Source organism: Amia ocellicauda, chromosome 1 (assembly GCF_036373705.1).
Source record: "Amia ocellicauda isolate fAmiCal2 chromosome 1, fAmiCal2.hap1, whole genome shotgun sequence".
NCBI lineage: Eukaryota > Metazoa > Chordata > Actinopteri > Amiiformes > Amiidae > Amia > Amia ocellicauda.
The window spans coordinates 61,219,262-61,331,424 of NC_089850.1; the positions used below are offsets into that span (position 1 = coordinate 61,219,262).

The 112,163-nt window shown below is 46.8% G+C and overlaps 17 protein-coding genes across 17 annotated transcripts; 11 read left to right on the top strand and 6 right to left on the bottom strand.

The window, feature by feature from the left end:
• The first annotated feature begins 29,898 nt into the window (after positions 1–29,898).
• On the top strand, positions 29,899–30,600 carry LOC136756236 (histone H1-like). Its single transcript, XM_066712308.1, has one exon. It carries the CDS (start codon positions 29,928–29,930, stop codon positions 30,570–30,572), a length of 645 nt encoding a protein of 214 aa, XP_066568405.1. The 5' UTR covers positions 29,899–29,927; the 3' UTR covers positions 30,573–30,600.
• A 1,186-nt stretch (positions 30,601–31,786) lies between these two features.
• LOC136756600 (histone H2A-like) lies at positions 31,787–32,256 on the top strand. The gene has a single exon (XM_066712333.1). It carries the CDS (start codon positions 31,827–31,829, stop codon positions 32,208–32,210), a length of 384 nt encoding a protein of 127 aa, XP_066568430.1. The 5' UTR covers positions 31,787–31,826; the 3' UTR covers positions 32,211–32,256.
• An 885-nt stretch (positions 32,257–33,141) lies between these two features.
• LOC136756439 (histone H3) lies at positions 33,142–33,645 on the top strand. The gene has a single exon (XM_066712322.1). The coding sequence runs from the start codon at positions 33,175–33,177 to the stop codon at positions 33,583–33,585; it is 411 nt and encodes a 136-aa protein (XP_066568419.1). The 5' UTR covers positions 33,142–33,174; the 3' UTR covers positions 33,586–33,645.
• Positions 33,646–34,364: 719 nt separating this feature from the next.
• On the bottom strand, positions 34,365–34,807 carry LOC136756666 (histone H2B). The gene has a single exon (XM_066712337.1). The coding sequence runs from the start codon at positions 34,790–34,792 to the stop codon at positions 34,418–34,420; it is 375 nt and encodes a 124-aa protein (XP_066568434.1). The 5' UTR covers positions 34,793–34,807; the 3' UTR covers positions 34,365–34,417.
• A 941-nt stretch (positions 34,808–35,748) lies between these two features.
• On the bottom strand, positions 35,749–36,145 carry LOC136756730 (histone H4). Its single transcript, XM_066712342.1, has one exon. The coding sequence runs from the start codon at positions 36,109–36,111 to the stop codon at positions 35,800–35,802; it is 312 nt and encodes a 103-aa protein (XP_066568439.1). The 5' UTR covers positions 36,112–36,145; the 3' UTR covers positions 35,749–35,799.
• A 9,556-nt stretch (positions 36,146–45,701) lies between these two features.
• Positions 45,702–46,395, top strand: LOC136756252 (histone H1-like). The gene has a single exon (XM_066712309.1). It carries the CDS (start codon positions 45,723–45,725, stop codon positions 46,365–46,367), a length of 645 nt encoding a protein of 214 aa, XP_066568406.1. The 5' UTR covers positions 45,702–45,722; the 3' UTR covers positions 46,368–46,395.
• Positions 46,396–47,422: 1,027 nt separating this feature from the next.
• LOC136756552 (histone H2A-like) lies at positions 47,423–47,896 on the top strand. Its single transcript, XM_066712330.1, has one exon. It carries the CDS (start codon positions 47,466–47,468, stop codon positions 47,847–47,849), a length of 384 nt encoding a protein of 127 aa, XP_066568427.1. The 5' UTR covers positions 47,423–47,465; the 3' UTR covers positions 47,850–47,896.
• Positions 47,897–72,114: 24,218 nt separating this feature from the next.
• Positions 72,115–72,837, top strand: LOC136756268 (histone H1-like). The gene has a single exon (XM_066712310.1). The coding sequence runs from the start codon at positions 72,138–72,140 to the stop codon at positions 72,780–72,782; it is 645 nt and encodes a 214-aa protein (XP_066568407.1). The 5' UTR covers positions 72,115–72,137; the 3' UTR covers positions 72,783–72,837.
• Positions 72,838–73,837: 1,000 nt separating this feature from the next.
• Positions 73,838–74,310, top strand: LOC136756536 (histone H2A-like). Its single transcript, XM_066712329.1, has one exon. The coding sequence runs from the start codon at positions 73,881–73,883 to the stop codon at positions 74,262–74,264; it is 384 nt and encodes a 127-aa protein (XP_066568426.1). The 5' UTR covers positions 73,838–73,880; the 3' UTR covers positions 74,265–74,310.
• An 864-nt stretch (positions 74,311–75,174) lies between these two features.
• LOC136756375 (histone H3) lies at positions 75,175–75,702 on the top strand. The gene has a single exon (XM_066712318.1). The coding sequence runs from the start codon at positions 75,232–75,234 to the stop codon at positions 75,640–75,642; it is 411 nt and encodes a 136-aa protein (XP_066568415.1). The 5' UTR covers positions 75,175–75,231; the 3' UTR covers positions 75,643–75,702.
• Positions 75,703–76,421: 719 nt separating this feature from the next.
• Positions 76,422–76,858, bottom strand: LOC136756778 (histone H2B). The gene has a single exon (XM_066712345.1). It carries the CDS (start codon positions 76,847–76,849, stop codon positions 76,475–76,477), a length of 375 nt encoding a protein of 124 aa, XP_066568442.1. The 5' UTR covers positions 76,850–76,858; the 3' UTR covers positions 76,422–76,474.
• Positions 76,859–77,805: 947 nt separating this feature from the next.
• LOC136756682 (histone H4) lies at positions 77,806–78,220 on the bottom strand. The gene has a single exon (XM_066712338.1). It carries the CDS (start codon positions 78,166–78,168, stop codon positions 77,857–77,859), a length of 312 nt encoding a protein of 103 aa, XP_066568435.1. The 5' UTR covers positions 78,169–78,220; the 3' UTR covers positions 77,806–77,856.
• Positions 78,221–96,731: 18,511 nt separating this feature from the next.
• On the top strand, positions 96,732–97,410 carry LOC136756284 (histone H1-like). Its single transcript, XM_066712311.1, has one exon. The coding sequence runs from the start codon at positions 96,753–96,755 to the stop codon at positions 97,380–97,382; it is 630 nt and encodes a 209-aa protein (XP_066568408.1). The 5' UTR covers positions 96,732–96,752; the 3' UTR covers positions 97,383–97,410.
• Positions 97,411–98,598: 1,188 nt separating this feature from the next.
• Positions 98,599–99,068, top strand: LOC136756568 (histone H2A-like). The gene has a single exon (XM_066712331.1). It carries the CDS (start codon positions 98,639–98,641, stop codon positions 99,020–99,022), a length of 384 nt encoding a protein of 127 aa, XP_066568428.1. The 5' UTR covers positions 98,599–98,638; the 3' UTR covers positions 99,023–99,068.
• Positions 99,069–99,968: 900 nt separating this feature from the next.
• Positions 99,969–100,460, top strand: LOC136756423 (histone H3). Its single transcript, XM_066712321.1, has one exon. It carries the CDS (start codon positions 99,990–99,992, stop codon positions 100,398–100,400), a length of 411 nt encoding a protein of 136 aa, XP_066568418.1. The 5' UTR covers positions 99,969–99,989; the 3' UTR covers positions 100,401–100,460.
• Positions 100,461–101,179: 719 nt separating this feature from the next.
• LOC136756650 (histone H2B) lies at positions 101,180–101,616 on the bottom strand. The gene has a single exon (XM_066712336.1). It carries the CDS (start codon positions 101,605–101,607, stop codon positions 101,233–101,235), a length of 375 nt encoding a protein of 124 aa, XP_066568433.1. The 5' UTR covers positions 101,608–101,616; the 3' UTR covers positions 101,180–101,232.
• Positions 101,617–102,553: 937 nt separating this feature from the next.
• On the bottom strand, positions 102,554–102,950 carry LOC136756714 (histone H4). Its single transcript, XM_066712341.1, has one exon. It carries the CDS (start codon positions 102,914–102,916, stop codon positions 102,605–102,607), a length of 312 nt encoding a protein of 103 aa, XP_066568438.1. The 5' UTR covers positions 102,917–102,950; the 3' UTR covers positions 102,554–102,604.
• Positions 102,951–112,163: the final 9,213 nt, after the last annotated feature.

Sequence of the window (112,163 nt, forward strand, 5' to 3'; positions counted from 1 at the left end):
ACTAACATTACAATGTTCCATCCATACACAAAATCGTGCATAACATTACAGTACAGTGAACCAACAAGATGTATAGTTTATGCACATGAAGGAAGATGGCATCACTGACTCGAGGGAGAAGGCAGGCCTGGGATGAATATATTTTAAAATATGTTTTTTGAAAAGTAAGTATTATTTGAAAAATAATGACATACATATACCAGAAAGTAACCATCAAGAATACAATTTTCACCACTCAATTGTCTTTTGAAAACTGCTCTATTTCCATTAGATTTCTTCTGTTCAATGAATTGCAGTAGGTTCATATTTGAAAACTATTTTCAAAAGGTAGTGTTAAAACTCACTGTTTAGCTCTGTTCACTGGTTTAATTACCTGTGTTGAATTGTTGAATTGAATTGTAAAACAACTTTTATGTCCATCTGAGGGTAAGTATTTGTTACATAATAATATTTGTGTTACTCAAATATTAATGACTGAAGGTAGTAGTTTCTAATACTATAATAATATCACAATACAAACTACTGTGAGTGGTTGGTAATCAAACTGGTAGCAATGCCATTAAAGTATAAAGTGAGATCTATTGTAATTCTAGAAAATATACTCAAATGCCACCCGCAATGGACACAGAAGTATATGTTCTAAAATCAGTTTCCATTATTTATTGTTAGAGTACAAAAAATGTCAATGTTTTACTATTTTAGGAACAGAAATATTTACCAACATTTTATTTGGGGATTTTAACAATAAAATATATGAGGGTAAGTCCTACATGTATTTGACAAATTTTTATATGTAAGGTCATATTTATTCCCCTTTCTTGTTTTGAATTGAAAAACTTTATTCTGTTCTGTTATATTGTAAAGAACGACTGGACACCAACTGTATAGGTTGAACTGTATAGGAAGTTTTATTTGTCCCTGTTATCATTGCCAGAACATGGCGTCTCTTTTCCATTGCATGTGTACACACACACGCCCCCAGCATCGTATCCTAGCAACCCAAGCACGACACTCATTCACACAGGAAGACTGAGAACAGAACACGGAACACTTAATAATAATATGCTTAACTGAACATAACATTTTCACCCCCCTTTCTCCCCTGCCAGAGTTCAGGTAAGGTAGGAGGCAACAAAGTCCTGCAAGTGGCTGGGAAGCTGTCGCACACGTTGAGGCCGGGCCACAGGCTCAGCTGGTGCGGGGCCCCTGCCGTCTGCCACGGTACCTGAGGGGAATGGCCAAAACACAGTTCCCTGGTGGCCAAACGGTGGTGGTTGGGAGTCGGGAGGCAACACTTTGCGTAGCCGGCTAGCATGCCACCGAGACCCATCCTAGAGCTGAAAAGTAGCCGGTCCCAGTTGGTGACTGACCTGACACGGAGAGGACCAGAAAGATTGTAGCTTGTCGCCGCGGTGAGGCTGCTTAGCTCTGACCCAATCTGAGACCTGTATGGAAGTCTCACTCTACGGGCCTTGTCAAACCTCTGCTTCATGTTGTGTTGATGCTGGTGGACTAAGGTGTGGGCAGCAGGCGGTGCAGGTTGAACTGTTTGTGGACGCAACCTGTCCATTGGCAGTAGTAGCTCTCGTCCCATCATTAACAAAGCTGGGGAAACCCCTATGGTGGTGTGTCGTGTTGCCCTGTAGTGCAATAGAGTTTGTAGCAAAGCCGTTTGAAATGCACAACTTTGCGCGAGGTGTGCTCTAATGCCATTTTTGAGGGTCTGATTTAATCTCTTGACCCCCCCATTGGCCTGAGGGTGGTAGACGGCTGTTCAAATATGTTTGATCCCCCTGTCACGGAGGAAAGTGGAGAATTCCGCAGAAATAAACTGTGGGCCATTATCTCTGGTAATTATCTGAGGCAGTCCCCAGCGAGAGATGAGTGTGTCCAGGATGTGCATTATAGCCTGGGAGGTAACTGAGCCCACAGGAAATACTTCAGGCCATTCGGAGTGAAGATCATAGATAACTACAAGGAAGCACTGGTGATGGGGAACGTCATGGATTTCCCCACAGATATCAAGCTGCAGGTGCTCCCATGGTTTAGATGGCCAGATGAGTGGCTGCAGTGGTGGTGGAGCAGGCTGGCCAGTTTTCCCACTGACCAGGCAGGCCGTGCAGTCCTTGACCAGTGCCTCAATATCATGATCAATACCAGGACACCATACAAGGTCCCTACACCTCTGCTTCAGCCTGACGATGCTCAGGTGTCCCTCGTGTGCCATAGCCAGCACTTGTGCATGTAGAGTGCTTGGAACCACCGTGCAATGACCCCGGTCCACACAGGTGTCGTTCCAGCAGCACAACTCCTCCTTGATTCTGGCAAATGGTACCAGGTCGTCGGGCACCCAGTGTGGCAAGCCATCTGTGATGTAGCAGTGCAGAGCGCAGAGAAGGGGGTCCGCTGCTGATGCCTGCTGGAGCTCAAGAAGGGAGACTGCATCCTGGAGAGGAGCATGTAACAACTGGATCAGGTCATGTTCCATTTCCACAGGTTGGCCAGCAGGGTCAGGAACAGTGACTGATCTGGACAGCAGGTCCGCCACCACGTTGTCCCGGCCTGGAGTGAACTGCAGGTGAAAGTTATATTGTTGCAGGCGGTCCGTCCACCTGTATAGCCGGAGTGGTTTATGTCCCGTGCCTGAGGTGGACATCAAGGCGGTGAGAGCCTGGTGATTGGTGCGGAGCGTGAACATCCGGCCGTAGAGAAACATGTGCCTGCGTTCACATGCCCAGACACATACTAATGCCTCACACTCTCCCACTGGGTATTTCTGTTCAGTAGGGTTCAATGTCCGAGATGGGCAATGGGCTTCTCCACACCGTCCTGAGTTTGGGAGAGGACGGCCCCCAAAGCCATGGCAGAGGCGTCACAAGTGACCAAGGTGGGGCTGGCAAGGTTGAAGTGTGCCAGGATGGTTGCAGTTCTGAGCTGTTGTTTTAAGAGCCTGACGGCCTCCCGGCAGGCCGAAGTCCACTCCCAGGGGGCCTCCTTCTTAAGCAGCTGGCCCAGTGGTAAGGTTGTAGCTGAATATTGTGGCAAGAAACGAAGGTAGTACGCTGTCATGCCCAGAAAGGAGGTGAGCTGTGCTACGGATGAGGACTCTGAAATGTGGTGAATCGCATCCACATTGGATTGCAATGGTGAGATGCCATGGGCTGACAGGCGGAACCCCACAAACTCAATTTCTGGCACTGAAAATACAAATTTCTCCTCGTTGAGCGTGAGGTTGTGCTGGGCAAGTGTGCGGAACACCTGATGAAGGCGTTCATCATGAACTGCGGTGTTGGGACCATGCACCACAATGTCATCAAGATAAAGGGACACCCCTGGGACACCTGCAAAGACAGAGGACATAATTTTCTGGAAACAGCTACGTGCAGAGCTGAGACCAAAAGGCATGCGAGTGTAGCGAAAAAACCCAGCATGTGTAACAAAAGCAATAAGGTCCCTGCTGCTGGGATGAAGTGGCACTTGGAGGTAGCCTTGGCGTAAGTCCAGTTTGCTAAAGACCATACAAGTGGGTGGTAAGCTCTTCTGTAGTTGGAAGTGGGTACTTGTCAGGGATGATAGCGGTGTTCAGAGCACGGAGATCGACGCAAACACGGAGTCCCCCAGACTTTTTCTTAGCTATGACCAGATTGGATATCCAGGGTGAAGCATTGATGGGTTCGATGATGCCAGAATCCAGCAGGAGTTTCAGCTCAGCCGACACCTGATCCCACAGGGCGAGGGGAATGCGGTGCAGTGGTTGGATAACTGGCTGTACTGAGGGGTCAACCTTGGGCTGGTGGACGAAGGCAGAGAGGCAGCCCAGACCATCAAATACTGCAGGCCATATGCTTAATTACTGAATATAACATGTTCCTTTTTGAAGTTGTCCTCGACTTTAGAAGCCTAAATTAAGTTAAACAATGGGGTATAGATATGACTAATTAGCGTGTAGTAATTTGGGGTAATATGTAGGGCAACAATCATTTACACGGTTTGTTGATTTAGAGGAGATCGAGGGAAATGTGTACAGTGTTTACAAACAGAATGCTAGGGTATATTGTCAAAAGTGTAGAATTGAGAACAAGGGCAGTAATGTTCAGACTGTACAATGCACTAGTTAGAGCTCATCTGGATACTGTGTACAGTTCTGGGCTCCACACTTCAAGAAAGATATCGCTGCTCTAGAGGCAGTTCAGAGGAGAGCAACCAGACTTATTCCAGGTCTGAAGGGAATGTCCTACTGAGAGACTGAGGAACTGAACCTTTTCACCCTGGAACAGAGGAGACTACGTGGGGACTTGATCCAAGTCTTCAAAATCATGAAGGGCATCGACCACATCAAACCAGAGGAGCTTTTTCAGATCAGCAGGGACACACGCACCCGGGGACACAAATGGAAATTGGGCTTCAAGGCATTCAAGACTGATAACAGGAGACACTTCTTCACACAGAGAGGCGTCACAATCTGAACAAACTCCCCAGCGATGTGGCTGAAGCTGAAAGTTTGGGAACATTTCAAAACAGACTGGATAGGATCCTTGGATCACTTAGTTATTAATGGACACCAAACGAGCACGATGGGTCGAATGGCCTCCTCTCGATTGTAAACTTTCTTATGTTCTTATGTCAGAGGTTCCCAAACTGTGGGGCGCGCAAGACCCTTTATGTGGGGGCGTAGGGAAAGAGCTGAATGTGTAAAAAGTCAAGGCGAGACAAGAAATCCTCGAGAGCATCTGACAACTGTTGATTGCCGCCCCGCTGAAATCGCATTGGATAAACTGGTATCTTTTGCATCGACCTCTCTCTTTGAAATGACTTTTTCTACACTTACACATATTAAAACAAACTGTACTGTCGCGACTCACACGAGTGGAAACTGGGTCTCGGTTATTTGATTCTTCCATCTCCAGTCCTGGCCAATCAGAATAAAGGATTGTCAGGCAGCAGCGTCTGTGAAGCCGCTGATTGGTAGTTTCAGATCAAAATACACAGCAGTTTATATGAGGTGATAATTACGGTAAAATAAATACATAAGAATAACTTGCCCTCCAAAATGTCATTGAATGGGAAACGAACTCGCCAGGACTCTCTGCTGCAATATTTTGGAAACGCATTAAAAAAATACATTAAATGCGAAATAATGCAATGTGACAATTTTTGCAATAGCAAGAAGTTCTGAACTTTATTTTAAAATACTCATCTAACACAACAACTTTATTAAATACATTCGGAAACTTACCTGTGTGTTCAAGTTCCAGTGAAAACAAAATATGTAGCAATAGCTGGCTGTGTGTGTTGTAATAATATTTGTTTGTTTGTTGCTCCTCTTTCATTTTCTGTCATTGCTAGTTTCGCAGAAGAATGTTTGGCTTTTAGGTGGGTTAACATACCAGCTGTAGATGTGTGGTATATTAATTACACTGCACATATTATACAATTAACAGTGTTTTAATTTACTTTGTCAAAGTACTTCCACTCAGAAATTCTCTGAGAAGAAGCCATTGGTCGCGTTCTTGTAGCGCCGCAGATTTCCGTAGATCTGCAGAATTCCACCGATCCCATTGGCAGAGTCGCGCAGATCTGTCACTGTCAGCCAATCACAGACAAGAAATAACAAGTCCCACCCTCCCGTCAATCTTCATTACAGCTACACAGAGAGCCAATCAACCGTACAGGGTTTAAAATAAAATCAATATTATTATTTTAGCTATCGAATGTTCACTTGTTGATAGTGGCCATCTTTAACGAATAGTTGAATTTTATACTATTTAGTCTCATCCTTTATATTGTTACGGACTGGCCAAAGAGACCGTGCAACTCGAACTGGAGGCTCACAGAGACTGTACTTGTGTTGTGTTTGCTCCCCTTCCTGTTTGAGTGTTCCCTTCCGTGTCAGTGACCCATGTTTGTTACATTGTTGGGTCGTGTTTAAAAAGCCCAGGCAGCAGGCAGCGCGCTCTCTCTGTTCCCTCAGAGGTGAGCCGGGCTTTCATTACGCTGCTCCTGTTATTGTTCTTCGCTGCTGCAGATTGGAGTTATTGCAATAAAAACCTCCATAACTCTACCCTCGCCTGGTCATTTCTAAAGAGTGTTACACCGGTGTTCACAACTGGGACGCGATGGATACACGCACAATCCTGACTCCTTACTGGGGCGAGGGGTCTGCAGCTGAACCTACGGAGAAAATGTCGTGAAACGGGGGAGGGACCGCAGTTCTACCCTGCCTCACCATGGGAGAGTCCGGAGACAGGAGCGCACCATTGGGAGGACAGGGCATGGAGCCTTCATTCGCATCCGTGTGAAAATCGAGGGGGTCCCCTGCCGTGCATTAGTCGACACAGGATCCAGCATTACCATCATCAGGCCTGGCGTACTACACAGAGCTGAGCGGGGCCGCGTCGTTTAGCCCTGGCGAGACAGGGAATCGCAGAGATGCAAGCAGCCAGGTTCATAGAGCCGTCTGCAAGTTACTCGGCTGCCTGCGTTGTGTTAGTGTCCAAGAAAAGCTGGGGCTGGGGCTTTTGTGTGGACTACCGGCGTCTGAACGCGGTGACGCGCAAAGACTCCTACCTGCTCCTGCACATTGACGAGTCCCTTGATCTGATCGCCGGCTCCTCCTGGTTCAGCTCCTTGGATCTGCGAAGTGGTTACTGGCAGGTGGAACTGGCTCCAGAGGCGTGTCCAGAAACAGCATTTTCCATGGGTAAGGGCTTCTGGCCGTTTAAAGTAATGCCTTTCGGATTATGTAATGCGCCTGCCACGTTCGAAAGGCTGATGGAGAGGGTTCTTTGCGGAGTGCCCCCTGCAGATTGTTTAGTGTATTTAGATGACTTACTCGTGCATGCCCCTTCTTTTGATAAAGCACTTGAAAACTTGCGCCGGGTCTTTCAGATATTAAAAGAAGCAGGACTCAAATTACATCCAGACAAGTGCTACTTAATGCGTAGGGAGGTAGCATTCCTAGGCCACCGTGTGGGGAAAGATGGAATTACAACTGACCCAGAGAAAATCAATGCTGCAAAAGACTGGCCTGTTTCTGCGAATGTAGACAGCTAAAGAGTTTTCTGGGACTGGCTTCCTATTACAGGCGCTTTGTGTTGCAATTTGCCACTATTGCTGCCCCACTTCATGAGTTGCTGATGAAGGGTGTGCTTTTTGAATGGGGACAGTCATGCCAAAATGCATTTGACAAGCTGCGGGGATTGCTTATCAGGGCCCCTGTCTTAACTGCTCCGGACCTTCAGCTGCCCTTCATCGTGGACAACGACGTGAGTGACCATGGGATGGGGGCGGTACTGTTACAGCAGGGTCCCAAAGGTGAGCAGGTCATAGCGTACTACAGCCGGTCTTTCAGTAAAGCTGAGCGCCGCTATTGTGTGACCAGACGGGAATTGCTAGCTGTGGTGGCCGCCACCTGTCACTTCCACCCTTACATCAGCGGCCTCCACTTTACCCTCCGCACCGATCATGCTTCTCTCCGCTGGCTGATGAACTTTAAGGAGCCCGAGGGACAGTTAGCCCGCTGGCTGTAGCAGCTTCAATCTTTCGACTGTCCTCCAGAAACGGTAGTATTAATAAATACACAACACAAACTGAATAAAATAAATATTTAAAAGACGGATGTGCACATTACATTGCAAATGGTTTAATTGTTATGAAGTTTCCAACTTAAAATCCCGACTTTAAAAGCAGCATTTGAAATAGACTTTTTTATATTCAAATACATATTTTAAAGAACTATATATAAATTAATCATTCATTTTTGTTATTGTTGTTTTGAAGTTTTACACACTTGTGATTTCAGTGATGTTGTGTGTGGAGGTTCTGTGCCACAAATACCTAATGATCAATGATCGGAGCTGCAATGAATGCAAAAAACAATTCTTAAATGGAGCATAAGGTATCCCATCAATTTTCCACGCACAATTCATCACAAGATTTTTTTATCACAAACAATAAGGTCACTGACAAAAGATTGTCATCAAGTTATCTTTTGGAAATCACTACTTAAGCTGTGCTAAAAACAAAGAGCATTACAATAAATAATACATAACAGATAGAGATCGAATTCAGTTCAGTAGCTACATAAATAAAACCTGATCACTTACTGTCTCGTTTGATTTAGATCGAATAATTCTTAATATCCTACACGCTTCCAAAACAGCCATTAATTAAATCATAGTTAGCCACGGCAGCTGTAGTCTTTTCAACTCTTTAATCTCAACCCTTTTTATCGATAAGTCCGGCTACATAGTTGTAACTGCAGGCTTCCTATAGAAACTATAGAACTACCAGCATCACTCTGTCGGCTTGTTGAGATGAGGTGAGTTCACGTTGCGTAGACTTTTGTCATTCTGCAGAAATCTGACCATTGAGTCAATGAATGCTCAGACATCTGATTCGTGTGACTTCAGAGCTATGAATACAAACACACTTCTTAGCATAACAATTTTAAATACTGAATCAAAAATAGCCCACAATGTTAAAAAAATTAAGGGAAAAATGCGCAAATATATTTTCTGGTATAATAGGGCTATGATGATTGTAACTTAAAATGAAACTCACAAACTGCTCATTGAACGGCCACAGTGAGATTCCAACCCGGGTTTCCTGTGCCACACTGCAGAGGCCTTACAGCTGCACCACACAGACAGGCTTCAGAATCGCTACATTAAAAATAAATGGCGGTATTAACAATACATTATTTTTTCATCTGAGAAAGTAATTAATTTGTTGCAAGTTGCAATTCAGTTTGTAAATACTGTTTTATTGGATTTAGTATTTTACATTACAAAATAATAAAAACATTCAAAATTTTAATACTTATGATTAAAAATAAATAAATCAATTCCTAAAATCACTTAAAAAATTAAAATCTTAAGGTGATTAACTTAAACAAAATACATAAACTCAAATAAACGTGCTTAAATCAGTAAAACAATAAACTTGTGATACAAGGCAAACTGCCAAACCAACGAAAAAGTCAAATACATTGAAAGTAACTGAAAATTCATCAGATAAATCAAAAAATAAATAAAACAATAAAATAAAAAATAAAAACAAAACAATCTGATGCATTTAAAATTAAATACCAAATGGCCAATGTATCTGACAAAATAAGAAAACAAAACAACCAAAAAAAAAACACCAAACAAAACAAGTGCATTTAAAATCAACTAATTCTTTAAAAACAATTAAAATTCATTTTTCAAATCATTTTTAAAAACAATCTTTTCATTAAAAGTAGTTAAAAGATCTTGAACTCGGGCTCCAGCAGGGGGAGATGGCCGTCCCCGGAGGTGGGTCCCATCATGGGATCCTGAGCTCCCCCAGATCTTGTATCTGCCAGTTCTTGAAGGCTTCCTCCTTGCCCCTCTGATGGACCTCCAGATTGACGTAGTCCCTGACTAGGACCATGCCCCTCCGCGCGATGACGACTGGGTCCAGCTCCTGCTTGTTGAATAAACATGTTCCGTCCCTCCCACAGGAGTTTGTACTGTAACACTGCTACTAGGCATCAGGGGGCCCCCTAGCCTAGGTTTGCGTGTTGGGAAGCCACGCTACTGAACTGGGAGGCGGCTTCTCAGGAGCAAGTCTTTATCACTGAGGTGGGGGCACGCCTACGTGACTTGACATTTATGTATTCTGTTTAGCGGAGGCGCGCTCACCTCTTACATAGGGGGAACAATGTAAGTTAATTAAAGACTAAAGTTAATCTGCCGGGTTCATGGGGTCTGGGTATTTTAAGGTATTTATGTACAGTGAATGTTTTAATGTGATTAATATTGTATTTATTATCGGACTTGTAAACTATGTGTATTTAAACACAGCAAAATCTGTAGTGTTGAATCCCAGTGTTAATAATATCAGTGTTGTTTCAACACTAAAAAGATTCAGTTGACACTTTGAGAGTTAAACCATCTTGATAGTCAGTGTTAATACTGGATGTCAAATTAAAGAGTTTTGATTTTACACTGTACTGGTGTAAAACCAAAGAATTTACCATACCCACAATGCATTGTGATAGTTTCCTGAATAATTGTTGTTTTATGGTTTTAATTTTTTCTTAATAATTGTATAAATGTTAATTATTGTACATTAATTATTGTTTGAGGGTAAAATGTATCTTTACCCACCAATGTATTTATAGTTATGTTGTCAGATTTTTCTACCCTAACTCATGTCTTGGAGTCAACCCCAAACCTGAATGCTTGGCTGTTTATTGGTTTGTGGTGGTGCTTGTAAGCATTACCTGTATATGTTTGACCTGTTTGTGTGTTTGATTGGGTCTGGGTATTTATTTACTGAAAAGTAAATTGTAAACCAATATATATATATTATGTCTCTAACAAAGGACTGCTAGATTTTAATCCACAGTATCAATTATATACATGCACACATTTCTGATCATCCAGAGTGTATAGAAGCAAATCTGGTGGTAATGTTAGTTATAGTTTGATTGATAAAAGCAGAGTAAACAGGGGTTTCACAATTTAATGGAGTAACAGAGTCAACACTGGTGAGAGTAGTGCAGTGTTAAATAAAATAAAATAAACACTTAAAAGAGTTGCTTATTTAACTCCCTGAGAGCAGAACTTTTAACTCTGAGGCAGTGTAAAAATGCCATCTCTGTTGAAAGTGTTAATTTTACTCTGGTTAGTGTGGATGATATAAACATTTTAATTTAAGTTAATTTTTACATTGTTGGAGTTAATTCAACACTGGTTTAGCCAGGAGGAGGTTCTGTTGAGGCTAGTCTATATAGAGCCCTATGATTTCCATTATGTGGGAAACGCGGACGGAATCGCGGAATTTGGTAATAAACATGAAATCAACTGTAAAACGTGGAATATTGCAGAATGTTCCATAATTTGGCTGAAATTGATGGAACAAAATAATAATCTAATAAATCCCCTCCGAGGACGATTTAGGCAGATCCGCCCAAAATTGGGGCATCAATTACAAAGTATTAATTATCTGATAAACGATTTGAGATAAAGACATGCAGTGTTTTTAGCTGCGGAGCTGAGATTCTGCTGAAAAGAGCCACGTGAGGTTTGTTTACATTGCGCACTTCCTGGTTTTAGAAATTCAATGCACAAAGCAGCACATGGGGCTGGAATTGACCAATGGAGAGGATGTTGCTGTGTGTGTCAAGTGCCATGGAGATCTGCTTTTTTAAACTAGCCAATCAAAAAAAACCTGTCTCAGGCAGTGGAATAGATCAGCTGATCAGTGTCGGCTTACAGACCGAGCAGCACCAGAGAAGGGGGGAGAGAGAGAGGGGCTTATACAATTCAGCTCATACCCCTGCTATTATAGATGCTGCTGCTATATATGTGGTATCTATGGATTCAGAACAGCTTCAGCTATGCATGTATTATGTACTTATAATACAGCATATATTATATATTATAAGTGGAAAATGTGCAATAAAAAAAAATACTGTTTTATTTGGTATAGTATTTTACATTTTCATTAAAAATACAATTCAATTTTTTAATACTTATGATTAAAATCTTTAAAAATCAATTCTTAAAATCACTTAAAATTTTTAAAATCTTTGTGATTTTAACAAAAAACAAAACAATTAACTTCAAAATAAACGTGCCCAAAACAACAAAACAAATGTGATTAAAGCAAAAACTGCTCACCAACATAAAAGTCAAATACATTGAAAATAACTGAAAATGCATTGGACAAAATAAAGAAACAATTAAAAAGGTAAAAATAAAAAACAAACAAAAAAGGTCTAATGCATTTAAAATTAAATCCAAAACGGTCAATGTATTTGACAAAAGAATATAACAAAACTAAACCAAAAAAAACCCTAAACAATTAGTGGTTTAAAAACAACTAAATCTTTAAAAACAATTAAGATTCATTTTTAAAATCTTTTAAAAACAATCATCCATAAAATATTTAAAAGATCTTGGACTCGGGCTCCAGCAGGGGGAACTGACCGTCCCCGGAGGTGGGTCCCATCATGGGATCCTGAGCTCCCCCAGATCTTGTATGTGCCAGTTCTTATAGGCTTCCTCCTTGCCCCTCTGATGGACCTCCAGATTGACGTAGTCCCTTACGAACACCATGCCCCTCCGCGCGATGACAATCGGGTCCAGCTCCTGCTTGTTGAATAGACAGATGTTCCGTCCCTCCCACAGTGCCTGCTTCACTGCGCAGACGACACGCCACCAGCACCTCAGGGTGGATGATGATAATCCCCTGGCCGGACCGTACAGGATCTGCTGGGCGGTCGCCCGCGCAGGAACGGCAAACCTGTGGAGGAACGGAGAAAACAGGAGCCAGACCCTGTGGGCGGAGGGGCACTCACTAAAGATGTGAGCCTCCGTCTCCTTCCCCAGGCAACCCTTATAGGGGCAGGTGTCATAAGGAGCTATGCCCCTTCTGTGCATGAACACTCGGGTGGGGAGACACCGACTCACAGCCATCCAGGAGACATCTTTCTGCGTATTCGTGAGGCAAACGTGCATAGCATTAGCCCAGATAAACCGGCAGGTTTCGGGAGGGAAATCTTCTATCCGGCTGGTCTCCTGGGTAGATCTCATCTGGCTACAGATGGTCTTATAATCCCAGGAGGCCAGCATGACTTTATGGAGGCCTACTTCTAGCGCAAAGGCTCGGAGCGCCCTGTAGAACGGCGGGGGATCCCACGAGTGCGGCCTGGTGTTATCCATGGCGCAGAGGCCGAATGGTCTCAGGCTGCTGGCAAAATAGAAGCGGTTCATGAAACTCACTTTCTTGCCAGCAGCCTGGATGTTCTTGACCACATAGGCCAGCCCCTGCGCCTTTATCAGCCGCACAACGTCCGGGACCCCCCTGCCTCCATCCAGGGTACCCTTCACCATCTGCACTCTTTTCAGCCTCTCCATTTTGCTCCCCCAGACAAACCGAAATATAATTCGGGTCACTAATTTTGCGATGACCTTGTCTGGGGGGAAGATCATTCCTACGTAGAGGAGTATCGGGAAGAGGATGGCCTTTACGACCAGCACCTTACCAGCCATCGTCAAGGTCCTTGTGCTCCAGCCGTGGATCTTCCTTTGGACCTTCGCTATGGCCTCCTCCCAGCTCCGGGTGCCCGTGTTGGTCCCGTCGATCGTGATCCCCAGAACCTTGATAGACGGCTTCACAGGGAACACGGTCGGCGGGCCCCGGCCGACAGGCCATGCCCTGGAGAGGTAGACCTCGCTCTTGGCCTTGTTGACAGCGGCCCCCGTCGCCCTGCAGAAGCCGTCCAGCAGTTCCTCGACCCTGGCCACGGACGGAGCGTCCGTGCAAACCACTGCCACGTCGTCCATATAGGCCAGGGCCTTCAGTTGCTCTCCGCCGGAACCCGGGAGATGGAAACCTGTCACCCGGACGTCCCGGCGGATCGCCTGCATGAACGGCTCCAAGTAGAGGACGTACAGCAGGGCCGACAGGGGACAACCCTGCCGGACCCCCGACCTGACCGGAAATGGTTCGGTCAGGTGGCGGTTCACAAGGACCCTGCTGCTTAGACCGCTGTAAATGATCTTAACCCACTTCCTCATGCCAAGAGCGAGACCCATCCTCTCCATGACGAGCTGCAGGTATTCGTGGCCCACTCTGTCGAAGGCTTTCTCCTGGTCCAAGCTGATTAGGACCAGGGGAAGCCCTCTCTCGTTCGAGTAGGCCACGACATCCCTGAGCAGCATGGCGTTGTCGGCCGCCGATCTCCCCCGGGCACCACAGACCTGGTCGGGACCCACGACTTGAGGGAGTGGCCGCTGCAGCCGGAGCGTCAGTGCTTTGGCCAGTATCTTGTAGTCGGTGCACAGGAGGCTGACTGGCCGCCAGTTCCTCAGATCTTTTTGGTCTCCCTTCTTGTGAAGAAGGGAGAGGATACTCTTCTTCATAGAAGGGGCCAATCTGCCCTCTCTGTACATCGACCCCAAGACCTGGGCCAGATCTTCTTTAAGCACCTCCCAAAAGATCTTATAGAACTCAGCAGGGATCCCGTCGGGACCCGGTGTCCTTCCAGAGTTAAGACTCTTTATCACCTGGGAGAGTTCAGTGGTGGTGATCTCTGGATCCTCCTCCTCCTCCTCGTCCCCCTCATTGCGGGACTCCAACAGGGACAGAAAGTGATGGATCAGATTTTGATCCACCACCTTCTGATCATACAACTCCCTGTAGAAATCCCGCACCACTGTCTTGACAGCCTCTCTGCCCTCCACCTCTTGCCCCGAGGAGTCGATCATGGAGGACATTGCAGGCCGCCTCTCCTTCGTTTTCTTGAAGAAGAAGCGGCTGCATTTCTCATCGTCCTCCATGATGCGGACCCTGGAAAGGACCTTGATCTTCTCTTGCTCCTCCCGATAGAGGGCGGAGAGACTCAGTTTGACCCGGGCCACCTCCTCAGCTAGGTCGAAGCCTCTGAGCTGTAAAGACTCAGGCGCTGGAGGCGGGCGTTTAGATGGGAATATCTTGCCCGCCTCTCACGAGCTTTCCGTTTCCCCAGCTGAATGAAGTAGCCCTTGGTTCTTTTCTTCACCATCTCCCACCACTCTATGGGAGAATCAAAAAGGTCCTTCAGGGTCCTCCACTCCTCGAGGCATCTGCTAAAGGTCTTAATAACACGAGGGTCATCGAGCAGGGAGGTGTTGAGCTTCCAGACCCCAGGCCCCGACTCCCGTGTGCTCGGGATGAGCACCTCTGTCGTCAGGAGCCTGTGGTCTGAAAAGAAGACCGCCTCCGAAGACATGGCGGTCCTCTCCAGTGGCTTACTGAGGAGGACGAGATCTATCCTGGAGAAGGAGGAGCCAGAAGAACTCACCCAGGTGAACAAGGGGACCAGGTCCCGACCTGCGTCGCAGAGTTCAAAGTCCTCCACGAACGCAGCGAGGTCCCTGCTGGATCTATCATTGCGGGGCTTACTCCGGTCTACATCCCTCAGAGCACAGTTGAAATCACCTGAAATGATAACTGGCAAGGTGCCGATCAGGAGCGGGCGTAGCTGAGGGAGAAAGAGGACTCTCTCTCTCTGGCTGGTGGGGGCATAGACATTGACCAGCCTCAATACAGCCCCCTTGTATTTAAAATCGAGGCTGGCCAGTCTGCCCGCCTCTATAACCCTAAATGTTTTTACGACTATGAAGGGGTTTTTCAGGAGTACGGCAATCCCGTCCGCTCGGGACACATTGGACCCCGACCAGAAGGATTCTCCTAGGGTCCAAGTGTCCCGGAGATCTTTATATTCTTTTTGGAACGGGATGCCGCACTCCTGCAAACAAATAATGTCCGCCTTCATTCCAGCCAGAGAGTTTAAAACATCGGTCCTCTTTTTCACCTCAGCAATGCTCCTCACATTTATTGATATAATAATTAATGCCATGATGGCTGTGAGGGCAATTACCCGCTCCGTAACAATCATGTAAAGAAACCTTTCTCTTCCCCACTCCTCTCTTCTCCCTCACCTAGCTTAGCGCTAGCACCCATCATTTCAATCATTTGTCTCACCGCTTGATCCTCTAGGAAGACTATGGGGGGGGCTCGGCTCCCGCCACCCGGTAAGGCTGGCGAAACTCCACTGGGCTCAGGGCCCGTGGTGCTGGAGGTTCTCCCTGGTTCCTTTGTGGCCGAGGCCCGACGAGCAGATGGCAGGGCAGAGGCTTTATGTACAACTGGGGAGAAAACTGTGTAGACCCCGCTAGTTGTTCTTTTGACTAATGGTGGGGGAGGGGGTGGTCTTTCCCTTCCCGGCTGTCTGCCGCCGCAGGCCTCCTCCCCCAGCGCCAGTGACCTTGCTGATGTCTTTATGGGAAAGGACACTGGCGCTGACTCTCGTCTCTTGAGGACCTGCGGCTCTCCCACTACTGCCGGGAGGGCATACCTGACCCCTCCCCTGGGAGAGTCTCAGTTGTGGGGCAGGAGGAATGTTATTTCTAGGGGGCCTCTCATCCACCAGGCTGCCCACTCGGGGCAGTGGAGAAGGCCGATTTTTTTCTAGCAATGGAAAACAGAAGCTGATCCAGTTTGGGCATCCACTCTGCCCAGATTTACCGCTGCCAGCCCCCCTGGGGTGCAACTGGACAAAACAGAGACTCACAGTGCACTGGATCACAGGCAGAACAATCATACACCTTTGCCAATTGCCCTTCTACACAGCAAACCCTCAATATAGCCCTGCTGCTTTGAGCAGGAACTGTGAGCACTGTAACGTCAGCAGAATATATAACAAGAGCCCTTGGCATGCCAGGTGCCCCTCTGCCACTTCATAGAGAGGCCCAGCTTTGCTCAGTGGCATGTCTGAGGGACCTGAATAACTCACAAAGAGGCTGACAATCATGTACTTCAATTGAGAGGTCTGTGATACAATGGACAGACATAGGAGCTTATGAGGTAGTTCCATAGGTTTTGCCTATTGCTGCATTATTGCCTAGATTATTGCTTGGATCTTTTTTTGTTTTAATTTATAATGAAACACATGAATGCAACATTGTTTTTTTTTATATAAGTATAACTCTAGGTTTTGCCTATTGCTTGCTGCATTGTTGACTAGATTATTGCATTACTTTTGTAGCATAAGGTACACTTATAAATTTCAGTTAAAGATGTGAATTTAAGTATCACCTTATCAAGAATCCTAAAATCTTGTAGAACTCAATTTCTGCAATAATTGGACACAGACACCAATTCCAAAGATATACATTCTCAAATTTATTAAAAACAAAGATAAAATGTAGCACTACACTAGTTATACAAAAAGGGAGAAACTAATTAAAATTCACTCAAGATCAACAAATCAAAGACAAATCACTTCCGTGACCAAATCAAAGACCATGGAATCGCATATGATGACACACAAAATGTTACACAAAATTACAAACACATTGAATACAATACCAGTTAGTAAGACAAAGGTGAGTCTCTCATTAGTATTGTTAGTCGGACATTAAATAACTAATACAGATTAGTATTTAAGTCAAATAACTTCTCGTTATATATATCAATCTCATTTACGTTTGGGTGCCGAGAAAGATCCTATCATTTCTTGTTACCACAATTCTCCCTAATTGATTACTGTTCAATGATTAAGGATAGGCAGGGCCACCTATAATCTAGTGTCTATTTACATGTGTCAATTTCAGACTAAAGAGTTAAACAGGAATTAAGATATTTCTCGGCCTTGACAGATATTAATTCTAAAATTGTCAAACAAAACAGTTTAATGCAGCACTCATTTATATTTAAGAAAATACTAAATGATATTACATATTCCAAAGTTTATGACTCACAGAATAACATTTCTAATTGATTTCTCAAATGTCATGAATAATAAACTCCAAACTGTTAACTTATCTGAACTTCGTCGCAGAGAGGCCTCTATGTCTTCGGGCTCAAATAAAAACACACGGCACGAGGTCTGTGTGTTTTGGAACAAAGGCAGTCCGGTTCGGCTTTGTCCAATAACTTCCACTTCAGTCGATGCTCCTGGAAGTTGGGGTTTCGCGAAAGTAGAGTCTTTTCCAAACAGATTTTCCACTGGTTTGAAGGCTCCAAGGGTGTGCACAGGATGTCTTCTTTGTAAGCAGGGTTTTCCACCATAGTTACTTGAAGACAAAGTCATTGAGGAAAGCAGGGCCCTGTTCGTTTTCCAAGGGTCAAGTTTCTTAAGACTCAATAGCTATTTAAATGACTGAACACTTTTGTATTGCAGTCGACTTAGTCAATTGTCCAGCTGTAGTAACTCCACTGATCAGATGGGTACAGGCGGGCATGCACAGTTTCTAAAGTTCTTTAATTAATAAAGTTCTTTAGAATAATTCTTCGTACGGCTCAATCTCCTTCTCCCAGTTCAACTCTTCTGTTGCCGGCAAAGACTTAGTTGGTTTCTGGTTCCGGTTCTGGCAACAGGTTGAGCTGTGAGAGCGAGTTATTGGTTCAGGTGAGAGAGAGGCAAAGAGATGCCATGCGCTAGCTTTTATGTCCGTTAGATCAATAGACTATTGGTTCTTGAGTTTGTGAGATTGGATTTTGGTTTCAGCCCCCAGTGTCTTATTGGAGGAGGCTCGATTTATGACTGATGTCAATCCATGCCATCTTTTGGAAATGCCGGTTGGCCTGGGTTCTTAGCTCTGTGTCGGGATTTCAGTTCTCGTCCACTTCAAAGAGTTTTAATACCTCCAGGCCCTATTCCCCAGACATTTCACAGCAGGGATTCCAAGCCATTTGGCCCATTCTCGGTGCCATCCTCCCAAGACTGCCACTTTGATATAGAACAGTTCACGTGCTGATGAGCTCAGGAAATCTGATAACTTTGGGGGAGAGGTCTTCTTTAGATCAGAACTTCAGATAAGGCTCTGAATGCTCTTATCAAAATACACCCCCACTTAACGCTACACTTTTTTTCATTTATAATGAAAACCTTAGTAGAACTCTGTATTTAAGCACTTGATAAAAAATAGTGCAATGTTGTGTTGCATCATTACAAATTTACTGTTATATCTTATTAAATTGTTGATGTTTTATGCATTCACATTATTAGACATTCTTTCTGATGATAAAATTTGCATAAATCGTAAAACACCGAATTCAGAAAAATTAAAATGGAAAAATGGAATTTGCGAAACAATTTAGCGGAATTTGGGAAAAAATAAAGCGGAATTCATAGGGCCCTAGCTTTATAAGACCCCAGTAGGAGACCTCTGGGTCTATAATAGCAGAGGTATGAGCTGAATTGTATAAGCCCCTCTCTCTCTCCCCCCTCCTCTGGTGCTGCTCGGTCTGTAAGCCGACACTGATCAGCTGATCTATTCCACTGCCTGAGACAGGTTTTTTTTGATTGGCTAGTTTAAAAAAGCAGATCTCCATGGCACTTGACACACACAGCAACATCCTCTCCATTGGTCAATTCCAGCCCCATGTGCTGCTTTGCGCATTGAATTTCTAAAACCAGGAAGTGCGCGATGTAAACAAACCTCACGTGGCTCTTTTCAGCAGAATCTCAGCTCCGCAGCTAAAAACACTGCATGTCTTTATCTCAAATCGTTTATCAGATAATTAATACTTTGTAATTGATGCCCCAATTTTGGGTGGATCTGCCTAAATCGTCCTCGGAGGGGATTTATTAGATTATTATTTTGTTCCATCAATTTCAGCCAAATTATATAACATTCTGCAATATTCCACGTTTTACAGTTGATTCCATGTTTATTACCAAATTCCGCGATTCCGTCCGCGTTTTCAACATCGCGGAAATCATAGGCCTCTAGGTTTCTGCACACATCGTAGGAACCCGATTGAAAACGTCACTCTATCAAAGCTGCCATTGGCCCCTGCACACGTCACTCAGAACAGGTCCCTTCCCACTTCCTGTTCTCACCTGCATTACTTGTAAAATGTTGGAAAAAATTATTAGACAGAACGTAGAGGAGCATCTTAATGAAAACCATATTCTTAGAGATCGTCAACATGGGTTTAGATGAAGCAGATCATGTCTTACAAATCTATTGGAGTTTTTTGAACATGCACCTGCAGCTGTGGATCAAGTGAATACGATATGATATACTTAGATTTTCAAAAAGCTTTTGATAAGGTTCCACACCAAAGACTGATCCTCAAATTGGAAGCTGTAAGCATTCAGGGTAATGTAAGTAGATGGATTATGAACTTGTTGATGTATAGGAAACAGAGGGTGTCGATTAGAGGAGTCGCTTCTAACTGGAGTGAGGTTGTTAATGGAGTTCCACAGTGATCAGTACTAGGGCCTTTGCTTTTTCTAAGCTATATTAATGATCTGGACTCTGGGATAGTTAGCAAACTTGTCAAATTTGCAGATGATACTAAAATAGGTGGCTCAGCAGAAACAATCTCAGCAGCACAGCACAGTTGTGGGCTGACACCTGGCAGGTTTGCTTTCAAAGTTACATATGCCCACAACTATGAAAAAATATATCTAATGTTAACAGTGCATATGCAAAATGAATAGTTTAGCAGTGCTCACAATTGTGTGGAAAAACTGTGACATGCCGGTGAGTTTGACAAGTTATGGGACAAACAGAAGGACACGGACACCCGCTCCAGCACACGCACAGAGGTCAGAGGTGCAGTGGACCGATAAGTCGTGGTAGTGCAGTGACCAGTATTGTTTGCTTTCTGCGATTGGAAATGCATTGTATTGGCATGGGGAAGTGTTATTTTGGTAATTAGCAGATGTTTTGTGTTGCATTAGATTGATGGGTATGTGCATGTAGCTGTGTGGCGTTGTCATAACGTGTTTTTTCGAGCTGGTTGTGGATTGTCCCCTGTTGTAAAGCGGTGCAGTAACCTGTATTCTTGTGGCAGGTATAGCTCTCAAGTCTCACGCATTGCCCCTAAAATCTTAAGCATTTGCCCCAAACAGTTGTGTGCTCACCCCTCTCTGGCTCCTGCTTCTGCTGGTGGCAACAGTATCTATCAACACATTTTTTTTTTTATGTGACAAATCTCATGCATTATCGTTTTGAAAACTTCTACAAGTTCTGGAATCTACTGGAGGGATAGAACACCATTCTTTCAAAAGATATTCCCTCATTTGGGGTTTTGATGATGGTGCTGGAGAGCGCTGTCTAACACGTCGGTCCAAAATCTCCCATAGGTGTTCAATTGGGTTGAGATCTGGTGACTGCGAAGACCATAGCATACAGTACATTAACATGGCAAACCATGCCAGGAAAATGCCCCCCACAGCATAACAGAGCCTTCGGACCCCCTCACTGTAGGGGTCAAGCAGTTGGGCCTGTACCATTCTCTTGGTGTCGCCACACATGCACTTGCACATATCACTTTCTCTGTAGACCAGTTGAGCAGTCTTTGTAACTGTAGCTCCTACCATTCGTGCCCCAATAATGACCCCTCTTTCAAAGTCACTTAGATCCTTTCCTCTTGCCGTCTTGATCCATAATCGAAGTCAGCTGGGCCTGCTGAGCAATTATAAACATGCCACAGAGCATGATGGGATGTTAATTGCTTAATTGTATCATGCAGTACACTTGTTTGGAGGCATCTGCATTCGTTATGTTCCTCTATTTATTTATTCAGATGTTTCCTTTAATTTGTTACCCATCTGTATATATATACACAGCACTGTGCAAAAGTTTTAGGCAGGTGTGAAAAAATGCTGTAAAGTAAGAATGCTTTCAAAAATAGACATGTTCTTAGATTATATTTATCAATTAACACAATGCAAAGTGAGTGAACAGAAGAAAAATCTACATCAAATCCATATTTGGTGTGACCACCTTTTGCCTTCAAAACGGCATCAATTCTTCTTGGTACACTTGCACAAAGTCAGGGATTTTGTAGGCATATCGTCAGGTGTATGATTAAACAATTATACCAAACAGGTGCTAATGATCATCAATTCAATATGTAGGTTGAAACACAATCATTAACTGAAACAGAAACAGCTGTGTAGGAGGAATAAAACTGGGTGAGGAACAGCCAAACTCAGCTAACAAGGTGAGGTTGCTGAAGACAGTTTACTGTCAAATGTCATACACCATGGCAAGACTAAGCACAGCAACAAGACACAAGGTAGTTCATCAGCAAGGTCTCTCCCAGGCAGAAATTTCAAGGCAGACAGGGGTTTCCAGATGTACTGTCCAAGCTCTTCTGAAGAAGCACAAAGAAACGGGCAACGTTGAGTACCGTAGACGCAGTGATCGGCCAAGGAAACTCACTGCAGCAGATGAAAGACACATCATGCTTACTTCCCTTCACAATCGGAAGATGTCCAGCAGTGCCATGAGCTCAGAATTGGCAGAAAACGATGGGACCCTGGTACACCCATCTACTGTCCGGAGAAGTCTGGTCAGAAGTGGCCTTCAGGGAAGACTTGCAGCCAAAAAGACATTCCTCTGAACGCAACAAGGCCAAGCGCCTGGACTATGCACGAAAACACCGGAACTGGGGTGCAGAAAAATTGCAGCAGGTGCTCTGGACTGATGAGTCAAAATTTGAAATATTTGTCTGTAGCAGAAGGCAATTTGTTCGCTGAAGGGCTGGAGAGCGGTACACAAATGAGTGTCTGCAGCCAACAGTGAAGCATGGTGGAGGTTCCTTGCTAGTTTGGGGATGTATTTCTACAAATGGAGTTTGGTAGGGATTTGGTCAGAATTAATGGTCTCCTCAATGCTGAGAAGTTCAGGCAGATACTTATCCATCATGCAATACCATCAGGGAGGCATCTGATTGGCCCCAAATATATTCTGCAGCATGACAACGACCCCAAACATACAGCGACAGTCATTAAGAACTATCTTTAGCGTAAAGAAGAACAAGGAGTCCTGGAAGTGATGGTATGGCCACCACAGAGCCCTGAACTCAACATCATCAAGTCTGTCTGGGATTATATGGAGAGAGAGGCAACTGAGGCTGCCTAAATCCACAGAAGAACTGTGGTTAGTTCTCCAAGATGTTTGGGCCAACCTACCTGCCAAGTTCCTTCAAAAACTGTGTGCAAGTGTACCTAGAAGAATTGATGCTGTTTTGAAGGCAAAGGGTGGTTAATATAATCCATTAACATGTACATTTTTGAAAGCATTATTAAAACAGCATTTTTCACATCTGCCTAAAACTTTTGCACAGTACTATATATATAATTGAATCTAAAAAACAAATAACTGCTTTAGATTATTATATATATTTAAATACTTCAGCTATTTGGAAGAGTTGGTATGAAATATCACAAATAAAAAAACTAATTGGCCCAGGTCTGGGAGAAGGACAGGGGGTGAAGCTGGCATTTTGAAAACGTATGTGTGAGGAATGACATGCAGGCACAGTAAGCAGGTCACATAAAATACAGGGTGCAGTATTGGTCAATATCTGTTAGTTTTTACTAGTGGTGTGCTGGGTGTTTTTGTTTAAAGAACGTATAGTTTGTAATTGTGTTTTTTTGTTTGTTATAGTTTATAGATAGAATGTATATTTACTTTATTTATGTTTTTGGCAATGGCAAATAATTGACATATTTTATTAATGATGGCCTCTTCTCTATACAGCCTAGACTAGATAATATCTGCATAACTATATATAGGCATAACTGTTTCAGCTTCATAGGTGATGCATTTCTCGTTTTACAAAGTATGGGCTCTAACTCCGTGCACTCAAGTCTGGCAGGCCTGCGTCATTCCCTGGCACCACCCCCGACACTCTTCTTCTCGGCATTGCTGCTTCAATGCATTTAGGGGTGTGGTCCTGGTCAAGACAATCTCCTGAACTCCAAACTGAATGTCTGAATGGGAAAGAAAGGTGATTTAAGCAATTTTGAGCGTGGCATGGTTGTTGGTGCCAGACGGGCCGGTCTGAGTATTTCACAGTCTGCTCAGTTACTGGGATTTTCACGCACAACCATTTCTAGGGTTTACAAAGAATGGTGTGAAAAGGGAAAAACATCCAGTATGCAGCAGTCCTGTGGGAGAAAATGCCTTGTTGATGCTAGAGGTCAGAGGAGAATGGGCCGACTGATTCAAGCTGATAGAAGAGCAACTTTGACTGAAATAACCACTCGTTACAACCGAGGTATGCAGCAAAGCATTTGTGAAGCCACAACATGTACAACCTTGAGGCGGATGGGCTACAACAGCAGAAGACCCCACCGGGTACCACTCATCTCCACTACAAATAGGAAAAAGAGGCTACAATTTGCACAAGCTCACCAAAATTGGACAGATGAAGACTGGAAAAATGTTGCCTGGTCTGATGAGTCTCGATTTCTGTTGAGACATTCAGATGGTAGAGTCAGAATTTGGCGTAAACAGAATGAGAACATGGATCCATCATGCCTTGTTACCACTGTGCAGGCTGGTGGTGGTGGTGTAATGGTGTGGGGGATGTTTTCTTGGCACACTTTAGGCCCCTTAGTGCCAATTGGGCATCGTTTAAATGCCACGGCCTACCTGAGCATTGTTTCTGACCATGTCCATCCCTTTATGACCACCATGTACCCATCCTCTGATGGCTACTTCCCGCAGGATAATGCACCATGTCACAAAGGTCCAATCATTTCAAATTGGTTTCTTGAACATGACAATGAGTTCACTTTACTAAACTGGCCCCCACAGTCACCAGATCTCAACCCAATAGAGTATCTTTGGGATGTGGTGGAACGGGAGCTTCGTGCCCTGGATGTGCATCCCACAAATCTCCATCAACTGCAAGATGCTATCCTATCAATATGGGCCAACATTTCTAAAGAATGCTTTCAGCACCTTGTTGAATCAATGCCACGTAGAATTAAGGCAGTTCTGAAGGCGAAAGGGGGTCAAACACAGTATTAGTATGGTGTTCCTAATAATCCTTTAGGTGAGTGTATGTACTGAATATAACTTGGCAGTAAGTTAAACACCTTCTGTTCATCAAAACTCTGGAGAGTTATCCGTTTGTCCGCAGGTTTATTGATTAGAAAAGGGTGAAACTGAGAACAGACAGAAGGCATAATCAAAACTATGCATACTGTAAATACCTTATACACTGTAAACATACTTTATCATGACTAATTTCTAAATTCTCCCTTTTTACTCTTACATGTTTACATATTCACTGCAAGTATCAACCAAGTAACCCATAACAGTTTCATTTTAATATGTTGTCGATTACTGTATTTGACTATGAACTCCTAATGACTATAGATATAGCACTGGTTGTAAATGAAATCAACCCAGAATAGCTTGATAGCCTTTTTACATCAACCTTCACAAAACAATGTTTTTTATACCAAATAATGAATTACAATTATAGGTAGGATAAAAGGTGATGTTACATACCAACGATGATATGAAAAGCATAATATGTGTGCAGATGTTTACTGATACAACAGGTAGAAAATTGTTGTTCTCTCTTCCATGAGTTATTACTTCCTGACTAAAGTCACATGGGAGGTTAAAGGTGAATCCCTGTTACTTACTACCTGTATTTTTAAAGGAACCACTACCCATCATAGAACATTGGATTTACATAGAAAAACATTATTAACTAAAAACACTTGTAACAGAACAATACCATATTAGTCCTATTCTTTCAAACTTGCTGTTTGCTACCTCCATGGATTCATAAGTTAAATATTTATAGGGGTGAAATGAAGCTTCCAGTAATGGGCCTGCTATAATAATGACATTCATAAAACAAAGCAACATAAGCACAGAATCATAGGTGCAGTGCTCTCAAAGGCAAACATATGGAACCATATACAATAAATAAGCTAAATAAAATGATTTACACAAACAGTAATACAGTAATCACAAAACCCAATTTATCTTCTGGTTGTAATGCCAGCGTGGCTGTCTTCTGAATACGCGACCTGCAGGCTTGCAAAAGAGGCTGAAGCTCATGACCCACATACTGTCATATTGACTTGGTGATACCAGCACAGCCAGGCCAGCCAACGGACACGATTTCAGTTCTGCAAACTATGTGCCACATCAAAGTTTACCGTTAAACTTTGATTTACAGAAAATTGATTTTATATGTTAACCCAAATCGAGGGGAATGTGTAGGATCAATAATATTTATTATTATTGTAACACTCTGGGGTCTTCCAATAGATAGTCCCAACTCATATTTCATTGTGCAACAATGAGTCCTTTTTATTGTTCATTCACTACTCATATATACTGCACACATCAGTACACACTATCACAGTCGGACCTGTTCCTTCCACTTCCTCTCTCTTTTATTCCCTCTCTCTATGCTCCTCCCACCGCCTCTACCCATTAGCTCCTTACAGTGCGGTGGCACGGTACATTATTATTATTATGCTCTAGTTTGAGGGTGCAGTAAAGCAAATTATCTAAAAGTTAAACTTGTATTCACCACTAGATGGAGACGTTGTGTTACAGAAGCATGTCATCAATGCATTGAATCGATGTTACCAATTAATCAGACTTATTTGCATCGTCTATGTGGTCCCTCACATGGGGTCTGTTGGGTGATCGTCAACACATTGCATGGCTTTCAATAATACTTATAATACTAATAATAATAACTGTATTTATTCAGCACTTTGCTTGCTGTCGCACAAAGAGCTTTACAGACATTTCAAACACCGGCACAGAAGACAACTGTAAAATTAAAAAGTAATAATAAAAACACAATAACATATAGAGCGGAATATGTATATATGATCATTGCAAATGCCCGGTTTCCACTGACTGAGCGTCCGGACGCGTCCGTGTTTTGTGGAGGTTAAATATCTGGTGCTGGACGCGTCGTTCTCTCTACGCGCTCGCCGTTCTTTTTGACTGTTTTCACACCGACTCAAAAACAACGCGTAGAGCAGGCATCCTAGATGATCATCGCACTATCGATCTCCATCACACATGGCTGACCATCGCAGACGCTAAAAAACTTAACATGTCTTAATGACAAGACTGACACTTTCCAAACTATTACACAAAGGATTGGATTTTTAACGTAGTTACGCTTAATGTTGAACTCGTGTTTTACTGTACTTTAAAATATAACCATTTATATTCAAACTTTATAATTAACAAGACTGGCACCACCCAGGCTAATAGACAAAATATGTAATGTTCAAATTGATATTAAAAGCAGAAGTATCTCGTTAAGCCTTGCTGTAGCCAAGTGTGAATTGTGCTTCATATTGAAAGCTTATATGTGGTTATTGTACTTAAGTAAAGCACTTCGATCCCAGCTTTACTAACGACAAGACCCGCACCTACCAGGCCCATACAAATGAAGAGGCATTTAACTTAACACAGTCAATATCAACGTCACGTCAGTCTTGTCATTTATTACATTTGGATATCAATGGTTAAGTTTTAAGTACAGTAAACCACATTAAGCACAATTCAGCTTGGCTACAATACAATAGATAACAGACAAGACAGTTATGCTTTTAATGTCATTTTAAACATCCAATCTTTTGTGTAACAGTTTGGAAAGTGTCAGTCTTGTCATTTATAGATGGGATGTAAACGGCTATGTTTTACTACAGTAAGTCACGTTGAGCGTTTTCTAAGTGATATTCACCTAAGTGAATTATTATACACAGAGTAAGGTCATAATCTTATTGTCTATGTTAGTAAAAACATATCCATCCTTTATTCATAGTAGGACGTGCCTAACTTTAAACGTACAAACTCTGCAAAGTAATGGTTATGCTTAAAGCACATTAAACCACGTTAAGCTTTTTTAGACTATCCCTCTGCTGCCGTGTAGACAGCCATGTGTGATGAGAATGGAGATCGATAGTGCGATGATCATCTAGGATGCCTGCTCTACGCGTTGTTTTTGAGTCGGTGTGAAAACAGTCAAAAAGAACGGCGAGCGCGTAGAGAGAACTGCACATGGGCAGGGAGAAGTGCAAATGTGAAAACGATATTGAACGAGCGTAGAATTGAATTGTAAGCGTAAAATAAAAACCGTAAGTGTAGTTTTGAACGTACAAGTTGTATTTCTGTGCTCGCTAATTTTGACAGTGAATTCACTGACACGATTCACTTTCAGAAGAGAGCTGTGCGCTGGACTGTAGACAGACAGGAAGAGATCAGAGACATTGTGTCGGAAGATATAATCTCAAGTGCCGAGTGCGATCACGAAGAAATTAGTTTTATTAGCAGCATTGAGTGAAATCCACGTACAGAGACAATGACTGCTTACAGTTAATATCCGATTGCATTAAACACTTGGATTTAACAGGACCGGTGCAGTGACTGACTAGTTAAAATAAACTGGAGGATAATAGTCGGATCGTAGCAGCCGATATTGTTAATATTGTATGAATAACTGGCCGGTGTTCAGGCTGTGTTGTGTGAATGTGTGCAGGACAATCCAGAGACAGTCAGTGTGAAGGCGAACACGATTCAGTTAACGTGTCCATTTACAAGATAAATGAATGAATAAATAAATACAGCAGATCTGGGTTTCCCTCTAAAACATTAAGGTCTGGTTTAATAAATGCGTCCATAAACGCCATGCCTGAGACGCGCACACTTTAGTTCAATTAAACCGGCTATATTGTAGCTAGATGATTCATCGTGAAACGTGTGTATTTTGTTTCAACTGTATTCTTATGGGACGTGCTTGTCTGAATATAATGTTGTCTATACACGTTTAGCTCTTCCTAATATCTCTGAACAGAAACGTGTATTTATTACGCCGTTTACAATCATGTAAAGCAGAAAGAATAAAACAGACACAAAGTCCTATCCTCGTCAGGCTGTGTCTCTGTTTTTAACACAAACACAAACCAAACCCACAGCCGCTGCTCCTCCATCAGAGGGACGGATCACAGCGGCCTGGTTACAGAAACAGCTCCGGGACTCCGGCACGGCACGACACGGCACGACACGGCGCTTAATACTGTTTTATTAGGATAAGTATTTTACATTTCAATAAATAAAAACATTCACAATTTTAATACTTATGATTAAATTTTTTAAAATCAATTCCTAAAATCACTTAAACAAATTTAAATCTTACAGTGATTAACTTAAACAAAATACAGAACTCAAATAAACGTGCAATAAAACAATAAAACAAACTTGTGATCAAATACATTGAAAATAACTGAAAATGCACCGGACAAATCAAAAAACAAATAAAATGATAAAAATAAAAAACAAACCAAAACAATCAGATGCATTTAAAATTAAAAAAACAAACGGCCAATGTATTTGACAAAATAATAGAACAAAACTAACCAAAAAACCCAAACAACTAGTGCTTTAAAAACAAATAGATCTTTAAAAACAGTTAAAATTCATTTTTTAAAAGTCATTTTTTTTAAAACCTGTCTTTTCATAAAAGTAGTTAAAAGAGCTTGTACTCGGGCGCCAGCGGAACCGAGGCATAAAACACTCCAGCAGGGCCAGGCTCTACCGCATGTGCTGGATGCAGTGGAGTTGTGGGGCCTGAGCTCTAGGGGGCAATTCAAGTCAATATTATGTTCAAAGTTGCATATCATAATTGTGCATTTAACACATTTCTTGTTACTGTAACTCATTATATTACAGTTCCCCGAATAGTTTAGATGAGAGAACACAACGAACCGCATTGAAGAAAGGCGAGGAGGAAAAGACGTAAAATAAAACGAGGAAGAATGGAAAGAAAAAGCTAACGTTTTAATTACCACCTCCAGTGTATCACCTACACTGTTAGCACTGGTTGTCTTGCGTCTGTCGGTTTGCTTTTAATGTATTTGTAGTAACTTGACATTTTATTTGCTGTTAATATGAATAAATACATAATTATATTTTTGGTTGCTCTCTCCCAGAACGGCGCTGACTGTACAAATGCGACAGTTTTAATGCAGATTCGTGTCCTACTTTTTATATTATTTACCAATACCAGTTAATATAAATCACAACTTCTGATTTGAGTTATAATAAATTGTACTCCGACAGATAGCAGGGAGGCAGTAATCTAAGCTGAAGTCGCATTAAGCGGTGTGTTACTTCAACTAGACAAACAGCGATATTATTACTCGGTTGTAACTGTGTCAGATTTTATATCGGGTGTAATGTATTCATTAAGTTCCTGGCTTCAGAACGAATGAGCATTTTCAGTATTTGGTGATGATTTTAGTAACTTTATTTTTCAAAGATAAGAGGAAGTAAGATTGAGGTGGCTGTGTTTGGAGGCTGTTTTGGAACATTTTAGGGCTCTTGTTGAAAAACATGAAACAAAATTACTTAAACTCGAGTTAATATTAAAGGAGAGGGGGTTCCATCTGTACTCCGTGTGTTTATTTGTGTGAGTGTGGGTGTTTTCGTCCACCTTTCTGCGTTTTTCTGTAGAAAGAAAACACAGATCCGAGCGACAGTCTGCACAAAAGAAGCGGCGAGCACGCGGTTGAGTCTATACGGTTCTCATGCAGTGTATAAGACCCACCCTTCACAGGCGCAGTTTAACAGTCCGACTCGCTCGACACAGACACACAAATGGCAGAAGAAGTGGCTCCAGCTCCCGCCGCCGCGCCGGCCAAGGCGCCCAAGAAGAAGTCCGCCGCCAAGCCCAAGAAGGCCGGCCCCAGCGTGGGAGACCTGATCGTCAAAGCCGTGTCCGCTTCCAAGGAGAGAAGCGGCGTCTCCCTGGCCGCCCTCAAGAAAGCCCTGGCTGCCGGCGGCTACGACGTGGAGAAGAACAACTCCCGCGTCAAGGTCGCAGTCAAGAGCCTGGTGACCAAGGGCACTCTGGTGCAGGTTAAGGGCACCGGCGCTTCGGGCTCCTTCAAGCTCAACAAGCAGCAGGCGGAGGCCAAGAAGAAGCAGCCCGCCAAGAAGGCCGCCTCTACACCCAAGAAGCCAGCGGCCAAGAAACCCGCCGCGGCTAAGAAGCCCAAGAAGCCGTTAGCGAAGAAGCCGGCAGCGAAGAAGCCAGTGGCCGCCAAGAAGTCTCCCAAGAAAGCCAAGAAGCCCGCGGCGGCTAAGAAGGCGACCAAGAGCCCCAAGAAAGCCGCTAAGAAGCCGGCGGCGCCCAAGAAGGCCACCAAGAGCCCCAAGAAAGCCAAGGCGGCCAAGCCCAAGGTCGCCAAGCCCAAAACCGTCAAGCCGAAAGCCAAGAAAGCGGCTCCGAAGAAGAAGTGAAGGAATTGACTCCGACTCTACCCGCCTCGACCCCAACGGCTCTTCTAAGAGCCACCACTACTTCTTAACAGCGTTTTTCCATTTCTGTATCCAGTCTGTTCAATTGTCCACGAATTAGGTTCCTTGCCATAGCCCCCCACGTTGTGAACGTGTGTACAGGGCTTGTGAAGCACGGTGGTGTGAACGGGGCGGCGTGTCCTGCTCCGCTCCTGCAGCAGTCTCTCTCTCGGTGACGGGGCGAGTCACAGCGCAGCCGGCTGACTGACAGGGCGGGCTGTTGGCATGGGGTCGAGCGCAGTGCGCTGGGGCTGCTTCAGCGTTTTCCCAAGGGTACAGAGCATTATTTACATGAGTGTCAACATAATGTGCCCCCTCCGAAATTGTGCAGCCAAATGCTGATGATCGATGTAATATTGCAATATCATGCAGACCTATATTATTCTTCAATACTAAAATACTCCACGGCATGTCAGGATGAAATGTGACGTCACATCGCATCTTCAGTGAACCGTCATTACCCGTGTTGAGCTGCTCTGACAGGTGTTTGTCTTGAAATGAGAGACGCGCAACTGCAGCTGCAAGTTTGAACTGCACCGGTTATGAAGGGTCTGCGACCCTCACTGATTTCATGTGTCAGGATGGGTTCCTTAGTCATACCAACAATAGTGCTGGGGATTATACAGATATAAATTGTTAGCAAGTATTGGTACATGATTCTATTATACCTAATTCATATCGAAATACTACTGTCCAAACAGACATGTACAATTTCGCATACAGTTCAAATGGGACCCTAAATCACTGACTGGTTGTGAATGAAATGCTGACGGCTCTGCTCCGCCTGCTCTCTACAGTAAATACTGTTTATTGGGTTGAGTATTTTACATTTCTTAAAATAAAAACAATTCAATATTTAATACTTATGATTAAAATCATTTAAAATATCAATTCTTAAAATCACTTAAAATTTTTAAAATCTTTGTGATGGCTCTGCTCCGCCTGCTCTACAGTAAAGCTGCTGCTTCATCCTAAAGCGCAGGAGACCCGCTCCCGCCCCCTACTCCCGCTGGAAACAGACATCTGAGACCTGCGAGCGGATTGGTTACAGCTCCTGTCGAGCGCGCCTCAATTCAGCTCTGTGAGTGGACGGATGGAAGAGGAAGAAAGAACCAATCCCAAGGAGAGGAGCGTCTATAAAACACAGGCAGCGTAGTTCTTCTGTATCCCATACTTGCTGTATCTGACCGTGCGATCATGAGTGGAAGAGGCAAAACCGGTGGCAAGCAGAGAGCGAAGGCCAAGACTCGCTCCTCCAGGGCTGGACTGCAGTTCCCAGTCGGCCGTGTCCACAGGCTGCTGCGGAAGGGAAACTATGCTCAGCGGGTCGGTGCTGGAGCCCCGGTCTACCTGGCCGCTGTGCTGGAGTATCTGACCGCCGAGATCCTGGAGCTGGCTGGCAACGCCGCCCGGGACAACAAGAAGACCCGCATCATCCCCCGGCACCTGCAGCTCGCCGTCCGCAACGACGAGGAGCTGAACAAGCTGCTGGGTGGCGTGACCATCGCCCAGGGCGGCGTGCTGCCCAACATCCAGGCCGTGCTGCTGCCCAAGAAGACCGAGAAGCCCGCCAAGAAGTAAAGACCCCACCGAGTGATCGAACCCCAACGGCTCTTTTAAGAGCCACCCACACTTTCCTAGAGGCACGGCCTTCCATTTGAAGTGATTATGAAATCGAGATTCATCTGTTGAAAGCGATACAGTGGGTTGTAAGCTCGGTAGTTAAATTACTGATCCCTTTTATGCCAAGTGCTACTTTCTCATTTGAAAAGCACGATATATTGCACTAAATACATAATGTATGCGGTGATTGTTACACTAATTCAAAATAAGCAGTTTAAAATGTACTGCATCTGTTCTGCGAGTGGTGCTGTAACTACACGACTTGCTCGACCTATATTGATCAGGCTATACACACTTATTGAAGCCGTCTCCACTCCGTATTTCAAAGCCTGTCGTTTATTTTATTAACATAATGCGCAATCACACACGTATCGCCCTCATGAACTGTACACAGTTGAAATGAGTGCAACCACAACGAAGCCCCCATTATTGCATCGTCACACGCTGCCAGCAGCAATTATCTTTAGCTGTTAAATCTTAACCTTTCTACAGGGATTGGAATAAACAATCCAGGTGACTTCTTAAACGGAACAATGAAATATAGTTTTTAATAAGATCATGTCTTAAATACAGGGGTACACATTCAACTTGTAACCTCATTTATTAAAGTATTAGATATGCGATAGTAATAGTCCCCATGCACTGATATCAGGCCGAATTAAACTAGTGTTGAAACGGCGGGAGGGAGAGAGCGAGGGGCAGTGAAACAGCCTGCTCGCTTAGGAGCTGTGGGGGGAGGAGACAGAACGCACTTACTAGCGCCTGAATTCAAAATGCCCAATCACTGCTTAGGATTCAAACTCTAACCAATCATCAGGCAGAATGAGGTTTAGCCAATAGCTCCAGGGTATTCCCTCTTTATAAAGCGTAGCGCCCGCTTTACTGTTTCATTTCTAGGTTGTTGCTTAGATATCGCTAAAGAATGGCCAGAACCAAGCAGACCGCGCGTAAGTCCACCGGCGGGAAGGCGCCGAGGAAGCAGCTGGCGACCAAAGCTGCCCGTAAGAGCGCCCCGGCCACCGGCGGAGTGAAGAAGCCTCACCGCTATAGGCCCGGCACTGTGGCTCTCCGGGAGATCCGCCGCTACCAGAAATCCACCGAGCTGCTGATCCGCAAGCTGCCCTTCCAGCGCCTGGTCCGAGAGATCGCCCAGGACTTCAAGACCGACCTGCGCTTCCAGAGCTCGGCCGTCATGGCTCTGCAGGAGGCCAGCGAGGCCTACCTGGTCGGCCTGTTCGAGGACACCAACCTGTGCGCCATCCACGCCAAGAGAGTCACCATCATGCCCAAGGACATCCAGCTGGCCCGCCGCATCCGCGGAGAGCGAGCCTAGACCCTGACACCCGACCCAGGCACGCCCGGAGACACAACGGCTCTTTTCAGAGCCACACAATTGTCTTTCAGAGGGCAGTTTCATTTTGGATACTAAGGCTATGTCTGTTTGTTTGTATTTTACACAAATGCAGTCTATAGAATGTGCGAGCAGTTAAATAACCCACCCGCTACTCATGTTTTCTCTAAATAATGTATAACGTACGCATTGGTTGTTGTATTTTTCAGGGGGATAATAGTGATGTCGTTTGGCATTACGGTTTAGTGAAGCTGCCTTAACCTAGAGCTCCGTTTGATGCGGAGAGAAGTTCGAAGCGTCCGCCTGCCCTAACATGAATACTCCCGACTCTGCCACCAGCTGCGCCAGTGAGATTATTGGCTGTGATTGAGTCTCTGGCCGTGCAGCTTTAGGCACAGCGAGCTGTTGGTATTGACTATGTTTAAACCCAGTTTGTTAATAAATCAAATTAAGCACATGTATAAAATACGTTACATAACTTACAGTATATTACACTCCCAAACGCTGCTCCCCGTCTTATCATTCGAAAGTAAGATAGGTTTCTGCCTTGAAACTGCAAACTCTCCAGGTGTCATGGACATCCAGATATGCTTTTAACAGGGACATTAAATAGATACATAAAGTATACTTTACACGGTCACTTTTCCAGCCAGAAAACACTTAATACATACATCCGGGGCGGGGCAGATATCATACACTAAGACGCAAGAATAATACAAGGTAAAAGTAAACACTAAACGGAACCTCTTTCACAGACAGAGTGGGCGGCTCTTAAAAGAGCCTTTGGGTTTGGCGGGGTGGCGGCGGGTCCGGTCTACTTGGAGCTGGTGTACTTGGTGACGGCCTTGGTGCCCTCAGACACGGCGTGCTTGGCCAGCTCTCCGGGCAGCAGCAGCCGCACGGCGGTCTGGATCTCCCGGGAGGTGATGGTGGAGCGCTTGTTGTAGTGCGCCAGGCGGGAGGCCTCGCCGGCGATGCGCTCGAAGATGTCGTTGACGAACGAGTTCATGATGCCCATGGCCTTGGAGGAGATGCCGGTGTCCGGGTGCACCTGCTTCAGCACCTTGTACACGTAGATGGCGTAGCTCTCCTTCCTGGACTTTCGGCGCTTCTTACCGCCCTTCACCGCCGTCTTGGTCACGGCTTTCTTGGAGCCCTTCTTAGGCGCAGACTTAGCTGGTTCAGGCATGGTTGCGATATAATACTTTCTTCGCCCAACAAACGCTGAATTTATAGTAACCGTATGCAAATAATCTAGTATTACGAGAGAAGGCCAGTGATTGGTTAGCGCCACTGGAATCATCATTATGGCCTCTGATTGGCTACACTTGTACCAATAGCAATCCGTGTGACAACCAGACGTTGAGAAGGAAACCGAACACTATTGATTGACTCCAAACGAGCACGATGGTTCGAATGGCCTGCTCTCGTTCGTAAATGTCATGTTCTAATATCCAGTCACTTCCAAACACCAGGGAATACATTTCGACATGTTTTTATCACCAAAACACTCAGGAGTATCGTGAAGACATCTCCAACTTTACATTCCAAACTGTCTCAGTATTTAAACAGATCATATATTAGCAAATTACACGTTTTGAAGTGGTGTATCAAAAACAAGTCCTATATATATATATATATATATATATATATATAATTAAATCTGTATACTTCTTTGCTTAGTCGATTGTCACGGGGTTGTAATACATCCAAGTTAAACGTGGAGGAGAGAAGAGCGACATAACCGTCTGGATGAGCGAGGCAGGAGACATGTAGACGGGCTGACTGGCGAGCCACTATTCCCACACACTTATATTACATGCGTTTGTGGGTAAATGGAAACTTAAACATTGTATGGTTGTCTGGTTTAAAACTCGTGAACAGGGAGACATCAATGCTCAATTAGTTCTTAGAAAATATATTTTAATATTCCTGTCCACCCCGACACAGAAGCCTTTACAGACATGGTCTTAATCGTTGCGATAACTTCGCAAATTTAGTCACAAATACACTTAAGCATCATAGTGAAATACAAATCCAGATGAGGATATTGAAGCTTAGAGTTTAAATGTGTGCCACTCCACATACTATATAACGGAAAACTAAAGAAGAGAAAACAGTCAAGCTCCTTAGCAGAAAGTGTGGGCGGCCCTTAAAAGGGCCTTTGTGTTTCGAGATGATCGGGCAGGCTGTCGTTCAGCCTCCGAAACCGTACAGAGTGCGGCCCTGGCGCTTCAGCGCGTACACCACATCCATGGCGGTCACGGTCTTCCTCTTGGCGTGCTCGGTGTAGGTGACGGCATCACGGATCACATTCTCCAGGAACACCTTCAGCACTCCGCGGGTCTCCTCATAGATCAGCCCAGAGATACGCTTGACTCCGCCACGGCGAGCCAGGCGGCGAATAGCGGGCTTAGTGATTCCCTGGATGTTATCACGCAGCACTTTACGATGACGCTTTGCGCCTCCTTTACCGAGTCCTTTTCCACCCTTTCCTCTTCCAGACATCGTAGCTTCAGCCTCTCAACGATTACACTAGAGAATGAATACAAACGAGGGGCTTGCGTTGTGTATTTCTACAGTCTGTGCGGACCTGATTGAAAGCATAACGCTGTAGCAGCCCGCAGCCTCGTTCTCAGACTGCGTTTGAGCATTTTTTCTGCCGAATTCACTCCCGACAGCCTCTATTTCTCAAAGACTTAATACATTTATATTATAGTTATATGATATTATGCGAGTTGTTCTTGAAATGTCGCCAATTGGGGCTCAGTTATTATTAGTAGTATTATTGTTTGTATTAGTATTATTACTACTGCTAACACCGCACACTGTCTCTCTCACACAGAGGAGCCCTGAGTGACCACAGCCCCTCCATGAGGGCAGAGCCAAGATACAGGACTATATAATATGAGATCTTTGTGCTCTTCCTGCTGCTGGTCTCTGATCCACTGCGTAGAGGGGAGGCAGCCATTAGGCCTGGGCCCAGAGCCCAGAGATGATTCTCCCCTGTAAGTCTCCCCCCACTCACATGGGCCACCAGCTAGACCTCATCTTCTCTAGAGGCTGCTCCCCTTCGACACTCTCTGGGACACCCATGGACATCTCCGACCACCGCCTCATCTCCTTCTCCCTTTCCCTCCCTCCCTCCCTGCTCCACCCACCCTCTCTGTCACCCTCCACCGTAATCTCCGCTCTGTCTCCCCCTCCACCCTTGCCTCCACTGCCCTCACTCTTTTACCTTACATTGACTGTTTTTCCCATCTATCTGTCAACTGTGCTACCTCCTCTTCGTTCTCTTCACTCACCTCCTCCCTTGACTCTCTCCTCTCACATCTCGTCCTGCCCGTCCCTCCCCTCCTCAGCCTTCGCTCTCTGCTGTTCTCCATTCAACCTGAACTAGTCTGCGTTTCCTCCGAACAGAGGTGGAAAAGGACCAAACTCCCAGCTGCCCTCGAAGTCTACCGCTCTCTACTGTCCACATTCTCCTCCTCTTTCACCTCAGCCAAGAAGTCTTACTTCCAATCGCTCTTCAAATCATTAACCTCTACATTGCCAATTGCATTAGAATGTACTTTGCAGTTAATACGTTGCAAGAAAGGAATGTGAGCTGCTGATAACCGAGTGAGGAGTAACAGCAAACCAAGGACAAAGGCAGAATAGGATTTCTATATTTTCCCCACACAGTAGACAGCAGGACTGTGGTCCAGTCCTAGTTCTGCTAGTAGACTGGAAGGCCACTGCCGCTGTTTTCAGCTCGCTGCCTCGCTGTGTACATTGTTCATTTATCCCAAAACAGTATGAGCTGCTGTTGCGCTGCCTTAGCCTTAGTTATAATTGGCAGGTGTCAACTTCTCCTGTGTTACATGGGAGGTGCATGAGCTGGCTCTTGTACCCCACAGTGTATGTCGTTAGTTTGACAGCAGGTCTGTGGCCCCGTTCTAGCTGTGCTAGTGGAACAGGGGGCACGTTGCCGCTGTCCCCAGCGCACGGCACTCAGGCTGAATCTCGCTGCCTCGCTCTGTGGGTAGTTTATTGGACAGCAGGTCTGTGACCCTGCTCTAGCTGTGAGCTAGTAGAGCAGTGGACTGCTGCTGCTGTCCTCAGCGGAGGGCACTCGATCTACTCGTGCCCCGCTGTATACAGAGTTTTTATCCCATCATGGAAGATACTGTTTTATTGGATGTAGTATTACAAATAAAAACATTCAAAACTGTAATACTTATGATTATTATTTTTTTAAATCCTAAAAAAAACATTGAAAATCCTGACATAAATCATTACAGAACTTAAAACAAAACCAAGTGACAGGGGAATAATCCATAATTACATTACATTAAATTATATCAAGTGCCAAAAAAATGAATATTCAAAAAATCTTAAGGTTAATGAAAACAATCTGGTGCATTGCGAAACGTAATGGTTAATGCACTGGATAAACAAAAACATAAAAAAGAAACATCTAGAAACCAAACAAAACAATCCAATGCATTTAAAGAAAGAATGACGGTCAATACACCAGATCATAAAAATACAAAACCACCAAAAAAACAAAAACAAATCAGGATACAAATTAACAATTCAATGTTTTAAAAACAGTTTAAATTGTTTTTATAAAACAATCATGAATCAGTAAAAGAAATAAAGCTCTTGGACTCGGGCTCCAGCAGGGGGAGTATCCAACCACGGAGGTGGGGTCCCATCATGGGATTCTAAGCTCCCCCAGATGATGAATTTTCCAGTTCTTCATGGCTTTCTCCTTGCCCCTCTGGTGGATCTCCAGATTGACATGATCTCGTACTAGGACCATGGCCCTCTGTGCGATCGTCTTTGGTCCAGCTCCTGCTTATTGAACAAGCAGATTTTCCGTCCCTCCAACTGGGCCTGTTTCAACGCGCAGACGACACGCCACCAGCACCTCAGAGTAGCTGAAGTCAGTCCTACGGCTGGTTCATACAGGATCTGCTGGGCAGTCGTCTGCCCAGGTACGGCAAACCTGTGGAGGAATGGACAGAACAAGAGCCAGACCCTGCAAGCCCAGGGGCACTGCCTTCCCAGGCAGGTGTCAAACAGGGCCAAGCCCATTCTATACATGAACACTCGGGTGGGGAGACACCGACTCACAGCCATCCAGGAGACATCTTTCTCTGTATTTGTGAGGCAAACGTGTGTAGCGTTAGCCCAGATATTTCTGCAGGTTTCGTGAGGAAAATCTTGTATTCTGCTTGTACCTTGTACCAGCGAGGCTTTGTGGAGGCCAACTACCAGTACAAAGGACTGATGTTATCCATGGCACAGAGGCCGAATGTGATGTTATTTGTTTGGTAGAGCTGATGTTGCAAGTGGCCATCACTCCCATGTTGCACAAAAGGTGAATGAACTGTTTCCTGTGCCCCATGTGAAAGAGGGTGAGGACCTCGTTAGCACGTAGGTGCAGGTACACCAGTTCGTAAGCGTAAGGTAAAGTAAACAAGTTCCTGAGGACAGCAGTCACGATCAGATGACTGGACGCTAGAAACAATATTCCACAACTGAATGTTTATTCATTCTCCTTGCAAATTACTGTTAATTGCCTTTGTTAATTGCTCATTTTAATTGCCCGTGTTAATGAACCGTGGTCTGTAAATAAACAGAAATATATATTTTTACAATAAGATCTGCATCAGCAATATCTTTACATACACAGAGGAACAGCATTAACTTAATTAATAACATTAACTGAAGAGCTACATTCACTATGAACATGAAAAATACAGTTAAATGTTGATCTTAGTATTATATAATTCATCCTGAATTAATCGTGAACAAAATCGGAAACTTACATCTCTGCATTGATGCACGGATGGTGTAGAAAAACGGTATGGAAAGGAGAGGAGGTTTGTTGTTTATAAGTTTGCAGGAGAAAATGGCTACCGAAGGAAATTTCCAGAAACGGCATGAACAAAACATGAACACTAGAGGGCGACATATCACAAGCTAACAGACTTTCTGACACAGCTGCCCCTAAATTTCTATAACAAACTATTTCTCAATGTCCTCACTGTCATTCTTGTGGGAAGGGAGACGAATCAGTCTGGCCACAGGACGAACATAACTCCGGCCCTGAACTTGAATCTTGGCAGCACGGATACGACCATCTGATCCCTCATAGACTTCTGTAACCTACCAGTTGGCCACTGTGCACAAGGTATCTGAGGATCATCGATCATGACAACCTGGCCAACTGTCAAATCCGTGCAGTCTGCCTGCCACTTCTGGCGGAGCTGGAGATTTGTAAGGTAAAATCTCACGAATTTGGCCCAGAAGAGGTCAGCGAGGATCTGGCTATGGCGCCATCACTGTCGGCTAAGCAAGTCATGTGAGGGGAATACCACCTTAAATGTACATTGGGCATTATCGGATCAGGGTCAGCAACATCCGAAGACACGCACCCCTGTGGTTTTGAGTTATGCAGTTATGGTGAGGTGAAGCTCTTTGCATATGTTGCATGGCTTCTTCAGGGTACAGGCCTCAGGTGAGTGTGAACGTCCGCATTGCCAGCAATGCTCCTTCTCTTTGATCCACTTATTTATCTGCCCGGCGGACAGCTTCTTGAATTCCGCACAGGCTTTGAGGTAGTGCTCATTGGTGTTACAAAATGGGCAGTATGACTTTGGCTTGTCTTTAGTCTAGGTGTACAATGACTGACAGGCTGAAGGACGTGAGCTTGAATCAGCTGGAGCTGTTTCAGCATTGTAATAGACAAAGGATGGTTGCTCCTACTTCTTGGAGGTATAGTGCTGCTCCCATTTATCCAGCTTTGAGCCCTCACCTTTGTAAAGGACTGCTGCATGGTCAGAAATATGTTTGGCACATGATTTGGTCTGCAGCCAGATGGACAGGTCATGAAAAGTGTAGGTTTGGTCTGCATCTCCCCTCAGTATGCCACGGTCGATGCAGTAAGAAATACGAGACTGAAAGGAAAATATATATTTTAACTATATGTATATAGTTAATTGGTTATGACATTGTAGAGCTGGTGTGGCCACTTATTGGAGCAAGTGGCCGCCACTCCCATGTTGTGTGGAGGGCGTATGAACTGGATCCTGCATCCCGCTGTGTATATACATTTTATAATAGTAGAGCCTGCTGTTGCCCTGCATTTAGCTGTGCTAGTAGATGGCACCTGCTCCCATGTTATGTGGAGGATGTGTGATCTGCTTCCTGCACCTTGCGATATATCTTATTGTTATCATGACAGCACAGTGTAGCTGGCTGCTCTGTACTGTTCAGTTGAGTGAGATTCCTCCTGTGCTGCGAGGAGCTATCAGGGGTCCACTGCCACAATGTAGCGCAGGCGGCGTGAGAGTTGCTCTGCTTGCCCCACACTGTGTATGCTAAGGCCACGATACATTATGAAATTTCCATGAAATCCGATTTCATAAAATCCGAATGCAGCCCAAGATTTCCTCGAAATTTCACAGTGAAATCGCAAGAAATCAAATTTAATGCAAATTCATCCGATTTCAAGCAATAGAGCAGAATCCTATTTTCATAAAATCGCCCTGGACACGTACCCAATCAGAGCGTAAGAAGGAGTCACATGACAACATCTACGAAATCACTGGGAAGCTTGAATAGCAGATGGGAAGTTGGACAGGAGAGGAGAGCCAGAGAAGCGCCTGGAACACATGAAACTGTGGTAAATTGACAAAAGCCATTCATTAAATAAACATTACATCAATATTTTCCTATCAGTCTTGTATTTTCTACCTCCCAGTTCATTTTCCTCAAATCATAGTCACGTATCTTATACATGGGGATGCTATTTTTCACAGATCATCTAGTGTTTTGATGTTACTGTATTTATTTAAGATATTTGCCCAGCAATTACATTAAGTCATACATTTTATTTATAAATTATATTTTCTATACTGGTATTTGTCTTTGCCTTATGTCTTTTTGTCTTGCCTTATTTACAATAACACACATACATTATATATATATATGAAGTGTGCTCTATTATATTAATACCAACATAACACAGTAACAACGAATCATGGTAAAATAAATATTTATTAGAATATAAAAATATATACTGATTTGGACATGAAAGTACACATTCAATATAAAACAGAAAATATATGGATTGGATAATGATGCCCGTGCTAGCCTATTATGTGCTTTTGCACGAGATAAAACCTAACCCATCACAACATCAGCAGCATACACAGCCTTCACTAAGTTGGGGAACGCGTACAAGATGGAAGATAATTTTCTGTGGTCAACAATTAAAGTTGAAGAACTTTATAGAGGCTATACAATACATAATTGCCAGACTACCACAACAAGTGGAAAAGGCAGCAAGCTCTTCACCCTTTTACGGAAACACTTGGAACAACAGTTAAGGCTCAATAAAATATACATTTACAAACTTAGTTAGGATGTTAGTTGATATGTTTAAAACTTGTAAAATGATCCTATGTGTAATTTCTGAAGTGATTGCTTGTTCCCGAAAAATATAAACTAGTTTAGTTTGCCCGACTTGCTGTAATGTAGTGTTATCTGAAAAAGGAAGTAGGAAGGGACCTGTCTTGAGTGACGGGCACAGGGGCCAATGGCAGCTTTGATAGTCTGACATTTCGATTGGGTTCCTACAGAAGTGTGCAGAATCCCCTCCCCCTTGGGCAGTGCTTCCGACTTGAAAGATAACTGAAAACTGCATCGTTACTAACGGAAACAATCTGACTCCCTGTCAGCAACAAGTACAATATGACATAATTGAGAGTAACAGTGTTTAAGACATGCATTTTAAAAATACATAGTACAGACTTATTGATGTTTTACATTATGAAAACAGGAAGTCTTAATACAAACATCATTAAATCAATTAGAATGTATTGAAGGCTGTACAGGAATTAGTATTATTGTATATACCACAGCTCTGGCAACGTTAGGTTTGGTTTTGTTACAAAACATGTTTAAGATTTGTATTTAATATTTGATAATGAAATAATAATAATTCAGTTCACAATGTATTTTGAGATTTTCCATATTTATTCAACTTTCTAATTAGGGGTGGCTAACCCCGGTCCTGGAGAGCCTCAGGGTGTACAGGTTTTTGTTCTATCCAGATTAACTGCTTAATTGAGCCAATTGTGGGTCTTAATTAGGCTGAATGTCCCTGTGTTCAAGGTATCCATTGATTGGTAATTTAGAGAGACCAGGAAATCCTGCAGGATTGTGGCTCTCCAGGAAAAGGGTTGGCCAACCCTGCTCTGTACTAACCAGAAGTTCTATTCAAGAAGGCTACTGTTACAGTTGAACAGGTTTATGACACACACAGACTTAATGAAGGATGCCTCAGTGTTACATCCCAGAAATGACAAGAACTTGTGGAGCCAGGTTTTCTATTTCAACCTGAAAGTCTGAAGGTACTGCCACCATGGCTAATGTTGTGGTCCAGATTTGAGGAATGATTTGCTTGCTTTTGCTGGAATTTACGATGCTATTGCTGCAATCTATATAGACAGTGTGACATTATCCTCTATTTTATGCTTTGCTCTGTCAGAGGTAAAAGATACTGTTGAGCACTGCACTGCTCCCATCTGCACTGAAACTGAAACGTGCACTGAAACGTCTTTTAAGTTTGTCATTTACCCATATTTCTTGTGAACGCAATTTCTCAATTCTGAAATTCATTCATTTATGAAATGTTTGCTCTACTTAGATATTCACCTTCACTCATCTGATGGTTGAAATATGCATAGTCTGACTCCTTAAAGGCAGCAGTAGCAGTCATAGTCAACTCAACTCAGCAACAGTCAGGCACCTCAACTCTGCAGCAGTCAGTTTAATGCCAGAGAAGAGAGTACTGTATGCATTATTGTTATTATTATTATATTTTTTTGTGTAATACTGTCCGAAGCAAAACATTTTCTTTAAAAGACTTTGGGAGTTGCAGGCCTTCGTGTTGGTTTTGTTTATGGTGGTTTTTGTAAGCTATGTGGTTTTCATTTCCAATATTCTAGCGATTGTTTCAGAAAAGTGGCCTATGCTTGTATACTAGCATCCTGGCCTGTGACCCAGCCAGTCCGCCCCTGGTGCCAGGAAAAAATTAACCGTTAAGGTCTATTCACATTGGACGCGACAGGTGCAAGCGATGTGACAGTTTAATAATAATAATAATAATAACAATAATAATAATAATAATAATAATAATAATAATAATAATAATAAACATAAGAAAGTATTCCAAGGAAGATGATGAAGTAATATTAATGTTGGCAATATGTTTAAGGTAAATTGTGTAATTAAGAATATCATATAGGCAGCGTATAATAAGCTATATGGGCATATAAAGTAATATTCGATATATAAACGTACGAACTGAGTTAAGACCGATACAGGTCTGTAGAGTTACAGATATAGGCAACCCCTGTCTAAAGTGATGTACTTGCAATCTTTACTAGTATTATATTAGTAGTGTAGAAGTGACTGTATATTTCAAATAAAATGTTTATGCTTAGACTATTATTTTCATAACAAGAACATGACTTTATTATTACAGTTTTGATTATGATACATGCAGATATTTTTACACTTAATTTGTGGAAGGATATGTTGTACATGTCAATCATAGGTTCAAATGTAGAACCTTAATCTCAATATTTTTCTAATACAATGAGTATAGGTAATTAAATCCAATAAACATTTATAAAATATGTAGAGTCTGGAGTCTGTCAATTTTGATCTAACTGAAAACTATCTATACCATATAATATTTTAATAATTGATCTATCAAACATAATTTATCTGAACTAAAAAAACAACTAACTAAATAACAACTTAATCTAATTCAATTCATCAAACTGATCGAATATGACTACATGGGAATACATTTGAAAAAGTTCTATAAAACAACTATATTATAAATGATGCTATAAAACTAAAATATGAGGCATTATTAAATAATATTAATGCGAATCAGGCTAAACATTATAGTCTACATACTATATACCTTACATATGCTAAATACGAAATAATGACTGGGTGAACACAAGTAACAAATCTAACCATAACATCTAAAGTGTATATCAAAAATCTACATGAAAACAAAAAAAGTTTTGAGTAAGGGAACCCACACAGAGCCCAACTGGGACCCACAGAACCCAGTAAAAAAAACATCTAAACCCCAGCTGAGCCCAGCCTAACCAGCTACAACCCACTTGGGGCCCGGTTGCGTGTGGTTCTGCTGTTTTGACAATTCATTTGTCATTTCTATTATATTTATCACAACTGGATTTTAACCTTAATTTTCAGCATTTCAAACAAACAAACAAACAAACAACAACAACAACAAAACCCGGGCGTGCTGGCTGGGTTTAAACATAGTGTGACTCGTTTCTGTTGGACCGCAGAACTGAGACCGACGCCAGTCTGGGAGAAGCCGATCCTGTTCAAATGCAACAGTTTAAATGTACTACAAATACAGTTTAATGCGCTACTGGTTTATATTCTTTACCAGTTCAACTCTCAATCACATTCTTTACATATGTGTTTGCTAAATGATACAGTATCTCGCAGTGGTAGCAGAGAGGTGTTCATCTTAGGAGTCGTATATGTGACCGTCCGGGCGAGTTGTGCCGTGTGTTATCTGCACTTCACAAACAGCCATTTCATTACTCTATTGTAATCGTGTCAGATTTTATACCGGCTTCGGCTGATTCATCAGGGCCTCGGCTTCATAGCGAGGGGGCATTGTCAATGTTTAAGGAGGGTTTTAGTGACTTTAATTGGGGAAAATACGAGGAAGTCCGATCGAGGCGCCTGCGTTTGGAGGCAGTTTTGGAAAGTGTTCGGACTCTGGTTGAAAAACACCTCATGGTTATAATCGAAACCCAATTTATGACCGACTAACAGGGGGACCTCTTTGCAAGTACAGCGTGTGTAGCTAGTTTCTCGTCTTCTCTCGCCCAGTTTTCGCCGTTTTTCTGCCAGGAGAAAACACAAATCCGAGCGGCTGTGCGCCCAGGAGAAGCTGCGCGCCTGTGGTTGAGTCTACACGGTTCTCATGTGCTGTATAAGTTCCGCCCCTCTGCGCTGCGGCTCCACAGTCCGACTCGCTCGACACAGACACACAAATGGCAGAAGAAGTGGCTCCAGCTCCCGCCGCCGCGCCGGCCAAGGCGCCCAAGAAGAAGTCCGCCGCCAAGCCCAAGAAGGCCGGCCCCAGCGTGGGAGACCTGATCGTCAAAGCCGTGTCCGCTTCCAAGGAGAGAAGTGGCGTCTCCCTGGCCGCCCTCAAGAAAGCCCTGGCTGCCGGCGGCTACGACGTGGAGAAGAACAACTCCCGCGTCAAGGTCGCAGTCAAGAGCCTGGTGACCAAGGGCACTCTGGTGCAGGTTAAGGGCACCGGCGCTTCGGGCTCCTTCAAGCTCAACAAGCAGCAGGCGGAGGCCAAGAAGAAGCAGCCCGCCAAGAAGGCCGCCTCTACACCCAAGAAGCCAGCGGCCAAGAAACCCGCCGCGGCTAAGAAGCCCAAGAAGCCGTTAGCGAAGAAGCCGGCAGCGAAGAAGCCAGTGGCCGCCAAGAAGTCTCCCAAGAAAGCCAAGAAGCCCGCGGCGGCTAAGAAGGCGACCAAGAGCCCCAAGAAAGCCGCTAAGAAGCCGGCGGCGCCCAAGAAGGCCACCAAGAGCCCCAAGAAAGCCAAGGCGGCCAAGCCCAAGGTCGCCAAGCCCAAAACCGTCAAGCCGAAAGCCAAGAAAGCGGCTCCGAAGAAGAAGTGAAGGAATTGACTCCGACTCTACCCGCCTCGACCCCAACGGCTCTTCTAAGAGCCACCACTACTTCTTAACAGCGTTTTTCCATTTCTGTATCCAGTCTGTTCAATTGTCCACGAATTAGGTTCCTTGCCATAGCCCCCCACGTTGTGAACGTGTGTACAGGGCTTGTGAAGCACGGTGGTGTGAACGGGGCGGCGTGTCCTGCTCCGCTCCTGCAGCAGTCTCTCTCTCGGTGACGGGGCGAGTCACAGCGCAGCCGGCTGACTGACAGGGCGGGCTGTTGGCATGGGGTCGAGCGCAGTGCGCTGGGGCTGCTTCAGCGTTTTCCCAAGGGTACAGAGCATTATTTACATGAGTGTCAACATAATGTGCCCCCTCCGAAATTGTGCAGCCAAATGCTGATGATCGATGTAATATTGCAATATCATGCAGACCTATATTATTCTTCAATACTAAAATACTCCACGGCATGTCAGGATGAAATGTGACGTCACATCGCATCTTCAGTGAACCGTCATTACCCGTGTTGAGCTGCTCTGACAGGTGTTTGTCTTGAAATGAGAGACGCGCAACTGCAGCTGCAAGTTTGAACTGCACCGGTTATGAAGGGTCTGCGACCCTCACTGATTTCATATGTCAGGATGGGTTCCTTAGTCATACCAACAATAGTGCTGGGGATTATACAGATATAAATTGTTAGCAAGTATTGGTACATGATTCTATTATACCCAATTCATATCGAAATACTACTGTCCAAACAGACATGTACAATTTCGCATACAGTTCAAATGGGACCCTAAATCACTGACTGGTTGTGAATGAAATGCTGACGGCTCTGCTCCGCCTGCTCTCTACAGTAAAGCTGCTGCTTCATCCTAAAGCGCAGGAGACCCGCTCCCGCCCCCTACTCCCGCTGGAAACAGACATCTGAGACCTGCGAGCGGATTGGTTACAGCTCCTGTCGAGCGCGCCTCAATTCAGCTCTGTGAGTGGACGGATGGAAGAGGAAGAAAGAACCAATCCCAAGGAGAGGGGCGTCTATAAAACACAGGCAGCGTAGTTCTTCTGTATCCCATACTTGCTGTATCTGACCGTGCGATCATGAGTGGAAGAGGCAAAACCGGTGGCAAGCAGAGAGCGAAGGCCAAGACTCGCTCCTCCAGGGCTGGACTGCAGTTCCCAGTCGGCCGTGTCCACAGGCTGCTGCGGAAGGGAAACTATGCTCAGCGGGTCGGTGCTGGAGCCCCGGTCTACCTGGCCGCTGTGCTGGAGTATCTGACCGCCGAGATCCTGGAGCTGGCTGGCAACGCCGCCCGGGACAACAAGAAGACCCGCATCATCCCCCGGCACCTGCAGCTCGCCGTCCGCAACGACGAGGAGCTGAACAAGCTGCTGGGTGGCGTGACCATCGCCCAGGGCGGCGTGCTGCCCAACATCCAGGCCGTGCTGCTGCCCAAGAAGACCGAGAAGCCCGCCAAGAAGTAAAGACCCCACCGAGTGACCGAACCCCAACGGCTCTTTTAAGAGCCACCCACACTTTCCTAGAGGCACGGCCTTCCATTTGAAGTGATTATGAAATCGAGATTCATCTGTTGAAAGCACTTAAGTGAAGTAATTTAGTGTAAATCGATACAGTGGGTTGTAAGTTCGGTAGTTAAATGACTGATCCCTTTTATGCCAAGTGCTACTTTCTCATTTGAAAAGCACGATATATTGCACTAAATACATAATGTATGCGGTGATTGTTACACTAATTCAAAATAAGCAGTTTAAAATGTACTGCATCTGTTCTGCGAGTGGTGCTGTAACTACACGACTTGCTCGACCTATATTGATCAGGCTATACACACTTATTGAAGCCGTCTCCACTCCGTATTTCAAAGCCTGTCGTTTATTTTATTAACATAATGCGCAATCACACACGTATCGCCCTCATGAACTGTACACAGTTGAAATGAGTGCAACCACAACGAAGCCCCCATTATTGCATCGTCACACGCTGCCAGCAGCAATTATCTTTAGCTGTTAAATCTTAATAACCTTTCTACAGGGATTGGAATAAACAATCCAGGTGACTTCTTAAACGGAACAATGAAATATAGTTTTTAATAAGATCATGTCTTAAATACAGGGGTACACATTCAACTTGTAACCTCATTTATTAAAGTATTAGATATGCGATAGTAATAGTCCCCATGCACTGATATCAGGCCGAATTAAACTAGTGTTGAAACGGCGGGAGGGAGAGAGCGAGGGGCAGTGAAACAGCCTGCTCGCTTAGGAGCTGTGGGGGGAGGAGACAGAACGCACTTACTTGCGCCTGAATTCAAAATGCCCAATCACTGCTTAGGATTCAAACTCTAACCAATCATCAGGCAGAATGAGGTTTAGCCAATAGCTCCAGGGTATTCCCTCTTTATAAAGCGTAGCGCCCGCTTTACTGTTTCATTTCTAGGTTGTTGCTTAGATATCAGTAAAGAATGGCCAGAACCAAGCAGACCGCGCGTAAGTCCACCGGCGGGAAGGCGCCGAGGAAGCAGCTGGTGACCAAAGTTGGCATCAGGTGCTAAACGTCCGCCAGCGGTAGGAATACTGTGATCTCGTAGAGGGAGCTCTTGCCGACTGAATAGTGGCAACTACCGCATCCGACAAACCCCAGGCAATCAATCACTCCTGCTCAGGGGCCAGGCCCAGAGCTGGAGGAGGCCCGGATTGGGGTGCCAAAGCGTGCCCTACACCTGGGAGAATAAGTCTGCTCTCACTGGGAGCTGCCAAGGCCACTTGTGAGCTAGCGCATTGATCCCTAGGGTTCCTGAGCGGTCTTGGACGGAGAATCCATGTCCGCCCAGCCGAACTGGCTCCACAGCTGTTGTACCACAAGCGGGTGGAGGCGCCATTCCGAGACCGGGGGGCCTCCCTGAGAGAGGAGGTCCGCCGCCGTGTTGGACAGGCCTGGGAAGTGAACTGCTCTGATGGAGCGGAACCGTGGTTGCGCCCACAGAAGCAGACGGCGTGCTAGACAGTACAGTCTGCGTGACCGGAGACCTCCTTGCCTGTTGATATAGGCAACCACCGCTGTGTTGTCCTTCCGGACCAGCACATGTCTGTCCCGCAGGACTGGCAGGAAATGAGACAGTCCAAGGAGTACTGCTTGAAACTCCAAGATGTTGATATGGAGGGCCCGTGCGGGCTCTGTCCACCTGCCTCGGATCCATGTCCGTCACAGACTGCTCCCCAACCCTGCTTAGAGGCGTCTGTCGTCATGACTGCTCGGTGGTAAACTGGCCCCAGGGGCACACCGAGGGTCAAATTGTGGGGGCTCCGCCACCAACGGAGCGCCTTCCAGCACGCCGGAGTGACTGTGACCTGAACCACCAATGCAACGGCCTCAACGGCCTCTCAGTCGGAAGAGGGAGAGACACGTGTGTATTGAGGCAACTCTCTCTGGCGCCAGCGCGGCGAGCATGGCAATGGAATCGAGGCGCAGTCCGAGGAACTGTGCCTGCTGAGTTGGCGTCAGGGGCTCTTCTCTCGATTGACCCGAAGGCCCAATTCTGAGAGGCGGCCTAAAAACAGGTCCGTGTGAATCCGAACCTGCTCCCTCAAGTGAGAACAAACCAGCCAGTCGTCTAGATAATTGAGGACGCGGACCCCCTGGCAATGCAAGGGGGCTAGCACGACGTCCATGCACTTGGAAAAAGTGCGTGGCGGTAGCGACAGGCCGAAGGGGAGAACAGCAAACTCGAATGCTCAGCCCTCAAAGGCGAAGTGGAGAAACTTCCTGTGCGCCTGCGCAATGGGGATGTGAAAGTAAGCATCTTTCAGATCCACCGTGGTGAACCAGTCGCCGGGCTTGATGGCCTGGGACATGGTGCGCAGGTTGAGTATCTTGAAGTGCAGCACCTTGAGGTGGCGGTTCAGGCGCCTCAGATCCAAGATGGGGTGAAAACCGCCATCTTTCTTGGGCAAAAGGAAGTATGGGGAATAAAATCCCTGGTGCTGCCCCGGCGGGGGCACTTCGCGGATTGCTTGCTTCTCCAGGAGAGCCGCACACTGCAACGGGTTCCTCACTCGCATCCACACCACGCCCTGGAAGTGGGGTGGACGTGTCTGAAATTGCTGGGAGTAGCCAACTGATATAATTTGGAGCTCCCAAGAGTCTTGGGTGCAGTGTTGCCATTTGGAGAGTTGCTAGGGGGTTTAAAGGTGGGCCAGAGGCTGCTGGAACGCCTCGGGGACGGGGCTCGGGTGGTGGAGGAGGCGGTGTCGGGCCGGGTCCCCTCCTACCACGAGCTGCCGTGGGCCGCTGGGGGCCAAGACGGCGAGCCTTGGGGGGTGCCTGCCTGCCAGTGAGACCCTGGCGGAGATCGGCAGGTGGGCGGGGCTGTGATCTGGGCTGTGGTCCGGCCTGTGGCCTGGGCTGTGGCCTGCGTTGCTGAACCTGAGGTGCCACCGGGTACACTCGGGCCAGCTGCAGGGACTGCTCCCTCTCCTGGAAGGTGCGCGAGAGCATCTCCTCTACAGAGGGGACAAAAGTAAAGCCCGGCGAGATAGGGGCGTCCATGAGGCGAGTCCTGTCCACCTCAGGGACCTGCCATGCCTGGGACAGCCAAAGCTGGTGGCGGGACACCACAATGGCTGCCAAGGATCGCCCCGTCGCCCTTGCCCCCTGGCCCATCACCGTGACCAGCAGATCCGCCGCTGCCTATCTCTGAGATAGGGGTGAGGTGCCATGTTGCTCCGAGGGCTCCGCCAGCTGAGCCAAGTACAAGGCCAGCAGGCTTTCCGTATTTTGGAAGCGAGCCGCTTGGGCTCCAGCCTCGTACACCCTCCGGAGCAGCGTCTCCGTGATGCGACACTGCCTGTTGGGGCAGGCCAGGTCGCGTGGCTCCGCGGACAGCGGAGGTAGGGAGACGAGCGTGGCTATGGTGGAATTTATACAGGGAAAATCCACCAAGCCCGCTTCTGCCACACCCTGGGTCCTGGCATAAGCCTCCCCTCTCCTGGCTAGGGTGGGGGCTGTTGCCGGATGGTCCCAGGTAGCCCTCAGCTCTTCGAGGAGGTCAGGCAGCAGTGGGATGGCTGCTGAGAGCAAGGATAGCCTCATTGCACTCTCTGTCCACTGAGCCTGACCTCCGTTGCCGACGGCGCGGCGGGGAGGAGGCCAGCGAAGACTCAGAAGAGGGGGAGGGAGCCCGGGGGCACATCAGGCAGGGGCGGCGCGGCTGTCATGGGGGGGGCAGCTGCCGTGGGAGGTGTGGGAGCTACAGCTGGCGCAGCAGCGGGTGTAGCTGTCCCCAGCACTACCATCCTGGAGGAGGGGACGGAGGGGCTTGGGGAGAAGCGGAGATCCAGCGCCCTCGAGGCCCCCCCGTCACTCACCGGAGTGGGGAGTCGCCGGGCGCGGTGGTGTCGCCTGGTAAGATGGCGGACCTCCGGGCGTGCCGTAGCGGACCCGGAAGTCGCGGCCAAATCGCGCCCGCTGTCGGTGCCCAGACAGACGGGGCATAAGACTTCCCCGCTCCAGGCGGGCAAGGTGCAGTGGCTGCAAGCGGCACAGTGGTGGGGGCGAGAGGAGCTCATCGCCGAGCACCGAGCGCACACGCGCGTGCACAGGGAAACGTGCAGCAGAGGCACCGATCAGTGTTTGCACCGGGGGCACACAACAACTGAAACGCCTCTGCAACAAGTGGAGCACCTAGCGGGCCCGCCACTGTAAGTGCGTTTCCACCCGGCAACGTTTATATACACGGGGGCGCTGCGACACCAACCACACGCAACCTTGCTGTTGCCGGACTGAACACTGTGTATACCAAGCACCAGGTGCTGGATACAAGTGCCGCGTAGGCCCGTAGGCTTAACCATACCGTGTGTGTTGGGGTTTCCGGGGACACCGGGTGACGCGGAGTCCGGGGTCCATGGGGCCGAGGGTAGTAGACCACCAGCCGTAGCGGGATCTAAAACCGAGGCACGCACGCACGGACCGGAGGGCTAGCAGTGCTCGTTCTCGGCGAACCGAGAGAGCGAGATCTCCTACAGCCGCAGCCGCGGGCTGTAGTGCGGGCGCAAGCTGGCGGAGGTGCACCTCACGCGGGCGAGATCTCTTACGACACACTTACTGCCGCTGCTAGCACTCCTGCTGTGGAGGAAAAAGCCCTGTGGACAAAAAACCAACACAGCAAGCAGTCGGAATATATATAGCACTATATAACCACGACTATTATTTTTAAAAAGGCTCTTCTTGTGAACGAAACTGAAACCGAAAGCGCAGCCGGACCTCCAGTGCATGGACGGGACAGAATCGGGATTAGCTATCAATAATAACTAAACACACACAAGACAGAGACGATGTGTAGCGAAAACGGTGGTGAACAACACTATGAAGTGAGCCAGCCAACCGAAATACGCAGTTTGAATGTTTATTACAAACACAGACACAGAGAGCTTACGTTCCTGAGTCAAGCGAAGAGGCAAAAGAGGACGAACCTGCGCAAACGTCACGTTTTATACAACAGGAAGTGGGAAGGGACCTGTTCTGAGTGACGAGCGCAGGGGCCAATGGCAGCTTTGATAGAGTGACGTTTCAATCGGGTTCCCGCGGAAGTGTGCAAAAACCCCTCCCCCTTGGGCAGTGCTTCCGACTTGAAAGATAACTCAATTAAATGACTCTCAATTACATATCCAATGGGAACAATAAATACAGAAATTATGCTTTTAACATTCTCTCTCTGTCTTTCCCCTTATCCCTCTCTCCTTCTTTAGCTATGCCTCTGGCTGGGGCATCACCGAGGAATATATGATCACCAACAAGCTGCGCTTCATTTCCCTGCCTGTGGTGGACCAAGACAAGTGCCGTATTTCCATCGACAAACAGAGAGGAAACAGAAAAGGGATCTCTGAGCTCACGGACAACATGTTCTGCGCTGGACTGCCCGAGGGGGGTGGAGACACCTGCCAGGGTGACAGTGGGGGGGCGTTTGTACTGCGGGACGGGGCAGGGGAGCGGTATTACGCAGCCGGGGTGGTGTCCTGGGGTATTAACTGTGGGGAGACGGGCTCCTATGGGGTTTACACTAGAGTGGGGAACTACAGGGCCTGGCTTAGAGAGACAATGGGGGAGGGGTAGGAGTGGTAGAGCGGGAAAGGGAGGGAGAGGTTGAGAGGGGGAGAAAGAGACAAGAGAGTGAGAAAGAGGGAAAGAGGGAGTGTCAGGGAGAGGGAGGGGGGCAAGACACCTACTAGGGGAACAGTAGGGCTGGTGTGTTTGCTGAGGGAGAAGGGTGGAGTTGGAGAGAAAGAGGGAGAGATGTAAGATGTGACAATTAATAAATCTTTTTGTCTCTTATGCTGTGTTTATTATTTTTGTGACTGACTGAAATTGTGCAATGCAAATGATGAAGGATTGCATCTCTATCCAGTGGGGTGAGAAGTGAGAAGAAGGGCATGGGGCATTTGCAAAAAAAATTTGGTATGTGCGTGCAGATCATCTGCTGTCTTTGAGAAGTGGAACAAGGAACACATCAGAATGTGGGTCTCCAGGAGGGAACTGGACAGTACTCCTCTAATTCACTTACCTGACAGCCAGCAGGACACTCAGAAGGCAGAAAACTCAAGGGAAGCTAAAAACCCTGCACCAGGATCCACAAGTTCCAGAGCCCACACAAGTTACTTTTTCAACATCACCAGGGGATCAAGAAAGACATTACCCTATTCGTCCGAGAAAACCACCAGCAAAGTTGAACCTATTGAAGTTGTGCTATATGTAAATAGCCAAGCTAAGTGTACTAAATTAATGAATTCACAGCTTTGGAAGAATAATCGCCTGGACTGAGTTAATTGGGTTTAGTTGTTTTCTGGTGAATTAATGTATTCTTACATCTCTCTCCCTCAAAACAAACACAACAACACTGCGCAAGTGTATATGCTAGGAAACCAAACATACCGTAATTACACGTATAAATGGAGTATTATCCAGCGAGGAGACGCTGCACAGCAACAACAGGCAACCATGACGATCTCTCCGATTCCTGTCCTGCTCTCTCCTTCCTCTCGGCATGCACCTGCATGCCATTGTTTCCCTAATCCCTCCAACCTCATCTCTCTGCCTCTCCCCTCCTCCTCCCTCCCCTCTACTCCACTCTCTGGGGGCCTGTGGAACTGCCACTCAGCTTCCAACAAGGCCAACTTCATCTCTGCCATCGCCTCCCACCAGTCTCTGGATTTTCTCGCTATCACCGAGACATGGATCTCCCCAGACAACTCTACCACCCCTGCTGCCTTATCCTCTCTGTTCATCCTGTCCCACTCCCCTCGTCTTACTGGGCGGGGAGGAGGAACAGGGCACTCTCTCCCCGTCTCCCCCCACTCACAGGGCTGGCCGCCAGCTAGACCTCATCTTCTCTAGAGGCTGCTGCCCTTCAACACTCTCCGTGACACCCATGGACATCTCAGACCACCACTTCATCTCCTTCTCCCTTTCCCTCCCCTCCCTCCCTCCCCACTCCACCCACTCCCTCTGTCACCTTCTGCCATAATTTCCGCTCTGTCTCCCCTTCCACCCTTGCCTCCACTGCTCTCACCCTCTTAACTTCCATTGACTGTTTTTCCCATCTATCTGTCAACTGTGCTACCTCCTCTTTGTTCTCCTCCCTCACCTCCTCCCTTGACTCTCTCTGTCCTCTCGCGTCTCATCCTGCCCGTCCCTCCCCTCCTCAGCCTTGGCTCTCTGCTGTTCTCCGCGCAACCTGAACTAGTCTGCGTGCTGCCGAACAGAAGTAGAAAAGGACCAAACTCCCAGCTGCCCTCGAAGTCTACTGCTCTCTACTGTCCACATTCTCCTCCTCTCTCACCTCAGCCAAGAAGTCTTACTTCCAATCTCGAATCCACTGTCAACAACCCCCGCAAACTCTACTCCACCTTCTCCTCCCTCCTTGCCCCCTCCTCCTCCCTCATCTCTCACTGCTGATGATTTCGCCTCCTTCTTCTCCTCCAAGATTGCAGACATCCGCAGGCTCTTCAAAACTCCACCCTCATCTCCCCTTCCTCTCAAAGGCTCTCGAGTGGGCGGTCCACCATCAGCTCTCTGACTTTCTGTCCCAACACTCACTCCTTGATCCTCTGCAATCCGGCTTCTGCACAGCTCACTCCACTGAGACGGCTCTCCTGGCTGTCACTGACTCCCTCAGCTGTGCTCAAGCGGCCTCCCTCTCCTCAGTCCTCATCCTCCTTGACCTCCCTGCAGCATTTGACCCCGTTGATCACTCCATCCTCCTCTCCTGCCTCGCTGACCTTGGAATCTCTGGGACTGCTCTCACCTGGTTCTCCTCCTACCTCATTTATCGGTCCTACCAAGTAACATGGCGAGGCTCCTCATCCACCCCCCAACCTCTCCTCACAGGCGTTCCCCAAGACTCCGTCCTGGGCCCGCTCCTGTTCTCTCTCTACACTCGCTCCCTCTCCCCCTCATCGCTTCCCATGGTTTCTCCTAGCACTTCTATGCTGATGATGCACAGATCTTCCTGTCTTTTCCCTCTTCCGACCCTCTCATCCCCTCTCGCATCTCTTCCTGCTTGTCTGCTATTTCCACCTGGATGCACTCACACCACCTCAAGCTCAACCTCTCCAAATCGGATCTCCTATTTTTCCCCCACTCTTCCTCACCTTACTGTTACTGTATAACAAAACTGTCACAAAGGAGGAAGCAGGGAGCCTGCCCCGAGGCGTACCACTAGGGAACCTCAACAACACAACTCCAGACAGGGGCCCCGTAGGGCCGCACATGGGTCTCCCAGGAGCGAGGATCACAGTCATGCTCTTACTGGGAACTGTCTAGAATCAGCATATACAAAGTGGGGCTACAGAGGTTAACTCTTACACCCTCCGCTTACATTACCAAGGCCGGCTGCTCCGGGGCCACAGAGCCACTGAAAAAAAAAACATAATACACAGCCAGCTAGTCAACAGAGTAGCTGAGCTGAAAACCAACTATATGTATCGTGTGGCAACAGGAACATTCATGCTGTGGTATGCCATGGTAATAGTGTCCACAATCCAATGCGAGAGGCGCTGCTTTGAAAGTGCCTGGCCCTGTGTCCGTGCTCCATAAGACACAAACAGTGTGCCGAATGTCCTTAGTGTGTTCCAAATAGCACCTGAGGGTCCACACAGTGCAGAGCAGGTGAAGCCGACTATTCTGCTCTGAAGTGAAGGGAGGAGGATGAAAAGCCATCAACTCAATAGGCCTATTGACATGAAATGGAGATAGTACCTTCGGGAGGATTGCAAGGTTAGGCTGTAGTGTGACCCTGGAACCATCTCCCACAAAATGGACACACGATGGGTGTACAGACAGGGCGTGTAACTTGCTCACGCATTTTGCAAAGGTGATTGCCAGCAAAAACGCAGTCTTAAGTGACACAGTGGCTCAAATGGTGCTTGGAAAAGTGTGTCCAGCACTACATCAAGAGGACATGTGGGCAGTGAAGGGGTGCGAGGAGGCCATAGCCTCAGAAACTGCACAGCCAGGAAATGAGACCCGGACATAACATGCAGAGATGGCCGCCAAATACACTTTGAGCGTGGACGGGGACTTACCCTGGTCCAACAGCTCTTGTAAAAACTGTAATATGACCCCAATAGGGCAATTAATTGGGTCTTGACTGCCATTTTGGCACCATGTGCCTTGCGTCCGCCAGTGGTAGGAATACTGCGACCTCATAGAGGGAGCTCTCGCTGACTGAATAGTGGCTACTACTGCGTCTGACAGAACCCATGCAATCAAACGCTCCCGCTCAGGGGTCAGGCCCAGAGCTGGAGGAGGCCCGGATCAGGGTGCCAAAGTGTGCCCTGTACCTGGGACAACAAGTCTGCTGTCACTGGGAGTTGCCATGGCTCTCCGGCAAACCAGAATCTGCGAGGCCACTGTGGGGCTCTCCTCACCTTCTCCAGGACCATTGGGAGAAGGGGGAACGGTGGGAACGCATAAAGGAGGCTACACACATGCTAGTGCGTTGTTCCTGAGTGGTCTCGGATGGAGAACCACAGTGAGCAGTGGGTGGACTCTGCTGAGGCAAAGAGATCCACATGTCAAGGGGGAGGGTCTGTGATGCAGTCGCAAGGGGGCCCAGCAGCCTCTGGCAAAGGGACACCCCGATGAGAGCACTCAGTCAGAAGAGGGAGAGACGTGTGTATGGAGGTAACTCTCTCTGGCACTAGCGTGGCAAGCATGGCAACGGAATGGAGGCACAGTCCGAGGAACTGTGTCTGTTAAGTTGGTATCAGGTGGCTTTTCTCTCGATTGACCCGGAGCCCAATTTGGAGAGCCTAAAATCAGATTTGTATGGTTCTGAACCTGCTCCCTCGAGAACAAACCAGCCAGTTGTCTAGGTAATTGAGCATGTGGACCCCCTGGCAATGCAAGAAGGCTAACACGACGTCCATGCAGTTGGAAAAAGTGCATGGGGCTAGGAAGAGGCCGAAGGGGAAAAAAGGAAACTCGAACGCTCAGCCCTCGAAGGCGAAGTGGAGGAACTTCCTGTGCACCTGCACAATGGGGATGTGAAAGTATGCATCTTTCAGATCCACTGTGGTGAACCAGTGATGGCCTGGGACATGGTGTGCAACACCTTGAGGTAGTGGTTCAGGCACCTCAGATCCAAGATGGGGCGGAAACCATCATCTTTCTTGGGCACTAGGAAGTATGGGGAATAGAATCCCTCCTGCTGCTCCGGAGGGTGCACTTTGCAGATTGCTCGCTTCTCCTACTGCAGGCTGCCGTGGGCTGCTGGGGACCAGGGTGGCGAGCCTTGGGGGGCACCTGCCTGCCAGAGAGACGCTGGCAGAGGTCAGCAGGAGGGCTGGGCTGTTGCCTGGGCTGTGGCCTGGGAACTGCGATCGGAGGGCCTCCTTGTTGACAAGCTGCCTGCGCTGCTGGGCCTGCGGTGCAATGGGGTAAACCCGGGCCAGTCGCAGGGATATGTAAGCATCTCCTCCACAGAGGGGCTGAAGGTGAAGCCTGGCGAAATGGGGGCGTCCATGATTGCCCAGTCAACCCTTGTCGCATCACTGCCACCAGCTGGTCGGCCGATGCCAATATCTCCGAGGTAGGGTGGGGTTGGTAATGCGTTGTCATGCTTCGAGGGCTCAGCCAGCTGGGCCAAATACCCAGAAGGCTCTTGGTAATTCTGAGGCGAGCCACCCTTCGGTGCAGTGTCTCCGTTACACGGCACTGCCTGCAGGCCCGTGGGACCTGCTGCGAGTGCTGACCTCCCTCGAACCTGGAACGTGGCAGGGCTGGAGACACTCCACGGCCCTCTGAATCATCACCTAGAACTCCCGGTAATGTCCTGCAGGAGCAGGAGGGATGTCCTCACTTAGCGGAAGAGGAGGGGTGGGTGAGACCAGCTTCTCCTCCATGCATGCAGACCCAGGAACCAGGCGGTCCTCCTCCCAGGTGGCCTGTCTGCTGCCCTCATCACGCGGTGTGGGCCGCTGTGGCCAGCAGAGCGCAGATTTGGTGCATCCTGTTATTCCAAGCATGGATGGCCTCATCTCAATCTCTGTCCATGGAGCAGGACCTCCGTCGCTGACAGCGCGGCAGTGAGGGGGCTAACGACGACTCAGAAGAGGGGGAGGGAGCCCATGGGCTTCGCTTCACTGCTCTTCCCTGTCGTTCACGTGCTGGTGCAGGGGTGCGAGCGGCCATAGTGGCACGCACTGCGGAGGGTTGGGGTTGCCGCGGGGGGAGCAGCTGCTGTGGCAGGTGCGGTCGTGGCAGCAGGTGCAGCAGCAGATGCAGGAGGAGAAGTGGGCGCGGGAGGTGTGGCTATCTCCGAGGCTGCGTGTCTGGAGGAGGAGACGGAGGGGCTCAGGGAGAGACAGAGGTCCTGAGCCACCGAGCCCCTACCATCACATGCTGGAGTGGGAGATCGCCAGGCATGGCAGCGGTTGCTGTAAGCGCGTCTCCACTCTGCAACATTTATGGACACAGTGGCACTGCAACACCAACCAGACGCAACCTTGCTGTTGCCGGACAGAACACTGTGTATCCAAACACCAGGTGTAGGATACAAGCGCCGTGTAGGCCCATAGGCTGAACCATGCTGTGTGTGCCAGGGTTTCTGGGGACACGGGGTGATGTGGGGTCTGGGATCTGAGGGGGCCGAAGGTAGTAGGCCACCAGCCAAAACGGGGGCCTAAAACTGAGGCATCTACACACGGATGAGGAGGCGTAGCAGAGCTCAATCCCAGCAAGCTGAGAGAGCGAGATCTCCTAAAGCCATAGTTTTAAAAAATGAAACTGAGACTGAAAGCTCCCAGTGCGTGGACGGAACAGAATCGGATTGGCTATCAATAATAACTAATACAAAAACAAATAGAGACATACACACTAGTAAGACGGTTGCGAACAACACAGCCATGAAGCCAGCCAACCAAAAAACTGTGAATATTAACAATAAGGTCTAGTGCACAGACAAGAAACAGAGAGCTCACATTCTCGGGTCCAGCGAAATGGCAAAAAAGGATGAACCTGCGCAGACATCACGTTTTATAGAACAGGAAGTGGGAAGGGACCTGTTTTGAGTGACGTGCGCAGGGGCCAATGGCGGCTATGATAGAGTGACTTTTTCTATCAGGTTCCTACCGAAGTGTGTAGAACCCCCTGCCCCTTGGGCAGTGCTTCCGACCTGAAAGATAACTACAGAATGAAGCTCTGGGGGGCTTCCACCCGTGTGCATGCTCAGTTGTTGACAACGTAAGTTTGGAATGACATAAATCAAGGGATGACTGAGCAGCCAGCACTGCAATGGAAGACAGTTCAAAAAAGTAATCACAGATTATCAAAACTGTCAGGTGCACAGGGTAGAAACAAATAAAGGAGGAGGAAACAAAATCTCACAACAGAGGTGTGTCATCATAACCGTTTAGGCTAGTTTAGATAATATAGGTTTGGCAAAACCTATGTGATCCGCGGCGAGCAGAATTACCAGCAGCCCTGTCTCCAGCACAACTGTTTGCTCCCAGATCCCAGAAAACAGGCTTTCTGTTGCCTTTCGTGTAGCATGTGTTTGTATTACAATTGTGGACATATTTGTTTTTGACACATGTATTCACATTCTACACCTGTGTTTGAATTGAGAGGGGGCTGTGGGGGTCTGGGACCCCCCATGAGAGGTAAGGAACCCCCCATAAGAGAGAAAACATGGAACTTGGGTGGTCCCGATATTTCATTGAATAAAAATATATTTTTTTGTCAAAATAAAAGCCCTGACATGAGATGTGATGTTCTAAATATGTGCACGTGGGGAGCATGTCAATTCATCCCCGTCAATGTCCCACGTACGTGCGCGAACTCGCAGTTTTATGAATCAGTTTACAGCAGCGACAGACACAGCAGAGGCTTCTTGATTTTTCACCAGCTAAGTAAGTGTAAACATAAAATTCTTCTCTGATTTAGGATTGTTTACACTTTAGTTACTATAACTACTGCATTTTTCACCTTCGTGTTGAACAGCAGCTCATTTGTAAAGTAGCTGCTAGCTGTCTTTTTTAAAATCTTATCTATCAGACAATTGTAGGTAGCTATGCTAACGTTACTCTGAAAAACGCGGTTACATGGAGCAAACGTCATTATTCTGAATGAAATTTTTAAAGTTATTCATTTCTCCTCATTATACTTGAAGAAAAAGGAATGCTTAGACAGTCTTTAATTGAATGTCAGCCTAGAATGTCGTCTGTTTGCGCTCTGCACAGAAAAGTTTTACCAACTGTTCTTGTTGTTATTGTCGCCTAAACCTTATTGTATTAGGAAGATTAAAGATTAAAGATATTGGAACATTAAAAACAAATTAAAAAATATATAATTACTGCCAAAGATTCAGGAAATGTAAAATTACACTATACTGCATAAGAAACGCTGCTGTGTTGTCTCTGCATGTTTATGCATTTATGCCCATATGTCTTTTCTTAAAGGATAATGTCAAACTTTTTTTTTGCCCCCCCACCCCTCATGATAAAATTGTTGTTTATAGCATTGCAGCTTTATTAAGTAGAATGTACTTTAAATCTACCATAATGTATTCTTATATAAACACACAAGGCGCCTCGGCACATTCACAATTGTGGGTGTTTTTGTTTTTTTCCTTACGATAGTGTAACATAATTTGTATTTCTTTTACAAAGAACATTTTGGCAAATCACAATTTATTGTTTAAATATGCTTTCTCATGATTATGGACTTGAAAACTGAAGATCAGTACTACGTACCGCAACGTCGCCTTCACTCAGCGACCACTTTACCCTTTAAACTGGTTTTGTGTTTTTTCAGGAAATGTATCAACTGTGGTGAAAATATACATTATATTAAACATGTTCATAGGTCTTTTCTTGCCTCACCAGTTCATAAACCCACCAGCCGTCACTGCTTTCATGGCGCTGTTTCTTGGTGATTCCTGGCTATAATGGAGGAGAAATCACCTTATAGTGCTTCACGTTTAAATATGTCAACTCTGTTGTAAGATATTATTTGTTAGAATATATTTTTCTATGGGAAATTCTATACCATCTGGTTTGGTAGAGGAAACAGACTTCCTCCCTTATCTGTATGTCCAGAAGACCAAAAGGGACCTGTCCTCTTATTGGCTCCTAGCCAAATTTGAAATGACCCCCACTTCTAAATTACTTTAGCATAAGGCACCCAAGTCATGGTGGTGGCAAAACGCTATTGGTTGGAAGGAAACCTTATAAAAGGGAAAACAAAGAGAATTTTAGTTCTCTTAACTTCTTCATCCTGCAACGAGACAAAACAAAAGAGGGCTGGAGAGAGAGACACAACGCTGCCTACATGACCAAACTGAACTAAGGTGTCCTGTGAGGAGAAAGAAGAAAATGGGTATTATCTGTTTCTTTCTGTAATCCATCAGAAGCTTAATATTACTTATTTTCAGTATGTAGACCGGAGTAAGCCCCGCAATGATAGATCCAGCAGGGACCTCGCTGCGTTCGTGGAGGACTTTGAACTCTGCGACGCAGGTCGGGACCTGGTCCCCTTGTTCACCTGGGTGAGTTCTTCTGGCTCCTCCTTCTCCAGGATAGATCTCGTCCTCCTCAGTAAGCCACTGGAGAGGACCGCCATGTCTTCGGAGGCGGTCTTCTTTTCAGATCACAGGCTCCTGATGACAGAGGTGCTCATCTCGAGCACACGGGAGTCGGGGCCTGGGGTCTGGAAGCTCAACACCTCCCTGCTCGATGACCCTCGTGTTATTAAGACCTTTAGCATATGCCTCGAGGAGTGGAGGACCCTGAAGGACCTTTTTGATTCTCCCATAGAGTGGTGGGAGATGGTGAAGAAAAGGACCAAGGGCTAATTCATTCAGCTAGGGAAACGGAAAGCTCGTGAGAGGCGGGCGAGATATTCCCATCTAAATGCCCGCCTCCAGCGCCTGAGTCTTTTACAGCTCAGAGGCTTCGACCTAGCTGAGGAGGTGGCTCGGGTCAAACTGAGTCTCTCCGCCCTCTATCGGGAGGAGCAAGAGAAGATCAAGGTCCTTTCCAGGGTCCACATCATGGAGGACGATGAGAAATGCAGCCACTTCTTCTTCAAGAAAACGAAGGAGAGGCGGCCTGCAATGTCCTCCATGATCGACTCCTCAGGGCAAGAGGTGGAGGGCAGAGAGGCTGTTGAGACAGTGGTGCGGGATTTCTACAGGGAGTTGTATGATCAGAGGGTGGTGGATCAAAATCTGATCCATCACTTTCTGTCCCTGTTGGAGTCCCACAATGAGGGGGACGAGGAGGAGGAGGAGGATCCAGAGATCACCACCACTGAACTCTCCCAGGTGATAAAGAGTCTTAACTCTGGAAGGACACCGGGTCCCAATGGGATCCCTGCTGAGTTCTATAAGATCTTTTGGGAGGTGCTTAAAGAAGATCTGGCCCAGGTCTTGGGGTCGATGTACAGAGAGGGTAGATTGGCCCCTTCTATGAAGAAGAGTATCCTCTCCCTTCTTCACAAGAAGGGAGACCAAAAAGATCTGAGGAACTGGCGGCCGGTCAGCCTCCTGTGCACCGACTACAAGATACTGGCCAAAGCACTGACGCTCCGGCTGCAGCGACCACTCCCTCAAGTCGTGGATCCCGACCAGGTCTGTGGTGCCCGGGGGAGTTCGGCGGCCGACAACGCCATGCTGCTCAGGGATGTCGTGGCCTACTCGAACGAGAGAGGGCTTCCCCTGGTCCTAATCAGCTTGGACCAGGAGAAAGCCTTCGACAGAGTGGGCCACGAATACCTGCAGCTCATCATGGAGAGGATGGGTCTCGCTCTTGGCCTGAGGAAATGGGTTAAGATCATTTACAGCGGTCTAAGCAGCAGGGTCCTTGTGAACCGCCACCTGACCGAACCATTTCCGGTCAGGTCGGGGGTCCGGCAGGGTTGTCCCCTGTCGGCCCTGCTGTACGTCCTCTGTTTGGAGCCGTTCATGCAGGTGATCCGCTGGGACTTCCGGGTGACAGGTTTCCATCTCCCGGGTTCCGGCGGAGAGCAACTGAAGGCCCTGGCCTACATGGATGATGTGGCCGTGGTCTGCATGGATGCTCCGTCCGTGGCCAGGGTCGAGGAACTGCTGGACGGCTTCTGCAGGGCGACGGGGGGCGCTGTCAACAAGGCCAAGAGCGAGGTCTACCTCTCCAGGGCATGGCCTGTCGGCCGGGGCCCGCCGAACGTGTTCCCTGTGAAGCCGTTTATTAAGGTTCTGGGGATCACGATCGACGGGACCAACACGGGCACCCGGAGCTGGGAGGAGGCCATATCTAAGGTCCAAAAGAAGATCCACGGCTGGAGCACAAGGACCTTGACGATGGCTGGTAAGGTGCTGGTCGTAAAGGCCATCCTCTTCCCGATACTCCTCTACGTAGGAATGATCTTCCCCCCAGACAAGGTCATCGCAAAACTAGTGACCCGAATTATATTTCGGTTTGTCTGGGGGAGCAAAATGGAGAGGCTGAAAAGAGTGCAGATACCAGGGTACCCTGGATGGAGGCAGGGGGGTCCCGGACGTTGTGCAGCTGATAAAGGCGCAGGGGCTGGCCTATGTGGTCAAGAACATCCAGGCTGCTGGCAAGAAAGTGAGTTTTATGAACCGCTTTTATTTTGCCAGCAGCCTGAGACCATTCAGCCTCTGCGCCATAGATAACACCAGGCCGCTCTCGTGGGATCCCCCGCCGTTCTCCAGGGCGCTCCGAGCCTTTGCGCTCGATGTAGGCCTCCATAAAGTCATGCTGGCCTCCTGGGATTATAAGACCATCTGTAGCCAGATGAGATCTACCCAGGAGACCAGCCAGATAGAAGATTTCCCTCCCGAAACCTGCCGGTTTATCTGGGCTAACGCTACGCACGTTTGCCTCACAAATACACAGAAAGATGTCTCCTGGATGGCTGTGAGTCGGTGTCTCCCCACCCGAGTGTTCATGCACAGAAGGGGCATAGCTCCTTATGACACCTGCCCCTATAAGGGTTGCCTGGGGAAGAAGACGGAGGCTCATATCTTTAGGGATTGCCCCTCCGCCTGCGGGGTCTGGCTCCTGTTTTTCCCGTTCCTCCGCAGGTTTGCCGTTCCTGTGCGGACGACCGCCCAGCGGATCCTTTATGGCCCTGCCAAGGGAATAACATCTCCCTCCCTAAGGTGCTGGTGGTGTGTCGTCTGCGCAGTGAAGCAGGCCCTGTGGGAGGGACGGAACATCTGTCTTTTTAATAAGCAGGAGCTGGACCCAATTGTCACTGCATGGTACTCATTCGTGAGTATGTCAATCTGGAGGTCCATCAGAGGGGCAAGGAGGAAGCCTATAAGAACTGGCATATACAAGATCTGGGGGAGCTTAGGATCCCTTGATGGGACCCACCTCCGGGGACGGTCATCTCCCCCTGCTGGAGCCCGAGTCCAAGATCTTTTAACTATTTTATGAATGAATATCTTTTAAAATGACTTTTAAAAAAGAATTTTAATTGTTTTTAAGATTTAGTTGTTTTTAAAACACTAGTTGTTTGGGTTTTTGTTTTTGGTTTAGTTTTGTTCTATTTATTTGTCAAATACATTGACAGTTTTGGATTTAATTTTAAATGCATTGGACCGTTTTGGTTTGTTTTTTATTTTTTGCCTTTTTAATTGTTTCTTTATTTTGTCCAGTGCATTTTCAGTTATTTTCAATGTATTTGACTTTTATGTTGGTTAGCAGTTTGCTTTAATCACGTTTGTTTTGTCGTTTTGTGCACTTGTTTATTTGAAGTTTAGTATTTTGTTTTGTTAAATCACAAAGATTTTAAAAATTTTAAGTGATTTTAGTAATTGATTTAAAAAAAATTTAATCACAAGTATTAAAATTTGGAAATGTTTTTATTTGTAAAACGTAAAATACTTCAACAATAAAACAGTATTTTACTTATTTTCAGTAATATAATTGAATGATATTAGTTTCCTATTTTTGTCAAAATAAATGATTATTGCACATCTGTGACTTGACCGCATCTTCCCTCTAAAAAGAATCTTAAAAGAGAAACCAATTGACCTATGAGTTTTCAGTTCAACTATTTATTTAGATTGACTGCAAAACCAAGCATATCAAATTCTCTTACACTGTCATAGTTTGCGCTTCCTTTCAAAATATCGGTCCATTTCCACCTTCCTCTGTCACAATTTCTGGATATGGACATTTCACATTATGTTTTTTTTAAATCTAAATACTGATGATGTTTCATGATTATTAAATTATTATTAGAAAGTAGTAATTTAAATTAATTCCACTGTCACGCACTAAGCAATCTTTGTCTTTTGCAGAATGCTGGGGAAATTAACGTGGCTTCAGAATACTATATGGATGAAGCACAGCTTGCAGTATAAATCACTAAATTCTCAGCTTGCTTCCTAGGACCTCCAAGCTTTATCAACAAACGTAATAAAGTGTATTTACTGACTGCTCCTGTGCCTTCTCATTCACTCTGGTCTCAGTTCGCCTCTTGCTCTTCTGGTAGCCTTCTTGAACACCCAAGGTCCAATCCCCCAATCCCCCAGTTTGAAAACAGGTATCTTTCTCCAGCTTGCTCCTCACTGACTAATTACCTTCTTTCCTCTGATTTCCTTCTCCTTTAAAACAGTCAGCTCCCTCAGTCAGGGTTGGGAGTACAAGTGAGGATGATCTAGCAGTGGAGGCTTTAGATCAGAGGCAGGTGCGGGGCGTGAAGCACAAGGACTCATTAATAACAACGTGATTAGTGAAAACAAAATCATACACGTAATAATTTAATTAACTCAAAACAATCAAAGCACGCATTAATAATTAAGCAGTTGTAACCCACCTTTGGCTACTTCTAATCCTAGGTCCGTATGAGAGGTTTTATATTTAGAAATGAAAACAAAAGGAACAATCACTGTGGTTTTGCCTCAAACAACCAGCATACATTTATTACAACAGAATGATGTATCATGTACCCAATATACCCAGTACTGGTTGTCTGGAAGAGTAGCAGTGCCAAAAAAACTAAAATAAAAATAAAGGGTCCAAATGAGAACAATATCCTTGTGAATGTGTGCGTGGTGTGGTGCAGTCTACCACTTGTAGAAAATCGGAGGAGTGTGTTTAAAGTCCTTTGAGGTCCCAAAGAAAAGGAAAAATAAATGAAAAGGAGAATCTAACTCCATCAACAAAGAAAAAAAAACAAAAAAAAAAACGACCAGGGCCTTTTAAAAGTAATCTGTCTCCGGTTTTAAGATTTCTTTGAGACTAAATGCAAATATTTTTTTAGTGCAAGAAAATGATATAACATCGAATTAATTTGAGCAATCTGAAGTCTGGAACTCTCCATGCAGCTTCTTTTCAAAATGGATCCTCTCGCCTTCTCAATGAGTGCGAGTGTCAATCAAGGCGGGACTTCCTGTTAACTCCCTAATTGCCTAGCTTAATAGGTTTCCATATCTAAGAATTTTAACCAGGTTACATCCTCCCCTCTTAAATATACATGAGTCCCTTCACATCTTCACATTGGGATTAGCTAAACAACTTGGTAGACATCAGGAATCAAATTATTTATAGGTGCATGATGTTCTGGCCCATTCAATGAGTTTACACTTGCTGTGCTCAATCCATGAAATAAACACTGAATGACTGAACATAAGAACATAAGAAAGTATACAATCGAGAGGAGGCCATTCGACCCATCGTGCTCGTTTGGTGTCCATTAATATCTAAGTGAGTCAAGGATCCTATCCAGTCTGTTTTTTAATGTTCCCAAACTTTCAGCTTCTACCACATCGCTGGGGAGTTTGTTCAGATTGTGATGCCTCTCTGTGTAAAGAAGTGTCTCAGGTTTTCCGTTTTGAATGCCTTGAAGCCCAATTTCCATTTGTGTCCCCGGGTGCATGTGTCCCTGCTGATCTGGAAAAGCTCCTCTGGTTTGATGTGGTCGATGCCCTTCATGATTTTGAAGACTTGGATCAAGTCCCCACGTAGTCTCCTCTGTTCCAGGGTGAAAAGGTTCAGTTCCTCAGTCTCTCAGTAGGACATTCCCTTCAGACCTGGAATAAGTCTGGTTGCTCTCCTCTGAACTGCCTCTAGAGCAGCGATATCTTTCTTGAAGTGTGGAGCCCAGAACTGTCCACAGTATCCAGATGAGCTCTAACTAGTGCATTGTACAGTCTGAACATTACCGCCCCTTGTTCTCAATTCTACACTTTTGACAATATACCCTAGCATTGTGTTTGCCTTTTTTATTGCTTCCCCACATTGTTTGGATGGAGAAAGTGAGGAGTCCACGTAGACTCCTAGGTCTTTCTCATGCGTTACTTCATCTAGTTCTATTCCTCCCATAGTGTAATTATAGTGGACATTTCTGTTACCTGCATGTATTACTTTGCACTTGTCCACATTGAATTTCATCTGCCAGGTGTCGGCCCACAGTCCCTTTGAATATCCTGTGCTGCCGAGATTGTATCTGCTGAGCCACCTATTTTAGTATAATCTGCAAATTTGACAAGTTTGCTAACTATCCCAGAGTCCAGATCATTAATATAGATTAGAAAAAGCAAAGGCCCTAGTACTGATCCCTGTGGAACTCCATTAACAACCTCACTCCAGTTAGAAGCGACTCCTCTAATCGACACCCTCTGTTTCCTAGACATCAACCAGTTCATAATCCATCTACTTACATTACCCTGAATGCCTACAGCTTCCAATTTGAGGATCAGTCTTTTGTGTGGAACCTTATCAAAAGCTTTTTGGAAATCTAAGTATATCATATCATATGCTTTCACGTGATCTACAGCTGCAGTTGCATGTTCAATAAATTCTAATAAATTAGTAAGACATGATCTGCCTCGTCTAAACCCATGTTGACTTCTCTAAGAATATGGTTTTCATTAAGATGCTCCTCTATTTTCTGTCTAATAATTGTTTCCAATATTTTACAAGTGATGCAGGTGAGACTGATTGGTCTGTAATTTCCTGGCTCAGTTTTGTCCCTTTCTTGTGGATTGGTATGACATTTGCTGTCTTCCAGTCAGTTGGCACATCCCCTGTTCTAAGTGTCATTTGGAATAATCGAGTTAGCGGCCTATAAATCATTTCCCTAATTTCTTTAAAGTACTGTTGGAAATATCCCATCTGGCCCAAGTGATTTGTTGGTTTTTAATTCTGCTAGTCCCTTTAATACCTCCTCCTCATTTATCCTGATCTGTCTTAGGGTTTGACTGGACTGATTGTCAACCTGTGGCATGTCATCTGTTTTTTCTTTTGTAAAAACCTCTGTGAAATACTCATTTAGAACATTTGCCACATCTTGTTCATTTTCCAAGATACTTCCATTTTTGCCCTTTATCTGTTTCACTTCCTCCTTTATTGCCCTCTTGCTGTTATAATATTGAAAAAAGCTCTTTGCATTAGTTTTAGCTCCAAGAGCTGTGTTTCTTTCTGTTTCCCTCTTTGCTTTCCTGATCCCTTTCTTAAGATCTATTTGCAGCTCAACATATTCTACGTATTATGTTTCTTTTCCTATCCCTTTTGTATGCACAATACAACATTTTCTTCCTCTTGATATTTTTTTGCATGCCTCTATTAAACCATTTTGGCCAGTGTTTTTTGGTCCTCAAGTTTTGGTACAAATTGCTCCTGAGCCTCAATTAGTATATTCTTAAAATATACCCATCCATTTTCAACTGACTCTGTATCCAATGTGCTCCAGTCTACCTCTTCTAAGTGCTGCCTCATACCTTCAAGGTTTGCTTTTCTGAAACTGTAGACCATTGTTTTAGACTTGGACCTTGTTTTTTGAAAGAATGCCTCAAAGCTAACCCTATTGTGATCACAAGTTGCCACTGGTTCTCTAACTAGTGTCCCTCTGACTCTATCCTGGTCATTTGAAAAGATCAAGTCAATGCATGCACTCTCCCTGCTTGGTTCCCTGTCAAATTGAGTTAGAAAGCAGTCATTTACCATCTCAACCATTTCTATTTCTGCTTCTGTAGTCCCAACCGGGCTTTCCCAGTCTATGTTTGGGAAATTGAAGCCCCGCATTATAACAGCCACATTTTTGCTACATGCAGTCCTGATTACACTGTACAATGCAGCATCTTGCTGAATATCTGAGTTGGGTGGTCTGTAACACTCCTACCACTAATCCTCCAGATCTCTTGTCCAAAAGTTTCACCCACAAAGATTCTGTTCCGTTACTGGGATCTAATATGAGTTCTTCTGCCTCATTTTTCACATATAATGCTACCCTACCCCCTCTTCGATTTTACCTGTCTCTCCTAAACTGTGTGTATCCTTCCAACTTGTATTCATCCCCATCATTTTCTGTAACCCATGTTTCTGTCACTCCTACAACATCATAATCACATGTCAGCACTGTGGCTTCCTGGTACCGGAAGTATTTCAGAGAAAACTACCGTGGAGGTTCTGCTCTTTTGTTTTGCTGCTAACTCTTTAAATTTGTAAGGCAGGCAAGATACCATGCGGGTCTCCTTATCACTAGAACACACTATGTGACCTACGCCTCTAAGAATTGAGTCTCCTATTATAATTACCTCCCTTTTCTGGGGGGGAGTGGGCACCAAGGTGCTCTGGTGCTCAACTGCCCTCCCATCACCCTCTGAGCTGTCACTGTCCAACTTGGTGTCCAGCAGTTGGAACCTGTTGGGCAATTCTAGCTCTTGGTGTCGTGCGCGCCCTTTTCTGCGGTTACGACCTACTGTAACCCAGCAGTTCTGTATGCTGTCCTGCTCTGAGGTGTCATCTCTCCTAGGTTTTGGCTGCACACCATATCTCTCATGGGCTGATTCACCAATTCTTCTATATCCCTAATACAGCGCAGATCGTGAACCTTGATCTCTAGGATTTCAACATGCTGACAACGTTCACAAATGAAACTTTCTTGGATGAGTTCATCCAGGAAGGCAATCATTCGACAAATGTGACACTGTAGTGGCCACATGCTTCTAAATGTTATTTTTTTATTTTATTTTTTATTATTATTGGTTCCTGTTGCCTAGTCAACTGCTTAACTTTTGTCAATGAGATACAGCACAGCTCTTTCTCAACAGCTGCTTTAAGTAGCTTTTGTCTGCCTGCCCCCAATTCACACCTAACTGGCCCCACCTGGCTCCTCCTGGCTGCCTCTCACCTGTACTGTCGAGTCTCTCTCTGTGGCAACTTGTAAATACTTCTGTGCTGTATAAGTTCCGCCCCTCTGCACTGCGGCTCCACAGTCTGACTTGCTCGACACAGACACTAGGGATGGGTGACCACTGATTTTCTTTTCGACCCGATACCAAGTAATACCAAGGATAGTATCCCAATACCAATACCGATACCAATACTCATATGTTCTGATGTACATAAAAGGGGGAAATGTTTGTGATTTCTACAGTGAAAATTGGTAAATGCAGACATCAAAAATTATATTTGAAAGCTTTTGCATTAGTATTAAACTACCAATGATCAGACTTCTCTTTTTGTTTTCTGTTTAATAACAGCAATTATAAAAAACATGTTCAATTGTTCTGTCTGGCATAATAGTTAAATTCACCAGATCATTCCTGAAGGTATTAACAACCTGAGCTCTTTACTTTCAAAACGGTAACATTTTATAAGATATAATCTATGTTTTAGAAATCCTAAGCAATGCATATCAGTTTTTCAACAAACTTGATATAATGCATTCAGATATTGTTTGAAAATGTGTCCAGTCTAGCAGCCTATTGAGTGCGTTTACATGCAGAACAAAACCCCGATCGTAAAAAATGAGGTTATGGCAATAATTCGACTGAAGTGTTTACAGGCACAGCAATACCGCGATTACACAAAGAACCTTGACAAAGCTTTTAACATGCCCAGATTAATCAAAGTGTTAGGCAGAAATCTTGGTGCGTTACTGTTATTAAGATCCCGATTAAAGATATCAGATAAAGGTGTTAACATTACTTTTTACATAGCCAGATATTAACCGTAGTCGGGTATCGGAGAATAATTGTATATTACTGTAATATTACGCTCCTCAAAAAAAATAAAAAAATAACAGATTTCTGTTCAAATGATTAAAATAACCTAATATTATCACTTAGATACCTGGATAATGCCTGCCTGTCTGAAAGGCTTCTGTCAGAGAGCTCTCCCTCACATTGTCACCACCTGGTATCAGTATTTTTATGAAAGGATTGATTCTCAAAAATGAAACGTCTGGATCGGAAGTATCGATACTTTGGATCGATCCACCCATCCCTAACAAACACACAAATGGCAGAAGAAGTGGCTCCAGCTCCCGCCGCCGCGCCGGCCAAGGCGCCCAAGAAGAAGTCCGCCGCCAAGCCCAAGAAGGCCGGCCCCAGCGTGGGAGACCTGATCGTCAAAGCCGTGTCCGCTTCCAAGGAGAGAAGTGGCGTCTCCCTGGCCGCCCTCAAGAAAGCCCTGGCTGCCGGCGGCTACGACGTGAAGAAGAACAACTCCCGCGTCAAGGTCGCAGTCAAGAGCCTGGTGACCAAGGGCACTCTGGTGCAGGTTAAGGGCACCGGCGCTTCGGGCTCCTTCAAGCTCAACAAGCAGCAGGCGGAGGCCAAGAAGAAGCAGCCCGCCAAGAAGGCCGCCTCTACACCCAAGAAGCCAGCGGCCAAGAAACCCGCCGCGGCTAAGAAGCCCAAGAAGCCGGCAGCGAAGAAGCCGGCAGCGAAGAAGCCAGTGGCCGCCAAGAAGTCTCCCAAGAAAGCCAAGAAGCCCGCGGCGGCTAAGAAGGCGACCAAGAGCCCCAAGAAAGCCGCTAAGAAGCCGGCGGCGCCCAAGAAGGCCACCAAGAGCCCCAAGAAAGCCAAGGCGGCCAAGCCCAAGGTCGCCAAGCCCAAAACCGTCAAGCCGAAAGCCAAGAAAGCGGCTCCGAAGAAGAAGTGAAGGAATTGACTCCGACTCTACCCGCCTCGACCCCAACGGCTCTTCTAAGAGCCACCACTACTTCTTAACAGCGTTTTTCCATTTCTGTATCCAGTCTGTTCAATTGTCCACGAATTAGGTTCCTTGCCATAGCCCCCCACGTTGTGAACGTGTGTACAGGGCTTGTGAAGCACGGTGGTGTGAACGGGGCGGCGTGTCCTGCTCCGCTCCTGCAGCAGTCTCTCTCTCGGTGACGGGGCGAGTCACAGCGCAGCCGGCTGACTGACAGGGCGGGCTGTTGGCATGGGGTCGAGCGCAGTGCGCTGGGGCTGCTTCAGCGTTTTCCCAAGGGTACAGAGCATTATTTACATGAGTGTCAACATAATGTGCCCCCTCCGAAATTGTGCAGCCAAATGCTGATGATCGATGTAATATTGCAATATCATGCAGACCTATATTATTCTTCAATACTAAAATACTCCACGGCATGTCAGGATGAAATGTGACGTCACATCGCATCTTCAGTGAACCGTCATTACCCGTGTTGAGCTGCTCTGACAGGTGTTTGTCTTGAAATGAGAGACGCGCAACTGCAGCTGCAAGTTTGAACTGCACCGGTTATGAAGGGTCTGCGACCCTCACTGATTTCATGTGTCAGGATGGGTTCCTTAGTCATACCAACAATAGTGCTGGGGATTATACAGATATAAATTGTTAGCAAGTATTGGTACATGATTCTATTATACCCAATTCATATCGAAATACTACTGTCCAAACAGACATGTACAATTTCGCATACAGTTCAAATGGGACCCTAAATCACTGACTGGTTGTGAATGAAATGCTGACGGCTCTGCTCCGCCTGCTCTCTACAGTAAAGCTGCTGCTTCATCCTAAAGCGCAGGAGACCCGCTCCCGCCCCCTACTCCCGCTGGAAACAGACATCTGAGACCTGCGAGCGGATTGGTTACAGCTCCTGTCGAGCGCGCCTCAATTCAGCTCTGTGAGTGGACGGATGGAAGAGGAAGAAAGAACCAATCCCAAGGAGAGGGGCGTCTATAAAACACAGGCAGCGTAGTTCTTCTGTATCCCATACTTGCTGTATCTGACCGTGCGATCATGAGTGGAAGAGGCAAAACCGGTGGCAAGCAGAGAGCGAAGGCCAAGACTCGCTCCTCCAGGGCTGGACTGCAGTTCCCAGTCGGCCGTGTCCACAGGCTGCTGCGGAAGGGAAACTATGCTCAGCGGGTCGGTGCTGGAGCCCCGGTCTACCTGGCCGCTGTGCTGGAGTATCTGACCGCCGAGATCCTGGAGCTGGCTGGCAACGCCGCCCGGGACAACAAGAAGACCCGCATCATCCCCCGGCACCTGCAGCTCGCCGTCCGCAACGACGAGGAGCTGAACAAGCTGCTGGGTGGCGTGACCATCGCCCAGGGCGGCGTGCTGCCCAACATCCAGGCCGTGCTGCTGCCCAAGAAGACCGAGAAGCCCGCCAAGAAGTAAAGACCCCACCGAGTGATCGAACCCCAACGGCTCTTTTAAGAGCCACCCACACTTTCCTAGAGGCACGGCCTTCCATTTGAAGTGATTATGAAATCGAGATTCATCTGTTGAAAGCGATACAGTGGGTTGTAAGCTCGGTAGTTAAATGACTGATCCCTTTTATGCCAAGTGCTACTTTCTCATTTGAAAAGCACGATATATTGCACTAAATACATAATGTATGCGGTGATTGTTACACTAATTCAAAATAAGCAGTTTAAAATGTACTGCATCTGTTCTGCGAGTGGTGCTGTAACTACACGACTTGCTCGACCTATATTGATCAGGCTATACACACTTATTGAAGCCGTCTCCACTCCGTATTTCAAAGCCTGTCGTTTATTTTATTAACATAATGCGCAATCACACACGTATCGCCCTCATGAACTGTACACAGTTGAAATGAGTGCAACCACAACGAAGCCCCCATTATTGCATCGTCACACGCTGCCAGCAGCAATTATCTTTAGCTGTTAAATCTTAATAACCTTTCTACAGGGATTGGAATAAACAATCCAGGTGACTTCTTAAACGGAACAATGAAATATAGTTTTTAATAAGATCATGTCTTAAATACAGGGGTACACATTCAACTTGTAACCTCATTTATTAAAGTATTAGATATGCGATAGTAATAGTCCCCATGCACTGATATCAGGCCGAATTAAACTAGTGTTGAAACGGCGGGAGGGAGAGAGCGAGGGGCAGTGAAACAGCCTGCTCGCTTAGGAGCTGTGGGGGGAGGAGACAGAACGCACTTACTAGCGCCTGAATTCAAAATGCCCAATCACTGCTTAGGATTCAAACTCTAACCAATCATCAGGCAGAATGAGGTTTAGCCAATAGCTCCAGGGTATTCCCTCTTTATAAAGCGTAGCGCCCGCTTTACTGTTTCATTTCTAGGTTGTTGCTTAGATATCAGTAAAGAATGGCCAGAACCAAGCAGACCGCGCGTAAGTCCACCGGCGGGAAGGCGCCGAGGAAGCAGCTGGCGACCAAAGCTGCCCGTAAGAGCGCCCCGGCCACCGGCGGAGTGAAGAAGCCTCACCGCTACAGGCCCGGCACTGTGGCTCTCCGGGAGATCCGCCGCTACCAGAAATCCACCGAGCTGCTGATCCGCAAGCTGCCCTTCCAGCGCCTGGTCCGAGAGATCGCCCAGGACTTCAAGACCGACCTGCGCTTCCAGAGCTCGGCCGTCATGGCTCTGCAGGAGGCCAGCGAGGCCTACCTGGTCGGCCTGTTCGAGGACACCAACCTGTGCGCCATCCACGCCAAGAGAGTCACCATCATGCCCAAGGACATCCAGCTGGCCCGCCGCATCCGCGGAGAGCGAGCCTAGACCCTGACACCCGACCCAGGCACGCCCGGAGACACAACGGCTCTTTTCAGAGCCACACAATTGTCTTTCAGAGGGCAGTTTCATTTTGGATACTAAGGCTATGTCTGTTTGTTTGTATTTTACACAAATGCAGTCTATAGAATGTGCGAGCAGTTAAATAACCCACCCGCTACTCATGTTTTCTCTAAATAATGTATAACGTACGCATTGGTTGTTGTATTTTTCAGGGGGATAATAGTGATGTCGTTTGGCATTACGGTTTAGTGAAGCTGCCTTAACCTAGAGCTCCGTTTGATGCGGAGAGAAGTTCGAAGCGTCCGCCTGCCCTAACATGAATACTCCCGACTCTGCCACCAGCTGCGCCAGTGAGATTATTGGCTGTGATTGAGTCTCTGGCCGTGCAGCTTTAGGCACAGCGAGCTGTTGGTATTGACTATGTTTAAACCCAGTTTGTTAATAAATCAAATTAAGCACATGTATAAAATACGTTACATAACTTACAGTATATTACACTCCCAAACGCTGCTCCCCGTCTTATCATTCGAAAGTAAGATAGGTTTCTGCCTTGAAACTGCAAACTCTCCAGGTGTCATGGACATCCAGATATGCTTTTAACAGGGACATTAAATAGATACATAAAGTATACTTTACACGGTCACTTTTCCAGCCAGAAAACACTTAATACATACATCCGGGGCGGGGCAGATATCATACACTAAGACGCAAGAATAATACAAGGTAAAAGTAAACACTAAACGGAACCTCTTTCACAGACAGAGTGGGCGGCTCTTAAAAGAGCCTTTGGGTTTGGCGGGGTGGCGGCGGGTCCGGTCTACTTGGAGCTGGTGTACTTGGTGACGGCCTTGGTGCCCTCAGACACGGCGTGCTTGGCCAGCTCTCCGGGCAGCAGCAGCCGCACGGCGGTCTGGATCTCCCGGGAGGTGATGGTGGAGCGCTTGTTGTAGTGCGCCAGGCGGGAGGCCTCGCCGGCGATGCGCTCGAAGATGTCGTTGACGAACGAGTTCATGATGCCCATGGCCTTGGAGGAGATGCCGGTGTCCGGGTGCACCTGCTTCAGCACCTTGTACACGTAGATGGCGTAGCTCTCCTTCCTGGACTTTCGGCGCTTCTTACCGCCCTTCACCGCCGTCTTGGTCACGGCTTTCTTGGAGCCCTTCTTAGGCGCAGACTTAGCTGGTTCAGGCATGGTTGCGATATAATACTTTCTTCGCCCAACAAACGCTGAATTTATAGTAACCGTATGCAAATAATCTAGTATTACGAGAGAAGGCCAGTGATTGGTTAGCGCCACTGGAATCATCATTATGGCCTCTGATTGGCTACACTTGTACCAATAGCAATCCGTGTGACAACCAGACGTTGAGAAGGAAACCGAACACTATTGATTGACTCCAAACGAGCACGATGGTTCGAATGGCCTGCTCTCGTTCGTAAATTTCATGTTCTAATATCCAGTCACTTCCAAACACCAGGGAATACATTTCGACATGTTTTTATCACCAAAACACTCAGGAGTATCGTGAAGACATCTCCAACTTTACATTCCAAACTGTCTCAGTATTTAAACAGATCATATATTAGCAAATTACACGTTTTGAAGTGGTGTATCAAAAACAAGTCCTATATATATATATATATATATATATATATATATATATAATTAAATCTGTATCCTTTGTTTAGTCGATTGTCACGGGGTTGTAATACATCCAAGTTAAACGTGGAGGAGAGAAGAGCGACATAACCGTCTGGATGAGCGAGGCAGGAGACATGTAGACGGGCTGACTGGCGAGCCACTATTCCCACACACTTATATTACATGCGTTTGTGGCTAAATGGAAACTTAAACATTGTATGGTTGTCTGGTTTAAAACTCGTGAACAGGGAGACATCAATGCTCAATTAGTTCTTAGAAAATATATTTTAATATTCCTGTCCACCCCGACACACAAGCCTTTACAGACATAGTCTTAATCGTTGCGATAACTTCGCAAATTTAGTCACAAATACACTTTAGCATCATAGTGAAATACAAATCCAGATGAGGATATTGAAGCTTAGAGTTTAAATGTGTGCCACATCACATACTATATAACGGAAAACTAAAGAGAAAACAGTCAAGCTCCTTAGCAGAAAGTGTGGGCGGCCCTTAAAAGGGCCTTTGTGTTTCGAGATGATCGGGCAGGCTGTCGTTTAGCCTCCGAAACCGTACAGAGTGCGGCCCTGGCGCTTCAGCGCGTACACCACATCCATGGCGGTCACGGTCTTCCTCTTGGCGTGCTCGGTGTAGGTGACGGCATCACGGATCACATTCTCCAGGAACACCTTCAGCACTCCGCGGGTCTCCTCATAGATCAGCCCAGAGATACGCTTGACTCCGCCACGGCGAGCCAGGCGGCGAATAGCGGGCTTAGTGATTCCCTGGATGTTATCACGCAGCACTTTGCGATGACGCTTTGCGCCTCCTTTACCGAGTCCCTTTCCACCCTTTCCTCTTCCAGACATCGTAGCTTCAGCCTCTCAACGATTACACTAGAGAATGAATACAAACGAGGGGCTTGCGTTGTGTATTTCTACAGTCTGTGCGGACCTGATTGAAAGCATAACGCTGTAGCAGCCCGCAGCCTCGTTCTCAGACTGCGTTTGAGCATTTTTTCTGCCGAATTTACTCCCGACAGCCTCTATTTCTCAAAGACTTAATACATTTATATTAAAGTTATATGATATTATGCGAGTTGTTCTTGAAATGTCGCCAATTGGGGCTCAGTTATTATTAGTAGTATTATTGTTTGTATTAGTATTATTACTACTGCTAACACCGCACACTGTCTCTCTCACACAGAGGAGCCCTGAGTGACCACAGCCCCTCCATGAGGGCAGAGCCAAGATACAGGACTATATAATATGAGATCTTTGTGCTCTTCCTGCTGCTGGTCTCTGATCCACTGCGTAGAGGGGAGGCAGCCATTAGGCCTGGGCCCAGAGCCCAGAGATGATTCTCCCCTGTAAGTCTCCCCCCACTCACATGGGCCACCAGCTAGACCTCATCTTCTCTAGAGGCTGCTCCCCTTCGACACTCTCTGGGACACCCATGGACATCTCCGACCACCGCCTCATCTCCTTCTCCCTTTCCCTCCCTCCCTCCCTGCTCCACCCACCCTCTCTGTCACCCTCCACCGTAATCTCCGCTCTGTCTCCCCCTCCACCCTTGCCTCCACTGCCCTCACTCTTTTACCTTACATTGACTGTTTTTCCCATCTATCTGTCAACTGTGCTACCTCCTCTTCGTTCTCTTCACTCACCTCCTCCCTTGACTCTCTCTGTCCTCTCACATCTCGTCCTGCCCGTCCCTCCCCTCCTCAGCCTTCGCTCTCTGCTGTTCTCCATTCAACCTGAACTAGTCTGCGTTTCCTCCGAACAGAGGTGGAAAAGGACCAAACTCCCAGCTGCCCTCGAAGTCTACCGCTCTCTACTGTCCACATTCTCCTCCTCTTTCACCTCAGCCAAGAAGTCTTACTTCCAATCGCTCTTCAAATCCACTGTCAACAACCCCCGCAAACTCTACTCCACCTTCTCCTCCCTCCTTGCCCCCTCCTCCTCCCTCATCTCTCACTTCTGATGATTTCGCCTCCTTCTTCTCCTCCAAGATTGCAGACATCCGCAGGCTTTTCAACAGTCCCCCCTCCTCTCCCATCATATCCAAACCTCCCACCGATCAAGCTTCCTTTTCTTAATTCTCACCTCTCTCAGATGCTGAAGTTTCTGCTCTCCTCCTACGTCACAAACCTACAACGTGTGCCCTGGACCCTCTCCCTTCTCGCCTCTTCCAAGCGACCGCTCCTGATCTTCTCTCCTTCATCTCCTCCCTCCTCAACAGCTCCCTCCTCTCTGGCTGTTTCCACTTGCATTTAAACAAGCTGCTGTCATCCCACTGCTCAAGAAACCAACCCATGATGCCACCTCTCCTCAGAACTACTGTACTGCCCTGTCTCCCTACTCCCAGGGCTGGCACTACCTGTAGGCAATTGCCTAGGGCCTCGGGTTGGAGGTGGGGCCTCCATAACCGTAACATCCCTATACGTGAGTGTTACGGGGCTCATTCGTGTCATAATGAGTTGGTTACAAAGTGACGTAACCCCTCACTAAAAGTAGTATAGTGTCAATCCCGCCATGGTAAGAAGCCCAGCCTGTTAGTGTAGAGGGTTTAACACTGTACTATGTCGGTGCCGCTGCGGTGTGGAGCGCTGGTGGTTCGTGTCTTGAATCCTGGGTGGGGAGCCCTGACCCGCATTGGGCACACCAGCCCATCTATCAAGAGGGGGGGTCTCCAACAAAAATTTTGCCTAGGGTCTCCAAATGTCTAGAACCGGTCCTGCCTACTCCCCTTTCTCTCAAACACTCTCGAGCGGGCAGTCCACCGTCAGCTCTCTGACTTTCTGTCCCAACACTCACTCCTTGATCCTCTGAAATCCGACTTCCGCACAGCTCACTCCACTGAGACGGCTCTCCTGGCAGTCACTGACTCCCTCAGCTGTGCTCTCCCTCTCCTCAGTCCTCATCCTCCTTGATCTCTCCGCAGCATTTGACACCGTCGATCACTCTTACCTCAGCGACCGGACCTACCATGTGACATGGCGAGGTTCTTCATTCACCCCCCAGCCTCTCCTCAAGGCTCCGTCCTGGGCCCCCTCCTGTTCTCTCTCTACACTCGCTCCCTGGGCCCCCTCATCGCATCCCATGGTTTCTCCTACCACTTTTATGCTGATGTCTTCTCCCTCTTCTGACCCTCTCATCCCCTCTCACATCTCTTCCTGCTTGTCTGCTATCTCTAAAAATCTAAAAATCTAAGTCACACCAATCAGTCCACCAATCAATAGGGGGACCTCCAACATAAATTTTGCCTAGGGCCTCCAAATGTCTCGAACCGGACCTGGGTGCATGCATTTGGCCTGTACCCCGCTCTGTATATTGGTCAGCAGGTCTGTGGCCCGCTGTGGCTGTATTACGCCATAGAGCAGGGAACCGCTGCTGTTGTCATCCAGTGGAGGGCACTTGAGTTCTCCAGTGCCCCGCTGTGTACATAGTTAATTTATTCACACGGTAAGAGCTGTAGTTGCCTTGCGTTAGCTGCGCTATTCGACAGGTGTGAACTGCTCCTGTGTTCCACATGAAGGTCTTGCTGTCACGCGATATGTAAATATTTTTATATTGTTCAGCTCGGCTACTCTGTTGACTAGCCAGCTATGTATTATATTGTATTTTTCTCATTGGGTCTGTGGCCCCGCTCCTATTGGATCAGGGGTCCACTGCCATGATATTGCACGAAGGCCGCACAAGTGCTTGATTGCCCGCGCCAGACATTGTGCAAGTAGATTACGGCCTCGCTCCTAGCTGCACTAGTAGAGAAGCCGGCCTTGCTCTTGTATGCGGAGGGCGTAAGAGTTAACCTCTGTAGCCCCGCTTTGTATATGCTGATTGCGTGACTACGGTCCTCTCTACTGGACAGCTCAGGTGCGGCCCTATGGGACCCCTGAGACTACTGTCTGGAGTTGTGTTGCTGAGGCCCCCTAGCGGTGCACCTCGGGGCTGGTTCCCTTATCAGCTCGCTGCCTCCTCCCTTGCGACGGTTTTGCTCTACAGTAACCCCTCCCTCTTGGGCAGTGCTTCCGACTTGAAAGATAACAATAGGTTGCGTATGCAACCCCGATTATCTGAAAAAGGAAGCACTGCCCAAGGGTTCCCAGCTCCCAGCAAAAGAGGACGAACCTGCGCTGACGTCACGTTTTATAGAACAGGAAGTGGGAAGGGACCTGTTCTGAGTGACAGGCAAAGGGGCCAATGGCAGCTTTGATAGAGTGACGTTTCGATCAGGTTCCTATGGAAGTGCGCAGAATCCCCACCCCCTTGGGCAGTGCTTCCTTTTTCAGATAACCGGGGTTGCATACGCAACCTGTCATTATCTTTCTCTCCTGTCTGGTCTGCATAAAAGTGCCTGTAGTTTGTAACTTCTCTAAGACTGTTCTTGAGATCGCCTCTTCAACCTCTTCCTTGCAGCTGCATGTAATAAAAACCTTTGCTTGGAAACATATATCTCTCCGGATTTCTTCGACTCTTCACCTGCTTTGTAAATACTATGTGTAGTGTGGTGGAAGAAAGATTTGGAGTCGGGAGTTCTAGTCAGAATTTATTACGTGCACGGGAGGAACAGCGCAACACAGAACTCAAAGGATTTTAGGCCAGCATGACACTGTTCCCCGAAAGTTTTGAAACAGAACAAAGCTTTTATACCCCCTCTGGGACATACCCTCAAGGGGCCTTAACATTTTACAAACAGTGTCTGAATGGTCATTTCTAATAACTAGCAGTGATTCCATTGGCATTCTAAACTACGCCTTCCCATCTTATCAATATTATGATTATTACTCATGAATAATAATCATTAACCTCTACATTGCCAATTGCATTAGAATGTACTTTGCAGTTAATACGTTGCAAGAAAGGAATGCGAGCTGCTGATAACCGAGTGAGGAGTAACAGCACACCAAGGACAAAGGCAGAATAGGATTTCTATATTTTCCCCACACAGTAGACAGCAGGACTGTGGTCCAGTCCTAGTTCTGCTAGTAGACTGGAAGGCCACTGCCGCTGTTTTCAGCTCGCTGCCTCGCTGTGTACATTGTTCATTTATCCCAAAACAGTATGAGCTGCTGTTGCGCTGCCTTAGCCTTAGTTATAATTGGCAGGTGTCAACTTCTCCTGTGTTACATGGGAGGTGCATGAGCTGGCTCTTGTACCCCACAGTGTATGTCGTTAGTTTGACAGCAGGTCTGTGGCCCCGTTCTAGCTGTGCTAGTGGAACAGGGGGCACGTTGCCGCTGTCCCCAGCGCACGGCACTCAGGCTGAATCTCGCTGCCTCGCTCTGTGGGTAGTTTATTGGACAGCAGGTCTGTGACCCTGCTCTAGCTGTGAGCTAGTAGAGCAGTGGACTGCTGCTGCTGTCCTCAGCGGAGGGCACTCGATCTACTCGTGCCCCGCTGTATACAGAGTTTTTATCCCATCATGGAAGATACTGTTTTATTGGATGTAGTATTACAAATAAAAACATTCAAAACTGTAATACTTATGATTATTATTTTTTTAAATCCTAAAAAAAACATTGAAAATCCTGACATAAATCATTACAGAACTTAAAACAAAACCAAGTGACAGGGGAATAATCCATAATTACATTAAATTATATCAAGTGCCAAAAAAATGAATATTCAAAAAATCTTAAGGTTAATGAAAACAATCTGGTGCATTGCAAAACGTAATGGTTAATGCACTGGATAAACAAAAACATAAAAAAGAAACATCTAGAAACCAAACAAAACAATCCAATGCATTTAAAGAAAGAATGACGGTCAATACACCAGATCATAAAAATACAAAACCACCAAAAAAACAAAAACAAATCAGGATACAAATTAACAATTCAATGTTTTAAAAACAGTTTAAATTGTTTTTATAAAACAATCATGAATCAGTAAAAGAAATAAAGCTCTTGGACTCGGGCTCCAGCAGGGGGAGTATCCAACCATGGAGGTGGGGTCCCATCATGGGATTCTAAGCTCCCCCAGATGATGAATTTTCCAGTTCTTCATGGCTTTCTCCTTGCCCCTCTGGTGGATCTCCAGATTGACATGATCTCGTACTAGGACCATGGCCCTCTGTGCGATCGTCTTTGGTCCAGCTCCTGCTTATTGAACAAGCAGATTTTCCGTCCCTCCAACTGGGCCTGTTTCAACGCGCAGACGACACGCCACCAGCACCTCAGAGTAGCTGAAGTCAGTCCTACGGCTGGTTCATACAGGATCTGCTGGGCAGTCGTCTGCCCAGGTACGGCAAACCTGTGGAGGAATGGACAGAACAAGAGCCAGACCCTGCAAGCCCAGGGGCACTGCCTTCCCAGGCAGGTGTCAAACAGGGCCAAGCCCATTCTATACATGAACACTCGGGTGGGGAGACACCGACTCACAGCCATCCAGGAGACATCTTTCTCTGTATTTGTGAGGCAAACGTGTGTAGCGTTAGCCCAGATATTTCTGCAGGTTTCGTGAGGAAAATCTTGTATTCTGCTTGTACCTTGTACCAGCGAGGCTTTGTGGAGGCCAACTACCAGTACAAAGGACTGATGTTATCCATGGCACAGAGGCCGAATGTGATGTTATTTGTTTGGTAGAGCTGATGTTGCAAGTGGCCATCACTCCCATGTTGCACAAAAGGTGAATGAACTGTTTCCTGTGCCCCATGTGAAAGAGGGTGAGGACCTCGTTAGCACGTAGGTGCAGGTACACCAGTTCGTAAGCGTAAGGTAAAGTAAACAAGTTCCTGAGGACAGCAGTCACGATCAGATGACTGGACGCTAGAAACAATATTCCACAACTGAATGTTTATTCATTCTCCTTGCAAATTACTGTTAATTGCCTTTGTTAATTGCTCATTTTAATTGCCCGTGTTAATGAACCGTGGTCTGTAAATAAACAGAAATATATATTTTTACAATAAGATCTGCATCAGCAATATCTTTACATACACAGAGGAACAGCATTAACTTAATTAATAACATTAACTGAAGAGCTACATTCACTATGAACATGAAAAATACAGTTAAATGTTGATCTTAGTATTATATAATTCATCCTGAATTAATCGTGAACAAAATCGGAAACTTACATCTCTGCATTGATGCACGGATGGTGTAGAAAAACGGTATGGAAAGGAGAGGAGGTTTGTTGTTTATAAGTTTGCAGGAGAAAATGGCTACCGAAGGAAATTTCCAGAAACGGCATGAACAAAACATGAACACTAGAGGGCGACATATCACAAGCTAACAGACTTTCTGACACAGCTGCCCCTAAATTTCTATAACAAACTATTTCTCAATGTCCTCACTGTCATTCTTGTGGGAAGGGAGACGAATCAGTCTGGCCACAGGACGAACATAACTCCGGCCCTGAACTTGAATCTTGGCAGCACGGATACGACCATCTGATCCCTCATAGACTTCTGTAACCTACCAGTTGGCCACTGTGCACGAGGTATCTGAGGATCAACGATCATGACAACCTGGCCAACTGTCAAATCCGTGCAGTCTGCCTGCCACTTCTGGCGGAGCTGGAGATTTGTAAGGTAAAATCTCACGAATTTGGCCCAGAAGAGGTCAGCGAGGATCTGGCTATGGCGCCATCACTGTCGGCTAAGCAAGTCATGTGAGGGGAATACCACCTTAAATGTACATTGGGCATTATCGGATCAGGGTCAGCAACATCCGAAGACACGCACCCCTGTGGTTTTGAGTTAAGGATATCCTCCACCTCAATTAGAACAGTACGCAGAACAGGTTCAGTAACTGTGCGCTCACCAAGCACCACATGCAGAGAATTCTTTACTGACTTGATCTCCCGAAGTGTAGGGTTACCAATCACCGAGGGTGACTTCACCGTTTCCTCCGCAAAGCATTCTGGGATGCGGAAAGGACTGTGGAGGAGAGAGTGGTTCGACGTGTTTTGCATGTGAAACCAGACAAAGAGAAAAGTGGGTGTGCAGGGGGAGAGAGACAGACAGACAGAACTATACAACAACATTTTACATATTCCATTCAAAGAAATATATATACATATTCATATACATTTGAATATTTATGCAGAGCTGACATGTCATTTATCGTATTTAAATTTGACAAGACCTCAGGTTTTTCAGTCACTTTCTGGTCAGCAAGCAGTTGTTTGAGGGAAGGCTCCATGGCTTCAATACTCTCTCAGCTCGGCATCCCCACCACAGAAGTTGGGGCCCCAATCCAAAAGTATCTCAAAAGGCAACTCCCGTAGACCAAAAGGGAGGTTTATAAAGACATAAGCATATAAATATAATATAAAACAGAGAAGTGGCTTCTCTTCATGCAGGAGATGAACCTGGTGGAACATTGCCTTGATATTGCCACAAATCTTGGACTCGGGTTTCCCTCCAATAGTGAGAGAAACCTTTGTCCAGCAGGGGGCATCGAACTGTATTTGACAGTCTCTTTCTTTTCCTTGCAGGGAGCTGATACATCAGGCCAGACCAGACGAGACGGGGAGGTGCCGGTTGACAGAGCTGCAGAGTCCTGGGTCCTTGGAGCGGTCCGGAGGCCGAGGCGAGTGGAGATTGGGACGGACCGGGAGCGACAGGGGACCTAGCCAGAGGAGTCGGCGGACTCCTCACGGAGTGGGTCCCACCAGAAGACCGGCCGACCATCTACCCGGAGCCCGGCCTGACCAGGACTGCTCCCTGCTGACGTCACCAGCCAGGATCCAGGAGAGCCCTCGGATCCCAGGGACCGACCAGGCCGATCGGCAACGTCCCTGATGGAGGCCTCCTGCAGCCAGGGCCCGGGCTTCCTCCCCTCCTCCCCCGCTGCAGAGACCTCTCCCTCTAATTTCTACACGCCCCACTCTGACTTCGGAGAGGAGAGCAGTGGGCCTTCTCCACTGCCCCGAGTGGGCAGCCTGGTGGATGAGAGGCCCCCTAGAAATAACATTCCTCCTGCCCCACAACTGAGACTCTCCCAGGGGAGGGGTCAGGTATGCCCTCCCGGCAGTAGTGGGAGAGCCGCAGGTCCTCAAGAGATGAGAGTCGGCGCCAGTGTCCTTTCCCATAAAGACCTCAGGGACGTAATGGCAAGGTCACTGGCGCTGGGGGAGGAGGCCTGCGGCAGCAGACAGCCGGGAAGGGAGAGACCACCCCCTCCCCCACCATTAGTTAAAAGAACAACTAGCGGGGTCTACACAGTTTTCTCCCCAGTTGTACACAAAGCCTCTGCCCTGCCATCTGCTCGTCGGGCCTCGGCCACAAAGGAACCAGGGAGAACCTCCAGCACCACGGGCCCTGAGCCCAGTGGAGTTTCGCCAGCCTTACCGGGTGGCGAGAGCCGAGCCCCCCCCATAGTCTTCCTAGAGGATCAAGCGGTGAGGCAAATGATTGAAATGATGGGTGCTAGCGCTAAGCTAGGTGAGGGAGAAGAGAGGAGTGGGGAAGAGAAAGGTTTCTTTACATGATTGTTACGGAGCGGGTAATTGCCCTCACAGCCATCATGGCATTAATTATTATATCAATAAATGTGAGGAGCATTGCTGAGGTGAAAAAGAGGACCGATGTTTTAAACTCTCTGGCTGGAATGAAGGCGGATGTCATCTGTTTGCAGGAGTGCGGCATCCCGTTCCAAAAGGAATATAAAGATCTCCGGGACACTTGGACCCTAGGAGAATCTTTCTGGTCGGGGTCCAATGTGTCCCGAGCGGACGGGATTGCCGTACTCCTGAAAAACCCCTTCATAGAGGTTAAAGCATTTAAAGTTATAGAGGCGGGCAGACTGGCCAGCCTCGATTTTAAATACAAGGGGGCTGTATTGAGGCTGGTCAATGTCTATGCCCCCACCAGCCAGAGAGAGAGAGTCCTCTTTCTCCCTCAGCTACGCCTGCTCCTGATCGGCACCTTACCAGTTATCATTTCAGGTGATTTCAACTGTGCTCTGAGGGATGTAGACCGGAGTAAGCCCCGCAACGATAGATCCAGCAGGGACCTCCCTGCGTTCGTGGAGGACTTTGAACTCTGCGACGCAGGTCGGGACCTGGTCCCCTTGTTCACCTGGGTGAGTTCTTCTGGCTCCTCCTTCTCCAGGATAGATCTCGTCCTCCTCAGTAAGCCACTGGAGAGGACCGCCATGTCTTCGGAGGTGGTCTTCTTTTCAGACCACAGGCTCCTGACGACAGAGGTGCTCATCCTGAGCACACGGGAGTCGGGGCCTGGGGTCTGGAAGCTCAACACCTCCCTGCTCGATGACCCTCGTGTTATTAAGACCTTTAGCAGACGCCTCGAGGAGTGGAGGACCCTGAAGGACCTTTTTGATTCTCCCATAGAGTGGTGGGAGATGGTGAAGAAAAGGACCAAGGGCTACTTCATTCAGCTGGGGAAACGGAAAGCTCGTGAGAGGTGGGCGAGATTTTCCCATCTAAACGCCCGCCTCCAGCGCCTGAGTCTTTTACAGCTCAGAGGCTTCGACCTAGCTGAGGAGGTGGCTCGGGTCAAACTGAGTCTCTCCGCCCTCTATCGGGAGGAGCAAGAGAAGATCAAGGTCCTTTCCAGGGTCCGCATCATGGAGGACGATGAGAAATGCAGCCGCTTCTTCTTCAAGAAAACGAAGGAGAGGCGGCCTGCAATGTCCTCCATGATCGACTCCTCGGGGCAAGAGGTGGAGGGCAGAGAGGCTGTTGAGACAGTGGTGCGGGATTTCTACAGGGAGTTGTACGATCAGAAGGTGGTGGATCAAAATCTGATCCATCACTTTCTGTCCCTGTTGGAGTCCCGCAATGAGGGGGACGAGGAGGAGGAGGATCCAGAGATCACCACCACTGAACTCTCCCAGGTGATAAAGAGTCTTAACTCTGGAAAGACACCGGGTCCCGATGGGATCCCTGCTGAGTTCTATAAGATCTTTTGGGAGGTGCTTAAAGAAGATCTGGCCCAGGTCTTGGGGTCGATGTACAGAGAGGGCAGATTGGCCCCTTCTATGAAGAAGAGTATCCTCTCCCTTCTTCACAAGAAGGGAGACCAAAAAGATCTGAGGAACTGGCGGCCGGTCAGCCTCCTGTGCACCGACTACAAGATACTGGCCAAAGCACTGACGCTCCGGCTGCAGCGGCTACTCCCTCAAGTCGTGGGTCCCGACCAGGTCTGTGGTGCCCGGGGGAGATCGGCGGCCGACAACGCCATGCTGCTCAGGGATGTCGTGGCCTACTCGAACGAGAGAGGGCTTCCCCTGGTCCTAATCAGCTTGGACCAGGAGAAAGCCCTCGACAGAGTGGGCCACGAATACCTGCAGCTCGTCATGGAGAGGATGGGTCTCGCTCTTGGCCTGAGGAAGTGGGTTAAGATCATCTACAGCGGTCTAAGCAGCAGGGTCCTTGTGAACCGCCACCTGACCGAACCATTTCCGGTCAGGTCGGGGGTCCGGCAGGGTTGTCCCCTGTCGGCCCTGCTGTACGTCCTCTGCTTGGAGCCGTTCATGCAGGTGATCCGCCGGGACGTCCGGGTGACAGGTTTCCATCTCCCGGGTTCCGGCGGAGAGCAACTGAAGGCCCTGGCCTACATGGACGACGTGGCCGTGGTTTGCACGGATGCTCCGTCCGTGGCCAGGGTCGAGGAACTGCTGGACGGCTTCTGCAGGGCGACGGGGGCCGCTGTCAACAAGGCCAAGAGCGAGGTCTACCTCTCCAGGGCATGGCCTGTCGGCCGGGGCCCGCCGACCGTGTTCCCTGTGAAGCCGTCTATCAAGGTTCTGGGGATCACGATCGACGGGACCAACACGGGCACCCGGAGCTGGGAGGAGGCCATAGCGAAGGTCCAAAAGAAGATCCACGGCTGGAGCACAAGGACCTTGACGATGGCTGGTAAGGTGCTGGTCGTAAAGGCCATCCTCTTCCCGATACTCCTCTACGTAGGAATGATCTTCCCCCCAGACAAGGTCATCGCAAAATTAGTGACCCGAATTATATTTCGGTTTGTCTGGGGGAGCAAAATGGAGAGGCTGAAAAGAGTGCAGGGGCTGGCCTATGTGGTCAAGAACATCCAGGCTGCTGGCAAGAAGGTGAGTTTCATGAACCGCTTTTATTTTGCCAGCAGCCTGAGACCATTCGGCCTCTGCGCCATGGATAACACCAGGCCGCACTCGTGGGATCCCCCGCCGTTCTACAGGGCGCTCCGAGCCTTTGCGCTCGAAGTAGGCCTCCATAAAGTCGTGCTGGCCTCCTGGGATTATAAGACCATCTGTAGCCAGATGAGATCTACCCAGGAGACCAGCCGAATAGAAGATTTCCCTCCCGAAACCTGCCGGTTTATCTGGGCTAACGCTACGCACGTTTGCCTCACGAATACGCAGAAAGATGTATCCTGGATGGCTGTGAGTCGGTGTCTCCCCACCCGAGTGTTCATGCACAGAAGGGGCATAGCTCCTTATGACATCTGCCCCTATAAGGGTTGCCTGGGGAAGGAGACGGAGGCTCACATCTTTAGAGAGTGCCCCTCCGCCTACAGGGTCTGGCTCCTGTTTTCTCCGTTCCTCCACAGGTTTGCCGTTCCTGCGCGGGCGACCGCCCAGCAGATCTTGTACGGTCCTGCCAGGGGAATATCATCTTCTACCCTGAGGTGCTGGTGGCGTGTCGTCTGCGCAGTGAAGCAGGCCCTGTGGGAGGGACGGAACATCTGTCTATTCAACAAGCAGGAGCTGGACCCGATTGTCATCGCGCGGAGGGGCATGGTGCTAGTAAGAGACTACGTCAATCTGGAGGTCCATCAGAGGGGCAAGGAGGAAGCCTATAAGAACTGGCACATACAAGATCTGGGGGAGCTCAGGATCCCATGATGGGACCCACCTCCGGGGACGGTCAGTTCCCCCTGCTGGAGCCCGAGTCCAAGATCTTTTAATTATTTTATGGATGATTGTTTTTAAAATGATTTTAAAAATGAATCTTAATTGTTTTTAAAGATTTAGTTGTTTTTAAACCACTAATTGTTTAGGGGTTTTTTGGTTTAGTTTTGTTATATTCTTTTGTCAAATACATTGACCGTTTTGGATTTAATTTTAAATGCATTGGACCTTTTTTGTTTGTTTTTTAGTTTTACCTTTTTAATTGTTTCTTTATTTTGTCCATTGCATTTTCAGTTATTTTCAATGTATTTGACTTTTATGTTGGTGAGCAGTTTTGCATTAATCACATTTGTTTTGTTGTTTTGTGCACGTTTATTTGAAGTTAATTGTTTTGTTTTTCGTTAAAATCACAAAGATTTTAAATTTTTTAAAGTGATTTTAAGAATTGATTTTAAAAGATTTTAATCATAAGTCTTAAAAATTTGAATTGTTTTTTTTTATGTAATTTAAAATACTACACACAATAAAACAGTATTCCCACAAATTGTAACAACATGTTGTCTGTATCTGATCAAGACTCCCAGCAGTGATGGACCACGGGTAGGTCCTGGAAGTAGATAATGGTTGAGCACCAGGCCGTCATGTTGGAATGAGCAGTTGAACACTAGACGATTCTTTCCATTGTGTTGCATGATGTGGTGTGGTAAATACCAGGACTCTTGAGAAGTTTCAATTTCCTCTGCAGTCAGTATCTTGACATATCCTGCTTACACTAACTTCTGCATCTGCAGACTGTGAACCTCTGCAAGTTCAGGATCTCTGATGAGTCATCGCTCGATGCATCTTAGGTGAGGTAGTACTGCCTCCTTGGTGCCTTGGAAGAGTGGACAGTCTCGGGTCTGACTCAACCACAGTCATTAGGACTGACCTGCTCTATTTCTGGACAGCCTCATGCAGTATGGTGAGGTGAAGCTCTTTGCATATGTTGCATGGCTTCTTCAGGGTACAGGCCTCAGGTGAGTGTGAACGTCCGCATTGCCAGCAATGCTCCTTCTCTTTGATCCACTTATTTATCTGCCCGGCGGACAGCTTCTTGAATTCCACACAGGCATTGAGGTAGTGCTCATTGGTGTTACAAAATGGGCAGTATGACTTTGGCTTGTCTTTAGTTTTGGTGTACAATGACTGACAGGCTGAAGGGCGTGAGCTTGAATCAGCTGGAGCTGTTTCAGAATTGTAATAGACAAAGGATGGTTGCTCCTACTTCTTGGAGGTATAGTGCTGCTCCCATTTATCCAGCTTGGAGCCCTCACCTTTGTAAAGGACTGCTGCATGGTCAGAAATATGTTTGGCACATGATTTGGTCTGCAGCCAAATGGACAGGTCATGAAGAGTGTAGGTTTGGTCTGCATCTCCCCTCAGTATGCCACGGTCGATGCAGTAAGAAATACGAGACTGAAAGGAAAATATATATTTTAACTATATGTATATAGTTAATTGGTTATGACATTGTAGAGCTGGTGTGGCCTCGCTCCTAGCTGTGCTAGTGGAGCAAGTGGCCGCCACTCCCATGTTGTGTGGAGGGCGTATGAACTGGATCCTGCATCCCGCTGTGTATATACATTTTATAATAGTAGAGCCTGCTGTTGCCCTGCATCTAGCTGTGCTAGTAGATGGCACCTGCTCCCATGTTATGTGGAGGATGTGTGATCTGCTTCCTGCACCTTGCGATATATCTTATTGTTATCATGACAGCACAGTGGAGCTGGCTGCTCTGTACTGTTCAGTTGAGTGAGATTCCTCCTGTGCTGCGAGGAGCTATCAGGGGTCCACTGCCACAATGTAGCGCAGGCGGCGTGAGAGTTGCTCCGCTTGCCCCACACTGTGTATGCTAAGGCCACGATACATTATGAAATTTCCATGAAATCCGATTTCATAAAATCCGAATGCAGCCCAAGATTTCCTCGAAATTTCACAGTGAAATCGCAAAAAAAATCAAATTTAATGCAAATTCATCCGATTTCAAGCAATAGAGCAGAATCCTATTTTCATAAAATCGCCATGGACACGTACCCAATCAGAGCGTAAGAAGGAGTCACATGACAACATCTACGAAATCACTGGGAAGCTTGAATAGCAGATGGGAAGTTGGACAGGAGAGGAGAGCCAGAGAAGCGCCTGGAACACATGAAACTGTGGTAAATTGACAAAAGCCATTCATTAAATAAACATTACATCAATATTTTCCTATCAGTCTCGTATTTTCTACCTCCCAGTTCATTTTCCTCAAATCATAGTCACGTATCTTATACATGGGGATGCTATTTTTCACAGATCATCTAGTGTTTTGATGTTACTGTATTTATTTAAGATATTTGCCCAGCAATTATATTAAGTCATACATTTTATTTATAAATAATATTTTCTATACTGGTATTTGTCTTTGCCTTATGTCTTTTTGTCTTGCCTTATTTACAATAACACACATACATTATATATATATGAAGTGTGCTCTATTATATTAATACCAACATAACACAGTAACAACGAATCATGGTAAAATAAATATTTATTAGAATATAAAAATATATACTGATTTGGACATGAAAGTACACATTCAATATAAAACAGAAAATATATGGATTGGATAATGATGCCCGTGCTAGCCTATTATGTGCTTTTGCACGAGATAAAACCTAACCCATCACAACATCAGCAGCATACACAGCCTTCACTAAGTTGGGGAACGCGTACAAGATGGAAGATAATTTTCTGTGGTCAACAATTAAAGTTGAAGAACTTTATAGAGGCTATACAATACATAATTGCCAGACTACCACAACAAGTGGAAAAGGCAGCAAGCTCTTCACCCTTTTACGGAAACACTTGGAACAACAGTTAAGGCTCAATAAAATATACATTTACAAACTTAGTTAGGATGTTAGTTGATATGTTTAAAACTTGTAAAATGATCCTATGTGTAATTTCTGAAGTGATTGCTTGTTCCCGAAAAATATAAACTAGTTTAGTTTGCCCGACTTGCTGTAATGTAGTGTTATCTGAAAAAGGAAGTAGGAAGGGACCTGTCTTGAGTGACGGGCACAGGGGCCAATGGCAGCTTTGATAGTCTGACATTTCGATTGGGTTCCTACAGAAGTGTGCAGAATCCCCTCCCCCTTGGGCAGTGCTTCCGACTTGAAAGATAACTGAAAACTGCATCGTTACTAACGGAAACAATCTGACTCCCTGTCAGCAACAAGTACAATATGACATAATTGAGAGTAACAGTGTTTAAGACATGCATTTTAAAAATACATAGTACAGACTTATTGATGTTTTACATTATGAAAACAGGAAGTCTTAATACAAACATCATTAAATCAATTAGAATGTATTGAAGGCTGTACAGGAATTAGTATTATTGTATATACCACAGCTCTGGCAACGTTAGGTTTGGTTTTGTTACAAAACATGTTTAAGATTTGTATTTAATATTTGATAATGAAATAATAATAATTCAGTTCACAATGTATTTTGAGATTTTCCATATTTATTCAACTTTCTAATTAGGGGTGGCTAACCCCGGTCCTGGAGAGCCTCAGGGTGTACAGGTTTTTGTTCTATCCAGATTAACTGCTTAATTGAGCCAATTGTGGGTCTTAATTAGGCTGAATGTCCCTGTGTTCAAGGTATCCATTGATTGGTAATTTAGAGAGACCAGGAAATCCTGCAGGATTGTGGCTCTCCAGGAAAAGGGTTGGCCAACCCTGCTCTGTACTAACCAGAAGTTCTATTCAAGAAGGCTACTGTTACAGTTGAACAGGTTTATGACACACACAGACTTAATGAAGGATGCCTCAGTGTTACATCCCAGAAATGACAAGAACTTGTGGAGCCAGGTTTTCTATTTCAACCTGAAAGTCTGAAGGTACTGCCACCATGGCTAATGTTGTGGTCCAGATTTGAGGAATGATTTGCTTGCTTTTGCTGGAATTTACGATGCTATTGCTGCAATCTATATAGACAGTGTGACATTATCCTCTATTTTATGCTTTGCCCTGTCAGAGGTAAGAGATACTGTTGAGCACTGCACTGCTCCCATCTGCACTGAAACTGAAACGTGCACTGAAATGTCTTTTAAGTTTGTCATTTACCCATGTTTCTTGTGAACGCAATTTCTCAATTCTGAAATTCATTCATTTATGAAATGTTTGCTCTACTTAGATATTCACCTTCACTCATCTGATGGTTGAAATATGCATAGTCTGACTCCTTAAAGGCAGCAGTAGCAGTCATAGTCAACTCAACTCAGCAACAGTCAGGCACCTCAACTCTGCAGCAGTCAGTTTAATGCCAGAGAAGAGAGTACTGTATGCATTATTGTTATTATTATTATATTTTTTTGTGTAATACTGTCCGAAGCAAAACATTTTCTTTAAAAGACTTTGGGAGTTGCAGGCCTTCGTGTTGGTTTTGTTTATGGTGGTTTATGTAAGCTATGTGGTTTTCATTTCCAATATTCTAGCGATTGTTTCAGAAAAGTGGCCTATGCTTGTATACTAGCATCCTGGCCTGTGACCCAGCCAGTCCGCCCCTGGTGCCAGGAAAAAATTAACCGTTAAGGTCTATTCACATTGGACGCGACAGGTGCAAGCGATGTGACAGTTTAATAATAATAATAATAATAACAATAATAATAATAATAATAATAATAATAATAATAATAATAATAATAATAAACATAAGAAAGTATTCCAAGGAAGATGATGAAGTAATATTAATGTTGGCAATATGTTTAAGGTAAATTGTGTAATTAAGAATATCATATAGGCAGCGTATAATAAGCTATATGGGCATATAAAGTAATATTCGATATATAAACGTACGAACTGAGTTAAGACCGATACAGGTCTGTAGAGTTACAGATATAGGCAACCCCTGTCTAAAGTGATGTACTTGCAATCTTTACTAGTATTATATTAGTTGTGTAGAAGTGACTGTATATTTCAAATAAAATGTTTATGCTTAGACTATTATTTTCATAACAAGAACATGACTTTATTATTACAGTTTTGATTATGATACATGCAGATATTTTTACACTTAATTTGTGGAAGGATATGTCGTACATGTCAATCATAGGTTCAAATGTAGAACCTTAATCTCAATATTTTTCTAATACAATGAGTATAGGTAATTAAATCCAATAAACATTTATAAAATATGTAGAGTCTGGAGTCTGTCAATTTTGATCTAACTGAAAACTATCTATACCATATAATATTTTAATAATTGATCTATCAAACATAATTTATCTGAACTAAAAAAACAACTAACTAAATAACAACTTAATCTAATTCAATTCATCAAACCGATCGAATATGACTACATGGGAATACATTTGAAAAAGTTCTATAAAACAACTATATTATAAATGATGCTATAAAACTAAAATATGAGGCATTATTAAATAATATTAATGCGAATCAGGCTAAACATTATAGTCTACATACTATATACCTTACATATGCTAAATACGAAATAATGACTGGGTGAACACAAGTAACAAATCTAACCATAACATCTAAAGTGTATATCAAAAATCTACATGAAAACAAAAAGAAAGTTTTGAGTAAGGGAACCCACACAGAGCCCAACTGGGACCCACAGAACCCAGTAAAAAAAACATCTAAACCCCAGCTGAGCCCAGCCTAACCAGCTACAACCCACTTGGGGCCCGGTTGCGTGTGGTTCTGCTGTTTTGACAATTCATTTGTCATTTCTATTATATTTATCACAACTGGATTTTAACCTTAATTTTCAGCATTTCAAACAAACAAACAAACAAACAACAACAACAACAAAACCCGGGCGTGCTGGCTGGGTTTAAACATAGTGTGACTCGTTTCTGTTGGACCGCAGAACTGAGACCGACGCCAGTCTGGGAGAAGCCGATCCTGTTCAAATGCAACAGTTTAAATGTACTACAAATACAGTTTAATGCGCTACTGGTTTATATTCTTTACCAGTTCAACTCTCAATCACATTCTTTACATATGTGTTTGCTAAATGATACAGTATCTCGCAGTGGTAGCAGAGAGGTGTTCATCTTAGGAGTCGTATATGTGACCGTCCGGGCGAGTTGTGCCGTGTGTTATCTGCACTTCACAAACAGCCATTTCATTACTCTATTGTAATCGTGTCAGATTTTATACCGGCTTCGGCTGATTCATCAGGGCCTCGGCTTCATAGCGAGGGGGCATTGTCAATGTTTAAGGAGGGTTTTAGTGACTTTAATTGGGGAAAATACGAGGAAGTCCGATCGAGGCGCCTGCGTTTGGAGGCAGTTTTGGAAAGTGTTCGGACTCTGGTTGAAAAACACCTCATGGTTATAATCGAAACCCAATTTATGACCGACTAACAGGGGGACCTCTTTGCAAGTACAGCGTGTGTAGCTAGTTTCTCGTCTTCTCTCGCCCAGTTTTCGCCGTTTTTCTGCCAGGAGAAAACACAAATCCGAGCGGCTGTGCGCCCAGGAGAAGCTGCGCGCCTGTGGTTGAGTCTACACGGTTCTCATGTGCTGTATAAGTTCCGCCCCTCTGCGCTGCGGCTCCACAGTCCGACTCGCTCGACACAGACACACAAATGGCAGAAGAAGTGGCTCCAGCTCCCGCCGCCGCGCCGGCCAAGGCGCCCAAGAAGAAGTCCGCCGCCAAGCCCAAGAAGGCCGGCCCCAGCGTGGGAGACCTGATCGTCAAAGCCGTGTCCGCTTCCAAGGAGAGAAGCGGCGTCTCCCTGGCCGCCCTCAAGAAAGCCCTGGCTGCCGGCGGCTACGACGTGGAGAAGAACAACTCCCGCGTCAAGGTCGCAGTCAAGAGCCTGGTGACCAAGGGCACTCTGGTGCAGGTTAAGGGCACCGGCGCTTCGGGCTCCTTCAAGCTCAACAAGCAGCAGGCGGAGGCCAAGAAGAAGCAGCCCGCCAAGAAGGCCGCCTCTACACCCAAGAAGCCAGCGGCCAAGAAACCCGCCGCGGCTAAGAAGCCCAAGAAGCCGGCAGCGAAGAAGCCAGCGGCCGCCAAGAAGTCTCCCAAGAAAGCCAAGAAGCCCGCGGCGGCTAAGAAGGCGACCAAGAGCCCCAAGAAAGCCGCTAAGAAGCCGGCGGCGCCCAAGAAGGCCACCAAGAGCCCCAAGAAAGCCAAGGCGGCCAAGCCCAAGGTCGCCAAGCCCAAAACCGTCAAGCCGAAAGCCAAGAAAGCGGCTCCGAAGAAGAAGTGAAGGAATTGACTCCGACTCTACCCGCCTCGACCCCAACGGCTCTTCTAAGAGCCACCACTACTTCTTAACAGCGTTTTTCCATTTCTGTATCCAGTCTGTTCAATTGTCCACGAATTAGGTTCCTTGCCATAGCCCCCCACGTTGTGAACGTGTGTACAGGGCTTGTGAAGCACGGTGGTGTGAACGGGGCGGCGTGTCCTGCTCCGCTCCTGCAGCAGTCTCTCTCTCGGTGACGGGGCGAGTCACAGCGCAGCCGGCTGACTGACAGGGCGGGCTGTTGGCATGGGGTCGAGCGCAGTGCGCTGGGGCTGCTTCAGCGTTTTCCCAAGGGTACAGAGCATTATTTACATGAGTGTCAACATAATGTGCCCCCTCCGAAATTGTGCAGCCAAATGCTGATGATCGATGTAATATTGCAATATCATGCAGACCTATATTATTCTTCAATACTAAAATACTCCACGGCATGTCAGGATGAAATGTGACGTCACATCGCATCTTCAGTGAACCGTCATTACCCGTGTTGAGCTGCTCTGACAGGTGTTTGTCTTGAAATGAGAGACGCGCAACTGCAGCTGCAAGTTTGAACTGCACCGGTTATGAAGGGTCTGCGACCCTCACTGATTTCATGTGTCAGGATGGGTTCCTTAGTCATACCAACAATAGTGCTGGGGATTATACAGATATAAATTGTTAGCAAGTATTGGTACATGATTCTATTATACCCAATTCATATCGAAATACTACTGTCCAAACAGACATGTACAATTTCGCATACAGTTCAAATGGGACCCTAAATCACTGACTGGTTGTGAATGAAATGCTGACGGCTCTGCTCCGCCTGCTCTCTACAGTAAATACTGTTTATTGGGTTGAGTATTTTACATTTCTTAAAATAAAAACAATTCAATATTTAATACTTATGATTAAAATCATTTAAAATATCAATTCTTAAAATCACTTAAAATTTTTAAAATCTTTGTGATGGCTCTGCTCCGCCTGCTCTCTACAGTAAAGCTGCTGCTTCATCCTAAAGCGCAGGAGACCCGCTCCCGCCCCCTACTCCCGCTGGAAACAGACATCTGAGACCTGCGAGCGGATTGGTTACAGCTCCTGTCGAGCGCGCCTCAATTCAGCTCTGTGAGTGGACGGATGGAAGAGGAAGAAAGAACCAATCCCAAGGAGAGGAGCGTCTATAAAACACAGGCAGCGTAGTTCTTCTGTATCCCATACTTGCTGTATCTGACCGTGCGATCATGAGTGGAAGAGGCAAAACCGGTGGCAAGCAGAGAGCGAAGGCCAAGACTCGCTCCTCCAGGGCTGGACTGCAGTTCCCAGTCGGCCGTGTCCACAGGCTGCTGCGGAAGGGAAACTATGCTCAGCGGGTCGGTGCTGGAGCCCCGGTCTACCTGGCCGCTGTGCTGGAGTATCTGACCGCCGAGATCCTGGAGCTGGCTGGCAACGCCGCCCGGGACAACAAGAAGACCCGCATCATCCCCCGGCACCTGCAGCTCGCCGTCCGCAACGACGAGGAGCTGAACAAGCTGCTGGGTGGCGTGACCATCGCCCAGGGCGGCGTGCTGCCCAACATCCAGGCCGTGCTGCTGCCCAAGAAGACCGAGAAGCCCGCCAAGAAGTAAAGACCCCACCGAGTGATCGAACCCCAACGGCTCTTTTAAGAGCCACCCACACTTTCCTAGAGGCACGGCCTTCCATTTGAAGTGATTATGAAATCGAGATTCATCTGTTGAAAGCGATACAGTGGGTTGTAAGCTCGGTAGTTAAATGACTGATCCCTTTTATGCCAAGTGCTACTTTCTCATTTGAAAAGCACGATATATTGCACTAAATACATAATGTATGCGGTGATTGTTACACTAATTCAAAATAAGCAGTTTAAAATGTACTGCATCTGTTCTGCGAGTGGTGCTGTAACTACACGACTTGCTCGACCTATATTGATCAGGCTATACACACTTATTGAAGCCGTTTCCACTCCGTATTTCAAAGCCTGTCGTTTATTTTATTAACATAATGCGCAATCACACATGTATCGCCCTCATGAACTGTACACAGTTGAAATGAGTGCAACCACAACGAAGCCCCCATTATTGCATCGTCACACGCTGCCAGCAGCAATTATCTTTAGCTGTTAAATCTTAATAACCTTTCTACAGGGATTGGAATAAACAATCCAGGTGACTTCTTAAACGGAACAATGAAATATAGTTTTTAATAAGATCATGTCTTAAATACAGGGGTACACATTCAACTTGTAACCTCATTTATTAAAGTATTAGATATGCGATAGTAATAGTCCCCATGCACTGATATCAGGCCGAATTAAACTAGTGTTGAAACGGCGGGAGGGAGAGAGCGAGGGGCAGTGAAACAGCCTGCTCGCTTAGGAGCTGTGGGGGGAGGAGACAGAACGCACTTACTAGCGCCTGAATTCAAAATGCCCAATCACTGCTTAGGATTCAAACTCTAACCAATCATCAGGCAGAATGAGGTTTAGCCAATAGCTCCAGGGTATTCCCTCTTTATAAAGCGTAGCGCCCGCTTTACTGTTTCATTTCTAGGTTGTTGCTTAGATATCAGTGAAGAATGGCCAGAACCAAGCAGACCGCGCGTAAGTCCACCGGCGGGAAGGCGCCGAGGAAGCAGCTGGCGACCAAAGCTGCCCGTAAGAGCGCCCCGGCCACCGGCGGAGTGAAGAAGCCTCACCGCTACAGGCCCGGCACTGTGGCTCTCCGGGAGATCCGCCGCTACCAGAAATCCACCGAGCTGCTGATCCGCAAGCTGCCCTTCCAGCGCCTGGTCCGAGAGATCGCCCAGGACTTCAAGACCGACCTGCGCTTCCAGAGCTCGGCCGTCATGGCTCTGCAGGAGGCCAGCGAGGCCTACCTGGTCGGCCTGTTCGAGGACACCAACCTGTGCGCCATCCACGCCAAGAGAGTCACCATCATGCCCAAGGACATCCAGCTGGCCCGCCGCATCCGCGGAGAGCGAGCCTAGACCCTGACACCCGACCCAGGCACGCCCGGAGACACAACGGCTCTTTTCAGAGCCACACAATTGTCTTTCAGAGGGCAGTTTCATTTTGGATACTAAGGCTATGTCTGTTTGTTTGTATTTTACACAAATGCAGTCTATAGAATGTGCGAGCAGTTAAATAACCCACCCGCTACTCATGTTTTCTCTAAATAATGTATAACGTACGCATTGGTTGTTGTATTTTTCAGGGGGATAATAGTGATGTCGTTTGGCATTACGGTTTAGTGAAGCTGCCTTAACCTAGAGCTCCGTTTGATGCGGAGAGAAGTTCGAAGCGTCCGCCTGCCCTAACATGAATACTCCCGACTCTGCCACCAGCTGCGCCAGTGAGATTATTGGCTGTGATTGAGTCTCTGGCCGTGCAGCTTTAGGCACAGCGAGCTGTTGGTATTGACTATGTTTAAACCCAGTTTGTCAATAAATCAAATTAAGCACATGTATAAAATACGTTACATAACTTACAGTATATTACACTCCCAAACGCTGCTCCCTGTCTTATCATTCGAAAGTAAGATAGGTTTCTGCCTTGAAACTGCAAACTCTCCAGGTGTCATGGACATCCAGATATGCTTTTAACAGGGACATTAAATAGATACATAAAGTATACTTTACACGGTCACTTTTCCAGCCAGAAAACACTTAATACATACATCCGGGGCGGGGCAGATATCATACACTAAGACGCAAGAATAATACAAGGTAAAAGTAAACACTAAACGGAACCTCTTTCACAGACAGAGTGGGCGGCTCTTAAAAGAGCCTTTGGGTTTGGCGGGGTGGCGGCGGGTCCGGTCTACTTGGAGCTGGTGTACTTGGTGACGGCCTTGGTGCCCTCAGACACGGCGTGCTTGGCCAGCTCTCCGGGCAGCAGCAGCCGCACGGCGGTCTGGATCTCCCGGGAGGTGATGGTGGAGCGCTTGTTGTAGTGCGCCAGGCGGGAGGCCTCGCCGGCGATGCGCTCGAAGATGTCGTTGACGAACGAGTTCATGATGCCCATGGCCTTGGAGGAGATGCCGGTGTCCGGGTGCACCTGCTTCAGCACCTTGTACACGTAGATGGCGTAGCTCTCCTTCCTGGACTTTCGGCGCTTCTTACCGCCCTTCACCGCCGTCTTGGTCACGGCTTTCTTGGAGCCCTTCTTGGGCGCAGACTTAGCTGGTTCAGGCATGGTTGCGATATAATACTTTCTTCGCCCAACAAACGCTGAATTTATAGTAACCGTATGCAAATAATCTAGTATTACGAGAGAAGGCCAGTGATTGGTTAGCGCCACTGGAATCATCATTATGGCCTCTGATTGGCTACACTTGTACCAATAGCAATCCGTGTGACAACCAGACGTTGAGAAGGAAACCGAACACTATTGATTGACTCCAAACGAGCACGATGGTTCGAATGGCCTGCTCTCGTTCGTAAATGTCATGTTCTAATATCCAGTCACTTCCAAACACCAGGGAATACATTTCGACATGTTTTTATCACCAAAACACTCAGGAGTATCGTGAAGACATCTCCAACTTTACATTCCAAACTGTCTCAGTATTTAAACAGATCATATATTAGCAAATTACACGTTTTGAAGTGGTGTATCAAAAACAAGTCCTATATATATATATATATATATAATTAAATCTGTATCCTTCTTTGTTTAGTCGATTGTCACGGGGTTGTAATACATCCAAGTTAAACGTGGAGGAGAGAAGAGCGACATAACCGTCTGGATGAGCGAGGCAGGAGACATGTAGACGGGCTGACTGGCGAGCCACTATTCCCACACACTTATATTACATGCGTTTGTGGGTAAATGGAAACTTAAACATTGTATGGTTGTCTGGTTTAAAACTCGTGAACAGGGAGACATCAATGCTCAATTAGTTCTTAGAAAATATATTTTAATATTCCTGTCCACCCCGACACAGAAGCCTTTACAGACATGGTCTTAATCGTTGCGATAACTTCGCAAATTTAGTCACAAATACACTTTAGCATCATAGTGAAATACAAATCCAGATGAGGATATTGAAGCTTAGAGTTTAAATGTGTGCCACTCCACATACTATATAACGGAAAACTAAAGAAGAGAAAACAGTCAAGCTCCTTAGCAGAAAGTGTGGGCGGCCCTTAAAAGGGCCTTTGTGTTTCGAGATGATCGGGCAGGCTGTCGTTTAGCCTCCGAAACCGTACAGAGTGCGGCCCTGGCGCTTCAGCGCGTACACCACATCCATGGCGGTCACGGTCTTCCTCTTGGCGTGCTCGGTGTAGGTGACGGCATCACGGATCACATTCTCCAGGAACACCTTCAGCACTCCGCGGGTCTCCTCATAGATCAGCCCAGAGATACGCTTGACTCCGCCACGGCGAGCCAGGCGGCGAATAGCGGGCTTAGTGATTCCCTGGATGTTATCACGCAGCACTTTACGATGACGCTTTGCGCCTCCTTTACCGAGTCCTTTTCCACCCTTTCCTCTTCCAGACATCGTAGCTTCAGCCTCTCAACGATTACACTAGAGAATGAATACAAACGAGGGGCTTGCGTTGTGTATTTCTACAGTCTGTGCGGACCTGATTGAAAGCATAACGCTGTAGCAGCCCGCAGCCTCGTTCTCAGACTGCGTTTGAGCATTTTTTCTGCCGAATTCACTCCCGACAGCCTCTATTTCTCAAAGACTTAATACATTTATATTATAGTTATATGATATTATGCGAGTTGTTCTTGAAATGTCGCCAATTGGGGCTCAGTTATTATTAGTAGTATTATTGTTTGTATTAGTATTATTACTACTGCTAACACCGCACACTGTCTCTCTCACACAGAGGAGCCCTGAGTGACCACAGCCCCTCCATGAGGGCAGAGCCAAGATACAGGACTATATAATATGAGATCTTTGTGCTCTTCCTGCTGCTGGTCTCTGATCCACTGCGTAGAGGGGAGGCAGCCATTAGGCCTGGGCCCAGAGCCCAGAGATGATTCTCCCCTGTAAGTCTCCCCCCACTCACATGGGCCACCAGCTAGACCTCATCTTCTCTAGAGGCTGCTCCCCTTCGACACTCTCTGGGACACCCATGGACATCTCCGACCACCGCCTCATCTCCTTCTCCCTTTCCCTCCCTCCCTCCCTGCTCCACCCACCCTCTCTGTCACCCTCCACCGTAATCTCCGCTCTGTCTCCCCCTCCACCCTTGCCTCCACTGCCCTCACTCTTTTACCTTACATTGACTGTTTTTCCCATCTATCTGTCAACTGTGCTACCTCCTCTTCGTTCTCTTCACTCACCTCCTCCCTTGACTCTCTCCTCTCACATCTCGTCCTGCCCGTCCCTCCCCTCCTCAGCCTTCGCTCTCTGCTGTTCTCCATTCAACCTGAACTAGTCTGCGTTTCCTCCGAACAGAGGTGGAAAAGGACCAAACTCCCAGCTGCCCTCGAAGTCTACCGCTCTCTACTGTCCACATTCTCCTCCTCTTTCACCTCAGCCAAGAAGTCTTACTTCCAATCGCTCTTCAAATCATTAACCTCTACATTGCCAATTGCATTAGAATGTACTTTGCAGTTAATACGTTGCAAGAAAGGAATGTGAGCTGCTGATAACCGAGTGAGGAGTAACAGCAAACCAAGGACAAAGGCAGAATAGGATTTCTATATTTTCCCCACACAGTAGACAGCAGGACTGTGGTCCAGTCCTAGTTCTGCTAGTAGACTGGAAGGCCACTGCCGCTGTTTTCAGCTCGCTGCCTCGCTGTGTACATTGTTCATTTATCCCAAAACAGTATGAGCTGCTGTTGCGCTGCCTTAGCCTTAGTTATAATTGGCAGGTGTCAACTTCTCCTGTGTTACATGGGAGGTGCATGAGCTGGCTCTTGTACCCCACAGTGTATGTCGTTAGTTTGACAGCAGGTCTGTGGCCCCGTTCTAGCTGTGCTAGTGGAACAGGGGGCACGTTGCCGCTGTCCCCAGCGCACGGCACTCAGGCTGAATCTCGCTGCCTCGCTCTGTGGGTAGTTTATTGGACAGCAGGTCTGTGACCCTGCTCTAGCTGTGAGCTAGTAGAGCAGTGGACTGCTGCTGCTGTCCTCAGCGGAGGGCACTCGATCTACTCGTGCCCCGCTGTATACAGAGTTTTTATCCCATCATGGAAGATACTGTTTTATTGGATGTAGTATTACAAATAAAAACATTCAAAACTGTAATACTTATGATTATTATTTTTTTAAATCCTAAAAAAAACATTGAAAATCCTGACATAAATCATTACAGAACTTAAAACAAAACCAAGTGACAGGGGAATAATCCATAATTACATTACATTAAATTATATCAAGTGCCAAAAAAATGAATATTCAAAAAATCTTAAGGTTAATGAAAACAATCTGGTGCATTGCGAAACGTAATGGTTAATGCACTGGATAAACAAAAACATAAAAAAGAAACATCTAGAAACCAAACAAAACAATCCAATGCATTTAAAGAAAGAATGACGGTCAATACACCAGATCATAAAAATACAAAACCACCAAAAAAACAAAAACAAATCAGGATACAAATTAACAATTCAATGTTTTAAAAACAGTTTAAATTGTTTTTATAAAACAATCATGAATCAGTAAAAGAAATAAAGCTCTTGGACTCGGGCTCCAGCAGGGGGAGTATCCAACCACGGAGGTGGGGTCCCATCATGGGATTCTAAGCTCCCCCAGATGATGAATTTTCCAGTTCTTCATGGCTTTCTCCTTGCCCCTCTGGTGGATCTCCAGATTGACATGATCTCGTACTAGGACCATGGCCCTCTGTGCGATCGTCTTTGGTCCAGCTCCTGCTTATTGAACAAGCAGATTTTCCGTCCCTCCAACTGGGCCTGTTTCAACGCGCAGACGACACGCCACCAGCACCTCAGAGTAGCTGAAGTCAGTCCTACGGCTGGTTCATACAGGATCTGCTGGGCAGTCGTCTGCCCAGGTACGGCAAACCTGTGGAGGAATGGACAGAACAAGAGCCAGACCCTGCAAGCCCAGGGGCACTGCCTTCCCAGGCAGGTGTCAAACAGGGCCAAGCCCATTCTATACATGAACACTTGGGTGGGGAGACACCGACTCACAGCCATCCAGGAGACATCTTTCTCTGTATTTGTGAGGCAAACGTGTGTAGCGTTAGCCCAGATATTTCTGCAGGTTTCGTGAGGAAAATCTTGTATTCTGCTTGTACCTTGTACCAGCGAGGCTTTGTGGAGGCCAACTACCAGTACAAAGGACTGATGTTATCCATGGCACAGAGGCCGAATGTGATGTTATTTGTTTGGTAGAGCTGATGTTGCAAGTGGCCATCACTCCCATGTTGCACAAAAGGTGAATGAACTGTTTCCTGTGCCCCATGTGAAAGAGGGTGAGGACCTCGTTAGCACGTAGGTGCAGGTACACCAGTTCGTAAGCGTAAGGTAAAGTAAACAAGTTCCTGAGGACAGCAGTCACGATCAGATGACTGGACGCTAGAAACAATATTCCACAACTGAATGTTTATTCATTCTCCTTGCAAATTACTGTTAATTGCCTTTGTTAATTGCTCATTTTAATTGCCCGTGTTAATGAACCGTGGTCTGTAAATAAACAGAAATATATATTTTTACAATAAGATCTGCATCAGCAATATCTTTACATACACAGAGGAACAGCATTAACTTAATTAATAACATTAACTGAAGAGCTACATTCACTATGAACATGAAAAATACAGTTAAATGTTGATCTTAGTATTATATAATTCATCCTGAATTAATCGTGAACAAAATCGGAAACTTACATCTCTGCATTGATGCACGGATGGTGTAGAAAAACGGTATGGAAAGGAGAGGAGGTTTGTTGTTTATAAGTTTGCAGGAGAAAATGGCTACCGAAGGAAATTTCCAGAAACGGCATGAACAAAACATGAACACTAGAGGGCGACATATCACAAGCTAACAGACTTTCTGACACAGCTGCCCCTAAATTTCTATAACAAACTATTTCTCAATGTCCTCACTGTCATTCTTGTGGGAAGGGAGACGAATCAGTCTGGCCACAGGACGAACATAACTCCGGCCCTGAACTTGAATCTTGGCAGCACGGATACGACCATCTGATCCCTCATAGACTTCTGTAACCTACCAGTTGGCCACTGTGCACAAGGTATCTGAGGATCATCGATCATGACAACCTGGCCAACTGTCAAATCCGTGCAGTCTGCCTGCCACTTCTGGCGGAGCTGGAGATTTGTAAGGTAAAATCTCACGAATTTGGCCCAGAAGAGGTCAGCGAGGATCTGGCTATGGCGCCATCACTGTCGGCTAAGCAAGTCATGTGAGGGGAATACCACCTTAAATGTACATTGGGCATTATCGGATCAGGGTCAGCAACATCCGAAGACACGCACCCCTGTGGTTTTGAGTTAAGGATATCCTCCACCTCAATTAGAACAGTACGCAGAACAGGTTCAGTAACTGTGCGCTCACCAAGCACCACATGCAGAGAATTCTTTACTGACTTGATCTCCCGAAGTGTAGGGTTACCAATCACCGAGGGTGACTTCACCGTTTCCTCCGCAAAGCATTCTGGGATGCGGAAAGGACTGTGGAGGAGAGAGTGGTTCGACGTGTTTTGCATGTGAAACCAGACAAAGAGAAAAGTGGGTGTGCAGGGGGAGAGAGACAGACAGACAGAACTATACAACAACATTTTACATATTCCATTCAAAGAAATATATATACATATTCATATACATTTGAATATTTATGCAGAGCTGACATGTCATTTATCGTATTTAAATTTGACAAGACCTCAGGTTTTTCAGTCACTTTCTGGTCAGCAAGCAGTTGTTTGAGGGAAGGCTCCATGGCTTCAATACTCTCTCAGCTCGGCATCCCCACCACAGAAGTTGGGGCCCCAATCCAAAAGTATCTCAAAAGGCAACTCCCGTAGACCAAAAGGGAGGTTTATAAAGACATAAGCATATAAATATAATATAAAACAGAGAAGTGGCTTCTCTTCATGCAGGAGATGAACCTGGTGGAACATTGCCTTGATATTGCCACAAATCTTGGACTCGGGTTTCCCTCCAATAGTGAGAGAAACCTTTGTCCAGCAGGGGGCATCGAACTGTATTTGACAGTCTCTTTCTTTTCCTTGCAGGGAGCTGATACATCAGGCCAGACCAGACGAGACGGGGAGGTGCCGGTTGACAGAGCTGCAGAGTCCTGGGTCCTTGGAGCGGTCCGGAGGCCGAGGCGAGTGGAGATTGGGACGGACCGGGAGCGACAGGGGACCTAGCCAGAGGAGTCGGCGGACTCCTCACGGAGTGGGTCCCACCAGAAGACCGGCCGACCATCTACCCGGAGCCCGGCCTGACCAGGACTGCTCCCTGCTGACGTCACCAGCCAGGATCCAGGAGAGCCCTCGGATCCCAGGGACCGACCAGGCCGATCGGCAACGTCCCTGATGGAGGCCTCCTGCAGCCAGGGCCCGGGCTTCCTCCCCTCCTCCCCCGCTGCAGAGACCTCTCCCTCTAATTTCTACACGCCCCACTCTGACTCCGGAGAGGAGAGCAGTGGGCCTTCTCCACTGCCCCGAGTGGGCAGCCTGGTGGATGAGAGGCCCCCTAGAAATAACATTCCTCCTGCCCCACAACTGAGACTCTCCCAGGGGAGGGGTCAGGTATGCCCTCCCGGCAGTAGTGGGAGAGCCGCAGGTCCTCAAGAGATGAGAGTCGGCGCCAGTGTCCTTTCCCATAAAGACCTCAGGGACGTAATGGCAAGGTCACTGGCGCTGGGGGAGGAGGCCTGCGGCAGCAGACAGCCGGGAAGGGAGAGACCACCCCCTCCCCCACCATTAGTTAAAAGAACAACTAGCGGGGTCTACACAGTTTTCTCCCCAGTTGTACACAAAGCCTCTGCCCTGCCATCTGCTCGTCGGGCCTCGGCCACAAAGGAACCAGGGAGAACCTCCAGCACCACGGGCCCTGAGCCCAGTGGAGTTTCGCCAGCCTTACCGGGTGGCGAGAGCCGAGCCCCCCCCATAGTCTTCCTAGAGGATCAAGCGGTGAGGCAAATGATTGAAATGATGGGTGCTAGCGCTAAGCTAGGTGAGGGAGAAGAGAGGAGTGGGGAAGAGAAAGGTTTCTTTACATGATTGTTACGGAGCGGGTAATTGCCCTCACAGCCATCATGGCATTAATTATTATATCAATAAATGTGAGGAGCATTGCTGAGGTGAAAAAGAGGACCGATGTTTTAAACTCTCTGGCTGGAATGAAGGCGGATGTCATCTGTTTGCAGGAGTGCGGCATCCCGTTCCAAAAGGAATATAAAGATCTCCGGGACACTTGGACCCTAGGAGAATCTTTCTGGTCGGGGTCCAATGTGTCCCGAGCGGACGGGATTGCCGTACTCCTGAAAAACCCCTTCATAGAGGTTAAAGCATTTAAAGTTATAGAGGCGGGCAGACTGGCCAGCCTCGATTTTAAATACAAGGGGGCTGTATTGAGGCTGGTCAATGTCTATGCCCCCACCAGCCAGAGAGAGAGAGTCCTCTTTCTCCCTCAGCTACGCCCGCTCCTGATCGGCACCTTACCAGTTATCATTTCAGGTGATTTCAACTGTGCTCTGAGGGATGTAGACCGGAGTAAGCCCCGCAACGATAGATCCAGCAGGAACCTCCCTGCGTTCGTGGAGGACTTTGAACTCTGCGACGCAGGTCGGGACCTGGTCCCCTTGTTCACCTGGGTGAGTTCTTCTGGCTCCTCCTTCTCCAGGATAGATCTCGTCCTCCTCAGTAAACCACTGGAGAGGACCGCCATGTCTTCGGAGGCGGTCTTCTTTTCAGACCACAGGCTCCTGACGACAGAGGTGCTCATCCCGAGCACACGGGAGTCGGGGCCTGGGGTCTGGAAGCTCAACACCTCCCTGCTCGATGACCCTCATGTTATTAAGACCTTTAGCAGACGCCTCGAGGAGTGGAGGACCCTGAAGGACCTTTTTGATTCTCCCATAGAGTGGTGGGAGATGGTGAAGAAAAGGACCAAGGGCTACTTCATTCAGCTGGGGAAACGGAAAGCTCGTGAGAGGCGGGCGAGATTTTCCCATCTAAACGCCCGCCTCCAGCGCCTGAGTCTTTTACAGCTCAGAGGCTTCGACCTAGCTGAGGAGGTGGCTCGGGTCAAACTGAGTCTCTCCGCCCTCTATCGGGAGGAGCAAGAGAAGATCAAGATCCTTTCCAGGGTCCGCATCATGGAGGACGATGAGAAATGCAGCCGCTTCTTCTTCAAGAAAACGAAGGAGAGGCGGCCTGCAATGTCCTCCATGATCGACTCCTCGGGGCAAGAGGTGGAGGGCAGAGAGGCTGTTGAGACAGTGGTGCGGGATTTCTACAGGGAGTTGTACGATCAGAAGGTGGTGGATCAAAATCTGATCCATCACTTTCTGTCCCTGTTGGAGTCCCGCAATGAGGGGGACGAGGAGGAGGAGGATCCAGAGATCACCACCACTGAACTCTCCCAGGTGATAAAGAGTCTTAACTCTGGAAAGACACCGGGTCCCGATGGGATCCCTGCTGAGTTCTATAAGATCTTTTGGGAGGTGCTTAAAGAAGATCTGGCCCAGGTCTTGGGGTCGATGTACAGAGAGGGCAGATTGGCCCCTTCTATGAAGAAGAGTATCCTCTCCCTTCTTCACAAGAAGGGAGACCAAAAAGATCTGAGGAACTGGCGGCCGGTCAGCCTCCTGTGCACCGACTACAAGATACTGGCCAAAGCACTGACGCTCCGGCTGCAGCGGCTACTCCCTCAAGTCGTGGGTCCCGACCAGGTCTGTGGTGCCCGGGGGAGATCGGCGGCCGACAACGCCATGCTGCTCAGGGATGTCGTGGCCTACTCGAACGAGAGAGGGCTTCCCCTGGTCCTAATCAGCTTGGACCAGGAGAAAGCCCTCGACAGAGTGGGCCACGAATACCTGCAGCTCGTCATGGAGAGGATGGGTCTCGCTCTTGGCCTGAGGAAGTGGGTTAAGATCATCTACAGCGGTCTAAGCAGCAGGGTCCTTGTGAACCGCCACCTGACCGAACCATTTCCGGTCTGGTCGGGGGTCCGGCAGGGTTGTCCCCTGTCGGCCCTGCTGTACGTCCTCTGCTTGGAGCCGTTCATGCAGGTGATCCGCCGGGACGTCCGGGTGACAGGTTTCCATCTCCCGGGTTCCGGCGGAGAGCAACTGAAGGCCCTGGCCTACATGGACGACGTGGCCGTGGTTTGCACGGATGCTCCGTCCGTGGCCAGGGTCGAGGAACTGCTGGACGGCTTCTGCAGGGCGACGGGGGCCGCTGTCAACAAGGCCAAGAGCGAGGTCTACCTCTCCAGGGCATGGCCTGTCGGCCGGGGCCCGCCGACCGTGTTCCCTGTGAAGCCGTCTATCAAGGTTCTGGGGATCACGATCGACGGGACCAACACGGGCACCCGGAGCTGGGAGGAGGCCATAGCGAAGGTCCAAAAGAAGATCCACGGCTGGAGCACAAGGACCTTGACGATGGCTGGTAAGGTGCTGGTCGTAAAGGCCATCCTCTTCCCGATACTCCTCTACGTAGGAATGATCTTCCCCCCAGACAAGGTCATCGCAAAATTAGTGACCCGAATTATATTTCGGTTTGTCTGGGGGAGCAAAATGGAGAGGCTGAAAAGAGTGCAGGGGCTGGCCTATGTGGTCAAGAACATCCAGGCTGCTGGCAAGAAGGTGAGTTTCATGAACCGCTTTTATTTTGCCAGCAGCCTGAGACCATTCGGCCTCTGCGCCATGGATAACACCAGGCCGCACTCGTGGGATCCCCCGCCGTTCTACAGGGCGCTCCGAGCCTTTGCGCTCGAAGTAGGCCTCCATAAAGTCGTGCTGGCCTCCTGGGATTATAAGACCATCTGTAGCCAGATGAGATCTACCCAGGAGACCAGCCGAATAGAAGATTTCCCTCCCGAAACCTGCCGGTTTATCTGGGCTAACGCTACGCACGTTTGCCTCACGAATACGCAGAAAGATGTATCCTGGATGGCTGTGAGTCGGTGTCTCCCCACCCGAGTGTTCATGCACAGAAGGGGCATAGCTCCTTATGACATCTGCCCCTATAAGGGTTGCCTGGGGAAGGAGACGGAGGCTCACATCTTTAGAGAGTGCCCCTCCGCCTACAGGGTCTGGCTCCTGTTTTCTCCGTTCCTCCACAGGTTTGCCGTTCCTGCGCGGGCGACCGCCCAGCAGATCTTGTACGGTCCTGCCAGGGGAATATCATCTTCTACCCTGAGGTGCTGGTGGCGTGTCGTCTGCGCAGTGAAGCAGGCCCTGTGGGAGGGACGGAACATCTGTCTATTCAACAAGCAGGAGCTGGACCCGATTGTCATCGCGCGGAGGGGCATGGTGCTAGTAAGAGACTACGTCAATCTGGAGGTCCATCAGAGGGGCAAGGAGGAAGCCTATAAGAACTGGCACATACAAGATCTGGGGGAGCTCAGGATCCCATGATGGGACCCACCTCCGGGGACGGTCAGTTCCCCCTGCTGGAGCCCGAGTCCAAGATCTTTTAATTATTTTATGGATGATTGTTTTTAAAATGATTTTAAAAATGAATCTTAATTGTTTTTAAAGATTTAGTTGTTTTTAAACCACTAATTGTTTAGGGGTTTTTTGGTTTAGTTTTGTTATATTCTTTTGTCAAATACATTGACCGTTTTGGATT

What these genes read in the sequence shown, in the direction of transcription:
- LOC136756236 (XM_066712308.1), top strand. Translation starts at nt 29,928, where the DNA reads ATGGCAGAAGAAGTGGCTCCAGCTCCCGCCGCCGCGCCGGCCAAGGCG.
- LOC136756600 (XM_066712333.1), top strand. Translation starts at nt 31,827, where the DNA reads ATGAGTGGAAGAGGCAAAACCGGTGGCAAGCAGAGAGCGAAGGCCAAG.
- LOC136756439 (XM_066712322.1), top strand. Translation starts at nt 33,175, where the DNA reads ATGGCCAGAACCAAGCAGACCGCGCGTAAGTCCACCGGCGGGAAGGCG.
- LOC136756666 (XM_066712337.1), bottom strand. Translation starts at nt 34,792, where the DNA reads ATGCCTGAACCAGCTAAGTCTGCGCCTAAGAAGGGCTCCAAGAAAGCC.
- LOC136756730 (XM_066712342.1), bottom strand. Translation starts at nt 36,111, where the DNA reads ATGTCTGGAAGAGGAAAGGGTGGAAAAGGACTCGGTAAAGGAGGCGCA.
- LOC136756252 (XM_066712309.1), top strand. Translation starts at nt 45,723, where the DNA reads ATGGCAGAAGAAGTGGCTCCAGCTCCCGCCGCCGCGCCGGCCAAGGCG.
- LOC136756552 (XM_066712330.1), top strand. Translation starts at nt 47,466, where the DNA reads ATGAGTGGAAGAGGCAAAACCGGTGGCAAGCAGAGAGCGAAGGCCAAG.
- LOC136756268 (XM_066712310.1), top strand. Translation starts at nt 72,138, where the DNA reads ATGGCAGAAGAAGTGGCTCCAGCTCCCGCCGCCGCGCCGGCCAAGGCG.
- LOC136756536 (XM_066712329.1), top strand. Translation starts at nt 73,881, where the DNA reads ATGAGTGGAAGAGGCAAAACCGGTGGCAAGCAGAGAGCGAAGGCCAAG.
- LOC136756375 (XM_066712318.1), top strand. Translation starts at nt 75,232, where the DNA reads ATGGCCAGAACCAAGCAGACCGCGCGTAAGTCCACCGGCGGGAAGGCG.
- LOC136756778 (XM_066712345.1), bottom strand. Translation starts at nt 76,849, where the DNA reads ATGCCTGAACCAGCTAAGTCTGCGCCTAAGAAGGGCTCCAAGAAAGCC.
- LOC136756682 (XM_066712338.1), bottom strand. Translation starts at nt 78,168, where the DNA reads ATGTCTGGAAGAGGAAAGGGTGGAAAGGGACTCGGTAAAGGAGGCGCA.
- LOC136756284 (XM_066712311.1), top strand. Translation starts at nt 96,753, where the DNA reads ATGGCAGAAGAAGTGGCTCCAGCTCCCGCCGCCGCGCCGGCCAAGGCG.
- LOC136756568 (XM_066712331.1), top strand. Translation starts at nt 98,639, where the DNA reads ATGAGTGGAAGAGGCAAAACCGGTGGCAAGCAGAGAGCGAAGGCCAAG.
- LOC136756423 (XM_066712321.1), top strand. Translation starts at nt 99,990, where the DNA reads ATGGCCAGAACCAAGCAGACCGCGCGTAAGTCCACCGGCGGGAAGGCG.
- LOC136756650 (XM_066712336.1), bottom strand. Translation starts at nt 101,607, where the DNA reads ATGCCTGAACCAGCTAAGTCTGCGCCCAAGAAGGGCTCCAAGAAAGCC.
- LOC136756714 (XM_066712341.1), bottom strand. Translation starts at nt 102,916, where the DNA reads ATGTCTGGAAGAGGAAAGGGTGGAAAAGGACTCGGTAAAGGAGGCGCA.